General features: G+C 41.3%; 22 protein-coding genes and 2 non-coding genes across 24 annotated transcripts; 12 read left to right on the forward strand and 12 right to left on the reverse strand.

Moving 5' to 3' along the window:
- Nucleotides 1-65,452: 65,452 nt before the first annotated feature.
- On the reverse strand, nt 65,453-65,862 carry BT62DRAFT_1026234 (uncharacterized protein; the record flags this gene model as incomplete). The annotated part of the gene is made up of 1 exon (XM_043178295.1): nt 65,453-65,862. A coding segment is annotated over one exon (312 nt), but the record flags the coding sequence as incomplete, so codon positions are not given.
- Nucleotides 65,863-66,864: 1,002 nt separating this feature from the next.
- On the reverse strand, nt 66,865-67,309 carry BT62DRAFT_1007088 (uncharacterized protein; the record flags this gene model as incomplete). The annotated part of the gene is made up of 3 exons (XM_043177302.1): nt 66,865-67,007; nt 67,075-67,168; nt 67,226-67,309. The coding sequence occupies 3 exons, from the start codon at nt 67,307-67,309 to the stop codon at nt 66,865-66,867; spliced, it is 321 nt and encodes a 106-aa protein (XP_043038859.1).
- A 295-nt stretch (nt 67,310-67,604) lies between these two features.
- BT62DRAFT_969875 (general substrate transporter) lies at nt 67,605-69,849 on the forward strand (the record flags this gene model as incomplete). Its single annotated transcript, XM_043188958.1, has 9 exons — nt 67,605-67,923; nt 67,978-68,060; nt 68,129-68,290; nt 68,343-68,604; nt 68,664-68,758; nt 68,813-68,924; nt 68,974-69,225; nt 69,282-69,440; nt 69,497-69,849. Exons 1-9 carry the CDS (start codon nt 67,719-67,721, stop codon nt 69,847-69,849), a joined length of 1,683 nt encoding a protein of 560 aa, XP_043038860.1. The 5' UTR covers nt 67,605-67,718.
- An 81-nt stretch (nt 69,850-69,930) lies between these two features.
- BT62DRAFT_191236 (uncharacterized protein) lies at nt 69,931-71,870 on the reverse strand. The gene is made up of 3 exons (XM_043179994.1): nt 71,309-71,870; nt 70,532-71,257; nt 69,931-70,476 (listed from the first exon to the last, which is right to left on the reverse strand). Exons 1-3 carry the CDS (start codon nt 71,612-71,614, stop codon nt 70,078-70,080), a joined length of 1,431 nt encoding a protein of 476 aa, XP_043038861.1. The 5' UTR covers nt 71,615-71,870; the 3' UTR covers nt 69,931-70,077.
- A 1-nt stretch (nt 71,871) lies between these two features.
- Nucleotides 71,872-72,963, reverse strand: BT62DRAFT_191081 (uncharacterized protein). Its single transcript, XM_043179993.1, has 4 exons — nt 72,250-72,963; nt 72,079-72,199; nt 72,015-72,023; nt 71,872-71,958 (listed from the first exon to the last, which is right to left on the reverse strand). The coding sequence occupies exons 1-3, from the start codon at nt 72,653-72,655 to the stop codon at nt 72,017-72,019; spliced, it is 534 nt and encodes a 177-aa protein (XP_043038862.1). The 5' UTR covers nt 72,656-72,963; the 3' UTR covers nt 71,872-71,958; nt 72,015-72,016.
- Nucleotides 72,964-73,156: 193 nt separating this feature from the next.
- Nucleotides 73,157-75,440, forward strand: BT62DRAFT_981258 (pyranose dehydrogenase; the record flags this gene model as incomplete). Its single annotated transcript, XM_043189583.1, has 10 exons — nt 73,157-73,274; nt 73,325-73,406; nt 73,456-73,616; nt 73,678-73,784; nt 73,837-74,041; nt 74,097-74,291; nt 74,354-74,766; nt 74,831-74,909; nt 74,972-75,300; nt 75,357-75,440. 10 exons carry the CDS (start codon nt 73,157-73,159, stop codon nt 75,438-75,440), a joined length of 1,773 nt encoding a protein of 590 aa, XP_043038863.1.
- A 1,137-nt stretch (nt 75,441-76,577) lies between these two features.
- Nucleotides 76,578-78,442, reverse strand: BT62DRAFT_191274 (uncharacterized protein). The gene is made up of 5 exons (XM_043179995.1): nt 78,352-78,442; nt 78,248-78,300; nt 76,932-78,192; nt 76,699-76,872; nt 76,578-76,643 (listed from the first exon to the last, which is right to left on the reverse strand). Exons 1-4 carry the CDS (start codon nt 78,402-78,404, stop codon nt 76,803-76,805), a joined length of 1,437 nt encoding a protein of 478 aa, XP_043038864.1. The 5' UTR covers nt 78,405-78,442; the 3' UTR covers nt 76,578-76,643; nt 76,699-76,802.
- A 110-nt stretch (nt 78,443-78,552) lies between these two features.
- BT62DRAFT_191293 (uncharacterized protein) lies at nt 78,553-79,468 on the reverse strand. The gene has a single exon (XM_043179996.1). It carries the CDS (start codon nt 79,296-79,298, stop codon nt 78,636-78,638), a length of 663 nt encoding a protein of 220 aa, XP_043038865.1. The 5' UTR covers nt 79,299-79,468; the 3' UTR covers nt 78,553-78,635.
- A 20-nt stretch (nt 79,469-79,488) lies between these two features.
- BT62DRAFT_1007093 (uncharacterized protein) lies at nt 79,489-80,637 on the forward strand (the record flags this gene model as incomplete). Its single annotated transcript, XM_043177303.1, has 3 exons — nt 79,489-79,514; nt 79,569-79,765; nt 80,135-80,637. 3 exons carry the CDS (start codon nt 79,489-79,491, stop codon nt 80,635-80,637), a joined length of 726 nt encoding a protein of 241 aa, XP_043038866.1.
- A 1,438-nt stretch (nt 80,638-82,075) lies between these two features.
- Nucleotides 82,076-83,217, forward strand: BT62DRAFT_191715 (uncharacterized protein). The gene is made up of 4 exons (XM_043179998.1): nt 82,076-82,247; nt 82,315-82,390; nt 82,442-82,578; nt 82,641-83,217. Exons 1-4 carry the CDS (start codon nt 82,143-82,145, stop codon nt 83,010-83,012), a joined length of 690 nt encoding a protein of 229 aa, XP_043038867.1. The 5' UTR covers nt 82,076-82,142; the 3' UTR covers nt 83,013-83,217.
- A 591-nt stretch (nt 83,218-83,808) lies between these two features.
- BT62DRAFT_1007096 (uncharacterized protein) lies at nt 83,809-84,366 on the forward strand (the record flags this gene model as incomplete). The annotated part of the gene is made up of 1 exon (XM_043177304.1): nt 83,809-84,366. One exon carries the CDS (start codon nt 83,809-83,811, stop codon nt 84,364-84,366), a length of 558 nt encoding a protein of 185 aa, XP_043038868.1.
- A 515-nt stretch (nt 84,367-84,881) lies between these two features.
- Nucleotides 84,882-86,345, forward strand: BT62DRAFT_1007097 (uncharacterized protein; the record flags this gene model as incomplete). Its single annotated transcript, XM_043177305.1, has 7 exons — nt 84,882-85,101; nt 85,174-85,283; nt 85,358-85,516; nt 85,584-85,644; nt 85,690-85,797; nt 85,857-86,026; nt 86,082-86,345. 7 exons carry the CDS (start codon nt 84,882-84,884, stop codon nt 86,343-86,345), a joined length of 1,092 nt encoding a protein of 363 aa, XP_043038869.1.
- A 308-nt stretch (nt 86,346-86,653) lies between these two features.
- Nucleotides 86,654-86,727, forward strand: BT62DRAFT_t97. Its single transcript has one exon. It is a non-coding gene; the product is annotated as a tRNA-Ile (tRNA).
- Nucleotides 86,728-86,912: 185 nt separating this feature from the next.
- On the forward strand, nt 86,913-88,129 carry BT62DRAFT_191607 (uncharacterized protein). Its single transcript, XM_043179997.1, has 4 exons — nt 86,913-86,994; nt 87,045-87,113; nt 87,185-87,938; nt 88,062-88,129. The coding sequence occupies exon 3, from the start codon at nt 87,401-87,403 to the stop codon at nt 87,653-87,655; it is 255 nt and encodes an 84-aa protein (XP_043038870.1). The 5' UTR covers nt 86,913-86,994; nt 87,045-87,113; nt 87,185-87,400; the 3' UTR covers nt 87,656-87,938; nt 88,062-88,129.
- Nucleotides 88,130-90,431: 2,302 nt separating this feature from the next.
- BT62DRAFT_836119 (Mov34-domain-containing protein) lies at nt 90,432-91,197 on the forward strand (the record flags this gene model as incomplete). Its single annotated transcript, XM_043182428.1, has 5 exons — nt 90,432-90,671; nt 90,732-90,756; nt 90,818-90,914; nt 90,973-91,075; nt 91,132-91,197. Coding segments are annotated over 5 exons (531 nt in total), but the record flags the coding sequence as incomplete, so codon positions are not given.
- Nucleotides 91,198-91,490: 293 nt separating this feature from the next.
- BT62DRAFT_933207 (uncharacterized protein) lies at nt 91,491-92,160 on the forward strand (the record flags this gene model as incomplete). The annotated part of the gene is made up of 4 exons (XM_043186509.1): nt 91,491-91,539; nt 91,598-91,654; nt 91,727-91,894; nt 91,960-92,160. Coding segments are annotated over 4 exons (328 nt in total), but the record flags the coding sequence as incomplete, so codon positions are not given.
- On the forward strand, nt 92,062-92,140 carry BT62DRAFT_t98. The gene has a single exon. It is a non-coding gene; the product is annotated as a tRNA-Gly (tRNA).
- Nucleotides 92,161-92,304: 144 nt separating the features above from the next.
- BT62DRAFT_898078 (NADH:flavin oxidoreductase/NADH oxidase) lies at nt 92,305-93,603 on the reverse strand (the record flags this gene model as incomplete). Its single annotated transcript, XM_043183321.1, has 5 exons — nt 92,305-92,430; nt 92,488-92,765; nt 92,801-92,802; nt 92,823-93,265; nt 93,340-93,603. The coding sequence occupies 5 exons, from the start codon at nt 93,601-93,603 to the stop codon at nt 92,305-92,307; spliced, it is 1,113 nt and encodes a 370-aa protein (XP_043038873.1).
- A 633-nt stretch (nt 93,604-94,236) lies between these two features.
- Nucleotides 94,237-96,821, forward strand: BT62DRAFT_933210 (capsular associated protein). Its single transcript, XM_043186510.1, has 7 exons — nt 94,237-94,751; nt 94,810-94,953; nt 95,005-95,107; nt 95,161-96,061; nt 96,116-96,336; nt 96,397-96,685; nt 96,736-96,821. The coding sequence occupies exons 1-6, from the start codon at nt 94,308-94,310 to the stop codon at nt 96,471-96,473; spliced, it is 1,890 nt and encodes a 629-aa protein (XP_043038874.1). The 5' UTR covers nt 94,237-94,307; the 3' UTR covers nt 96,474-96,685; nt 96,736-96,821.
- Nucleotides 96,822-99,088: 2,267 nt separating this feature from the next.
- Nucleotides 99,089-99,819, reverse strand: BT62DRAFT_192088 (uncharacterized protein). Its single transcript, XM_043179999.1, has 5 exons — nt 99,717-99,819; nt 99,609-99,659; nt 99,360-99,555; nt 99,166-99,300; nt 99,089-99,112 (listed from the first exon to the last, which is right to left on the reverse strand). Exons 1-4 carry the CDS (start codon nt 99,735-99,737, stop codon nt 99,248-99,250), a joined length of 321 nt encoding a protein of 106 aa, XP_043038875.1. The 5' UTR covers nt 99,738-99,819; the 3' UTR covers nt 99,089-99,112; nt 99,166-99,247.
- Nucleotides 99,820-101,027: 1,208 nt separating this feature from the next.
- On the reverse strand, nt 101,028-101,635 carry BT62DRAFT_933214 (uncharacterized protein; the record flags this gene model as incomplete). The annotated part of the gene is made up of 1 exon (XM_043186511.1): nt 101,028-101,635. The coding sequence occupies one exon, from the start codon at nt 101,633-101,635 to the stop codon at nt 101,087-101,089; it is 549 nt and encodes a 182-aa protein (XP_043038876.1). The 3' UTR covers nt 101,028-101,086.
- A 954-nt stretch (nt 101,636-102,589) lies between these two features.
- BT62DRAFT_933216 (uncharacterized protein) lies at nt 102,590-103,723 on the reverse strand. Its single transcript, XM_043186512.1, has 6 exons — nt 103,364-103,723; nt 103,295-103,306; nt 103,193-103,241; nt 102,986-103,141; nt 102,699-102,931; nt 102,590-102,636 (listed from the first exon to the last, which is right to left on the reverse strand). Exons 1-4 carry the CDS (start codon nt 103,716-103,718, stop codon nt 103,057-103,059), a joined length of 501 nt encoding a protein of 166 aa, XP_043038877.1. The 5' UTR covers nt 103,719-103,723; the 3' UTR covers nt 102,590-102,636; nt 102,699-102,931; nt 102,986-103,056.
- Nucleotides 103,724-104,505: 782 nt separating this feature from the next.
- BT62DRAFT_830522 (uncharacterized protein) lies at nt 104,506-104,720 on the reverse strand (the record flags this gene model as incomplete). The annotated part of the gene is made up of 2 exons (XM_043182402.1): nt 104,506-104,587; nt 104,626-104,720. Coding segments are annotated over 2 exons (177 nt in total), but the record flags the coding sequence as incomplete, so codon positions are not given.
- Nucleotides 104,721-105,742: 1,022 nt separating this feature from the next.
- On the reverse strand, nt 105,743-106,538 carry BT62DRAFT_1026273 (uncharacterized protein; the record flags this gene model as incomplete). Its single annotated transcript, XM_043178296.1, has 3 exons — nt 105,743-106,273; nt 106,326-106,371; nt 106,502-106,538. The coding sequence occupies 3 exons, from the start codon at nt 106,536-106,538 to the stop codon at nt 105,820-105,822; spliced, it is 537 nt and encodes a 178-aa protein (XP_043038879.1). The 3' UTR covers nt 105,743-105,819.
- Between the last annotated feature and the right edge of the window lie 33,821 nt (nt 106,539-140,359).

The raw sequence follows: 140,359 nt of genomic DNA on the forward strand, positions 1-140,359 counted from the left end.
ACTTTAAAGGAGACAGAGAAGAATATTCATATCAATATATCTTTATGCAAAATGCATGAAGAAAATCTTAAAAAAGAAGATCATATTCTGAATGCTTTTTTTCTATCATATACTACTGTTTATAATTCTAATCTATTACAGTTGTAAAAAATTCCTATATTTATTTTCTTCTCATGTTTATAATTATTTCTTCTAGTATTCTATCAAGCCACTTTCAAATATTTGAACAAATATTGAATATGCTAAGAGATATATTTGAAATAAAATATCTAGTCTCTACAGTGAGCTTCTGGTTAGTGATCACTAAGATGCTATCAGTTATATTCATAATGATTTCTATATTATTGGTATAGTTGTTAAGGTTCTTTATGAGAGAAAGCTATAGTATATATTCTGGTATTATAAAATTTTACTTCAAAACAGCTGGATAAATGAGTACATAAGAAACTGAGCACTAGGTTTTACTTCAAACCCTGAGAAATGAAAAGCCAAAATAATATTGCTGAAACTAAAGTTAGTGTTATAAGTGTGTCCAATTACTATATAAAATATACTAATAGTGATGTAGTTACATGCATCTAGATACACATCATATAGTCATCATTCTTGAGAATTCTATCATTAAAAGATGTCATATCTATACCATACTTATGCTAAACAAATCTATGACTAATATCAGTGACTATCAAATAATTATAAATATTTAGCATTGTAATTACCAAGGACTAACACTAAATGAAGTTTGTGAAGTAAGATGATGATGATAACAATAAGATAAAGGATAATGATAAAGAAAATAAGATGTAGTAGTTGATACACTGTGTTTATCAGCATGAATATTAGCAGTAATAGTCATACTAAGTAGTTAAAGAGTTTTATAGATATATTAATCTTAGCTCAAAATTAGAATATATTATTATATACTACTATATTAAATATTGATTAAAAAAATTTACACTTTACAGATGACTATTGTCCTATTATTGTGTCTACTACTATTGTCTTTATTACAATAATACTATTATTATATATTTATGCTGTTACTGCTTTACAATACTATTGCTACAACAAATTTCTCATATACTATAGCATTTATTATAAAAAGAGCATGGAAATGTAATAGCTAGCATGTTGATACTAACTGTTTATTGTGTATTGATGAGTAAAAGTAGCTATAATATCATTATGATATTGTCATTTATGATTTCATATGACTGTTGTGAGGTTTCTCTATAGCCAAAGTCAAATTGCAGTCAAGTTTCATCAGAATATGTTGGACTTCTGTAAATTTTAGCTTACTAAGTATCAGTGAGTCATGAATAAGGACTACAAGTTGTGATTAAAAATTATGATTGAAAGTAAAAATTGTGACAACTAGTTGCATTTACATTTAAATGCTTAAATACAGAATTATCAATATTCTGCATATAAAACTTTATTAATTCATTCTCTGTATGATATATGACTTCTATATGATTGTATAATTTAAAAAAATATAATATGTAAGTTAATTTAACTTTTAATGATTTTCTTATCTCAATATTTCAATCTGATTGTATATTTTTAAAATAATAAAAAATAATCTGCTTAATATAATCACTTTAGAAAACTTCTATATGTTTTTATCTATCTTACTTTTTTGCATAAAGAGTAATTTCAAAGTATGAAAAACAACAATTATCACAGCAACTTCAATTTATCTATTTTTCATCAAACACTTAAGGGTATAATATCAGTTGATATTTCTCTCTCTTACTCATAAGGCTATAAAAAATCTACAAACCCTTACTTCATCAATAGATACAGAAGATTTTGCTACAAACTCTAATGCTTATTTTACATAGTTGTTAAGTGACAGCTAAATAATTACTAATGCACTGCATTGTAACTGCTATACTAATGGAAAGTAAAATAGAAGAATGAGAATAAAAAAGTATAAGATAGTGATAATAGAAAAAAGATATAAATATTGATAGATTATGATTGTTGATATTAATATTGAAATGGTAACCACATCAAGAGTCTAGGAGTTTAATTGATATATTAACTTTAGCTCAAGATTAGAGTATATTACTGTATATTACTGACTCATATCAAAAGAGTAGTCTAAATCATGTTTAGCGTAGCAAAAGAACTAATAATAAAGTCACTTTAATAATTAATGTAATTAGGATTGATTATAACATCTATCAAAAAAACAAGTAAAAAAAGTGATTTTTGAATATATTATAAACTAAATTTGTAAAATTATAAGACTACAAGTAAAAGTAAGTTAAAGGTTTAATAGATATTTAGATATTATGTATTCACAATTGAGAAAATCTATTTTATTTAGCAGACAAAAATTAATATAATATTAACTTGAATAAAGAATTCATGCAGATACATGTATAATATGTATGTAATGCTTGTTATAATCATGATCTTAAATAAAATCCTTATTATAGCTATAACAAAGCTGACAAAAGTAACTAAAATATTAAGTAAGAAATCTAATAGCTATTAATTGTAGATCTATCAATGTCAAAGATGAGCATTGAGATGTCTGAAAACATATTCAATAAGAAGCATAATTAACTCTACTTGGTATATGCAGCTTCTTATGCTGTTTCTTTTTTCAGAAACCCAATCAATCAATGACTGCAGTTATCACAGTTTTTTGAAAAAATATTCAGAGAAAAGGTTCAGACATGTTCAGTGATTTTCAATGTGGAACATATCTAAAAAAATAATTGTATGCTGCAATACATCAATAGAAGCTGAATTTTACTAACATATATTTAATATAATTATAGCTTTGATTGCACAAATTACTTTTTGGCTGTTGTGCTATGCACTCTGCCAAATGTTCAATCATATGACACAGCCACTCAATTATCTTTTATCTGATCAATCAATTTCATTGTGGATTGATAGCCAACAGCATCAATGTCAAAATGCCATAGATACTAATATCATTTAATCATGACTCTTTACTTCTGCATTTCCTCTCCTGCCCCTCATGCTCAACATCTATTCCTGCCCTCTGACACAATCCATGCCCATTTCATCTGCCCTGCCAACTAATCACCATTTCTGACTTTGATGCTGAATTCACACCATAAAGATTGATATTTGGATGAACTGCAACATCACTCAGAGACAAACCAATGCATAATTGGTAATATTCAAGTCAGATCTTGTGAAATGTGTAAGAGCACAAGAGCAGGAGATCAGAGCACAGTTGAGGTATATGCTAATAGACTGGCTACTTCTGTAAGTGCCATATACAGCTGTTATGATCTGATTAATTTTAGATCAGAGAGCTAGAACACAGATCTGATCTTCATCAGACAATCCAGAGATCTAATTCAGGACTCAGAGTTTGGGTGATCCACTGCACAGTCAGCAGTAGTGGTGACCATTCTTTCTGTGGGCAAATGCAGTAGCAGAATAGCACTGGATGAATAAGTACCCAGTATAAACTCCAGTGGCTGGAGGACAAGACAATATAATATAAGTTTCATCATTCTACAGAATGAAAGTTGCTCTGATATTTTGCAGGAGCATAGAACACTTTATTTTGATGATACAATCATAGCTGTTCATTTCTTGATAATCACTATACTCTTTTTGTACTTAGTATTTTTATATTCATGTAGCATACTTGCTGACTATATATCTTAACAATGTAGACTTTAAGTAAAAATTGAACAGCTGCCTCCAATTTTCACACTGTAATAAGCTTATTAATGCAACTTTGAGCAGTCTTTTCAGCTGCATCTATGTAAACATTAATAGCATCAGTGTTGATCAAATAATCTGTGGGATTATGGTGTGGTTCTAATGTGCTGACAAGTTGTTCAAACTATAGAACAATCTCTAAGACTATGTCAGCATAAAGTGAATGCTTTTAAAAAAATAATATTATTTTATTAAGCATATAAAATATATCAAAATAAGGCCAATGCAATATCATAATGACCATTCTGCCCTTCTGTGTGAGACTCTTCAGCATCTTCACAATATGCAATATACTCTTTTTATCAAGATCTGTTATTAACTCTTTCAGAAATAATACAGAGAGATTTTTCAGCAACTGAATATTAAAACTAATAAGTCTCAGTTCTTTATTAGAACACTCTATGCATTAGATACTATCTTCAACACATAAATTCAAATAGTGTTTAAATTTGAGCTCTAAAATGATATCATCAATGAATTTTATGCATTAGATATGATCAATAGAAGCAAAAAAAAATAAATTTGTAGAAAATGTGAGTTTCATATACAGTGACAGTGGAAAGAAGAGATTCTATCTGAGTGACATAAATATGTGAAATACTAAATAGAGATGTTGAATTATTATACAGCTAGTCTCTTTAAACAGAGAGATTGCTACTATATATCTGTTTAGATAGAACATTGAACAGTATTATCTAAAAAAGAGTGTCAGATGACAATTTAAAATTAATACTATTTTATATACCTTTCCACTATCTCTACTTCCAAAGATCTCTGTTAGATACCATGAGAAAAATCAGCATTGATATAGATAAAAAGGCATTTGATCTAAAGAGTCTCTAGATCTGAAGTAGATTTTCTGAAGCTAGAAAAGTGATCTTTTTATTGACAAATGCTGCTCTTGATCTGTATAGAAAGATTTTGGACTTGCATATCTATTGGCATTACCAAAGAAAATGAAAGTCTTGAAGACCATTCTGATTCAACACACTCATTATCAATCATAGTTATAAAAAAGAAAAACAAAGAGTTATATCCAGTTTTAAACAGTATAAAGCTGTAGCACCAACTCTCTTATGCCACTTCTATAGCTTATTTTTAGTGAAACAAGACTTGTTCTAGAATGTGATATTGACAATCTATAACAAATTAATCATAAACATTTCTTCTTAGAGAATTAGATCAGCTATGCTGGTTGTAGCAAGAATTGATGATAATAGTGCTGTATGAATATGATCAGAAAAAATGAAGAGAAGATCTGAAACAGAAATTAATATTTATCAAAAAGTCTTACTTCTAATAAATCAGATATTTCTTTACTCAAATAATAATAGTAGCAGTAAAACCAATTTAATCCTCTACTTTTATATTTTTAAAAAGCTTAAATGACTTTGATGAAACAAGATTAGCCTCTAGAGAAATACTGCCAGTGATCATCAAAAACCAAGTGATAAATTTAAATTCAGCATCAATCTGTTACTCCAATGCTGTCTGACATACTAATAATGATTATTTAAAACAGAAAAATAAAGTAAAATCTCTATTTAAAGATTTTTTAATCATTAAAATACAACAAGGGCTATACAGTTAGATAAAGTTAGCTTATTTATTAGCTCTGCTTTTCTTTTCTATACTTAAAATGCTTTAGAATCAGATATAACATCTGACAGCTCAATTAATATTTGATCTTTATAAAGTGTATCCAGTCACATCAGTAAAATAGAGAGACACAAGAACTTATCTCTTGATATATGTGATAGTAGAAATTGGTGATGATATTATGGCTGTACAGCAACAAAAGTGTAAAAAAAAAAGGACTATACATAATAGTTGGCTTCAGATTATTAACAATAGAAGTATATATATGAAAATTTAATGAAGATAAATACAAAATATTGCTGTAGTATTTTTACAGAACTATGAAAAAACAGAAAACAAAGAGATAAAAAATATATACTACAACAGATTCTTTTGGTATTTGCATTATTATATATTTTTTTTTCTCTAATTCTTTTTTGCTATTAGTGTTGTATTCAAAAGCAATAAAAGTTACTATTAGAGTAAAATAATAACAGATGAGTATGTTATCATTAGATGATAGTGAAAATAAAATAATAGACTATTGATATAATGCAACATTAGCTATCAGAACACTCATAACATAATATCAACTATCTTGCTATTAGTATATCTTTAATTGTGATTTTTGACAATAAAAAAAATGAGAGAGTGTGAGTATAACCCTGACTTGTGAGACATGCATGATATATTAGCAAAAGTTTGATTTGACAAATACTGTGATCTTCATTTTTTTTAAAAAATTAGGAACTGTAAACAAATTAGGTTTATAAGCCAGTTTTAAATTTAGCTTTGACTAAAGCAAAACATTTATCAGTCTCTTAGCAATAATAGTTTCTGTACTAAATAACTACTGTCATGTTCTTATTGAAAGCTAATAAGAAACTTTGATAAGTCTTGTAAACTCAGCTGCTGTTTTGCCAAACTATTTGTGCAGATTTTTCTTTTCAAACTTGATTTACATCAGCACCTCTATAAAAAGCTTGAAAACTAATCAGAGTTCCATTGCTTTATTGCTTGTTTCTTTTTTATAGACTGGAGACTCAAACTTTATCTGGCTTTTCTATATATCTCTAAATGTTTAAATGTGTATGATTTTATAGATTCAAAATATGATTACATCTAAACACTAGATACTTGAAATGATTATAAAGAGTGAGATGAGCTTAGATACTCTCATTTCAATAAGACTATTTTTATTATGCAAGTCTAGTCTGTATAAAAAACAATCATTAAAAAAAACTTCCATATTATAAAGGGTTTTTGGAGTCAATAATCTTTTGTGGATGATATTGATCATATTGTGGATATTATATTGTGAATATATAGTTGACTTATTTATAACACCTTTATATCTATACTTTTCAGATATAAGCAGTTTCTATACATCCACCTTATGCTTAACATTCTTCACTTGATCAATATTTTCTTCATTAATAAAATCTTTCTTTACCTGAGACACCCTCTCTTTATCTACTAGCAAATATTGCTCTAATCATTCTATTTGAGCAGCCTTTTTATATCAAAAGACAAAAACTATTCCTCTATGCTCTTTATATAAATGATTTATATTCTCTAAATGTCTATTCAAAGTTTTAAAGTAAAAGAGACATACAACCTAGAGAAAGTTTGAGCATGCTACTATCTTTTATCAACAACTATGTATTGACTTACAAAAATAATCACAATATTAAACATCATCTAAATAAGATAGAACTTTCAATTGAGATTCTGAATGCTTAGAGATGTAACTTGTAAAATGCAATAGTTAGATATCCAATTCCTCTTTATAGCCAATGCTATACTCATTATCTATATTGATAAGAAATTGATTTTCATGAGGTAATATCTGTTCTATTGCTAACTGTTCTGTCTTTCTTTGGTCTTACAAAACTCTGTCAGTTTATTAAACTATCTCTTTTGACTCCTCATTGTCTGCAATGCCATCTTGTATCTTGTCTTCTTTTTTGCTAGCCTTCATCTTATTGAATAAGCCAGCTGAAGAAACTCTTGATGTGAAATGTGACAGATCAGACCATATGTTACATTTTTGTTACAGCTTTATTTTTCAATGGCAGTGATATGCCTTTAAAGTGTTCATGCATGTAATTTTTCAAAATATGAGGATATATTAAGTGTATTTAAGTTTATAATGTGTGCAAAGACTGCTATAACTTGGGCATGAAGGAACATTATGATTGTATATAAAAAGCTATTATAATATATATGCAAAGGCTGTTACAGCTAGAACACAATGAAATGAGACTTAGCATTATATCTGGCTGATGTTAGACTCACTTGTTATATAAGTTAGACTTATGATAGATCTTTGCTGTATCATATTTGTACAGTTGCACTGAAATCCACTTAAGACATCTAATCTTTGTGATAATTAAGGCTCTGATAACTAGGCTCAAGAGTAGAGTAACATGAGTAAACTTTAACTCAAAGCTAAGGCTAATACAGTGAAAGCTATGCTACTTATATATATTCTGGTCTGTGATAAATATAGTTCTCTTTATTATGGCTATCTGTGAGTTGAAACTAATGAGCATGTTGTAGATATATAAAACAATAGGATTTGTGTATTAGCAAAGTATCTGTCATAAGTGATAATATAATAGTATAAGTCATTTGATATAAACATGATTATTGATTCAAATAAGAAGCATGATATGATAAGTTGTTATGATAAGATAAGCACCTATGATAAGAAAAGCAAAGATAAGTGCTAGTGATAAAATAAGATAAGCAGAAAAATCATAACAGCTAAAGTGGAGTGCATGTATGACTTGATAACAAAATGATTATATGCTTGGCAATAGTTAAATGATTAAGAGAAGTGAATGAGAAATGATCTCTGAAACACTAACACCTAACCACTCAATACACTATCATCAAATATAATTAAAGTCAGTTGTTTTGAGTATAATAGAAGCACTCTGTAGTCTTGAATAAAATTAAAGAAACAGTCAATAAAGATAGTTATTCAACTCTATCTCACTCTTTAAGATGTAATACTCATGAGAGTAGATCATTCCAATATTTAAGTATAATTAGAATTTAGAATTGATACATAATTATGCTTCAAATCAATTTAGAATATTTTAAAATCTAATAAACTCTAAAACTCAAATACTAAGTCTATCAAGCATTTAGACTTAATTAGCTGTGCTTTTCATTGGCAAGCAGTCTTTAAAACTAAAGAACTTGTATTTTAATGCTGAAACTTTTATAGTTTAAAATCCAAATTAATTTGAAACCTAAAAATACTGTTAATATTTCAATTCTATCCTTTTTAAGTAACAAAGTAACTTAAATAAATTACTAAGTTAAAGTAAAACTCAAAAATATTGTTCTAAAGACTAATTACAGTGAGCTAAAAGGTCTGAATATAGGAATAAGTCACTTTCTTTTTATTTCTCTCTTTTTTCTACTTTTATATATTAAAAACAGATATAAAATCTATAAATAAAATATCTAAAATAATATTTCTTTTATTTAGACTAAATCAGACTATTTTTTTAGCTTGATAAAATTTCTAGGTTCTTCTAAAACTGTCTAAATCTGCCTGACCATTGCACAGCTTTATTTTAAGCTTACAGTGCCTGATGATACCTAACTCCTTTTTATTATCCAGAGTATTAATTAATCTTTTAAGCTATTTTTGGTAGCTGATTGATCAAATTTGATGAGATTCAACTAATTGGCTCTATCCACTCTATTTCTCTCGATTTTAAGTCTTTTAGATCACTTGATATCTAAGAATTCTGATTTAGGTATTTTGAGTTAAAACTCAGAGTGCTAGTCACAGATTATTGAGTTTCATGACTAGCTATAAATTTATATTTCTAGCTATCTTAAAATATATCTGTCTTAGCAGCATATAAAATTAATCTTATTTCAGATACTGTTTCTAAGTCTAACTTAAACTTAATATTTTTTAAATTTAAACTCAACTTAATATTTTTATTCTTATATTATATCATTTCACAAAATCATTTTTGGACTTAATATTAGTGACTAAAATGACTATGAGCTTGAAGCTTTAGCTATAGTTCTCAACTGGCTAATAGTCTTTAGTTACTAGTGTATCCTAATATGTTATATAAAATTTGCAAATTATAAAACTGAATGTGTATTCAGTATATCAGCAATATCAGTGGGATTCTATTGTATACAAAGTTTCAGCATTTAACACTGAATACATGAATATCAGTATAGAGCTATGCACTAAAAATAGCAAATATGATTAGAATATCAATCAAAGCTAAAATCAATATTTTATATTATAGTGATTGATGATGCATAGACATATAACAAAGAGATAAACATGCTCTAAACTAAAAATATGAAGTATGGCTGTATAAATTTGAATATTAGAACAATCAGCTAAAAGAGATAAATTTAACAGTCTAAAATAAGTATTATACAAGTACTAATTACTCTAAAAAATAAGAAAACAAAGAGACTAGTGAGTAGACAGATTAGCTGAGCTAACCAATAATAAATCACTTGGAAACAGTAGATTTAGTTTTGAGTCAGAGTAGAACATGCACATTGAAAAGGTGATTGCATATGCAAGCTAGAAACTGATACAGCAGAAAATTATCTATTAATCACACTCACACTCATATATATATACAACACTCTTAGTTTATTAGGAGATTATAATTTGATAAGAGTGGTAAATATAATACAATCATATCTTCAATAATTTACTGTATACAAATAGCAATAGTGCATATATATATATCTAAGATTTCTCTAAATCTTAAAACTTTTGTTTAATAAGAGAGATGATAAATGTCTTCAGACCTCAAGGCAAATTACTGCAATACAACACAATACTCTGAAATACTCTCACAAAACTCTCAAAAAGGCCTAAACACTGCTCTGACCAATCTTAAAAATTCTAACACACAGACATACAGTATATGACTTGAAACTTTATGCTTTAAGCAAAAACACTTTAGAATTCTATCTACAAGTATCAAAAAATTTGAACCTTTGCATACAAGTTTTCTAACTAATCATAAAACCACAGAGCTTAAATCTATATAATTTAAAGATACAAAAACACAATAAACCTCATTTACAGATCTAAAGGTTTTGAACCTCTACCATCTATAGTGTCTTACATCACAAATGTCTTAAAAACTTAAGATAGTGCTCTCCAGCTACTACTCTCTTATTTTCAGACTAGAGCATAATTCAAAACCTTTTATTCAATTAGACTAGAGTTTTACAGAAGCTTTTGATGCTTTATATGATACTCAAATCACTCTTAATAATATCAATATAAGATCTATTCTCTTGCTTGAAGTTACAAATTAAACTCAAAAGCTGGAGTGCAAGGCCTTTCTATCTCTACACTATAATAGTGAGAATCTGAAACTTTTATTTTACTTTTACAATGCAATATTTAAACAGACTACTACAGTACTTACTAACACAAACTAAATATAGTAGTTTCAATGCATAAAATACCACTTTGCAGTCTAACAGGAGTTATTTATATGCATACTACTATTTGATATGCATATTTTATTTTAACTTACAATTGTGCACACTGTTTTCATGTGATCTAATATTGATTAGCTTGACTGTTTAGCACTGATAGTGTTATGTGATGCTTATCTGATGGAAGAAGAGAATATGAGACATTGAAGTAGATAGGCTGAGAAGTTCATCTATTGATACTGTAGCTGTATTAAGTCTTGTTTTATTATGTGCTAGCCATATCTTTTGTTGCATGCATATCAGATATGACTACAATCAATGTATTATTATAATTCATAAATTTACATATGTGAATACATAGAGAGTGTATTACTGCACTTGCTTTTTATTCACTATCTAAGATATCAGCTTATTTTTTGAATTGTCAGATGCATCCTCTATTATTTCAGCTCTAATCACTTTATTTTTCTTTTTGTTTCTTATATTTTCTGAGGATGATAGTGAATCTAATCTAGCAACTCCACTAGTCTTTGTATAATTTCTACTCATCTTAATTGAATATCTAGAAAAATTCTGCTCTCTATCCTGATCTGATGGTATTTGCTCAAGCAGATCATCCAATAGTGATCCTTTACTACAGATCTTCATATCTGAGTCATAGCTAGTCTGCTGCAGCTTTATTGCATATATCTGATGCACCAACTTTTATAGTAACATGCTATAATCTCTTAGAATATGAAAGAGTTCTGGAATGTTAATAGTGATTATCATTACATTCTGGCTCTATATCTTGTCAGCTTTCATGTACACATAGTACTTGTCAATTTGCTTTTTGATATATTGCTTCTCTGATATTTTTGAGGATATCTCTCTCATCTGGTAAGCATGCTCTCACATCTACTATCTCTATTTTTTTAACCTTGATATATGAGACTTTAACCAAATAGTCACTTAAGAGGTGTTCATTTGTATTTCTACAAAAGAAGCATACACATAAATGATTCTGTCTGTATTCTATCATCCTAAGACTAGAATTGCAGGTTGATACTTGTACTTGGCTATTTTGCTGCTGCAGAAAAGTCAAAAGGCTCTTCTGATTATCTAATATGACTTTTTTTAAGCTTACAAGCATTTTGTCATTTATAGAGGTTTGCTATTCTATAAAATCTTTCATTACAGCTAGTACACTCCTTATCTCTTCTTGTTTCACATTTTGCTCTTCTACCATGAGTGAATTGAACAAGCTGTAGTTGATCTGAGTTGTTTTTATGTGATAAGCATTCAGGTAGATATATCCTATGCCTCATTTCACTTTTAATCTATAAAAAAGAACACTCCTTGCAACACTGTCAGTCTAGCTTCTATAATCTCTTTCAGCATATATAGGTTTATATTCTCTCACTTGTTTAATCTCACAGGAGACAGTAATCACTCTAGTTGTAATTTAATTGATCTATACAGCTCATCAGACATAGGTGCCAGAAAGGCATTGACCAGTTCTCTATTTGATAGTACTTTAATTAATATAAATGTAAATACTTGGAATTCTCTCTTAAATTGTGTGAACTGACTTTGTCATTGATTTCAACTATGTTATAATAGTGTACTAGCTTTTTGAGCTCCAAGACTGCATTTCTATTACTGTTCTGCATGCCATCATAATAATCTAAAACTTCTAACCTAAAGTCTTTATACTTTCTACCAGCAGTGAGCTTAAAAAGTATCTTCTATTGATGCTCTGTCTTTATATCTATATAGAATATTTGAGTATCATGTAAAGCATCAAAAACTTCTGCAGAACTCTAGTCTGAGTTAATAGACAGTTTTTAATTTTGCTCTAGCCTGAGAATAAAAGAGCAGTGTCTAAAGGGTGCTCTTTTGAGTTTTTGAGATATTTATGATGTGAGGCACTACAAGTAGCAGAAGTTTAAACTCTTTGACTTGATTAATGCTCACTTTTTAGTTCTTTCTGTAGATCAACAGAGGTCTGAACTCTTTGGATCTGTATACAGAGTTTTATTTTCTTTTACATTTCTAGATTGCATAAGTTCAAATTCTGTGGCTCTTGTGGATGTATTTGTGAAGTGTTTCTACTTAGAGCATGAAGCTTTAAGTCATACCTTATATTTTGATGCTGTATCTGCATTTAAAAGTGAATGCTTATCAGCTGAGACTTGTGCATGAATAAATGCTTCATCTAATCAATATTAAATCCAAAGTGCATATGATCTGAACACATGATAAACTGGTGCTGTATCAAGTTCATACAGTCACATCAGAGTTCACTACATATATTCTGATAGATGTAATACCCTAAAGCTGAAAACAGTCAGATTTGAGAGAAAATGGTATAGAATAAACTTTAGCTTGAAGCTGAATATTTATAGTGAGAGCTACATTACTTATATACTGTTTCATCTGTGAATAAATGTAGTACTACTAATTGTACATTTCTACATTATAGTTCTTGTCACCTTTGGTCATCAGAGATCAAACAATAAGATATTGTCTCTTTTTAAGATATCTGTCATTGTCTGTAGAATAATAGTATGGGTTACCTATTGTAGTTTTATAATTATCTCATGCCTTGGTGAAATGCTTAAGATTAGATAGGCATTCTGATAAGATAAAAGATAGAAGTAAAAGATAAGAGAAATAAGAAAATTTATAATATTACCTCTCTCTTAAGACTATCATCCTGATGAATTACTTCAGAGAGAGTTGATAGTCTCTGATAGTGTCATTAACATTTATGTGTCACTCATTGACTCACTGGTTTGATTCTGAGCTATACTCCTTTCAGCTAATAAAATAATCAACAGTCATCCTAGAGCCACTGCCTCAAGCATAAACTTTGCATGTCTTGTGATGAAGGATTTGATTGACTTTATAATGTTCTTTATATTTGACTAAAATAGGATCAGAGGATGGTGGTCATTCTTGGTTTGAAAATGTGAGTGTGATATATAAAGATAGAAGTGACTTATTGAAACAGAATGGATATGCTAGATTTCAGGCAGATGAAGACAATAAGTAGAGATGCCTACTTTAGTGAGAATTGGAAATAGTCCAGTATGCTTGTTGGCTAGCTTTCATTTAAGATGGAAAAAATAAAGATTGTTTGTGTCTAATCAGACCTTATTATTAATAGAGTATTTATGTGCTGGGCATCAATATTTATTAGTTGTTGCCATAAATGCTGGCAGAATATTTCAAAGTCCAAATACAGATTGGCCTGGCAGCATCCATGGATCTTCACCATCACTATCACTGGCTGCCTATGACTTTGCTCTGCAGAATATGACAGATAGTCAGCACTAGTGAGTGCCCAGTGAGCTGATCCTAGTAATTCTGTAGGAGAACTTTTCACTCCAAGCCCCTATGCAGGAACCATACAGCTCTCTATCAACAACAGCAAGCGAAGCCAAGATGAAGAAACATGAAGAATTGGCCATCTTTCACATACAATACATTACTTTGACTTGGCACTGAATGAATGATCAAAGGGATATTGAAGAAAACAGGTGCCCAGTGAGATTATACTGTGCCTTCATAGCAGTGGCTGCCTTTTTGAGTGCTATATAAGTCTCAGTATGAATTGATGACATCAAGATTGCAAAGTCAGAGAATGCCAGGATCATAATATGATATTATTCAGATATGGCTATACAAAGATATCTGCTATAATTGACAAAAAATAGTATTTTGCCTATTGCAGAGTGAATTCAATTGTTATATTGGAACACTGCTAGAGCAAGCTATTTCATTCTGTCATTCTGTCAATAGTTAACAAACATTCTCAAATACTTTTTGATCTTCTGATTGACCTGCTCTGTCTGGCTGTCCATCTGAGGATGGTAGATTATGGAGATATTATTTCAAATGTTTAAGAGCTGGTAAAGGTCATCCAAGAATTTGGAGATGAATTATGAACTTTGATCTGAGATAATGACTTGAAGCATATCATGTTTGGCATATACTTTGTCTCAAAGGATTTTGGTCCAACCTTCTAAGGTTAATTCTATTGAGCACACAATAGAGATAATCACTTTTGAGAAGTGATTGACAATGATGATGATGACATTATAGTCACTACAGTCTAATAGTCTGATAATCATATCAACTGAGATATGAGTCTATGACTCAGTTGGCATCTCATTGAGGTGAAGTGGTGCTGCTTATACTTGAGTTGTTGGCTTAGTTTATTAACAAGTTTCACATTCCTTAATATACTTCTCAATATTCTGTCTCATCTTTGGCCATCAATATTCTCATAGAACTAACTTTTTAATGTTTGTAATTTCCAGATGTTCTGTGGTGATATAATCATGACACATAGTGATGATTTCTCCTCAAAAAAGTTGATCTTGGGGAATATAGATGCAGTTGTCATAGTAGATAAGGTCATTGACCTTAGTCATCCCTCAGGCATGATTGACTGACAGTGCAATATACTAATTCTAAAGTCTCATCTTTCTTACCACACTTTTGATCTGTTTATGAATCTCCTCCTCTGTTAGCATTATCATCACCTGGAAATACTCAGGTTTTAACAATGTTACTCCATTATTGTCTTCTTTCTCCTGATCATAATCTATGCATCTACTCAATAGGTCTGCCTTTTTGTTTGCTGCTCCAGCTTTGTGGTGCAAAGTGTATTGGTACTCTGATAGCTCTGTTACCTGATATGCCTATCATCAATTAAGCTTCTGTAGTAGTCAGAAGTATCAGAGATTCTGATAGTCCATCTATATTTTGAAGGTCTGGAGTGTGCCAATGAGATAATGCTGCCACTCAGCCAGAGCAAGCATGATTGCTAAGAGCTTCTTGTTGTATATCTCATAGTTTTAATTGGTTATAGTTAGAGCCTTTGATAGAAAGATAACTGGTTACCACTTCTTGTTTTGTTTTTGAGATAGGATAGCCCCTATCACTCCCTCACTTGAATCAGCTTCTATGTGGAACCTCCTCTTCTTTGTCAGTACTACTAATATAATATCTTCCACCAGTTGTTGCTTCAAGTCTTCAAATGCAGCCTGCTGGAGAGGGCTCTATGCTCATAGCATGTTGCTAATGAATTGAGTTATAGATTAAACAACCTTACTATAATCCTATATAAACTGCTAATAAAAGTTAGCAAAGTCTAAGAATGATTAAAGCTTCTTCTTCTTGATTAGCATCAGCTATTCTGTCACTTCTGCCATCTTCACCAGGTTCATCTTGATATTTCTCTTGCTGATTATGACTCTCAGATATTCTATTTCCAGAATCTTGAATTTGCATTTTTTAGCCTTCAGAAACAACTTATGTTTTCACATAAGTTCCAATACTCATCAGACTAGATGTCAGTGTTCATTTTAATTCTTTGACATGATGAGAATATCATCCAAGTATATAGTGACCTTTCTGATGGCAATGAGATTCTTAAAGATGTCATTCATCATCTACTGAAATGTTGCCAGAGAATTGATCAATCTGAAGAACATAATCATGAGCTTGAAGAGCCTTTAATTAGTTCAAAATGCTGCTGATAAGCCTCTAGGCTCTGTGCACTCTAAAATTATGAGTATCAATAAGTATTTTTGACTTCTACTCTTAAGTGAGCTTTCAGTAAACCAATCATTTTAGGTTCAATGACAGTAATTTTGTCAAGAACTATCCATTATTTACAGACATCTTCTTGTGCATAAAGATTTTATATTATATGCAAACTTTTCTTTTGTCTGTGAACTTTTCTTAACCTTGTGAACTTTTTCCATTAACTTTTATGATACATGAACTTTTGATTCTAATAAGCACTATAGGCCTCACCAGGCACTCCAATATCTGATCATATAAGACATACATTATTATTAGTATACATGTGGCATCTTAATATAACCCACAAAGTCCATTATGACATGTATACAAGGCTGGCTGTAGATGTCTAAGCTTTTACAGCTAGCATATGAAAGAGTAATAGGCTGCAGAGGACTAACCATGTATTTGGTTAGATATTCATAAGGAATATTAGAAGAGCTAGCATACCATTGGCTACATAAACTTTTAAATATGCTAAATTTACTAAAAGCCTTACAGCCTCAAAGACTTTGTATAATAAAAAGTTCACTATGCTCATTAAGCTAATACTGCTATTACAAAAGCTGTTTTAAATGTCACATACTTGATATTAGTAAAAAGATAGTATAAGTAGAATGAATGAAAACAAGTGATATGGAGACTACTTGACACCTATACCAAACTGTACACCAAGTACAATCCCCTCCAATAGAACCAGTTATGCAGGCTGCATATAGGTCAATACTCTTCAATTGAGAGCACTATAGCATTTCAACAACCTTAAGCTCTATCTGAAGGCTTGCATGCAATGCTAGCAAACTTATTGATTCATGAAATATTGACTTGTCTTGCTTCATTTCCAAAAACACAAAAGGAATTTGCTGTCTATGAATGTCATTATCACACTTTCTAGACTTAACAAAAGAACTTAAAGGGTAACTAAACAACACTAATGATTTTTCTAGGCCTCACTAGGACTGCATATAAGATTCTGGCATTAAAAGTTTGTGCCATATATAGGTTACACCACTCAATATTCAGACTCTTACATGATATTCTTGTTATAGGAAAATTTGCATATATGCTGTGAGTCACTATAAAATAATTCAGAGTCTCAGCTACTCTTTGCTACATCTTCTTTGGAGATTAGTCATTATATGGAGGTACATAACTAGATTTGCTTGAACCAGCCTTCAGATTCTATGCCTTGGTTTTATTTAGCAAAATGAGTTTTGTGTTTTTTGTCTGCAGAGAGTTTAGACAAACAATTTCTGGTTTATTGCTGCCTTCCATTCATCTCCTTCTTTGATCTGAATATTATTGTATCTCTATCTGATATTCAGTTTCAAATAATATTGTGCTTCTCACAGCTTGTCCATTAATTCAAATATCAATGGGAGAGGGTAATAATTCTTGATTGTCATCTCATTGAGTCTTCAATAGTCCTGTACTGGTCAAAGCTTCTCATCCTTCTTTTTGATAAAAAAAAAGGGTGAAAACATAGAGGATTTTCATAGTCAGATTCATTTGCTTGATAAGTTTTTGTCCAGAAACTTGTCAAGTTCCTGTTGTTCCAGCTAGCTGAGAGGGTACACCTTGCAGTCCAGATTGGTGTTAGCATTAGAGATCAGCTCAATTGCATAATTCCACAGCTTTGGTTCTGGTAGTTCATTGAAGTTTTTCTTATTGAACAAGTCTTGAAAGTCATGCACCCATTTAAGTACTATCTCCTCAAATGATTTAACCTCCTTCTCAGCATTGGCTTTTACCACCAAGTTGTTGGTGTAATGTATGGCCAGAATGTGGATTGCCTGTTCCATATTGATAGCGAGAATTGTCTTACCATCCTCTATCTTCTCATCCCACCTATCCTCTGGGTCTTTATTTAGTAGTTTAAATGTAGTTTTGTAACATTAGCAGCATATGAAATTGATTTGTCTGATTTTCCAATTAATTAGTGGATTGTAGCAGATAAGCTAGTCATAGCTGAGAAAGACTTTCTTGATCCCAAGGTCCATCACTGCTAAGTTAATTTGCTCTGCATAATCCCCAATAGTCAGATAGAGTTCCACAAACTCTGTAATTAAGCTGACTTGGTTCTTCATTCTATCTGCATTGTACACTAGAATTGGAGCAGCTGTGGCTCATATTAGAAGGTTGTGCTTGATGACAAAGGCATGGTTAATTGAGTTCCCTATGCAGCTGCTGTCAATCAGAGATGTGATAGTATATGTTGGTGAGGGTCTTGATCTAAACCTTTGTTGTTAGATCCCTTCTGGCAGTCTTTTGTTGCCAGATATACTTTTTCACCTCTTTTAGTTCATTTAATCACTCCAGGGCTTAGCATCTTTCTGTTACCCTTATCTCTTCTACTATTTTGTCAATGACTTCTTCAGTCTGAGTTTGATGTACTCAGTTCTTGAGTACAGCTTTTGCCTCAGATCCTGTTTTGACATCTTTGATGGCTCACCATGTCTATTCAGTATTAAAGAGCTTTAGCCAGCCAGTGAGGGTTGCTCCCTCTGTTTGGCCTGGAGGTATTTGAGCTTTAGTTGTTAGTAATTCCTTTGGTGGCATTGTTGTAGTTGTAAAACAGAGTATATTCAAATGCATATAAATAGAGGTAACTACAGAGGGTATATAAGTCTGTTTAGCAGCTACATGTAACACACTATGAAGTTCATCAGCTGACTGAGTGAAATCATTCACTTGTCAGCCCTATTTTTTACTTTCTCAACCTTTATATTCTTTCCAAGTTCTTCTAATCCATCAGCTTCCTTCTGCAGCTCAGAAATCTGCATCTGTATGTCTTCTTGAATGCATTTCTTCTTTAGGCAGTTCCTCAAAAGGTGTCTTTTCTCTCCACAGTTGAAACACTTGCCCTTTTTCTTCATCCAAACTATATCTATCAACTTTCTGGAGCCTATATAGGTTGTTCTGGTTGAGATCTTCTGCATAGAATAGAAAGAGGTACTGCTTATCTTAGATGATGTCAATGTAGTAGTTCTCTTGTGACTGTCTCTCAGCTTTTTGTCATTTGGCTGATTTCTAGTCACTATCTTCTGCTATTGTCTTTTCTGGTTCATAATTGTGATCCTCTCTTTCCACTTGTCATATCTTTTTAGAATATTATACCTAATGTCCAAAATCATCTTTGTATAGAAAAACAGCACCCCAAGCTTCAGAGCTTCAACTATTTGTCCATTCTTATTGATATCATCATATACACCTGCTAACTTGGTGAGTCTTTCAAGTTTATTAAAGTACTTGCTGACCATCTTGTCACTCATGCAGTAGTCCTTCATCTTCTTCTTGTAGACTTTCTGAATGGCTAGATTCATAAACTTTTCACACACCACTTCTTTAAATCATTCTCAGGATGACAGTCAATGCTGTCTGTCTCTAGATTGTGAAATACAGTTTGGCAAGTTGTAGGGTCTACTATTTCTTTGCCTTATCCTCAAAGTAGGACATGGCAAAGGCAACCTGATACATATCATCAGTCATATAGGCAGAGTAAATCTGAAAATAGATCTTGCAATTAGTAAGAAACCTATCAATATCATCAGACTGTCCTTTGAAGGAGCAGGGCTTTTGGACAAGATTGGATTTGCACTGAATTAAAGTCATATTAGCTGCTAAGGGCAGTATTGGGTTTGGATAGTCTTTGAATGATAAATTGTAGGTTTTGCATAGTGCTGCTAAGAAAAAATAGAGGGAGTCATTATCTATAATGAGGCTTTCAGTTTTTGTGAGCTTGTCATATACAATGTGTCTATCAACAATCTTGAAGTCTAATCTGATAATTTCAGTCTTTCTTTTGCAGGTGGCTATCCAGTGAATAGTCATATTTTTTAGTTTCAAGATGTCAATAGCCAGAGTGATGTTGCTGATTGGGATCTAGAGAAAGAAGGTCAGAATGCTGATGAGAATGATTATACTGAGGGCAGAGTACAAATGACTGGCGATAGAGTTGTTTGGGCTAGAGGTGCTATATACATGGCTTATGGTGGCTATACAGGTGAAGTCTGTGGCATTGGACAGACTTCATATCAGAGTTGATATGCTGATAGTTTGGCTATTGGGTCCTTAGAATAGGCTCTATTATATATATAGATAGCTTGTTTGGTTGCACAATACTGTAAAATATCAAATTTTTCTTGATCATCTGCAGTTAAATACTTCTCACTCAAAAGTGTCACCCTTTATGTGATATCCTCCTGAATCTCTATAATGTGTTCTCTGTAGATTTGATTAAACTCTCTCTTCTATTTCTGACATATCTCTGCATTAAGCCACTCCTCATTAGTTTCTTTATCCTCAATGGAAGGTCCTATGACTGCAGAGAATTTGGTCACCTTCACTATTGCTGATGATTTTTTCTTAATTGCTGGAGCCAGAGTCAATAGGCTGAGAAGAGGGCCCAATGACACACTCTCTCCATGTTCAGATATGTAAATTTGTGAAATTTGAGGATACAGGGACTATATTCCAGTCCACTAAGCATGTAACTGAAAATAGAGCTAGAGCACAAAGAAATACAGCTATTATGATACTAAACTGAAGTCACAATGAGTAAAGTGTATAGCCTAGTGATAGACTAATACCAGAGAGGTTAGACTGCTCAGAAGGTCTCAGCACTTGGCCCTAAACATGCTAAAAATAAAAAGAGTATGATCAAAATATGATCAGCAATTCTGATCATATTGATCAAGAATGCACAGCCATTGATGTACTGATGGAACACACTTTAGAACAGAAAACTGAGATCTAAAGAAAGGTATCAGAATAACTGAGTGTTGAACAGAGAAATAGAATGATGACAACAAGTAATAAATAGAGAAATACTACCAAAGGATGAATAGCATGCATAATGCTCAGAGACTTGCATATGTATGTACAGTGTCTTAGCATGCATAATACAGCAAAGGACATCACATCATAGTGAGGTATGACACATATCCATTAGGTGGATTAATTGATGCATGCCAGACCAGAAGTGGTGCATACTGTGAGTCAGATGGAATGTCTGGATGCCAAGAAAGAGAGCATAGTCATTATGGCTGACTACAGACATGAGAGATAACTTTGGAGGACCTGGAACATTCCTCTAGTGTCAGAATGCTTCACCAGAGAAATAAAAAAGCAAGCAGATCTGGCTAAGCCAGCTAACTGATGTCAGCTAGCAAGAGAACAGTGGGCACAGTCCTGGCCTGAAACAGAATAAGCATATGAATAATATCTATAAGATCCAGGAAGGAGTCTCACACTTTGAAGATACTATAATAGGATTATATCAGTAAGTACTATAGTAGAGTATTTAAATACTGCATTGTATAAGTAGAATACAAGTTTCCAACCTCTCACAGTTGTGGTGTATTGGGCACAGAAAGCCTTACACCCTAGCTCTGGGTTTATGTTTGTAACTTCAGATGAGAGAATAAGCTTATTATTGATATTATTGAGAGAGATTTGAGAACTAAGTGAGGCACAAAAGCTTGTGAGAGACTTGAGTCCAAATTGATAAAAGGTTTTGGATTGCACTCTAATCTGAGAATAAGAGAGTAGTGTCTGAAGGGTATCATCTTGAGTTTTTGAGGTATTTGTGATGCACAGCACTACATATGGCAGAGGTTTGAGCCCTTTGGCTTGATTAGTGTGTGCTTTTTGGTTATTTCCACAGGTTAGCAGAGGTTCAAACCCTTTGGCCTGTGGATAGGGTTATTTGTGGTATTTCTATAGATTGGCAGAGATTCAAACTCTTTGGATCTGTTGGACAGCATTTATTATATTTTGTGTCTCTGGATTGCATAGGTTTGAATATTGTGAGTCCATAATCAGTTTGGAAGCTTGTGTACAGAGATCTGAGCTCTTTGACACTGGTGGATGTGTTTGTCATTGGTTTCTGCTTAGAGTGCTAAGCTTTGAATTGTGTATTATATGTGTTAGGGATTTTAATTTGATCTGAGCTGTGCTTAGAACCTTTTGAGAGTTTTATGAGAGTGTTTCAACACATTATATTGAGCTACAGTATCTTTGCCTTGAGACCTGACAGCATTCATTGCCATCTCTTGTTTTGATAAAATGAAAAGCTTTGAGACTTAGAGAGATCTAGGACTGTTGTATGTGCACTATTGCTATTCACATGCAGTAGATTCATTGAAGAAGACAATTGTACTTGCTATAGCTACTCTATCACATTATAATCCCTTTATGAACTAAGAGTATTGTGTGTATATTAGTGTGAGTGTAATCAGTGGATAACTCTCTGCTGTATCTATTTTCATCTTGTGCATATACAAAACCTCTTCAATGCTAAGTACAGCATGCCACAAGTAGTCATCTTAGATTAGGACCTCTAGTTCATTTCAAGATTCATAACAGACCTTTATTAACTTTTCCAGATTTGGAGTAATATGTCAATAGCCTATCATCACCAGACCAACAGGCAGATAGAATGAGTCAACTAGAAGATAGAAAAGTACCTGTGAATGTTCATCAACTATCATCAGAATGATTGAACTGAGTGGCTCATGCTTTCTGCATTCCAACACAACAACAGAGTACACTCAGCCATGAGAAAGTCCTCTTTCTTTGTCAACTATAGATAACACCCTCAAGTGATGGTGTCAAACTGACAAAAAATCCACACCTCAGCATCATGATCTTTCATGGAACAAATGATACAGATTCATCAGAAAACCTATACAGTTGCTCAAAAAGATAACAGCAGCCATAAAAATCCAATATAACAAATACTGCCAATTGGCTAAAGAGTATACAATGAGAGACAAAGTCTGGCTCAATACCCTTAACCTTCATCTCTCTTGTTCCAAATGAAAACTCACCAACAAGCATACTGGCCCTTTCATGATACTGACCAAAGTCAGCATTGCTGTCTACAAACTTAAACTCTCTGATGGCTGGCAGATACACTCAGTTTTTAATGAATCTCTCTTATCACTCTACACACTATCTGCCTTTTCAAATCAGGAAACACCACCACCATCAAAAGCTACATTGATCAATAGTGAGGAGCAATATGAAGTTGAAAAAATCTTATACCATCAACACTATAAAGTCTATAGATGATGGAAACTAGAATCTACAACCATTATTGACTATTTGGTCAAATAGAAGAGATACAAGCACAAGTCTAATAAATAGGTCAATGAGAAAAATATAAATGCAGACTGCACTCTCACTAATTATAAGATCTCAATATTCCAATTTATAGCTATTGAGATGATGATCTTAAAGAGAGAGGTAATATTATGATTTTCATAGCTATCTTATGATTTTCTGGTTATCTTATCTTGTCACAAGCATCTTTCTTATAGTGCAGATGCCTATTACATCAGATTAGCTCAGACCAATCACTATGACTATATCTGACAACTTATACTATTATACTATAACTCATAGACAATACCTCATCAATAGATGATATATATTGTTTCATGCATGGTGAAGAGGTTTTACATGCATACAAGATAAAAATAAATACAGCAGAGAGTTATTCACTGATCACACTTGCACCAACACATACACAATACTTTGTAGTTCATTGGAAGAATTATAATATGATAGAGTAGCTATAGCAAGTACAATTGTCTTCTCAAATGAATTCACTGTGTATGAATAGCAATAGCACAAGTATAACTGTTTTAGATCTCTCTAAATCTCAATGCTTTTTATTTATAAAAACAAGAGATGACAACAAATGTTGCCAGGCCTCAAGGCAAAGAATACTATAGCTCAATACAATACATTGAAACACTCCCATAAAACTCTCAAAAAAATTCCAAGTACTACTCAGATTAACTCAAAATCTCTAACAAACACAATACACCACTCAAAGCTTTGTGCTCTAAGCAGAAACACTTTACAAACACATCTACAAGTGCTAAAGAGTTCAAACCTTTATGCACAAGTTTCCAAACTGATTGTAGACTCACAGGATTCAAACTTATATGATTCAGAGGCACAAAACACAATAAATGCTGTCTGACAAACCTTTTAGGTTTGAATCTCTGCTATTTGTAGCACCTCATATCACAAACACTTTAAAAACTCAAGATAGTGCTCTTTAGACACTGCTCTTTTATTCCCAGGCTAGAGCACAATTCAAAACCTCTTATAAAATCAAATTCAAGTCTCTCACAAGCTTCTGCATCTTGCACAGTCCTCAAATCATTCTTAATGATATCAACAGTGGATTCATTCTCTCACTCAAAGTTACAAACACAAACTCAGAGCTGGAGTGTAAGACCTTCATGCTCAATACATTGCAACAGTGAGGAGTTGGAAACTTGTCTACTACTCTTGCAATATGGTACTTAAATAATCTACTACTGTACTTATTAAGAGACATCAAATATAGTAGTTTCAATGCATGGAATTCTATTCCAGAGTCTCTGGCATATCATTCACACACATGTCACTGTCTGATATGCATATTCTACTCTGGGTTGGGACTGCCTTTTGTTTCTATGCAACCTGACATTGGTTAGCTCTGTTAATAGCCTGGTCACTGGTATCTTCACTTTCTTATCTCCCTAAAGCAATTAATCTATATACAAGAGTCATTCTAGACTTCTAGAATCATTTTTGGTCATTTTTTTCATTAAACCTTTTCATTTCTCAGCCAATCTCTTTAATATTCAGATTTATCTCATTGTGCACTAATGCTCTGTTCTAGAACATGTCTTTTGATAATTTCATATTTATGCATTATTGATCAATGTGATGCAAAGTCATGCACAAAGCTCTGATCATACTTTGATCATATGCTTTTTATTTTTAGTAAATCTTTCTGTATTTGTATTAGTGCAATTAGTATCAAATGCTGAGATGTCATGCATAGTATAGCCTTCTCTGATATCATTCTACTGTTGGTTCATATCTTCCATCTATTATCACTCAAACTAGCTGTCATATAAGTCTTATTTTACTATCTTCTAGTTATATTCTTTATTGCATATATAGTAGACTGTGATACAGTCAATGTATTGTCATAATTCACAAAACTGTTTTTCTTTTTACACATAACATACCAGATGAAAGTCAATATATTATATATTCTATCAATTACACATGTTAAAGCTAAATTAAGTACAAAAGTGAAAAAGTGGAAAAGCAAAAAAACAAGAAAGAAAAATGAGCCTCAAGCATAAAACTAGACATTATATCATACCAAAAACAATGCAACAATTACCTGGATACACTTATCAATATCCATCATCATTTCCTTCTAAAGTGCCCTATCTTTGACTTCAAGGAGAATTTATATCAGTAACATCTTCTTTAGTTGATATTAGTCTTAGATTTAAGTTTAATTCAAATTAAACATACATGCAGCAGCTCTATAAACAGAAATTACATATCTTTTATAAAATATAGCACTACTTTTAGCATGAGCTCAATGTTGTTTCTCAGGAATAATATACTTACATGGATACTTGTGTTAATGTAAGTAATAGATTCATTAAGTTATATAGATCTTTATCTGATAGAAATTCCACAACTAACATTCAGATGAAAGTTGAGTATTATCTCAAAGCTAACATGAATTGGTGTATATTAGTATAAAAATAAGATAAGAGACTGCATAATTAGCTGTCAATCACAGTTTACTTTCTCTGCAAGCTATATCTATTATCTTCATGCTAAGTATGCTGAATAAATACCAGTTCAGTTTCTGTGGATAAGATCTTGGCATTCATGCCACCATATGAATATCTTGATGATCAAATGGGAAAATAGTATCCTGACAAAGACTTTATCAAAAAGAAAGAAAATAAGAATAGCCAGCTATGAAAATATAGTTTTTATATACTAAGCAAAATTTTTTATATGTTATAATTTTATATCTAAAATATGTACTGCCATCAAATCTAGTTTTAAGTGGAAATTGCAGTATGTTGATGAATGGATAAGTTTAAAGAAGACAGACACTGATAATATTTCAGCAAACAGCAAGAATCTCTTTCTTTCATATATATTTTATTCATCACTAAAATAAATAGTTTACAGTGACAAGAGAGAAAATATTACATACTTATTGCTGAAGATTTGATACAATGTGCTTAAAATTTCACTGAAGAGAATTATAGTGGGAAAAATTAAAAACCCAGTGCATATACCATTATTAGATTTGTATCTGAGTGGACCCAATCTGGCCTGGCCTCTGGTGCAATCCAACAAGCATTTTGGGGAGCAGTCAGGAACCAAGGTGCATAATATATGAGCTTATCATTATCAACAGTAACTAGAGCAAATAGAATAACCCACAACCAATGAGAATCTAGTTTGGATGGTATAATAGAGTATATACCATTGCATCATGATAGAATATATTCATTAATACATTTTTATTTACAGTTTGAAACCATGAATAATATATCATTTTGCTATAGACTGATGATCTGCTTGAAGAACCACTCATTTTCATATGAATGATAGTCTGTAATATGAGACAAACAGGCATCTGCTGTCTGCCTCCTAGATATATTATGCTATAATATTTTAGTGTTATATCTGCATTCAGAGATGGAAACTTTTCAATTGAAGGCATATATATAGCTAAATATTTACCCTGTCAGAGACAGACTGATCAGTGGCTGCAGATAGTCTTATAAAGCTATTTAGAAAGGCATCAGATATGAAAGATGTAGCAGATTCAACTAAAGAAAGTGGACTCACAAGATAAGTTAGTGGTATCATGCTGATATGAATTGAAGTTTAGGAGAGGAGTAATTAAGGTGGTCATAGGAGCTGTAGTAGATGCAGATGCAGACTCAGGAGTTTTGATATTTAAAGAGAAATATTATATGTAAACAGAGACCAACTTTATGGTATAAAGGAAAGGAATAAATTTCTGCTAATCTCCAGCAAGCAGAAGCTACATGCATACTCAGAAGTCTTTGAATCTAGTATCACATTAGGGCTTATTCTGCTAATAAATCTGCATTTCTAATGGATTCTATTAGATCTATTCTGAATGGATGGATTGCCTTCTTGCATTTATAAAAGATCTTGCAGATATAAACAAATATTTCTTGACTCAGAGAGTTTGCTAGCCTTACAAGTGAAGTCCACCATGAAGAAGGATAAATCCAAAAATAGCTGATAGAAGAAACACTCTATGTCTGACTGTGCAATAGAGAGAAGCAGAAGTGCTATAGAGAATCATATGAGCTGCCATCAGTTTCAGAATAGATATGGAAAAAGAACTCTTTCAAATCATGTCAGACAATGAATCATACCACTTTCAGCTGGACTTCTCCTTCACCTCAATATATGAAGAGGAGCTTAAGATAATCCTTAAGACATCAGATCCACTATCATTAATCTCATCCACTATCAGCCAAATAGTAGGACTATTTCTCTATCATGATTTTAGTCTCTAAATTGCATTCAGCTAAGGCTTAGTAAGCTGATACTAGAAATTTCCAACAAATCCTGATAGGATTGCTCTCAGCTGTAGAAAAACCTTGTAGAAGCCACATAACATACAGTATAAAACCAAGAGTATTATCATAAGACAATAGTTTAGTTTGAGATGGCTAAGACTTTTCTATACAGTATTTAAGTCAGTAGTATACAGTGATATATTCTAGTTTTGAGCTAAGGTCAATATACCAATCAAACTCCTAGACTCTTGGTGTGACTATCACTTCAGTACTAACACTGGCAGTCATAGTTTATCAATCTCTATATCTCCTTCCTCTCATCACTATTCTATACCTTCTCATCTTCATCCTTCTGCTTTATCTTCAGTTAGTGCTGGACTCCAGCAGTTACAGTGCAATGCATTTATGACTATTTAGTTATCACCTGACATTTAGCTTGAGATTTCTCATGCTCCAGTCTAAAAGCCTTTGGCTCAGAACAATTTTTAAGAATATATCAAAAGAAAACTCTATTGCCTTCATCTTCACAGGCATATACCTGACAATTTCAGTAATTAATTTTATTTTTCACAATATCATATAAGCTTCATGAAAAAGAGAGTGATAAAGAAGAGAACTGAAAGAGTGGAAAACTCAGCAGCATATGGCTGCAACTTACAATACCATTTGGTCAGCTTTCTACACATCTTTAAGTTGAGAGAAGATCTACATCTGACTATCCAATCCAATCTCTGACACTATTCTCTTTGAGAGAATGGCCAGAAATCTCAGCTCTTTGATCATCAAGCAGAATATTATTGATAAGCTCATCCACTGGCTCAATGCATACAGCATTGAGGGGATAGAGTCTTATTTCTTCAAAACAATGAGTGACAACCCTTAGATTCTGAAAAGAGAGTACATCTATGTTGCAGAGTGGTGAACCAGAATAGTGGAAGAATCTACCAATATACAATCAGAAGCTTAGAAGCAGACAGCTGGAAGATATGTGATAACTTGGACCAGAGAAAGGTATATAATACCTTAGTATGTCAGAAGCCAACTGAGACTTTGTAGATGAATTATAGGTACAAACATGAGTACAGAATACCATCAAAGCAGCAAAAGGAGAGAGGAATATAGAAGCCTCAACCTCTTTTATGAGTACTCAGCATTGCTGCCACTCTTCTCAGGAGGACTCCTTGCTAATGCTGGATCAGAGAATGCCTCTTTGCCAAATCCACTAGTTTTAGCTGACTCTGCTCCATCAGCACCAACAGCCTCAGCCACACTGACAGAACCTTTGCCATTAGATCTGCACTATGATTGGTGACTATGATCATTGCTAAAACCAAGAAATCCAGTCTTGCTGCTATCTCCATATGGGCCACCACCTGACATCTCACCTTCTTGGCAGCCTAAGAGCATAGACCCATGGGGCAACCTCAAACCTATGATTGTAAGAGAACTACTAGTGTTTGAGGTCAAGAGCTTAAATCTCAATCAGTTCTTCAACTAGTATAAAGCATACTTTGAGGTCTATAGTATGTATTTTGCTATGAGTGCCAGTAGATTCAGCCTATATCAGATCATTTTCTGCTTATCAAAGTTTGAAGACAAAGCATACAAGTGGTGGAACCATCAGAAACCTCATCTCTATAATCAACTCACTGGACATTGGCAATATCCATCATACTCTGATTTCAAGCATGCAGTGACTAGCTGATTCAAGGAGGATGCAGAGATGAAACTCTGACAGATCAAGTGGAGGGCACTGAGACAGGCCAACTATAAGGACACTAAAGTGTTCTTTCAGAAGTTTGAGAAACTGGTATACCAGACAGAAAAGTTAGAGGACAGGTCCATCATACTAAAGCAGGTGGAGAATATGATCTGTGTCAATGTTAAGAATATGATTGCATCAGAGAATAATAATATTCTGACTATATACAAGGAATGGAAGCACTGAGTCCTATAGATAAACTATAACTACTATGTCAATATCACAGAAGAGAGTAGCTGTACTATGAGAATGGAAAATACTAAGATGATTGTGGCTGAATCACTCCAGGAGAGATCTGCACTGGCAGAGGGTGATAAAAAGACCTCAACCAGTGTAATATACAGAGATGCAGGACAGCCAATAGATATAAGTGCCTTTCACAAAGAGGAAAGATGTTTCAATTGTAGGGAGAAGAGATGCATGTTTCATGCATGCTTAAAATCCTACCATTCACATACTCTGTGTATTTGAGATTACTTTGCTTCTTTTTCTGTCATCTACCATTTGGAAACTTTCCTTTAAACATTGATGATAATCATATTCTTCTGCAATCATATTTATTAAAAGATCAGGATTAATATCTTATTTACAAGTAATAGGAGTAAATAGTAATATTGTTGCCACCATTGAAGTAATCATAGATGCAATAACTCTTTTACTAGTCTTTGCTGAGCCCACTATATTTGCTGCAAACTGAGCCATCAACAGTGAATCAATAAAAGTATAGTCAAGTGATAATCATCATCATCTATTTTGACTTTATATGCTGTCATCTTCTCTCTTTATGTTTATAACTCTTTTAGAAACTGACATATATATGCTCTATCAGGATGTTTCAAAGTGAGAAAATGTTGTTGAAGGCTGGTGTTAGAGTTAGTGAGGTAGTAGTGTAGATATGATGAATAAAAAAAAAAGATTCAGAAGAGAATGGATACTAGAATAAAACATCATAATATTAATCTTAGCATTATGGTTGAAAGCTGTGTTATTTACCTAAAATAAAATGTTGTAACATTACTATATAGATGATAAGTAAATACAGTTAAAGATAGATAGATATGGAAGATACTCACATCTCAGTGTTATGGTTGAAAGCTGAGATGTGCAGAATAGTGTGATATGCTAAAAAAGAAAATAATATCAAATAGATAAGTGAACATATTCATATCATACTATTCCTATATCTAACACACTCTCTCAAAACATATATCTGCAAACTTCTTGAATTTTGAATGAGCTAATGATTTCATGAGAATATTGGCAACCATGTTATCAGTTGGACAGTACATCAATCTGATGTGGCTTTGCTCAATGGTTTGCCAAATGAAATAGTACCAAACTCCAATATGCTTTGTTCATTCATAGAATACTGAATCCTTAGCAATAGAAAGTGCATTTTGACTATCAGAAAAGAGAATAGTAGGCTTTGTTGGATAAATAAAAGGGTTTGCAATGAAGATAGAGAGCTCTGAAAAGAGTTTGTAAAGCCATATCATGTTCTTTGATGCTGGTGTGAGTCCAACATATTCTGATTCACCAGTGGAGACAGTAACAATTGGTTGCTTTCTCAATGTCCACATAACAGTGCCTTGACCCATAAATAGGACAAATCCAGACATAGACTTTTGTCCAGGCTGGTTGGCATATGCTGCATTATGATAGCCCTTAGGACTGATGCCAGGACCACCAATTACAAGCTATTGATTACATATATTCTTGAGATAAAAGAGGACTTGAAATCCAGCTTTTAAGTGAGTTGAATATAGGTCTTTCATGAATTGTGATAATGCTGATACTGGATAGCTGATTTCAGGGTGAGATCCAACTGTGACATATATGAGAGATTCTAGCAGCTCATGATAGAGTGCTTTTTTATGTGGCATGATGAATTTCATGGATATAAAAAGTGAATCTAGGTTTAGATTAAGATTTGCTTCTATTGGCATTGCAAATAGTGCTATGTCCTGAACTCTGAATTGTTTTGTGATCTGGTCAATATAGGCTGGCTGTCTAACACTGATGGTGCGCTTTTCCCAGTCCTGAGTGATATGCATCTCCAAGAGCCAATGTATAGATCCAAGATCAACTAGCTTGAAATGTGAGCCTATTTTTGTTTGAATCAGCCTGATTCATTTTGAGAATCTGCAATGATAGTGAAGTCATCTGTGGCAACTGCAGTGATAGTATATTTGGTCTCTGATTCAATCTGGTAGAAAATGACCTTATCTGCATTGCTGACAGTGAATTCTAGAGAGATCATCATTGCCTTCAGAGTCTGGTACCAGCTTCATCCTGCTTGTTTTGTGCTATACTGATATTTGCACAGCTTGACACAAATGTTCTGGCCTTTGAGATGTTCTGGAATTGCAAAGAATTCTTTATATCTGTTTGAAAACTTGATATAGATTTTCTCAGTGATGTCAGCATGGAGATACACATTTTTAATATTGGCTTAGTCTATAATTGCATTTCAAAAGGCAGCCATAGAGAGTGGGATATAGAGAGTGGGAAGATAGACAACTGAAGCATAGGTGTCAAACTAGTCAATGCCTTAGATCTGAGAGAATCTTTAGGCTACAAAACAGGACTTAGCTTTTTTAGGCTTGTCAGTTTTATTTCATTTGACTTGGTAAACAAATCTTGTACTCATGATGTTTGCATTTATAGGAACATCTTCTCTTTTCATCATCTCTCATGCTTTCTTCTCACACTGCCTTATCTTTGCAAGTATTGACTTGTGTCATTCCCCTTTATCAGGACTATTCAGTGCCTCCTTCATAGTTACTGGTTTGACATCCACCATTATGGCATAGTCAACTGGTGAGTAGCTGTCTGGTTTATCATTATCATCTGATTCTAACTCATCTTCAAGGGCTGTTGCTGCAATTTCAGCTGTAGTGGGATATTTGAATAAGTCTGAGAGTGTGAGTTGACCAGGTTTCAGGGCTGCAGATCACTTGGGGCAGCTGAGTTGAGGGATAGGATCAGACTCTATATCTGTGAGTAGAGATTCAGGATGCTCTGGATAAGTTTCTGTGAGTGGTTTGTCTGGCAGATTTTTAAAGGATTTAGAAGCAGTTAATGACTTTGGGACAATAGAGTCAGTATCTTCATCCTCTCTCTCAACTATGAATAGTTCTTAAGTCAGATCATTCTTGTTGAAGTATACATCACATTCAATGCTGACTTTTTGCTTTTTGGACTAGTAAACTCTTTAGCCTTTGGCTTTAGTATCAATACTCATAAAACAAGTTTCAATAGCATGCTCCTCAAGCTTCTCTGGTGTCTTTACTCAAATCCAGCACTGGCATCCTCATGGGTGAAGACCTGAGATGCTAGACTTCCTGCTTGTTGCCATCTCAAATGGGGTTTTCTCTGATAGTATCACTTTTGTTGAGGTGCAGTTGTAGATCTATTCAGCATGCCAGTGAGCTTCAGTTTAGAGGTATTTTGGTAATCCTAAACTGATTAAGACAGCTCTAGTCATGTCCATCAGATAGCTATTTGACTGTTCAGCAATCCTATTTGACTGTGGGAAATCATATACATTTAGATGTTGAATAAGTTTCCTTTGATTTGAGGTACTGATTAAATTCTTCACTAGTGAATTCTCCTCCTCAATCCATACCAAGAATCTTGATAACCTCTATGCCTTGCTGGATTTTAATCCATATCTCATAATGTTTATATGATCTAAAGGTATCTAATTTCTTTAATAAGTATTCAGATTTCAATTTATGAGTGTGTAGGTCACAGAACATGTAGGTATAGTGAGCTTTCCCTAATGATGCCACAGACATTGGGCCTATCAGATCTCTAACAACCTTGTCACCACTATTTTTGATATATTCATATTGGCTTTTTTTTGGAAATAGCTTGTGCATTGCTTTGGTCTTTATACAGATCTCACAAAATTCTAGTTTGGAGTTAAGATCAAGCTCAATTCCTTTGATATGGCTATTGATGTATATGCAGCAAAGGGTGGTGTGACTTCAGTGAGCACAGATGTTGTATAGCTCAGTGATGTTCACCTTGAGCTTATCTGCTGTTATAGCAACATCTGGTTTGGCTGCTATAGCTTGCTGTGCATTTGGGATTGAGATTATGTATAAGCTACCAGCTTTAGTGATTTTTGCAATGGTCTTAGCATCTGGCTATAGTGTGCAGATATACATGATATAGTCAAAGGATTCAATATAAATGGAAAATCCAGCATAACTGACTTGTGAGAGTGATATAAGGCTGTAGGCCATTTTTAGTGCATGATATGTATTTCAAAAACTCACAATGATGGGTTTCTGACCCTTTTTCATGGAAAGTGGTAGTCAAAGATCTTCTTTTTCTATTGCATAGAAAACTTGGCCATTTGCAGCTTTGATGAGCTTTGATTCAATTTTGGTATAGTTTTTAAACCTCTAACATTCAGATGAGTATGTTTTCAATGCTCCACAATCTGCTAATGCTATAACATTCTCCTCTTTTGCCATATGGGCATCATTCTCAGCTCTATAGTCAGATGTGTATATCAATGCCACATTATTGTGATCATTGTCATCAGCTATGATGGTGATAACATGTTCATTATCACTCTCATCAATAGCTGCAGATGCTGACTTCTTTATCTTTTTCTTTCCTCTTAGCTTTATTCTTTTTCAAAGCTGAGTCTTGTTCTGCCTTTCCACCATCTTTGCACCAACAATCTGTGATGAGATGGTCAGTTTTACCATATGCTGGGTTTGTGCATTTGAGATAAGATTGATCAGGTCTTTTCTTTGACTTCTCTCCAGAGCTCTGGCCCTTCTCTTTGCTCTGTCATTGAGCAGACATTGCTATGTTTTCAGCAGTGGCCTTCAATGCTGTTAAGCTCAAGTGGCATGTGACCTAAACACATGATAAGTAGGCATTATATCAAGTTCATACAGTTATGCCTAAGTTCACTATATATGTTCATACAGTATTGTATCTGAAGGTCAATACAAGTCAGCTCAAGATAGAATGGTGAAGAATAAACTTTAGCTCAAAGCTGTGAATATACAGTGAGAGCTATATTACTTATATACTATTTGAGTCTGAGTTAAATATGTATCTACTAATTGTGTGTTTCTATACTATGGTGCTCATTGTCCTTGAGCATTACTACTATCTACAAAAGAGTATTGTTTATCATCAAGAGCAATGTCACTATTTGAGGACAATTGCTGCCTTGGCCTATTATAGTGACTAAGCCTGTCCTATGGTCCTAAGTGCTAGTGCTAAGCACTCTGACTAATCAAAAATAGGAGTTAATTAAGAAAAGAAAAGAGAAAATCATAACATTACCCTCCCTTTAAGACTATTGTCTCAATAGATCAATTTAAAGAGAGTTTATAATTATAAATGGCATCAGCAGCATTTATATGTCATTTTTTTACCCACTGGTTAGATTCAGGACTATAGCCCTTTCAACTGATGAGATAGTCAACAGTTGTTTTTGACCCACCACTATAAATGTGGACTTTGCAGAGTTGATGATTGAGCACATGGTCAACTTTATAATGTTCTTCATTATCGACATAAACAGGTGCTGGTGCAGAGGGATATTCTTGGTTTGGGAAGATGAGAGTGACATAAAGAGTAAAGAGAGTTTTGTTAAAGACATTATAGATGTGCCAGCCTGTTGAGAGATGGATTTTGTAGGCAGAAAGGCAGATCTTTGCTATAATGGGGAATGAGCCTGTATATTTGTCCACTAACTTCCTCTTGGAGAATGGAAGATGAAGATTGGAAGTGTTGAACCAGATATTGTCATTGATGGTATACTAGTGTATGAGATAGCAATGTTTATCATATTGCACTTTCATGGATGCTGTGATTTTATCAAGTGTAGTCTGAGTTTCTTTATAGATCTTGGCCATAATAGCAGTGAAATTCAAAGAGGCAGATGTCATGATGTGTTGGTGTTTCATGTGTGTGATATTGAGATGTTAACCATAGTTGACAAAGAAGAGTGTCTTCTCTGTGGCAGAGTGAACACAGTTGTTGTGTTGAAATGCTGTCAGTGCAAGCTATTCAACCCAATCATCTTGTTGATAGTTAATAAATATGCAGAGATATTTTTCAATCTTCTGGTTTACTCTCTTTGTCTGCCTATCAGTCTGAGGGTGGTATGCCATGGAGACATTACTGCAGATATTTAGGAGTCAATATAGGTTGTCAAGAAATTTCAACATGAATTGGGATTTCCAGTCAGAGATGATGGCTTATGGCATGCTGTATTTTGCATAGACTTTATTGTAGAAAATCTTTATCTATCCTTCTGATGATAACTCTGTTGAGCATGCAATTAAAATGATAGCCTTCAAGAATCAATTAATGATGACAATGATCACATCATAGCCACTGTGGTCCAGGAGGCTGATAATCATATCAACTGAGATGTGGATCCAGAGTGCATTTGGGACTTTGTTTGGATGAAGTGGTGCTGCTTATGATTGAGTTGAGATTTTCATCCACCAATATGTTTCACATCCTTTTATATACTTCTCCACATTCTGTCTCATCTTCAGCCACTAAAATTCCTGTAGAACAAGTTCTTTGGTCTTTGCAATGTCTAGATATCCTGCCATCATGTGATCATGGCAAGTGGTGATGATTTCACCATGAAGTTGATGGTCACATGAAATATAGATCTGCCTATCATAATAGATTAATCCATCCTCCTTTATCATCCTCTGTTTGTGATTGAGTGATGGAACAATCTACTAATCCCATTGATTGGGATTCTATATCATGCTTTTGATCTATTCATAAATCTCCTTCTCTATTGGCATAATCACTGGCTTCAGTAATGTTACCTCATCATTGTTTTTTCTCCCTTGATCATGGTCTGCTTATCAGCTCAGGAGGTCAGCCTTCTTGTTTGCTGATCCTGTCTTGTGATATAGAGTATACTGGTATTCAGATAGTTCTGTAATCCAGCATGCCTGTTGCTGATTAAGTTTCTGTGGGAGTCAAAAGTATCAGAGATTTTAGTGGTTGGTCTAGATTTTGAATGTCTGGACTGCTCTGATTAGATAGTGATGCCATTGCATGAAAGGCCAGCATGATGGCTAAAAGCTCCTTGTCATATATCTCATAATTCCATTCCATGACAGTGAGTGCCTTAGAGAGAAAGGCTACCAATCATCACTTTTCATCCTGTTTCTGAGAGAGTACCACATTAATCATTTCTTCACTCAAATCTGCTTCCACTCTAAACTTTCTGTTCTGTATCAGTATCACCAGGACAATGTCCTCTGCAAGTCACCATTTGAGGTCATCAAATGTGGTCTGTTAGAAGGGTCTCCAAACTCAGGAGGCATTACCTGTGAGTTGGATCATCAGGCAGACAATTTTGCTGTAGTCACAGATGAATCATTGGTAGAAGTTAGTGAATTCTAAGAAGGATTGTAGTTTCTTCTTTTTTGTTGATATTGGCTATTCTATTACTCCAGCTACCTTGATCAGATCCATTTGTATGCTTCCTTCACTGATAATTACTCTAAGGCACTCAGTTTTCAGAACCTTGAATTCACACTTCTCTACTTTGAGGAATAGCTTATGCTTCCTCATCAGGGCCAATACTTGCCATACAAGCCATTGGTGCTCTTCCTTATCCCTTGACATGTTGAGAATGTTATCAAGATATATTGTGATCTTCCTGATGGCAATGAGATCCTTGAAAATATTATTTATCATCCACTGAAAGGTTTCTGGAGAATTGGTGAGACCAAAGAACATTATGGTTGGTTTGAAGAATTCTCAGTTTGTCCAGAATGCTGCTTTCCACTCATCTCCTTCCTTGATTTGTATATTGTTATACCTCTACCAGACATCCAGCTTGGTATAGTATCAGACTTCTGTTGGGCTCAAGCTGCATATGATCTAAACATGTGATAAACTGATATGGATTTGCATTTGAACCTTTGCATCAGAGTTCACTTGTTGTGTCTAGTTGATCAAGTGCTTCAAGGCTTTATAGAATAGCTCAAGAGTAGAATGAGAATGAATAAACTTTAGCTTGAAGCTGAGGTTATATCAGCAAGAGCTATCCTACTTATATACTGTACACTGTCAGATTAAATATAACACTATCTATTGTGTGTTTCTAAGTTCTTATGCTTATTGTCCTTGAGCATCACTACTGTCCACAAAAGATTGATTATGCATTGTCAAGGGTTCATCACTATATTGGAGGATAATGATAAATTGGCTTGTTGTGATGACTAAGCCTCTCCTACAGCCCTAAGCACTGATCTAGGCATCTTGACTAAGCATAGATAAGGATTAAATACAGAGAAAAGTAGAAAAATTGTAACATTACTCTGTCCTTAAGACTATTATCCTGATGGTTTAATTTAGAGATAATTCATAGTTGTGTATAGTGTTGTCCACATTCATGTGCTTCTCATTTATCCACTGGTTTGATTCAGGTCCATAACTCTTTCAGCTAATGAGATAGTCAACTGTTGTAGTAGTCCTGCTGCTTTTGACTCTGATTTTGCATAGTTTGTGGTTCAATATTTGATCAATTTTATAGTGTTCTTCATCATCAATTAGGTCAGGTGAGAGTGGAGTGGTCATTCCTGATTAGAAAAAGCCAGAGCAATAAAGAGAGTGAGGAGAGTTTTGTTAAAGACATTATGGACCTTTCAGTTGATTGGAAGCCATAGTTTATATGCTGAGATGCCAACCTTTGTGATAACAGTGAAGAGGCTAGTGCATTTGTCAGCAAGCTTTTATTTTGGGCAAGAGAGATAAAGGTTTGTGATGTCTAATCACACTTTTCTTATGATTTTTTCACTTTTTATCTTATTATTTGAGAGATTAACCCCTATCTTTACTTAGTCAGAGTGCTTAGCCAGCACTTAGGACTGTGGGACCTGGGCTTAATCATCACAAGCCCAGTTGGTTATTGTCCTTCAACACAATGGTAACTGTTTGATGACAGACAATACCCTTTTGTAGGTAGCTTAACAACACTGGACAAAATGCTTTATAATGCCAGAATGCACAATTAGATAGTTATATCTATAGAACAGATGATGACTAGTATATAAGTAGTGTAGCTCTCACTGTAGTATCCTCAGCTTTAAGCTAAAGTTTTATTCTTTACTATCTTATCTCAAGCCAATCTAAAGACCTTGCAATATAGAGCCATATAACATATCAAGTGAACTCTGACATCATTGCCTGAAGTGCAAGACAGTGTCAGTTTATCATGTGTTTAGATTATATGTCATTTGGGCTTAACAATTAGCTTGAAGCTTTTAGCTTCCCTTTTTCAAGCCCAATCATGCTGAGAAACTGAATGTCCCTTGCCATCAACTCTGCTGATCCAAATTTCACTCATGAGTTCTTCAAACTTCTTGCTTCTATCATTGGAACTTTATTAGGATTATTGGTGATCATACAGCTGTGCTGTGGATGCCAATCAATCACCACCTGAGCTATCTGACATTACCAAGAATTTCAGCATATTCAACATATCTTATAGAATATCATCTCTGACCTCCCCCTTCACAACATTCCTCCCTCTATCAGACAGTCCTTCCAGCCTCAGGAAGAATCTATATCTGAAACCATCTCTAGAAGCATATCTCAAGAACATCCTAGAGAAGAAACACACAGATATTCCTTCTGACCTCTGATGGCTATTATCAGAGATGATAGCAACTCCTGGGCCATCAGATTCCAAAGACTAAGATCTGACATGCCAATTCCATGCATTGAGCACATGAATGTCTCCAGCTATGTCCCTATGATGAAGGCCACCCTCTCAACTGCATCCTCCAAGCCTGGCATTGGACACCATGCCAGAGACTCTCTTGATGTCACTAAGATGGCTCAAAGGAGTAGAAGTACCTTGCCTAATGATGGACATGAGTCTCTATATACAACACTGACCAGAAGTGGAGAGAGTTTTTCTGCTGAGCTTTATATTGGAAACCAGAGTACTAACAGCAAGAGAGGAAGAACAGGCATCATCAGAACTGATGATGTATTCTTTACTGACAATAGCAACAAAGAAAGATACTGGTAGACTGCAGCAGCAGCTGTCAACTGAATGGAATGCTATGCAGCTTGCAGAGCTGGCCACATATGAATGCCATCAGGTGTATCACAACCAGCTAATCTCATCAATCCAGTCCTCCTCCGAGAGAATGAAATACAATATACTGACTCCCTTGCCAAATACCTTGTGAAGCAGGCACATATTGAGCATGAAGAAGTATGAGAGAATATCTTCTTCAGATGCTATTTCTGAAATAGAGAGACCACCAAATAGAGAATGGACTCTGAGAGCTCTTACATCAGCACTTCTGAAATTGAGTACAACTATAGTGCTTCTGACTCCTCATTCTAGGAGTCTAGCACCTCTGCCCCCTCTAAGCCCAACCCATAGGTGGTACCCCTCAAAGGCATTATCTATGTAGACAATGTCCACTGATAAGCATCACTTGACTTTGACAACAATCATCTATTATTCTATAGGACTGACTCAATCACTGACACCAATGATATCCTAGTCCAGGAAGGAGACCTACAAAGTATAGGAGGAGACCTTGGGGGTGATGACAAGCACATTGACCCTACTGGAGACCTCCAGTGAGTTCTGGATGGATGTATCACAATGCTCTTCCTCTGACCTTGCTTCTACTGAAACTTCTACTAATATTGCAGAGTAATGGTGGCAGAAACAGCAAGGTGAGAGACCAAGGAGCAGCAATGAGGAAGATAAGTGTCTTCTCCTTGCTCCAGACCTAGCGATGCTGGACTCAGTACCCAGCAGCAGCAGCAGCAGCAGCAGTCAGGCTGATCTGGACATCTATGACCTGTGTGACAGTTTTCTCTTCAAGAGAGATGAGGGTGAGATGGATGATAAGAAAGAGAATGGAGAACTGAGGAAAGAGGATCCTCTCACTGAGTGAGAGAGTATGTTCACACAATATCTGATGGAAGAAGAATTGAGCAGAAGAGTGCAGGAGACATGCTAGGAGGAGTTCTTATGACTGTACTGGGAAGGTACAGCCACTTTATAGACAGATAACATCTGGTTGGTGTTGCCTATGGGACAAAGGTATACTGCCACTGACAGAGTCAAGCACACAGATATTCTCCAATATGTAGCCACCAAGCAGGCTATTTTTATTTATAACAAAAAATATTTAGGATTTTAATTAGCACTGTTACTGGCATATAAGTCAAAGTTTGACATTGGACCAATGCTGTGGATACTGAGCATCACATCCAGTTGAGCTATATATACAGCACCCTTGATTTGGACCACTTTCTCTCAATACATGTTCACTACCTCAGCTGTCTGCAGTATAGCATCTCAGCTCACACAAAGCCAACCCAGGCTGAGGAATCCCTATCAACACCTGTGGGCCCAGCTGACATGCTGACCATTTGCCAGACAGCCTCCATCTGACAAAGCTGAAGGGAGTGGAAATGCCTCAGAAGATGCAGAAGAAGATGACTCTAAAGTGGTGGAATTAGGGTTCACCATCGAGAACAGGCACATTGTGTGCAAGAAGGCACTGCCATTAGGGAGTCCCATTGCTAATAACAGCTTTCTCTATTCATTCCCAGGATCTCCAACAATCTGGAATATCCTGTTCTTCAGTGGGATCCCAAACCTGATGACTGCTCTGGCAGCTGATACAGCAGTCATCAACTGCTGACCAGACCTTTTATAGAAGCCCTATCCCTTCAAAGGAGCCTCTGATGACATTGATCACTTTCTCATCAATTGCAATCAATACTTTCAAGTATATATACTTTTCTTCATGTTTGATATGTATAAAGTCAGGTTTGCCACCACCTATCTTGAGGACAAGGCAAAAATATGATGGGTACTTCTTGCCCCCACATTCTAGTCAACCACAAGACAACATCACTGATATCCCTTGTAGCTAGTATTCAAACAAATAGTGATTAACAAGTTTACTGATCTAGTAGTCCAAGAAGTACACAAGCAGAAGATGAAGGAGTACAAGATGAGCAATAAGCCAGCCACTGAATACTTCAACAGGTTAAAGTGACTCAGCAAACTCACTGAGGTCTAGGATGATATTGCAGACACAGGATAGATGGTCAAGTACATAAAGATGGGAGCATCACCCTCCTATCTGAAGATTATCTCAGATATCAGACATGGTATCCTGAAGGGATATGACAAATGAAAGGCCTGCATCATTATCATATACAGGGAGAGACAGTGACAAAAGACTGAGTCAATGACTTTGACCTCATCAGAACAGAAGCAACAGGGGCAGAGAGTGAAAAATACCCTCTCCAGCTCAAATATATCCACCAAGCCCAGCAGCTCAACTCTAACTTCCTTATATGACAAGAAGAAAACCAGTACAGGCATGACATTTACTGGAATGAGTAAGCCTATAGATGTGAATTGACTCAAGAAGAAGGGTAAGTGCTTTAATTGTAGCCAGAAGGGCCACATAGCATGAGACTGTTCACAGAAGAAGAATAAGCACATCTGAGAAGACTTACAGGCACTGATCACTGAGTTACAGAAGAAAGAAAAAGACCTTGGACCAGAGATAAAGGTCAAGGAGGTAAAAGGCCAGGCTGAGCAGTGAGTGATTCCACTGACTTGGCCAGAACAAAGAATGGTGTGTCACAAGCAGATGCTGGGTGGACTGATTCCATCTCTGTAGTACCATCTATGTCTAAATTATGCATGCATTCAAATATACCTGACTTCACTGCTCAAAAATAAGAATTGTCTAAGAAAACAACTCAACTGCCTATAGGCTGAACAGGAGCAGTGAGCACCACTAGTTGGCTAAAGCCATTCGACACCAAGTGGACTCAGTGAGCTATCAAGGACATGAAGGATGAAGCCATGATAAAAACCATGCTCAGGAACTGAGTCCACAAAACCTGAGCCAAAGAAGTGGTCAATGAAGTAATAGAGAGGATAAGGAAGGCAGAATGCTGTTAAGCCTTGGAATGGCTTAATGGGCTCTGAGAACCATGGAAATTTATCTGATGATCCAAGACCTCAGGCTGAGACCTTCTGGCCAAAGCTCAGATTGAGATGCTCACATCTCAGAGTGTTTATACAGTAACCACTCTGATTGACAGTGGCTGTATAGGCAGCTCCATCAATTATGCTTTTGTCACTAAGCACAATCTACCCACTTAGGTCACAGCAGCTCTGATCTCAGTCTATAGTGCAGACAGCACCAAGAACCAAGCTGGTTCAATTATTGAATTTGTGGAGCTCAGACTCACAATCAGTGACCATTCTGAAAGAATTGACTTAGCCATCACCAATCTAGAGACTAAGGAGATTTTTCTTAGCTATGACTAGCTGATTCACTACAACCTGTTGATTAACTGGAAGACCAGATAAATCACATTCATCTGATGTTGGTGCCAGAAGATTCTATTTGAACTCTCTGATGAAGATCTGGAAGATTGGTGGGATGAGGAGATAGAGGACAGTGAAACTATTCTCACAGTTGATCTGCAAAAGGCCTTATACATCTGTGCCATACATCACACCAATGACTTGGCTGCAAAGGCCAATGCAGAAAAGGAGAACAAGACATTTGAGAAGATAGTGTCTGAATGAGCATAGGATTATCAGGACCTGTTTGATAAAGAAAGCTTTAATAAACTACCTGATCCAAAACTATGGGATCATGCAATCAAGTTGATCCCAAATGCTAACACTAATTTGGATTGCAAGATGTATCCACTTAACAACAATGAGCAACAAGAGCTTGATCAGTTTCTGGAGAAAAACCTCTCCAGTGGATGAATTAGGCTATCAAAGTCTCTGATGGTCTCCCCTTTCTTCTTTATCAAGAAGAAAGATGGCAAGCTCTGGCTGGTGCAGGATTACTGGAAACTCAATGAAATGATGATCAAGAATCATTATCCACTTCCACTAATCTCTGAACTAATAGACAAGCTCTGTAGTGCCCAATACTATATCAAGTTGGATGCCTGATAAGGCTATAATAATATGCACATCAAAGGAGGTGATAAATGGAAGGCTGTCTTCCACACTAACTGAAGGCTGTTCAAGCCTATAGTTATATTCTTTGAACTCACAAATTCACCAGCAACCTTCTAATAGATGATGAATGATATATTCAAAAATCTCATCACTATGGGAAAGGTCACAATCTACTTGAATGATATTCTTATCATGTCTAAGACCAAAGAGGAACACCAACAGCTAGTACAACAAGTACTAGCTCTTATGAGGAAGCACCAACTATTCCTCAAGGCTGAGAAATGTGAATTCAAGATACTCAAGACCAAGTATCTCAGAGTCATTATCAGCAAAGAAAGCATTAGGATGGACCCTGTCAAAGTAGCAGGAGTAACAGAGTGGCCAGAACTGACTAAGAAGAAGGAAGAAGGAATTACAGTCCTTCCTCAGATTCATGAACTTCTACTGACAGTTCATCTGAGACTACAGCAAGGTGGTCCAACTGATGATCCAACTAACCAGCAATGCACCATGGGCCTAGAGCTCAGCCTAACAATTGGCATTCAATGATCTTAAATGCTGACTAGTGGAGGATATAGTTCTCATCATTTCAACACAAGATGGAAAATTCTGCATAGAAGCCAACTCCAGCAAGAGTACCATTGGAGCTATACTCTCTCAGGAACAAGAGGGCCAATGGTACCCAGTCATGTTTCTATTGAAAACACTAACCATCACAGAATGCAATTATGAGATATACAATAAGGAATTACTCACAATAATGCTCACCCTGGCTGAATGGTGACATTATCTCATCAGATTAGTTCAGACTTTTGAAATCTGAACTAATCATCAAAACCTCCAATACTTCTAAGTACTACAGAAGCTAAACCACCAACAGGCCTGATGGGTTATAGAATTATTGGAATATGACTATATGCTGCACCATAAAGTGAAAGCAGCCAACAAGAAGGTGGATCTGTTGAGTAGGAGGGCAGATTATGACCAAGGAGGAAATGACAATAAGGAAGTTGTTCTGCTCAAATCCAAACACTTTTGTGCTATAGTCATGCTAACCAAGGAGGAAATTCATGAATGAATCAAGAGTGTGACATGAGACACTCAGAAATGGGACCAGCAAATGACCCCATCACTCAATCATGAATGAGGCATGAAGAAGGAGAAAGAAATGATCTATTATGATGGATAGATTTATATTCCCTGAGACTAGACACTTTATGGCAAAATAATAGCCACATGTCATGACCATGTGACTGCTGGACACCCAGGGATTGCCAAGATGAAGGAACTGATACTATGGGAGTACTGGTGGCCCAAGATGGGCCAAGACATAGAATAATACATCAAAGCATGCAAGACTTGCCAATGATGATATACAGGCTACATATCCAGCCCTATAATTTGCAAATTCTGCATAACACACTAAAATATGCTAGTAACTGAGAATCATTAGCCAGTAGAGGACTATGGCTGAGGCTCTGAGCTGATAGTCATGCTAGTCATCAATACTAAGTCCAAAAAGGGACTTTGTAAAAATAACATGGCCTAAGGATAAAAATCCTAAGTCAGGTTTGAACTTAGAAAAGGTTCTACACTACACCTTGGAAAATACTAAGTCCAATTTGGACTTAGAAATGATACCTCAAATAAGGCCAATTCTACATGCCACTAAGACAAGTATATTCTAAGACAGCTAGAGGTATAATACCATAGCCAGTTGTGGAGTATTGAGTAAAGATAGCATCATCCAGGAGCAGTAAGAAGAGAGACCCAATGATCTGTGGCTAGCACTCTGAGTTTTGACTGAAATGCCTAAGTCCAAATTTCCTAGATATCAGGTGACCTAAGGGACTTAGAATTGAGAGGAATAGAGTGGATAGGATTGGTTGACCAGGCCTGATTGATCGAGCTACTAAGAATAACTCAGAGGATTAAAACTCTGGGTAGATAGAAAGGAGTTAGATACTCACAGGCACTGTAGGCTTAAAATAAAGCTGTGTGGTCATCAGGCAGATCTGGGCGAGCCTAAGAGAGTCCAGAAGTGCTCCCATTCCAGAATAATGGCATGATTCTACTTCAAACAGGAGAAATATTATTTTGAATGCTTTATTTATAGATTCTGTATCTGTTGTTGATGTATAAAAGAAGGGAATGGAGGGGAAATAGCAAGAAAGCGACCCACCCCCATGTTCAGGCCTTCTAGCCCACTGTAGCTAGTCCCTGGAACAATGGATTTTGAGTTCTGCTTCGACTTAGTGATTTATTTAAGTTGCTTTGTCATTTAGAGAGGATTGGATTGGAATAATAACTGTATTTTGGATTTTGGATTAATTTGAGTTCCAAACTATAAGGGTTTCAGCATCAGAATACAAGTTCTTCAGTTTTGAGGACTGCTAGCCAGCCAAGAGTGCAGCTAGTCAAGCCTAAGTGCTTGATAGACTTAGTATTTGGGTTTTGGAATATTCTAAGTTGATTTGGAGTGCAATTTGGCATTGATTCTAAGTCCTAATTATACTTAAACATTGCTATAAACTACTCTCATGAGTATTGCATCTTTGAAAGCAAGATAGAGTTGAATAACTGTCTTTATTGACTGTTTCTTTAATTTTACTTAAGACTGCAAGAGTGCTTCTATCATACTCAAAACAACTGACCTCAACTGTATTTGGTGATTGTGTATTGAGTGGTTAGGTGTTGGTGTTTGAGAGTTCATTCCTCATTCACCTCTCTTAGTCATTTAGCTGTCACCAAGCACATCAGCAAGCTGTCTTAAATATTATATGAGTCATAACTAATAATAATACTATCTATTGTGTGTCATTGAGTCCTCTGTGCTCATTGTCCTTGGGCATTGCTACCATACATAAAAGACTGATTGTGCATCATCAGCAATGCTGTTGCATCGAAAGATAATAATGAACTTGGCTAGTTGTGATGACTAAGCCTTATCCCATGGTCTTAAGCACTTGTGTTGGTGCCCTGACTAAGCATAAATAGGGGTTAATCATAGAAAATAAGAAATAGAAATAGAAAAATTATAACATTACCCTCTCCTTAAGACCATCATCCTGATGGCTTAATTTAGGGATAATTTATATTCATGTATAGTGTCATCCACATTCATTAGTTGTTCATTAACCCATTGGTTGGATTCCAGTCCATATCCTTTTCAGCTAACCATTGTTGTTGTTCCTCTGCCCTTCACTCTGATTTTCATGAGTTTATGATTCAGGACTTGGTCAATCTTATAATGTTCTTTATCATTGATTAGTTCAGGGGGTGGCAGCAGTGGTCACTCTTGATATGGGAACACCAGTGTGATATATAGAGAGAGTAATGATTCATTGAAAGTGTCATGTATTTTTCACATTGTTGGGAGAAGGAGTTTGTAGACAGAGAATCTGATTTTGTTTATAATATAGAATGGACCAGTCCATTTGTCAGCTAACTTGTGCTTTGGGCATGGCAGATGGAGGTTTGTCATGTTGAGCCAAACCTTATCATTGGTGTGGTATTTATATGCAGGGTGGCAATATTTATCATACTGTTTTTTCATGGTTGTTGCAGTCTTTTTAAGGGCCATTTTAGTTTCTGAGTGGATTTTTGCCATTGTGATGGCAAAATCTGTTGATGCAGGTGTGGTGGTGTGATGATGTTCAGTTTGCATGATGTTTGAGTGTTGGCCATAGTTGACAAAAAACAGTATCTTTTCTGTGGCTGAGTGCATACAGTTCTTGTGCTGAAAGGCAGCAAGAGCTAGCCATTTCACCCAGTCATCTTGTCAATAGTTTATGAAGAGATGAAGGTACTTCTCCACCTCTTGGTTGGCCCACTCTGTTTGGCCATCTGTTTGTGGATGATATGTGGTAGATGCATTTTATTTGATATTTAAAAGGTGATAGAGATCATCCAAGAATTTGGAGATGAATTGGGGTTCCCTGTCTGAGATGACCACTTGGAGCATACTATATTTAGCATACACTTCATCATGCAGGATTTTCACCCATTCTTCAGAGGTTAACTCTATGAAACATGTGATCAGGATGATGGCTTTTAGGAAGTGATTGACTATGACAATGATGGCATTATAGCCATTATATTCTAGTAGACTGGTTATCATATCTATAGAGATATGAGTCCAGGGGGTCATTGGGACTTTATTCAGATAAAGTGGTGCCATGCAGAGTTGTGTTGATGACTTACTCCATTGGCACACCTCACATGCCTTGACATATTGGATAATGTCATTGCCTATTTTGGGCCACCAGTATTCCTGTAATATGAGTTCCTTTATCTTAGTGATGCCAGGATGACCAGCAGTTACATGGTCATGGCAGATGGCAATGATCTCACTCCTTAATGCATGATCCCTGGGGATATAAATTTGCCCATTATAGTGGATCATGCTACTTTCTTTCATCATGCCTCACTCATGATTGAGAGACAGAGCAATCTGTTGATTCCATTTGTGATTGTCACAAGTGGCACTTTTGATTTGTTCATGAATCTCCTCCTCTGTCAGCATGATCATAGCCTGAAAATATTCAGACCTAAGTAGTGTGACTCCTTCATTGTTGCTCCTGCCTTGGTTGTGGTTAGCTCATTGACTAAAGAGGTCTGTCTTCTTATTTGCCATTCCTGCTTTGTGATGAAGAGTATATTGATATTGACTGAGTTCAGTGACCCATCAGGCTTGTCAGTGGTTTAGTTTTTGCAGTTGTCAGAAGTATTGAAGATTTTGATGATCTGTCCAGATTTCAAAAATCTCCATGGCTCTAATTAGATAATGTCACCATTCTTCTAGGGCAAGCATAATGGCAAGCAACCCCTTGTCATAGATTTTATAATTCTATTCAGTGGCTATAAGAGCCTTTAATAGAAATATGACAGGGTGCCATTTTCCCTCCTGTTCCTGAGACAAGACTGCACCAATGGCTCCTTCACTTGAGTTAGCTTCAATGCAGAATCTCCCTTCTTGTGTTAGGATAGCAAGAATGACATCTTTGGCCAGTTGTCATTTGAGATCATCAAATGTGAGCTGTTGAGAAGGTCCCCATGCTCAAAGGGCATTTCTGGTCAGCTGAGTCATTGGACAGACTACTTTGCTATAGTTTCAGATGAACCATCAGTAGAAATTCATGAATCCCAAAAATGACTGAAGTTTCTTTTTTCTGGTGGGCTCCAGCTATTCAGTGACACCAGCAACTTTAATGGAATCCATCTATATGCTCTCTTCACTGATGATCACCTCAAGATACTCAGTTTTGAGTATCTTGAACTTGCACTTTTCTGCCTTGAGAAACAGTTTATGCTTCCTCATTAGAGCTAGTACTTGTCATACTAGCTTCCAGTGTTCTTCTTTTGTTTTTGACATGATCAAGATGTTGTTGAGATAGATTGTGACTTTGCCAGTGGAGATGAGATCCTTGAAAATGTCATTCATCATCCATTGGAAAGTGGCAGGAGAGTTGGTAAGTCCGAAGAACATTACTGTTGGTTTGAATAGCCCATGATTCATTTGGAAGGTGGTCTTCTATTCATCACCTTTCTTGATTTGGACATTGTTATATCTCCAATGAATGTCAAGCTTGGTGTAGTATTTAGCTTCCCAGAGTTTATCTATTAGTTCTAAAATTAGAGGAAGAGAATATCAGTTTTTGATTGTCATCCCATTGAGTTTGCAGTAATCTTGGACTGGTTGGAGTTTGCCATCCTTCTTTTTAATAAAGAAGAACAGTGATGCTATAGGAGATTTTAATGGCTGAATTCTCTCACTGGACAAGTTCTCATCCAAAAACTTGTTGAGTTCCTGTTGCTCATTATTCCTGAGAGGGTAGATTTTGCAATTGAGATTCACATTGGCATTTGGGATAAGTTCAATTGCATGATTCCATGGCTTGGGTTCAGGGAGTTCATCAAAACTCTCCTTCTCAAATAGGTTCTTAAAGTCTCATGCTCACTCTGGCATCATCTCTTCAAACATCTTCTCCTGCTTCTGCTCATTCACCTTGGCTGCCAGGTTATTAGCATAGTGTATGGCCCAGATATGAAGCTCTTGTTGTATATCAATGGTGAGGATGGCCTCCCCATCCTCTATTTCCCTGTCCTATCAATCCTCAGGATCCTCATCAGAGAGTTCAAATGGCAGCTTTCGACATTTGCACCAAGTGAATATCATTTTTCCAGTCTTCCAGTTGGTGAGCAGATTGTGCCTAATCAACCAGTCATGTCTGAGGAAAATTTCTTTGGTGCCTAAGTCAGTTATAACCAGATCTATTCTTTTGAAGTGATCTCCAATTGCAAGCCTCAGTTTGACAAATTCAGTGATCAAACCAGCCTGATTTTTGGTTCCATCAGTATTATAGACAGGTATTGGGGCTGCAGTTGCCTGAGTGAGAAGCTGGTGCTTGTTGACAAAAGCCCAGTTGATTGAGCTGCCAGTGCAGCCGCTGTTGATTAATGCAGTTACTGCATAAGTTGATTGAGATGTAAGCATTTCAATCTGTGCCTTTGCTAGTAAGTCCTGTCCTGGCATCCTGGCCTGTCAGATGAATTTTTTAAGTCCTCAGAGTTCATCAAGCCACTCTAGAGCCCTACACTGTTCTATCTCCTTCATTCCTTTGATCATTTCATCAACCACCTCCTCAGTTCAGGCTTTGTGAACCCAGTTCTTGAGTATGACTTTTGCCACAGATTTATCCCTGGCATCTTTGATGGCTTGCCAGATCCATTCAGTGTCAAATGGTTTGAGCCAATGGATGGGGTTCTCTATCCCCATTCGGCCTTATAGTGTTTGAGTTTTTTCTTGTAATTTATCAGTGTGCATGGTTGATAACTGGGGTATATTCAAATGTGTAGATAAGTCAGGCATATTCATAACTATAGAGGAACTATTAGTTTAGTTATTGGTCACTAGTTGCACACCATAAAAGTCCTTGGCCAGCCCAGTGGAATCACTCACTGGCTGGTTCTGTCTTTTACTTTTTCTACTTTGGTTTCCACACCAAGTTCCTCATCTTCTTTTTGTAACTCACTAATTGGCACTCTGATGTCTTCACAGGTTTATTTCTTCTTCAGACAGTCTTTTGCCATATGACCTTTCTGTCCACAGTTGAAACACTTGCTCTCCTTTTTCATACAGTCTATGTTTATTGGCTTCTCAGTCCCTGTATAAATTGTTCCAGTCCCAGTCTCCTGCATACTATAGGTTGGGGCTATCAAGAATCCTGATGATTTCCCAGCAGTTGTCTCTGATGGCTTGGCATTGTTCAGGGTTGGTAGTGTCAACTTCTTCAGGTAGTCTTGCAGAGTCAATTGTTCCACTTTCTGCCTTTGTCATTCCTTGTACATCTTGATGATCCTTTCTTTTCATTTGTTGTAGCCAACTGGTATCAGAGCTTTGATACCAATCACTGAGATCATTGTGACATAGAAGGAAGAGACTCCTCTCTTGAGGGCCTCAACTATTTGTCTATTGTTTGTCATATCATCTCTGATTTCAGCAAGCTTCATGAGCCTCTCCAGCTCATTGAAGTAGTCCATTGCCATCTTATCACCTATCTTGTACTTCTTGATCTTCTGTTTGTGTATCTCTTGTACTGTAGGGTCAATGAATTTGTCATAGAGCATTTGCTTGAAAACTAATCATGAGGGATACTAGTAATGCTCTCTGATAGAAGATCGGAAGCTGGGTGAGATCAACACCCACTATGTCTTGGCCTTCTCTTTAAGATAGAAAGCAGTGAAGATGACCTTATTCATATTAGTTCTAAGATATCTGATATAAACCTTGAAGTATTGTTTGCAGTCAACTAGAAAGCAATCGATGTTGTCAGAGGCCCTCTTAAAGAGACAGAGTTTGTGAAGGAGGTCAGGTCAACACTGTAATACAGTGGTGTTTTCAGGTAGTGCACCTATTGGATTGGGCCACTCCAAGAATGAGGATTGGCACCACTCATCCAGTGGTCAGAGAAATAAATAGAGGGAATTATCATCTGCAATAGGGCTCTCTTGCAGGAGGGCTTTCTTTCAGATGATAACCCTGTTTTTGATCATGAATTCCAGTCAGACTGCTTCAGAGTCATCCCAAATAGGTTCCTTTCCTATGCCACTTTCAGAGGCTTTGTCAGATGGAGGCTGAGCACTCAAGATTTGGCTCTCCTTGCCAGTCCAAGAGTTTTGGTATGAACTCAGTAGGCCTTTTGGCTGTGGTCAGGAATGAGATAGCCAAGTTGCCATGGATCAGGAGGAGGGTGCAGAGTATGAAAATGTACTCTGAATTGATGGTACCATGTACACAGCTCATTTCAGAGTGACAGGGGATAACTACAGCATTGGTCAAATTGAGGATGGTGGCTGATACTCTGGTGGTATGCTGACCAGATCCTCAGGGTGGTTTTTATTATATTGCTGAGCAGCATATCTTGTCACTGCATGTCTCAGGACTTCTACTTGTTTGTTAGTTTCAGAATGTGAATATAATTGCCCTGTTTGCAAGGCCAACCAGTTGGCATTGTGCCATAAAAAGTTTACCCCTCTTTCATACAACTCCTGATATTCCTGTATCCTGGCACACTGTATCTCTTCCTCCAGTGCTTCTTCATCTATGTCTTCATTTAGTCTGTAGGCTAGCTCTCCACCAGCATGAGGCAGATTGCTGCATTCAGTTCCCTCATCTTTCTCAGGCTCATCATCCCTCTCTTCCTTGAGGAGGGAACCAGCAGGCAGGTCATAAAAACTCTCTTTGCCCTCTTGTGGTCAGGCTGTCAATCTGCAGTCCTGGCTGAGTATTTGGCCCAGCAGTGGAGCCCAAGAAGTCTGAGATATTGAGGTAGGTGAAAGCAGACTAACTTTCAATATCAGAGTCATACCAGTTTCCCCCTGTTGCTCTCACTGCCACCACTCGCTTGCAATAGAGCTGGATGTTTCCTCTGTATCTGTCATCGAGGAGCTACTCAACAACCTGACTCTCAAGAAATCCTTAGAGGGTGTGAGCAGGGATATAGGCAGTTTCAGGGACTTGTAGTCCATAGTGTCTAAGGATGGACTTGTCATCCTCAAATGCAGTATTGGTGCTAGAGGTTTGCTGGGAAGAGGGATATTATAGTGAAGAGGATCTGAGTGCATGCAAGATAAAAATGAATACAGCAAAGCATTATCCACTGATCACACTCACACTAACACACACACAAAACTCTTAGTTTGTGGAGGGATTATAATGCAATAAAAGTAGCAATCAATAAATATAATTGTCCTCTTCAATGAGATCACAGCATATGAACAGTAATAGCATGCTTACAACAGTCTGAGGTCTCTCTAAGTCTCAAAGTCTTTTGTTTCATCAGAACAAGAGGTGGCAACTGGTGTTGCTGGGTCTCAAGGCAAAGGGTACTGCAGCTCAATACAATACATCAAAACACTCTCACAAAACTCTCTAAAAAGTCCTAAGCACAGCTCAGATCAACTCAAAACTCTTAACACACACAATACACAACTTAAAGCTTTGTGCTCTAAGCAAAAACCAATCACAAACACAAACACAAGTGCCAAAGAGCACAGATCTCTGTTCACAAGCTTCCAAACCAATCATAGACCCACAGGATTCAAATCTATGTGATCCAGAGACATAAAACACAATAAAACACCATCCAACAGACCAAAGAGTTTGAACCTCTGCCACCTGTAGCATCACACATCACAAATACCTCAAAAACTCAAGATGATGCCCTTCAGACACTGCTCTCTTATTCTTAGATTAGAGTGCAATCCAAAACCTCTTATCAAACTGAGCTTAAGTCCTTCATGAGCTTCAATGCCTCACTTAGTTCTCACAGCTCTCTCAAGGATGTTCAATAATATGTTTATTCTCTCACCCAAAGTTACTAATACAAACCCAGAGCTTCAAGTGCAAGGCTTTCTGTGCCCAATACACTGCAACTGTGGGGGTTGGAAACTCTCTTTTCTACTTACACAATGCAGTATTTAAATACTCTACTATGGTACTTACTAATACAATCCTACTATAGTATGTTCAAAGCACAGGACTCCATGCCAGATCCCATGGGTATTATTTGCATGCACATCACAGTCACTGTGCTTATTCTCTTCCAGACAAGAACTGTGCCCACTGTTCCTTTGCTAGCTGATATTGGCTAGCTGGCCTCACCAGGTCTGCTCACTTTCTTATTTCTCTAGTGACATCTCTGACAGTGATAAACTGTCTCAGACCTCCAGAGTTATCTCTCATGCCAAGAGTCAGCCACAATGGCTATGTCCTGCTTCCCTGTGTCCAACCAGTCATTCCATCTGACTCACCAAAGGTGCCATTTCTCGGTATGATGCAGAGTCCCTCACTGTGTTATGCACACTAAGGCACCATAAGTATGTGCACTATTCATTCCTGGGGTAATATCCCTCTACTTATTACTTTGTTGTCATTATTCTATTTCTTTGTTTTATATCTATTTACTCAGATATCTTTCTTTGGGCCTCAGTTCTCTGTTCTAAAGCATGTCCCATCAGTGCATCAATGGCTATGCATCTTTGATCAATGTGATCAGAATTGCTGATCATATTTCAATCATAATCCTTTTTATTTTTAGCATGTCCTCTCATAATAGTATTGGTGCATTTAGGGCCAAGTGCTGAGACCTCACATGCAGCCTAACCTCTCTGGTATTAGTCTGTTACTAGGCCTTGCATTCTGCTTATTGTTACTTCAGTTTAGTATTATGATAGCTAGGTTTCTGTGTGCTCTAGTCCTATTTTCTGTTATATGCTTACTGGACTGGAATGCAGTCCATGTATTCATAATTTTTGCAATTTTACATGCCTGAATATAGAGAGGGCATGTCAACAGAGTTGGGGGGCATGGAGCAGTTCTTGGGACATTGTCCTGAGCTGGAGGAGAGATTCTGTTGCCTCTCCTTCTGGCTTCATTGGCTGTGAGAGCCTTGGCTCTGGCCTAGACTTTGGGGCTCCAGAGGTCACTTTTGGTGGTGCTGGGCTCTCTGAATACTGGAGTGGAAAGGGAGTGATTGGCTCATATTGGTGCAAGTACAGATATGACTTTTGGTCAGAGTCCATACTAGTTAGAAATGTCAGCCTCCTCCAATCGCCTTCTTTCGACTTCTCACTGCTTCTCCTGATGCTGCTGATCATACTTGGTGGCCTCATGCCTCCTTCTTTCTGTTTTGATAACCCTTTCCTCCAGCTCACTACAGATGGACTGAAGAAGGTCACACTGTCTCTGCTCTTTTTATCGAAGGGCTTGATCATAGTTGAAGGAGATATTAAGGTCCCATGCAGAGAATAGTCAGTAAATGACTTTGTTTTAATTTTCTCAAGCTTGCCACTTGTTATAGAGTCACTCTGAGAATGCCTGCTCCATTCCAGCACTGGTCCCAGGAGAGTATCAGATTGATGTAGGGGGGCTATGAGACTGGTTTCCAGATGATGCCTAGTGGAGTCTTAGAGCCATCCAAGCAGCATCAAGAGAATCTCAGGCACAGTTGGCAACCCCATAGGTTTGAGAGACAGTAGAATAGTTGGGAGAGAGAGACTGCTGAAAGAAGTCCTCTAAGAGCTCTTTATCCTCATGGTCAGGGATAGGAGCTCATACCCAAGAGTTTTGGAATCCTGTGAGGCCAGCATTGCTGTTTCCACTATTAGGTCAGAGAGGGTATTAGTGTCTTTTTTCTTTTTGAACATTCCTATTAGACCCAAGCATCACATGAGCAGAAACACATAATAAACAGAAGCTACCTTACACTTCAGATAGTCATCTGAGTCCACTGATACACTTTCTGACTCAGTGTGTCACAAGGACAGAGGATCAGCTCAAGAATAGAATGGTATAGATAAACTTTAGCTCAAAGCTGGAGATTACCAGTGAGAGCAAGTTATCTTAAATACTGTACATGTTACATCTAAATATACTACTACTAATTATGTGTTGTCAAGTCTTTGGTGCCCATTGTCCTTGGGCATTGATACTGTACATAAAAGAATGATTGTGTGTCATTGAGCATTATTGCTGCATCAAAAGACAATGACTGACTTGGCTAGTTGTGATGGCTAAGCCTTATCTCTATGGTCTTAAGTGCTGGTCTAGATGCCATTGACTAAGCATAAATAGAGGTTAATCCAGGGAAAGAATAGAAAAATTATAACATTACCCCCTTCTTAAGACCATTATCCCAATGGCTTAATTTAGAGATAATTCATAGTTGTGTATGGCTGTATCAGCATTCATTTGTTTCTCATTGACCCATTGATTTGATTCAGGTCCATAGCCTTTCCAGCTAACCAGATAGTCCATGGTCATAGTTGAGCCCCCCCCTACATGCCCTAATTTTTTGTAATTTATGGTTTAATACTTGGTTGACTTCATAGTATTCCTCATCATTGATTAAGTTTGGTGGTGGAGGAGATGATCACACTTGATTGGAGAATGCTGGTGCAATGTATGAGATTAATAATATCTCATTGAAGACATCATGGATTTTCCATGTCTCAGGAAGGCACAGTTTATAAGCACTGATTCTGACCTTGGAGATGATGGTGAAGAGACTAATGTGTTTGTCCATAAGTTTGCATTTTGGGCATGATAAATGAAGGTTTGCTGTGTCAAGCCAAACTTTGTCATTGGCTAGATAGTTGTGTGTAAAGAGGTGGTGTTTGTCATATTGAGTTTTCATCATGGCCACCACCTTTTCTAGTGCATTCTTTGTTTCAATATGGATTTTGGTCATAGTGGTCACAAAGTCTGTGAAAGCAGAGGTCATGACATGGTGTCATTTGGTTTGGCTGATGTTTGGATGGTGACCATAATTGATGAAGAATGGGGTTTTTCCTGTCATGGAGTGAATTCAGTTGTTATGTTAGAATGCAGCTAATGCTAGCCACTCGACTCAATCATCTTGTCAATAGTTGATAAAGAGACAAAGGTATTTTTCCATCTCTTGGTTGGCATATTCTGTCTGCCCATCAGTCTGAGAGTGGTATGTGGTTGATGCATTCCATTTAATATTTAGGAGATGGTAAAGGTTGTCTAGGAATTTGGAGACAAATTGAGGATCTCTGTCTGAAATAATGACTTGAGGCATGCCATATTTCACATAGACTTCATCATGTAGGATCTTTGCCCATCTCTCAGAAGTCAGTTCCATTGAGCAGGCAATCAGAATGATTGCTTTGAAGAACCAGTCAACTATGAAAATGATGGCATCATAGCTGTTACAGTCTGAGAGTCCAGTGATCATGTCGACTGAGATATGGGTCCATGGTGATGATGGAACCTCATTTGAGTGAAGAAGGGCAGCATGGGCTTGCATTGATGACTTGCCTCATTGACAGACCTCGCATGCCTTGACATATGTAGTGATGTCATTGCCCATCTTCAGCCATCAGTATTCTCACAGTACCAACTCTTTGGTCTTTGCTATGCCAGAGTGACTGGCAGTTGCATGATCATGACAGATGGCAATAATTTCGCCACATAACTCTTGATCATGAGGAATATAGATGCACCTATTGTAGCAGATTAGACTGCCATCCTTTATCATCCCACATTTATGGTTGAGGGACAGAGCTACTTGTTGATCTCATTTGTTGTTGTCATGTGTCATACTCTTAATGTGCTCATGGATCTCTTCTTCTGTCAGCATTATCATAGTTCTGAAGTGCTCAGACTGTAATAACATCACCCTATTATTGTTATCCCCCCCCTGGTTGTGGTCTGTTCATCAACTAAGAAAGTCAGCCTTCTTATTAGCCATGCCTGCCTTGTGATGGAGTGTATACTGATATTGACTGAGTTTGATTACCCATCTGGCTTGTCAGTGATTCAACTTTTGGGGTTGTCAGAAATACTGAAGGTTTTGATGATCAGTCCAAATTTCAAAAATTTCTGCAGCCCCAATCAGATAATGTCACCACTCCTCTAGGGCAAGCATTATTGCAAGCAATTTCTTGTTGTAGATCTTGTAATTTTGTTCTGTGATGGTGAAGGTCTTGAAAAGGAATGCAATAGAGTGCTATTTCTCTTTCTGCATCTGGGAGAGTACTGCTCTGATGGCTCCCTCACTGGAGTCAGCTTCAACTCAGAATCTCCCTTCCTGGATGAGAATGGCTAATACTACATCCTCGGCTAATCACCTTTTCAGGTCATCAAAGGTGGCCTGTTGGGAGAGGCCTCAGGTCCAGGGGGCATTGCTGGTCAATTGCATCATTGAACAGATGATCTTACTATAATCTTGGATAAAACACCAATAAAAGTTTGTAAACCCGAGAAAGAATTGTAACTCCTTTTTCTTAGCTGATTCCAGCCACTCTGTTACCTCTGCTACCTTAATGGGGTCCATTCAGATACTTCCTTCACTGATGATAACTCTGAGATACTCAGTCTCAAGTACCTTGAATTTGCATTTTTCCACCTTGAGAAACAGTTTGTTCTTCCTCATAAGGGCTAGCACTTGTCATACTAGTTTTCAGTGCTCCTCCTTGGTCTTTGACATGATCAGGATGTTGTCAAGATAAATGGTGACTTTTCCTGTAGAGATGAGATCTTTGAAGATATCATTCATCATCCATTGAAATGTGGCTGGTGAGTTAGTGAGCCCAAAGAACATTACTGTGGGCTCGAATAACCCTTGGTTGGTTCAGAACACCATCTTCCATTTATTGCCTTCCTTGATCCTAACATTGTTATATCCCCACTGGACATCCAACTTAGTGTAATACTTCACACCATAGAGTTTGTCCATCAGCTCTGAGATCAGGAGTAATGGATACCAGTTTTTAATGGTCATTTCATTGAGCTTTCAGTAATCTTGGACCAGATGAAGCTTACCATCCTTCATCTTGATGAAGAAGAATGGTGACACCATTGGTGATTTCAATAGTTGAATGCATCCACTGGACAAGTTCTTGTCTAAGAACTTGTCAAGCTCCTGTTGTTTATTGTTGCCAAGCAGATATGTTTTACAGTCCAGATTGGCATTGGCATTGGGAATTAGTTTGATGGCATGATCCCATGGCTTTGGCTCTGGTAATTCATCAAAGCTCTCCTTCTTGAATAGGTCTCTGAAATCCTGTGCCCACTCTGGTACCATTTCTTCAAACATCCTCTCTTGCTTCTGTTCATTTGCTCTTGCAGCTAGGTTATTGGCATGATGGACCATCCGAATGTGAAGTTCCCTCTGCAGGTCTATTGTGAGGATGGTTTCTCTGTCTTCCATCTCCTTGTCCCAGCGATCTTCCAGATCTTTATTAGGCAACTCAAATGGGATCTTCTAACATTAGCATCTTGTGAACATAATGCATCTGGTTTTTCAGTTGATTAATAGGTTATGGCATATGAGCCAATCGTGACCAAGAAAGATTTCTTTGACCCTGAGGTCTGTAACTGTGAGGTCTATTCATTCAGAATGATCTCCAATTGTGAGTCTAAGCTCAACAAACTCAGTAATCAAACTGGCTTGGTTCTTTGTTCTATCAGCATTGTAGATCAGAATTGGTGCCATGGTGGCTCAGATTGGGAGTTTGTGCTTGTCGACAAAAGCTTGGTTAATTAAACTCCCAGTGCAGCTGCTATCGATCAGAGCCATTACAGCATGAACTGATCAGGATGTGAGCATCTCAATTTGGGCTTTGGTGACTAGGTCTCACCCAGGTGTCCCAGACTGTCAGATAAATTTTTGGGGTCCATGGAGTTTATCGAGCCACTCCAGGGCTTGACATCACTCAGCTCTTCTCATTCTCTCCACTATTTCATCAATGACCTCTTCTGCTTGTGTTCAGTGGATCCAATTCTTTAGCATGGCTTTTGCCACTGCTTCATCTTTGGCTTCTTTGATGGCTCTCCAGGTCTATTCAGTACCAAATGGTTGGAGCCAAGTTGTAGAGCTTGCTGCCTCTGTTTGGCCCATAGGTGTTTGAGTTTGTTTCTGCAATTTGTGGGTGTGCAGAATAGAGAACTGTGGTATATTCGAATGCATGGTAGACATAGGAGTAACTACAGAAGTGCTATCAGTCTGACTAGCAGCTAGAATTTGCATACCATGAAGTCTATTGGCCAGCCCAATGGAATTGCTCACTGGCTGGCCCCATCTTTTACTTCCTCAACCTTGATTTCATTGTTAAGCCTTTCTTCTTCCTTTTGTAGTTCAGCAATCTGGGCCCAGATATCTTCATGGGTGCACTTCTTCTTTGGGCAATCCTTTGCCATGTGGCCCTTTTGCCTGCAGTTGAAACACTTTCCTTCTTTCTTCATATGGTCTATGTCCATTGGCTTTCCTCCTCCAGTATATGTCATCCTGGTTTCTGTCTTCTGCATGCCATAAGTGGAGGTTGTCAAGGGTCCCAATGATTTCCTAGCAGTTGTCTCCAATGACTTTGAGTTGTTCAGAGTTGGCAGGGTTGACTTCTTTGGGTAATCTTGCAGTGTCAATGATTCCACTTTCTGCCTTTGTCACTCTTTATACATCTTGATAATCCTTTCCTTCTATTCATCCTAGCCAACTGGCATCAATGCTCTGATGCCAATTGCCAAGATCATGATGATGTATGAAGAGGGGATCCTTTGCTTGAGGGCCTCAACCATTTGACCATTGTTTGCCACATTGTTCCAAATGCTGGCAAGTTTTGCAAGTTGCTCCAATTCATCAAAGTAATCAGTCACCACCTTATCACCCATTTTATATTCCTTGATCTTCTGCTTATGTACTTCTTGTACTGCAGGATCAATGAATTTGTCATAGAGCATCTATTTAAAGGTGGGCTATGAGGGGTATTAATAGTATGCCTGAGTTGATGATCGGAAGTTAGAGGAGATCAGAATCCACCATGTTTTTGCCTCCTCTTCAAGATACAAGGTGGCGAAAACTACTTTGTTCATGTTCATTCTGAGATATCCAATGTATACTTCAAAATACTGTTCACAGTTGATGAGGAACTGATCTATGTTATCAGATGCCCCTTTGAAAGGGTGGGGCTTTCATAGTAGGTCTGGTTGGCATTGGAGTACTACAGTGTTGTAGGATAGCATGCCCATTAGGTTGGGCCACTCTGACAAAGGAGGTCTCTGCCATTCATGTGGGGGTCTGAAAAAAGAGTGAAGGGAATTGTCATTCACAACTGGATTTTCCTGTGATGGCTCATCTTTTTGGACTATGACCCCATCTCAGATAGTAAACCCAAGTTGGACTGCTTCTGGATTGTCATGTATTGGTTTCTTTCCTGCACCACTTTCTTCTGCTTCATCAGCTGAGGGCTAAGCCCCTAAAATTCAGCTTCTCTTGCCAGTCTATGGGTTTTGATAGGAGACTGGTGGGTTCTTTGGCTGAGGTTGGAATCAGGATAGCTGGGTTGCTGTTGACCAGGAAGAGGGTGCAGAGTATGAGAATGTGCTTTAGACTGATGGTGCCATGTATATGGCATGTTTCAGAGTGACAGATTGTTACGATTTATTCCTTTTTCTTTCCTTTTTCTTTTCTTTTCGCGCTGAGTCAGAAGGCACAAGACCATGGGGAGCTTAGTCAGCACAACTAAAAACTTCCCATCAAGACATAATGACAGTCGTGCTCGACAACACACAATCGACCTTTTATGTATAATAGTGACACTCAAGGACAACAAGCACAATGGACGCAGACATACATAATAAGCAGTAGTATAATTAGCAGACAACTGTACAGTATTTAAGGACTGCAGCTCTCGCTGGTATACCCCAGCTTCGAGCTAAAGTTTATACATACCATTCTACCTCGAGTCTATATCTGACCTTGAGTCACACCGACTGGATATACATATAGTGAACTCAGGTGGTTCCTCGAAGTGCGAAGGAACATCTGTTTATCACATGTATCCGCTCACATGACGCTTGGGCCTAACACAGATGGAGTTTGTAGCATTGATTGTATGTGCTTTGGTAATTGATAGGTCAGTGATCTGCCGACCAGATCTTCCAGATGCTTCTTGTTGTATTGGACTGTGGCATAGTTGGTGGCCATATACCTCAGAATTTCTGTTTTGTTTTCAGTGGTAGAATGCAGATATAATTGTCCTAATTGTAATGCTACCTAAGTAGCATCATGCCATAAGAAATTTACCCCCCACAGGTGGTACTCCTGTGCCCTTGCCTCCTGTATCACCCTTTCTAATTCTTCTTTGTCTGTGTCTTCTTGCAGAAAGTAAGTGAGGTCTGCTCCAGCATGGAGTGGGTCACTGCTTTCAGTCTCCTCTCCTTTCTCATCCTCATCCTCCTCATTCTTGAGGTAGTTGGCAGGCAGGATGTAGGAACTGTCCTCATTCCCTGGCAGTCGGACTGTCATTCCACTGTTCTGGCTGAGTACTAGGACCAGGGTTGGGGCCTGGAGTATCGAGAGAGCTGCAGTAGATGGAGACTGGCTGGCTGCTGATATGCTCATCATACCAGTTTCCTTTTGTTGCTCTCACCACCTCCACTCGCTCATGATAGAGCTGGACATTTTGTCTGTATCTGTCATCAAGTAACTGCCCAACCACTCGGCTTCTGAGGAATCCTCAGAGAGCATGGGCAGGGATGTGAGCAGTCCCAGGGACCCATAGTCTGTAGTGTCTGAGGACAGACTCATCATCTCTAAACATAGTGTCAATGCTGGAGGTTTGTCAGAGAGAGGGATATTGAGGAGTTGGAGGGCATGGGAGGGTTCCACCAGCTGCAATGGTTTCATTTCACCACCAATTCTTGCTCCAGGGGTCAGAGTCAGTGCCAGGCTCTTAGAAGACTGAGGTCAAAAGGGATGACCTTGCATGTACTAGTGCAAGTATAGATGCAACCTTGGACTGGAGTCTATACCAGTTGGAGCTGTCAGCCCTCTCCAGTCAAGCCCTTTCAATAGCCCACTGCTCCTCTTGGTGTTCCCTGTCATACTTCTCAGTTTCTCTCCTCTGCCTTCTGGACTCGAGGATATGTTTCTCAAGCTCACTGTGAACTGGCTGTGATGCAGTGCACTGTTATCGTTCTTCTTGTTGGATGGCCTCATCATAATTGAATGGGACATTGACATCCTATGTAGAGAAGTATCAGTAGATGATCTCATCTCATGTTTCTCTGTTTCTTTGCTCATCATCGTGGCAGGCTGAGGATGTCCTCCCCATCCCACCACTGGTCCTGACTGAGTGGAGGAGAGAGATGGTGAAGCTAATAGGCTGGCTTTGAGGTGTCATTAGTCAGAGTCTTGTAGCCAGCTGAGCAGCATCAAGAGAGTCTCTTGCACAGTCAGCAATCCCTTTAATTCAAGAGGTGATAGTAGGATCAGGAGAGGGAGACTGCTGAAAGAAGTCTCCCAGGATGTCCTTGTTCTCATGGTTGGGCAGGGGTCCCCAGACCCATATGTTCCTGACTTCCAGGATGTGAGTGTCACAGTCTTGGCTGAGTCATCTTAGAGGGTATCTGTGTCTTTCTTCTTCTTGAATGTCTCCTTGATGCAGGCTGCTAGGCTCTGCTTTGGGTGGGAGGTTTGTGGGGGACTGATGAGATGTTCATCAGAATGTGGAGATGTCATGTAGAGGAAGGTTGGGGGTTATGTTTCTGAGGATGTGTTGGATATACTGGAACTCATTATAATGCCTAATGGCTCAGGCAGTGATGGAATGGCATCTCCAGCACAGCTGGATGATCACTAATAATCCTATCAATGTTCCAACAATAGAAGCGAGGAGTTCAAAGAACTCATGATCAAAGTTCAGGTCTAATGAGTTGATAGAGAGCATTCAGTTTTCTCTGCACTAGTGGGTATGAGAAAAGAGAAGGTACAGCTTCAAGCTAATTGTTAGATCCAAGCATCACATGAGCAGAAACATATGATAAACAGAAGCTACCTTGCACTTCAGATAGTTATCTGAGTCTACTGATGCACTTCCTGACTCAGTGTGTCACAAGGACAGAGGATCAGCTCAAGAATAGAATGGTATAGATAAACTTTAGCTCAAAGCTGGGAATTACCAGTGAGAGTGAGTTATCTTAAATACTGTATATATCACATCTAAATATACTACTACTAATTATGTGTTGTCAAGTCCTTGGTGCCCATTGTCCTTGGGCATTAATACCATACATAAAAGAATGATTGTGCATCATTGAGCATCATTGCTGCATCAAAAGATACTGACTGACTTGGCTAGTTGTGATGACTAAGCCTTATCTCCATGGTCTTAAGCACTGGTCTAGATGCCATTGACTAAGTATAAATAGGGGTTAATCTAGAGAAAGAATAGAAAAATTATAACAATTCCCTTGATGCATGCTGCTAGGTCTGGCTTCAGATAAAGAGCTTGTCAGAGGCTGATGAGATGTTCTTTGGGATTCAGAGATGTTATGTAGAGGAATATCTGGGGTTACATTGTGAAGTATGTGATGGATATGTTGGAATTTATTGTAGTGTCAAATTGCCTAGACAGTAATCAAGTGATGTCTCTGGCACAGCTGAATAATTATAAATAGACCTAAAAGTGTTCCAATGATGGAAGCTAGGAGTTCAAAGAACTCTTGATCAAAGTTTGGATCTAATGAGTTGATAGAGAGCATTCAGTTTTCTCCACACTATAGTGTGTGAGGAAAGAGAAGAAGAAGCTTTGAGCTAATTATTAGACTCAAACATCACATAAACAGATATATGTGATAAACAGCTTAGTCCCCTCACACTTCAGGAGATCAGCTGAGTCTACTGATGCATAATCTGATTGGTATGTCACAAGGCCAAGTGAATCAGCTCAAGAGTAGAATGGTGTGAAGATAAACTTTAGCTCGAAGCTGGAGATTATCAGCAAGAGCAAGCTGTCTTAAATATCATACGAGTTATAACTAATAATAATACTACCTATTGTATATTGTCAAGTCCTCTGTGCCCATTGTCCTTGGGCATCACTACCATACATAAAAGACTGATTGTGCATCATTGGCAATACTGTTGCATTGAAAGACAATGATGGACTTGGCTAGTTGTGATGACTAAGCCTTATCCCATGGTCTTAAGCACTTGTGTTGGCACTCTAACTAAGCATAAATAGGGGTTAATCATAGAAAATAAGAAATAGAAATAGAAAAATTGTAACAGCAGTGGAGAGGATGCAACAGATGTGATTATAAAAGGGTGGAAGTGATTTTTGGATCATTGAAGTATACTGATTGTCTTCAATCTTCAGACTCATCTCTTTGATTTGTTCATAGAGGATTTTCATTTTGGCAAGGTGTTCATATATATTGTCTTCATCAGGGCATGTCATATTTCTGAGCTGAGTAAGGAGATGCTCTCACACAAGATCACTCTTGCCAGTCATAACAGTGATGAGCTTCTTTCAGACAAGAGTGGCTGTTGCCTTGCTTTTGATCTCATTGAAGGTAAAGTCAGAAATGGCTTTGTAAATGATATTACACATCTTTACCTCTTTCTGCTCATATTCCTCTAGCTTATTCTCTAGCTTACCTAAGTTATCATCTGAGAGTGGATATGAAAATGCAGTATTGGAGGACCAGTAGAAGTTTCTCTTGTGCTCAACAGAGTGCAGGGATATGCAAGCTGTTCCTCAGAGATGCCAGCCAAGGCCCTTATCCAGGAACTTGGTGATGAGCTTATCTGAAAACACTACCCAGTTTGATCCATTGTCTGCAAGCTTTGTTATGCTAACTAGCTTTATTTCAGTTGTTATGGACATGCTGGTAGCAGGGTCCATAATCTGTTGGAGTTAACAAGATAGGAGTGTGGATATAGTGAATGAGGAAAAAAGATTTGGAAGAGAATGGATGCTAGAATAAAATGTCATAACATTAATCTCAGCATTGTGGTTGAAAGCTGTGTTATTTACCTAGAATAAAATGTCATAATGTTACTACATAGATGATAAGTAAATACAGTCAAAGATAGATAGGTATAGAAGGTGCTCACATCTCAGTGTTGTGGTTGAAAGCTGAGATGTGCAGAATAGTGTGACATGCTGAAAAAGAAAGAAATATCAAATAGGTAAGTGAATGTGTTTGTATTGTACTATTCCTATGTCTAACAGCTGGTTTGAGCATATGCTCCCTTTTCAGTATAATATTTGATGACCTCTGTCCATTGTTTGGCAACTGTAGTCACATGATGAACCAAATACAGTGTACCATCATGAACATGCTGAGACATTAAGAATTGTGCCACAGCCTTATCCTTGTCCCATTGGCAGATTTCAATAGCCTGCTCCTCAGTGATATGATGAGTATAACTTGGGTGAGGTGTAAGACTATTAAAGTGCCCCCACTTATCTTTTGCTGCAATGGCTATTTCAAAGCAGGTGCTGAAGATAGGCCAACTGATGTTGTTTGTCTCAAGCTATAGTGCAGAGGTAGGGAGATTTGTAGAATTGGCAAATACATTTGTTATAGACATTTGAGAGCATTAAATATATTGCAATTGGCTACTTCAAATTCAGGTAAGGGTGGGGCCCATAACCTGTAATGATTCGAGGACCAATACTAATAGGTACAACATCAGTACACTATGAAATATCATAAGTTATAAGTACAGCATTAATCATTGTAATGCTCACCCCAACTGTCACAGTTAACAGATGAGGAGAGCAACTGATGGATTATGAATACATAAATGACACATAGGTAAGACATTTATAACAGATACAAGGAAGATCAATGAAAAACGATACCTGTACAGGAACATCACTTATGTCATGACAATGCGCTTGCCTATGCATCGCCCGACAACTCCAACAGACTGCCACAAAGATATAAGCGGAATAATTACAGTCATGAGTGGTCCATTGCTTTGTCTTTTGGACAAGTTTGACAATAATGCATAATGTATGGTGGCGTAATTTTTTAATGACAGTCTGCGGACAGACTGTTATGCACTCAGGCCGATTTTCAATGATGTCCTATACTCATCCAGCGCGGTGAGGCCGATCGTTGACTGATCTTATCTTCCTTGATATCATCACGGCTTCCCTACACGACCAGGACTTTTCTCCTGACTACAGACAAGGGCAGACTACTGAAACACTTGTTGTGGCCAACGCCTTGGTTACTGGAGAATCCGACACTATTACTGAAAGTGAGGAGAAGTCGACACTGTTCGTCTTGATGCATGTAATGTGCGCCATGGTTTCCGGACTGCTCTTGGTATGCTCTTGCTGTGTTATTTAATGTTCGCTTTCAACTGAACATCGACCATTCGGGTTCTGATGCTAGTGAAAAATCTGGCACATTAGCGACTATTCGTTTAGATTTGGGGCCTGAACGATTGTCCAATGTTCAGAAAGTGCTGTGAGAAGCGTGCAACGTTTATAGCAGTCTTCAATCCGAAGAACTCTTTCTGCCTCTAAGGAATTCTTTTCGTTTGCATGACGCTGTAGGCGCTTTTAGGTGGTTTACCTACAGACGCCACGTCCGACTGGACGGGGAGAAAACCAGTGTCCGGCATCTCCGATATCATATTCATTGGAGGATCAACCGCACAAGCACCTGCCTTGTTCGCATATAGCATATTCAGCTAGTCAGCTGTCATCAGCCTGATTGTCTTTGGTAACACCTTCCTTTTCACCGTCGTCGCCCTCTTTTATATCTACAGAGTCCAAGGCTGTCAGATGTTTACCATGTCGTGACTCTAGTGTATTGGACTGACGCTGACCACAACGCGCGGACCGGAAGCTCCAGAGTATTTATCTGGACGGGGTACGGACCGTGGAATGTTCGACGACCTTCTCTGGACAGCTCTCGATATGAATTCTTATTGTCAAGTGCGCTTCGGCGGATTTCCATGACATTCTACGGGTGGTAAGGGGTGTGATACGCCGCAAACTACGTGGAGCCGATGGGGGTCGAAGGCGGGGCTCAAAACCCGCCAAATATTTTGAAACTTAGCATTCCTCTTAGTAGTGATTTTTGCATCGTTTATGCTACCATATATTCCATGATTAATTATACCTTCCCACCTTAATAGACAATCACTAGAAGGCTACCAAGAGTAACAAATAGGAAAAAGTATTCCCGGTCCGAACCGTTCCGGTCGATCAATCGTGACCCCAATGCTGAAATTAGCCGGGTTTATTTTTTTGGAGGCATCTCTTCTGCTAACGACCATTGGGGATAGGAGCGGTCCCATGATTCCTTTCTCGACCAATATTTAAACAGGTTTCTGAACAACCCATCTTTCTTCTACAACCCGATAGCATCATGGCTACCGTACACGTCCAGAACACGCCTACTTCTATTAACAGTGACGGAAAGAACGACCAGACTAATGAGTTATTCGAAGTGGCAAACGACTTGGACTCTGGAGAAATAAATGAACTTGCTGTTGTAGCAGAAGGAGAGGAGAGGACGACTTGGTTCGTCTGGACTTTAGTACTGTGTGCTACGATATCTGGACTACTTTTCGGTATGCTAGTCCACTTTTACCCATGGCGATTTTTACTGAACGTCTGCATCTGAGGGTACGATACTGGTGTAATATCAGGCGCATTAGTTACCGTGGGCTCTGATTTGGGACCAGACGCATTGTCCAGCGGCCAGAAGGTGCGTTGCGACGTGTTTCGGTCCACTAGGCCTGAATCTATCTGATACTGTGCTGTCCTGGTGCTTAGGAATTTATCACGTCTGCTACGACCCTAGGCGCCCTTCTCGGCGGTTTTGTAGCAGGCGCCATGTCTGATTGGACGGGCCGACGACTCGTGCTGGCCATATCTGATATCATATTCATTGGGGGAGCAATCGCGCAAGCAGTCTGTCACACTGTCTGGAGTATGGTCCGTATTTCTCCATATAATTGCTGCGGTCCGTTCATGAGACCCTCTGTAGATTGGTGGACGATTCCTTCTTGGTATCGGTGTCGGATTGGCCTCGTGTATCGCGCCACTGTACATCCAGGAGCTCTCTCCAACGCGTCTCCGGGGCCGTATGGTTGTCATGAATGTGGTCGCTATAACGCTGGGACAGGTCATTGCATACGGCATTGGAGCAGGCTTCGAGAATATGCATGGCGGATGGCGCTGGATGGTTGGCTTGGGATCCGTTCCAGCCGCTCTGCAATTAGTGTCTTTGCTGTTCCTTCCAGAAAGTCGTACGTGTATCCGACTTGCAGGGCCTGCTTATCACTTCGCTGACCCTCCTGACCATCAGCCCGCATCATGTTGTTGAGAGGCGACATCGCTGCCGCCCAGAAGATCATGACCAAGATCTATGCCCTCGCCAAGCCATCTGATGTGGAGCTAAAAGTGTGTATACTCGTCATGTGAAGTCCCCGTGTGTGATGCATCGTCATATATCAGGTTAAAGTTCTACAAGCATCCGTGAAGCGAAGTGTAGAGATTGCGAACAATACGACCTTTATGCAACGTTTCACGTCTATGCTAATGAATCCAGTTTATCGCAGAGCACTCAGTAAGCCTGGTTAGTCAAGTAGCATGTTGTACTAACTTCCGCGTTCTAGTCGTAGGGTGTGGATTGCAAGCGTTCCAGCAGCTCTGCGGTTTTAATACACTGATGTATTACTCAGCTACACTTTTTGCATCCATCGGGTTTAACCAGCCGACTGCAGTTAGCTTGATCGTCTCCGGCACTAACTTTATCTTCACTATCATCGCCCTCACCTGCATCGACAGGATCGGACGACGGCGGATAATGCTCATTAGTTCGCCTGGGATGATCTTTGGGTTGACGTTGGCGAGCATATCTTTCCACTGTTAGTGGTATACTTTCCCTTCCGCTGTGTTCTTCTCATTCCTTTCCACCTCACAGATCTGACCATTCACACTGGTGGCCAGCTCGTTGATGGCACCAAATACCCCACTTCATGGTCTGCCATCGTGTTATTATCTATGATTATATTCGTCGCATCATACGCTACTGGTCTCGGTAATGTTCCATGGCAGCAAGGAGAGCTATTCGCGCTCGAGAGTACGGCCCTTTTACTCGTCTTTTTTGATAATGGGACTAACAAATTACACTTCCAGTCCGTGGAGTAGGCACGTCCCTCGCTACCGCGACAAACTGGGCTGCCAACCTGCTCATCAACTCTACCTATCTCTCACTCATGGCGAAGATCACGCCTGCCGGTGCATTTGGTTTCTACGCTGGATTGTGCCTTTTGGGCTGGCTGTTCGTCATCTTCTGCTACCCTGAGACGGCGGGTCTTAGCTTGGAGGAAGTCATGATGGTGTTTAAGCATAGCTTTGGGATCAAAGAGAGCGAGCGACTGAGGGAGCGGAAGCGGGAGGTGAAAGCGGAGGGTGTGGTGCATGATGTCGCGTCGAATAGTGAAAAGGCTTCTACGGAGCGAAGGGAGGTAGCATCTCCTGATGTATAATCCATTTACCACATATTACCAATGCCATTCCTTTCTATCCTTCTCTTATATCTGAAAGAACTTCCAGAGCTCCGAAACCATGCTAATCCCTACTCGAGTGTGTTGGATCGCTCCCAACTTGCTAAGCAATACTATATACTAGCGGCACAGTCACCGCATGCGACCACAGTTCAGACCGACATAGTAACGAAGTAATGGCAATTCAACATCATAAGCGAAAGAAACAAATCAAGGGACATAAACGACTATCACCGCGTTGACCACCAGCTTATCCAGCTGACCATTCGACACGAACGGAACACGCTCCTTGCCAACCGCCTGCACATTCCCATCCGTCAAAATGGTAATCTCAGCCTCCAGAAGGGGAATAGCACCACTGCTCGCTATTCGCTGCCGCAAGTTGTCCACCTCCCCGTGAAGCTCGGGGTCTCCATAGGTACTGAAAGCACCGCGCAGAGCAGGTGTGCCTCTCCGCACAATATCGAGACCAGGGCTGGAGATATCTTCGCTGAGGGATTCGACGAGGTGGTCGATTGGCCAGATGTATCCTCCGGCGGTCCAATGTAGCTCAGGAGTGAGCTTGTATAGCCTGAGGGCATTGTACAATACCGAGTCCCCGCCTTTCAGCTGGTGAAGAGGTCGGTCAGTAAAGGCAGACGAGGTCACGAAAGAAGAGACGCACATAAGGCACCAAATATTCCGCCAAGACGTCCGCAGGACACACACCATAGTCATGAGAAAGGGAAAACGCGACCTTCCTCCCTCTAGACATATTCAACACCGGAGCGAGCAAATCAAAGAACCCATCACTAGGGTTAACCAGCGGTTCCGCAACCACCCCCACCCCCACCCCCGTCCCAAACGTCTTGAGATACACCCCATACAGGATCGACAACCTACACCCCTTCTCGACCATCTCGACCTCATAGTCACAATCCGCAAGGAAGGCCGTCCACTCGATATCGCCGTTCTTGCCGCCTTTGCCGGTGAACCGTTCCTCCGCATTGGTGCTATCGGACCGGACGATGAGTGCGCCACCGCGGAAGCGCACGGGAAGGGTTACGGTGATGGTTGCTACCCGCCCATCGTTACGGAGAGAGCGAGACTGGGGCCCCATGCGGCCGCCGGAGACGATGACTTCGAGACGGTCCCGCCGAGTGGTGAGGTACTGGCCCTCGGGGAGGGAGGGGAAGAGCGTTGTCCGGATGGCTGCTAGGATGGGATGGTTGGCGATTTCAAGAGAGGTAGTGAGTGGAAGATTTGGGGGGAAGAAGAGCGATTCGTGCTCTGCGTATGAGTCTATATCTGATGTTTGGTGGGGTCGGCAGGCGGCGATGAGGACATCGAGGGCCGGGGGGGTGTTGTAGTCGACATCGATGGGGAAATCGAGGGAATGGGTTATTCCGCTCTGGAGAGTTAATGATCAGCAGAGATCGACATCACAGAACGTGTAGCGTACCTTCGTCCGGAAAAACAGAACCAGCTGTGAGGGATCCAAAGGGATTCGACCAGAGATTGAGAACACGCGAGTTTTGGCGGTGAGAAGGCGCGAGATGTGATCTCGGTATATGAGCTCCTCTTCGTAGCCTTGGTGCAGAGCAGGCGCTACGGTGTGTGGGCGATAAGGTGACCTAATGCTGCGCTCGATCTGAAAGTCGCCGCTGGGAAGGCTGGGGCTTGAGTAAACATAAGGTGTTCCGTCAGAGCCTACGCGACCATAGAATCCCAAGGGACTTGGTGCGCGGCCGCTCGGGGAGATATTCATTGGGGAGGTCGACGGGTCTTACGAGAGGAAAGCTAACTTTGTAGGGCTGCGCAAAGAACGGAAAACACGAGTTAAGGTTCCATTGTCACGATGGAACAACGTGTACGATGATCGGAACATCTAGGCTTGCCTTCCCAAGCATGGAACTCGTTGTGACAGTTGACAAAGCTTTCACGATGAATGAGACACGATTGACGTTATTGGTACTATCTCCAAGTACTTCGAAGGTCTGACAAGAAAGGGTATTACGCACCAAATTTGGTGTTTCCAGCTACCAATCGACCAACAGTGCTCCATTATTATGATCCAGTGTGAAAGAACGAGGAGTAAAGCGTTCGGCCTTTCTTTTCTTAAGTAGTCAGAGGGAAAGTGCCACTTTATGCATGTACAACTCACCTACCACTACACGCTATGTCCCGTTTTTGGTATGATGCGGAGTGTGCTTCTGACAGTATGGAACGAACATGGTATCTTCATCCAGACTTTCTTCAGGGTCCACTGCCATCCCTTGTTCTCGGTTTCGATATTCGTGTTGAGGAAACCTTTCTCCGAAGCAGTATCCTGTCACAGCGACGAGTTGACGAACTTTTCATGTCCACAGCATATCGATGAAAAAGTGCAGAGAAAGGACACACAACAGTCACCGTCATAATCTGTGAAAAATTCTGGGCACTCGGAGCCGATGTACCGAAAGGCGTCCGTTGCCGAATCCAGGGGGGAAAACCTTATTGTAAATACCGGAAGGAAAACTTTGAAAACAGGGCGAAATAAAGGGAAAACATACAAAACACGTGATTCCATTGCCATTGATCCAAATAGCTTAAAACTGCGAGGTTGATCGTGGATATACGTCTCACGGAATACTTCAGACAAAGTCGTGGTCGAAAAAGAAGAACAGCATGAGAGAGAGCATCGAACGAAAATGGAAACTAGAGTAAGATTGATTGCCGCATATACAAGTTTTCCTGCTTTGGAGAGAGGCTTCATCCAAGCGACGCTTATCATCACCTTCTGCTGACCCCTTTCGAGGACGCTGCACATCCCCGATGCAGCCACACACAGGACTTGGCCTCCGACCTTTATCTGCCAGATCTGTGACAACGTGATTTTGTTGCGTGAAAGGAAACGACGGTGGGTTCACTCAAATCAAAGAAACGTTTGGCAGGTTACAGGATCACCAGCAGGCCTAGGATTTACCGAGTTCAAGAATATCAATACTTGTCACTTGCATTTCCGTCCGACCTCGTTTGCTTCGTCCCAGGGTTTCTTGTTTGATCTATCGTTCGAACATATCTCTGTCTTGAACTGTGTGGCCTGAACCTCTTGGCTGAACACCGGACCTATCAGGTGAATATCGTTATTTGCGTGCTTTGCATGGCAGCCAATACCATACTAGATTCGTGCTTCTCTACATCCCACCAGAACTTCCAAAGATCTCTTTATCCATCATGTGGACCGTGTTTTACCACGATTCATCGCGAAATGGCAAATGGTTCATAAGGCTACGATCTACTAGTACTTTTGGCGGGCCGTTCAGCAGCCATGCACCTCAGGCTCCCCTTCCTTTTACTCCTTGCATTATGCTCCCGAGTGCTTAGTGCGATATACGAAAGGCTCGAGGATCTTCCTACTCTTAATTTTGATTATATTATTGTCGGAGGTACGTGCCATTATTCGAGTCTTCACGCCGTATACTCATACAGACCAAAGGTGGGACGGCCGGAAACGTCATCGCAAACCGTCTCACAGAGGACCCGGACGTTTCTGCTCTTGTTCTCGAGGCGGGTGAATCGTAAGCACCCCCCTCTTTCGTTCTGTTCAATATGTTATCCTTCCTGTAGTACAGCCGATGTTCTCCTCTCCCAAGTACCTTTCTTTTTTCCTCGTATAGTGCCAGGAACAGTTTGGGACTGGAACTTCACCACGACTGAGCAACCGGGGTTGAACGGACTCTCTGTTCCGCTTCCCCGAGGGTTTGGACTGGGAGGATGTAGTGCTGTCAGTACGTCCCTTTACCACCTCAGGCTTTGGCCGCTGAAATTGACAGCTGAATGTAAACCCAGATGCTATGTTCTATACCCGCGGTTCCTCACAAGATTACGACCGTTATGCACAAATCAGTGGTGACCCTGGATGGGGATGGGATGCTTTGCAACCATACTTTCGAAAGGTTGGTCGAAATCTCCCTTTTTCACACAAACTGTCATTCATCTTTTGGAAAGAATGAGCGCTTCGTTGCCCCAGCTGACCACCACAATACGACCGGTCAGTTCAACCCTGTGGTCCACGGCTTCGACGGAATCACAGACGTGTCTCTTCCTGGATACCCGCGCGCTACGGACAGCCTTATCATCCAGGCGACATCGGAGCTGCCCGACGATTTCCCGTTTAACTTGGATTATAATTCCGGGTACCAGTTGGGCATTGGTGAGGGCGTTTTTCTAAACTAGTGATCCGGAGACTTATGCTGAGTACGACACAGGATGGACACCCATGACGGTCGGAAATGGGACTCGAAGCAGCTCCCAAACGTCATATCTCGGGCCTGTATACATTGGCCGACCGAACCTGCATGTCCTGGTTCACACTCGTGTTACCCGGATTCTCCAGTCAGATACTAAGGATATCAGCAGGCCGCCAACGTTTAACGCCGTCGAGTTAACCCAGGATGCTGGGGGTGAATGAAAAATTCCTAGCACACTAACTATTCCTGTTGACTGACATTCCGTCATCCCCTAGTAACCACGCATACCCTCGCACCTACAAACCTCAAGGAAATCGTTCTTTCCGCTGGATCCATTGGCACCCCCAATATACTCCTTCACTCCGGTATCGGCGACACAAAAGAACTTACAGCATTGCACATCACACCGACTCTCCACCTCCCCGACGTGGGCAAAAACTTTACAGACCACCCCATCTGGAGCATGCTTTTCATCGTCAACAACACCGACACGATAGAGAATATCTATTTCAGAAACGTCACGTTCCAAGCAGACGCCCTGGCGGAATGGGAAGCGAATCGCACTGGGTTTTTAACGGCAGGAGCAGCCAATCAGCTAGGATTCCTTCGGATTCCCGACGATGCGGGGGTTGTGGAAGGAGAACCGTGTGCTGGAAATGAGACAGCGCATTATGAATTTATTCTGTCGGTCCGTAACTCTACTCATTCACTGTGCTAGAAGAACCCGAGTCAAACGTGAACCTCTCTTGTAGAACGGTGTCTTCCGAGATCCTATCCCCCCAACAGGGAACTTCTTTTCAGTCAGGCCAGCGGTTATGTGTCCTCTATCGCGTAACGCCCGACCTAACACATTTAAAATTTTCCAATCTTTTGCTAATATTCAATCGTACTAGGCGGGAACGTCACTATCAACAGCACGAACCCCCTGGACCCACCACTGATTAACCCCAACTTCCTCTCCCATCCGCAAGACCTCGCCATTATGCAATACGCCATCGCGAGTGCGCAGAAATTCGTCACCGCCGCCCCCGTGTGGGATGGGTACATCCTCGGGCTCGTGACGAACACCACCGAAGACGATATCAGGAACGGCACAGCCAGTCTATTCCACCCCGTAGGGTCGGCAAGCATGTCCCCCGTGAATGCGGACTGGGGAGTGGTGGACCCTGATCTGGTGTTGAAGGGCGCAAAGGGCGTGAGGATCGTCGATGCGTCGGTTTTGGTGAGACCCCCCCTCCCCTTCCGTAGAATCATCCTCGCACTGAAGTGACTTGCCAGCCATTTTTGCCTGCCGCGCATACTCAGGTGCCGGTATATGTGTTTGCAGAAAGAGCTGCAGATTTAATCAAAGCAGCCAGATGATGGCTGTTGACTCTTTTTAATCCATGAGGCATGTGTCCTCCAATTTCCACCGCCGTGCAAGTGGTTAGTAGTAAACGAATTGGTAAGTACCAACGGGGATCTCAACGGGGATCTCATGGTTAAGAATCTTAGAGAATGTATGTTTTGATCCAATATCAACAAATGACAAACGCTTTACATTGAGGGGTATCAAAATAGATATTGGATCGAAGGCGTTCGTTTCTATTCCTATACTTCCGCGTGTTTTTTACGGAAGTTATATCAAAGACGATAACGCAAATGAACTTGAAGCGTTTATCTAACCAATCGAGGGCAACAAAGAGTAGAGCGATTCGGCCATCAAACATATACCTACACCAGATGTAAGAAGGCATCGTTTCTCATCAACACAGCTACGAAGTGCACCAACCAGAACACCGGTTTCAAAAAGACAAAGGTAGAAGCACTGAACTCTAAGCGACGAATCAATACTTGAAGCGACACCTGGCCTCAATCAAATCAAATCTCGTCTCCAGCAATGTAGCCATTTTTGCCTGCCGCTGGTGCCGGTATATGTGTTTGCGGAGAGAGATGCAGATTTAATGAAAGCAGCCAGATGATGGCTGTTGTTGAAATGAGACCAGTGTGACCTTAAGGAGTGTATTTCCTGAGCAAACATCAAAAAATTTAAATTGAGGGTATCAAAATAGATACTAGATCGAAGGCGTCCGCTTCTATTCCTATACATTCACATTTCTTTACGGAAGCTATATCAAACACCAAGCTTTTATCGAATCAATCGAAGGCGACAACGAATCACGTAGAGAGTAACGATTCGTGTAACCACACGTCGGAAGGCAACATCGTTTCTCAGTCGGTACACATCAACACACAAAATACGCAGCTACGAAATGCAACAACCAGAACACCGGCGGCGTCAAGAGGCAAGGCAAAAGTACTGAAACTCGAAGCAACGAAGCAACCGTGAATCGATACCCAGCCTCAATCGCCTCCACCATCATACGAAATCCCGGCAGGCTCTTTCAAGGGAAAACAAAGTTTCACAAGAACGAGGACGTATAAACGACCCTAGAAGCCAGTTTGCGCGCGGGGCGGAATATTTGGTGGGGCGTCCTTCTCTACGGCTCCGGGCTCCGATCACCCTGGAAGGCGGGTTTACCCACATCACTTGAAACCCAGGCGAGCACATATCTCACCGTGACCCTGCTGCAACCGTAGAATCAGCGGGTGCACAACTGTTCGGAATTACAGTACTTACCCCAAAGGGCGAAGCCAAGCAAATCCCCCACCCCCTCAAGCAAATCGAACAGTATCCGTATCCTAATGTACAACACACCCCAGTCCATATCAGTCCATGTTCTACTACGCCACCTTCTCATTCTCGTCTCGAATATTGAGTATCTGATAACTCTGATCATCGTTCCAACCATACCTACCAAATGAAAAAAAAGTTAGTCCAGCCCAAACAAAGACAGGTAACCAACTGCCCACCTAAGCTTCAAGCCCTCAACACCCGCCAGTTTAACCGCACCGGGCAAAGACGAGTCAATCATCAATCGCACACCATCCACTAGCCCAGCATCCCTCAGCGGCATATCCTTATCTCGGTCCGTTATCACACCCAAAAGGGCAAACGACAAGATACACATCAGCGCACTACACGCCGCCCCAATCACCGCCCGCCAGAGAACGACCTTGAACGTAGCCTTCGGCTCGGACATCGTGACCTGCGCGTCGACAACGTCATCCCATCCACCCAGGGCAGCGCCCAACTGAAAGTCCTGACACACCGAAGGAGGAGTCTGACGAGTATTCATCGGCCAAGGTGGGCAATCACACAATTGCCAAGCCTTCCAAATATAACTCGCATAGAGAGCCGCCAAACTCCCCTCGAGCTCATCAAGTCCGAGATAGGTATAGTTGTTGTTCGATGACGGGGAGACAAGATTGGCGAGCATCTGCTCGACAGAACTCTGGCCGAGATTGATGAGCGATGCGCCGTCAGAGATGATTTCGTCCAAGGTCGGAACAGGGCTGAACGCTGTGAGGAAAAGATCCTCCACACGAACCGGACTAGTCGGTTCCCACTGAAACACGTCCCATTGATGTGGGTCGGGATCCGATGGCGCGTCCGTGTCGACCAGAATTCCGGAATATGTAACCTCGATATACGCTTGCGTCGTCTCAAGCGTACAACCAATAGCCTGGACAAACATCGGCACCGACATGCAAGGACCATCGTCACTGGGAGGACCATGTCCATTCGGCTTGCAAATGCCGGTATCAATAGTTTCATTGACAGTAGTCCCCGTCGAATCGTTATCATCACGGATGAGGATGTCCTCATCTGACGTTGCGATGACGAAAACAACCTGCTGGTGACCTGGGAAACTGAGATCGCTGCTGAGAACCCAAGGTTGGACGACGACTTTTGTGAAGTTGGTGTAATTAGTATTAAAGCAAATATGAGGTACGGGTCCTGGGACGTGGTCGTTCGCGATCGGTCCACATGTCGTTTGAAGGGTTTGAAAGAAGGTTGAAAAGTTCAAGTCTGAGACTTTGGGGTCCCAATAAGGAGGTGGGGGCATGGATAGGTTAAACCAAACGTCGAGAGGACCATCCGCACCAGACGAGACATCGACGGGTATAGCATGTGACGTATCGTTATCGGTATAGGGCATGAGAAAAATGTCGATAGCAGCGTCTTGCACCTGGCTGCATTTGACGTCCATTATAGTGGAATTAACGGTGACTGTAACGCAATTATATGGTGAAATGCACCGTGACATAAAAAGAAGGGGACATACTAGAGCTATATTGCTGGCCTGAGAAAGCATTGATGGGAGTGTCGTATAAAAGGCTGGACGAAAACGTGAGCTACGGCTGATTAACAAGCAAGCAGCTGACGTACCTTTTTTGAAGGCCCGGACTTTTGTTTGAGTAGCCTGCCGAGGATATAAACATTTCAAGATCCCATATTCTTGCCTACAAATTTGTGAGACTCGTGAGATTGCAAATTTAACTCTCATACCGGCCAAGTCCAATTATTATCTCTCACGTAGGCATCGCGTATGTCGTGCGTGGAAATATTGAACGGATTGAGATACGAACCCATATGATTCATGACCGAAGCGTCAACTGTTCGCACAGCACTGGCAATGTATATTTGGATGCCTGTGTCAAAACATGTGACACTTATGCTCCAGGCGCAAAGGAACCCACATACCGAGAACGCTTGACATGACGACACAGAAACATGCTGCAGCGATATAATACAGGGGAATAGTTGTGAAGACAGAGTTGAATGGGTTCAAAGACTGTCGTGAGCTGGTTCTCCAATTTGATAGGGAGGATGCTATGCCATTCCATGCTCGGATGCGAAGGTTGAGTTCGGCGAGACTCGTCGCTACATTCGAATAAGGACAAGAATTGAATACAAGGTAACCACGTACGATGCCGAATAGCAGAATCTACAGCCGCCACACGAGATAAATAAGCCAAAATTATGACCGCTGCCGTGAAGAATATCTGAAACCCGAGTGACAAGTAGCTGGATACAGGAGCAGCCTGCGATGCTCGTGAGCCAGGGGGTGAAAAGGGGGGGATGCGGCGGCCTACATTTGCAAAAGAAACAGATACGTTCTCCTCCAAGCGAAGAACGCCCGCAATGAGGATTGTCAAACTGATGGCGAGAAGAAGGAGATGAAGCAAGTGAATAAGGAAGAGCCGGCGAGAGAGACGGGGAACCAAAGGGGGGGGTACGCCGACTACTGTTGGAGTGCCAGTGGACGACGAGGCATCGAGGGCGAGCAGTGAGGCCCTGTCTGAGCCTTTGTCGTCCTTGTCCAGGAGCAGCATGGTGGAGCAAAACCGGGCTTCAGGGTTGTGCCACGCACTTCATTCACCAGAACCAGCAAAAGTTCTCACAATGGAGATTCCCCGCCGAAATTGTGTTCCAATCAGTGGCGATACCCGAGCGAGAACGAGGATGATGGCCACTGGCAAGACGGAAATAAGACAATGATCAACACTGCCCCCATTTGTAGCCATGACGGCCGGGGGTCCGTGCCGAAGGTTTCCTTTTTGGAACAAACACCCAAGGGAAAAAAGATGACACCTTCACCTTAGAGGTCACCGGAAGAAACGTGTCGCTGGTATTTCCTCGCCCTGTGGATCCCCAATACCCGCAGTCAGATTTTCATTTAGTTTCCAGCTTCCAAGCTTCCAATCCCACGAACAGAGCCGCTCTGTACCCACGTTGTTGCCGGCGTGGGGACACAAGGCGCTTTGGCTGGAAAAAAACACGGAAATACGACGAGCCGCGAGTCAGGAGATGGGACTGCCCAATAAAAGGACACGGTGCTAGGAAAAGTGAGAGGCAGGTGGGTAAGAAGTGTTATCAACTGCGCAAATACGCAGCGCCAAGTGGTTGCCACGTGTCTATATTTATTTTTCGCTCTTTAGTCAAATAACGCGTACATGATGCTCTCTCTTTTCTCCTTCTCTCATCTCATCTACCACAGCAGCGTCCGGCCGACGAAAAGTCGACAGAAAATCAGCATTATTGACCGTATCTGAGGATTCCAAGTACTGCTCAGCATTTTCGCGAGTCTCACTGCGCGTCTTTTTAAACAAAATCGACAGCATATATTTAATTTGTTCTTATAGCAAGCTGCCGTCGTAACGCGTCGAAGTGTATCTTCACTTTGGTTTCAAGGGCGAGCATTACGACGTGTTCGATGTGTTGCAAGGGTCCTGGGTGTTGAGCCATGGTGTGCAGGGACTGGCGAGCCATATTGTTATCGTGTTCTCTGTGGTCCGGATTATCAATCGACCAAACAAAGCTCTCGTTCAATCTCAAGGACCTCCTCGGGATGGCGCTTTCTCGTCTTGGCCCCTTCCATCCCTTGGATTTCCAATCATCCCCAAAAACAAAGTAGCGGACGCCCTGTTACTCCAAATGACCAGGGTGTCCGAGCAATGGTGGGTGTACAGCCACTATCGAGCTGTTTTCAGATCTATGCCAACCCTATTCACCGTCCACAATAAGATCCGGAACCTCAAAGCGCTCTGCCTAAAATGTTGCACATCCCATGAATTTGGTACCATTGACATCTTTCCCCTATCACCCGGCCTTTCCAAGGGCACGGATAACCCACGGTTCACGCAGACCGAAAAGTTGCGGGTCTATGTCTGATAGACAGGATCAAGTTGTTATTCTTTTTTTTTGTAGAGCGTTACACTAAGTATACGGCGGAGGGCAATCAACCATGTTGGTCCCATCCACCCGCTTGGGGCTAGCCCCGTTCATAGTTTGGTATCTGATTGAGGGCGGCAAGACTGTCAGGCCGGATCTCTACACGGGGAAATGCAGTTGCGCACGGCTCGCAGAGCTAGTGTGGGACTCGATGCCTGCCGCGTGGTCTCCCACCGGTTGGCTCCATACCCACTAAAACCCCATACTGATCCATCCAGTCATCTGGTAGTGACTTCTCATCCTTTAATGTTCCCTTCCAGTCTCTGGTTTATTAATTCAAGCCAGTTAGTCTGGATTTTGTTTGCTGTATGTCATTTCTCTGGGCAGTCATCTCCCCTCACAGTGTACCTCAGGCATCTAAGTTTCCATATGACGTGGGAGTTGTTATTCTTGAAGGCTCATTCTTGTGTGTATATCTGGCATTGGCAGCTTTTGACAGCCTACAAGGTAGTTTCCTGATCTTGTCATTCACTGATTGCTCATCTCACCATATAGGCCAGTCCTCAAGAAGTGCTTCTGGAAAGCTGGTCACTTGTATATACACAGTGAGAGAAGATGGGCTGGCATTCACATTGTATTCTACATATGATACCGATCAGTTGGCTCCGTCCCTTTCTTTAAAACCCTTGATTGACCATCCTCCAGTACTTACTAATGCATTGATTATCAAGAAGTCTAGCACCAGTTTTTCCTCGCAAGCGACCAAAGCAATCGGGAGGATTCCCTGAGCACCAGTGGGGAATGACCACTGCCAGCGAAATCGGTGCTGTGGAATATGTCCGAGAAGTTTTTAACAAGCCCACACCACGCGAATCTGGCATGGAGCAGGACACTCGAAACTCGAGCCGCTAAGGGACAGATTTCATCCTCATGGAGGACATACAGGGAGCACCATTGGTCGAGCGCCTTTGTCGAGAATATCGTAGTGGTCCTGTGCGAGTTGATTGACACGAACCAGCATCCGTTCTCTCGAATTGATTATCAGCCTGTTCTTCAAGGGAGGATGTTAGTCCTGCATTGCGAGTAGACGGCTCTACTTGAGGAAGATGGACAATAATGAGCCTGCTGCTGAAAGTATCGGATTGGACCTGTTGTTGATAACCAATACTGGATTGGTTGAGAGAAACCTGTGGTTGGTGACGTTGATCCTTGTAAGTATCTACTGTTATTCTGAGAGAGGCTGAATGCATTGTGATGTGATTAAATCTATCTTTGAAAGTGACAATGGTACTCGAATACCCGGAATTTCGGGGAGTATACAGACGTTCTCTTAGATTTCGTGAAATCGAGCCATTGCCAGTGGGATTTCTAAAGCTGCACCTTTTAGTCAATAATACAACCTTGCGCTCGGGTGGCATTGGAGATCACGAGACTTACCTGCACCTTGTACTTAAAAGCAGAAACTGGCATTGTCGGGCTTCCTGTCTTCTTTAACACCACAGCCTATGGAACCTGCTTGCTACGTTCCACTAGAATGCCTTACCACGGCGGACTCTGCTAATTCTCTCCCTGCCTTGGAGGATTATCACTTTACTCTACGTGCCAAAGACGTTAGTAGCCGCACGTCTCATGCTGTTTTCCATCACGCAGGATTCTAACACGTGTAAATCCACCAAGGTATACAGAATGGAATTCTACTGGGGCCTTTCCCGAGGTGACCTTGAACGGGAATCTCACTTAAATCACGTTCGGCGTAAGTCGTTCTCTCTGGCCGCCCGGAACTTACGTGACTTGTGGCTGTTAGTACGCTCGGATATGAAGGAACTACTGGAAAATGATCAATGGACACTCGTTCCGACGGACGAGACCCTTCGGCGTATATATGACCTCCAGGATTACAACCAAAAATGCTGTCCTGACCTTCGCAGGATGTTCACGAACGTAAGCCGTCAGATTTCCTCAGACTCCTCCCTTCAATAGACCAAAAAGCGAAATTTTCTCAGGTTATCCCAGTGCAAGAATACACGTACAATCTATTCCCTACAAGCGTGACGCGCCGCGTGTACATTATTTTCCCCAGTTCTTCGACCCTCCTGTCCAAGCATCATCCCTCCACCTTGCCGCTCCTTAAGATCTCCTCGCTCGTTCACCCATGCTTTGTCCTGGGAGCGACCTACCGCCTTTTCAGCCGATTTTCGCAGTTGAGGAATCGGCTGGTGAGCGCGGTGTCGTCGTTCTATCTCCTTCAGCTCCCTTCGAGTGTGCGCGGGTTGGCGGAGTGGAGACGTGAGGGGATGATTTCGTCAAGGAGATGGCGCACTCCGGAGATATGGCGACGGCGAAAGGCATTGCTCAAACAGAAAGACTGGTACTAGTTTTTTAATTCTGTAAATGTTATCCCTCCTTCGGCGAATGAGTATGAATAGTTGGCGATACTTATCCTAGGGCTTCGGCTTTGACTGGCCGGAATGGTTTAGAAGATCATTGATCAGGCTTTTAAGAGTCATCTATGCACCATGACAGCAGTGATAGGACTCGGATCTGATGGAAAGCCAAGGGGTGTCAAGAATACGAGGACATCTGGGGAATTAAAATTTTAGTCGTGTATTATACGAGTGTCAGGCAATAATACTTACTTGCTGATATTTCCAAGGATTCGTCAGACGATGTCAGCAAGACTGTTGGTATGTTGGTCCCTGATAACCTGGAACGCGTTGTTGCAGGGTGATCGTGGCCAACTTCATGGCCATCCTTGGCGTTTCGGCGGGCCCAACTGTACCTTTGCAAGGTCCAAAATCATTATTACATCCGGATGAGAAAAGGGAAAACAGTCTTTCAGCTGGTGATGACAGGAACGATGGAACACCATGAGAGCCAAAATGCTGCGACTAATAGCTGCTCTAGAACAAACCCAATAGTCATCGACGAGACTATCAATGAAGGAATAAATGGCCAACTGACCGGAGCGAAACTGTCCACACTTATACAAGCAACTGCCTACAAACTGATCAGAGAGAGAAAGAGCAAAACAGAGACATCACAGAGCAACACGGCAGAACCTTGCTATGGCGAGATGGAACATTGCCGAGGACTCAGATACCTTCCCACGGAAGCCGCGATCGGGTCATCCTTTACCTCGAGAGACATACGGAAGACAATTCAAATATTCCTATGGAGGTCACTCATGGTACCGACAAAGTCAGAGAGTACTGGGACCATATCCCAAACTACGAACACAGAGGGATCTACCCAATCTACAGGGTCCCAGAAACAATCGAGCATATCCTGGCAAAATGTGAGTCACCGGAAAGACAACAGATCTGTGATCTTACGAAAGACCTGTGGCTACGGAAAAATGACTACTGGCCAATGCCCTCGCTGGGCATGGTCCTGAGCAGCGGCTCAAGGAAATCCAAAGACCTCGACAGCAAAACAAAAGGAATGAAGCAAGCCTTTCACATCCTGGTCCCAGGAGTGGATTTTCTCATATGGAAACTTGGCTGCGAGTGCCGAATCGAAAGGGAAGATAACCTAGAGCGTTGCTTTAACAGAGATGAAATTGCATGGAGATGGCGCAGCGTGATGAACCAACAGGACCGATGGATGACCGACAAGCACAGGTTCGGACCTAAAGCTCGTCCTCGACACCTGGGATGGGTTGTTATTCGAACAAGACGGAGAGAAATTACCGGACAACTGGATCCGGACGACCGGGGTTCTAGTGGGTAACGGATCGGACCGCAGTGGACGGAATAGCCAAGCGAGTCTAAGCCCCACACTGTCCTGAAAAGGGCATGCTCTAAAGCATTTCCCTGGATGGTCCCATTCTCGCTGCCAACATTGTAAGTAAATTAACCTTGTTAATATGCTTGCGTTATAGCACCACAACAAAAAATCATTATTACAAGCTATGCCACTTTGGAAATAAATCATGGCATAACAAACATGAACACCTTTACGTTATTCGAATCCTTGAAGAATAAAACCAGAGATTATGTCATGGAACGACAACGAAGAAAAGCAGATGAACGGCGGTGGATCATACGAAAGGCTTGCCGCGGTAACTGCCGAAATAAATGTTGACTTGTTGACTCCCTCCAACCACCTTGTCCCGCTCCTCCAGACATCTACACAATGAGCACACGCTAGTGCGTATATTTCTTTGTCGATAGAAAATAGATGTTGTGCACTGTTGGTCTGAAAAGTTGACCTTGCCGTTCCAAGACCGTAACCTGGAATGACTTATGCCCATACAACCACGATTCACGAGGCGGGCGTCCACATATCGTTCTCTTCAACGTACCACAAAATGCATGTCAACAGTGGGAAGCTATTTAGACCACGACGGAGAGTGGTTATGGAACGACGCGCTCCGTACTACCTTGGCTGTCAATACTAGACAATGTCTCGCATCACTTACCGAACGAAGTTGTCGTCATCAGCCGTTGGAGCGAAAACTTGCGCGTACGATTCGAAAGCTTCGCTCAAGGTTTACTGGCACCATTCATTTTTCCATTACTCCGTTCTAATACAAAGTCTTTCTTCTCGGATTTGACAACGGGGCTGATGCCATCGCACGGATACCCTCCGCGCTCGTGGGTAATGTGCACATGTCCACAGCCGGCGAAGTGGCCACCACGGAATACGTACGAAAGATATTCGGAGAACCCACACCGCGCGTCTAGCCTGGGCGGGACTCCTGAACTCAGGTCCGCCGTAGGAGCAGATTTCATCCTCATGGAGAGGATACATGGAGGACCACTGGCTGAACAGTTTTGACGCGGATATGGGCGCTACACTGAAAGACCTTGTCTTCTTCGATGCACGCCTCCATGACAAGTTCTTTTCGCAGACTGGGAGTCTGTTCTTCAAGGAGGATGTCAGCCTGGAGTTGTAGAAGAGGCCTCTGTACTTGAAGGAGGAGTACAATAGAGAGCCTGCTGCAGAAAAGAATCGTATTGGGCCTGTTGTTGACAGGCAACGCTGTAGAGGGCGATCGTGGTCCTTGTAAGTTCGCATGCTGTATTCGAATTGAACTGAATACCGCCCTAGGGCTTGATATGACCTCTTCCATACAATCCACTTGCCAGTTAGCACTGCGCAGGACCGAATCTCACGCAGCCAGCGCCACCTCCTCTCATCCAGTTTGCTCCTCAGCAGGTCCAAACCCCATGACCTCCCCGAAGTGCGTCAACTCTTACAGTAATGCATATCCCTAGCGCCCTACTTGAATCCCTCGTCGGAGCCAGTATTGACATTCCCGCGCCTCACCCACCCCGATCTCTCTCAGTCCAACATAATCGCCGAAGCAGCTAACGTTCTATCGTACATCGACTGGCAGGGCATCATGACTTTCCCTTACATCCAGTGCACTGTCCTTCCTCCTGCAGTACTCTACGAAGGCAGCCTGATTCCTCTCACCGACGATTCCTTCAGCATGCCAGAGATGCCCTCGGATATCTCCACCAGAACTCAGAGAACAAGCAGACCTCGAGTTGAGACTCGCCAAGTGGCACCGACTGACGTCAAGCGTCTTACTCCGCCGAATCCCACTGCCCCCCACAACAGCCTGTGTACTACGTGCCCAGCTACTCACCTCGCTCCCCGAGACTGCTGCTCTGAGGTGCTACGCTAACGGTCCCAAAGACCTGCGTCATCTCGTTCGTGAGCTGTGCGATGCTCGTCGTGCCTTCCTCCTGTCCACTTGACTGCGGCAGATATCACATGAAATCAAGAAGAATATCCCGATTTCATGCACTTCCCAAAAATGCAGAAATGAATATCGAGTAGTCCGTATACAGTGCGATCCTGATGGATAGATGCTGGAAGAGCACGTAGATGCGATGCGGTGGAATTGGGCTACTGCGCGCCAAAGCGTGGAATGAAGAGAAATTGTCTCCATTCCCGTTCGAGGAGGGAATGTGGTCATTTTATCTCATTTGACTGGTGACCAGCTTAGGTTTTAATCAGCTTTTTGCTGCTGGTTTTCTATAAGTGACAAAATCCATTAGTGTATGGCCGACTAGCTCAGTTGGTTAGAGCGTCGTGCTAATAACACGAAGGTCTTGGGTTCGATCCCCACGTTGGCCATTGAGAAATACGGTTTGAGCTTTTAGTCCTCGCCAAACCCAATTTTTGGGTCGAAATTTTATTCTCAGGCCTCAAAGGCGTACCCACCTAACCACGTGATGGACAATGACATAATATATGACATTAATTTCATGACTAGGCCATATGGCCGTTTCCGGCAGTTTCATTGCAACCTCCCCTCAATGCCTCTGAATTTGGCAGGCGTCGCACACCCAATTCTTGGGCACTCGACTCCTACCTAAACAGGATAGATGGAACTTAATCACAGTCAGTCCTTGCACAAGGAATAATAGGGATTCTTATAAAATTTTTTTCAGGCCTTCCAAGGCGAACCAACCACCCTACCGACTGTTCCGGGCCGACATTCCCGAGCACCTTTGGATGAGGTAAGGTTTTATACTGACCCCTGCCAGGGAGAGGTTTTTGATAACGGTTCACATGACTGGCGCGTGGGCAGGTTTTTTTTTTTCGAGAATCTGCCTCCGTGCTTTTGTACATCTCGTTGATCTTTCAGGTCGCAGTGGGTGAAATCTCGAAGATTTATTGACGGAAAGAAAGTTCGGAAAGGTCGGGCCGAGTTTTATCAGGAGTGCTCCACTCTCATTTTGATACAACACCGCTTTCTCTGTCCACGCACTGAGGGTCATTTGCTTATGGGTTTGCTTTCAGGATCATGTGGGGAAATTCTGGAACGCAAGCGAGGCTAATGGCTTCTTTGGCAGCACATGGATGCATGTCCTGTGATATAGTGTCAATTCGTGTGTCCTGCACACATCTCTGGGAGTTTTCTGGGGCTATCTCGGTTACATATTGGAGTGCGAACGTCATCTTCTGCGTTGATCTTGGCTCGAATCGACCCTTGGACTGGCATAATATTCCCTGCTTTTCAGAAAAGTTATTGATAGGAGAAACGGAGCCCTGCGTGTAGAAACTCAAACTAGATAACCGGCACTCTCTGCTCTTTACGTGTAAGAAGAGTTCCGGCCAATTTTTCGGGTTGGGGGTGCTCACGGTAATCTGACAACTCTCGTAATGTGGTTTTTCGATGAAGTTACCCTCCGGAGGCCGAAATGAACGAATAGTTGTGAAAGCCTTGTTTGGATTCGGCAAGCTATCTTCAACTCGACGCATCCACATGGTGTAATGGATACCGTTACTAATACTCTCACCGCATCGTCGCCGTTTTGACTGAGCACACGATGGACGGCATGGTACGCATTTGTTACTCTTCCCTTTTTCACGTTTAGGTAGTAGCTACGTCATTTCCGTTGCCCGACAACTATTTCCCAACTTCCTTCTTCTCCCTTTCATTTCTACTATTCTTTTTTCCGTAGTGCATATTCTCCTTCAACTAACTTGTTCGGCACCGCAAGAGCGCCCCTTGGGAACAAGCCGTTCAGGGCACATACGGTTTCGTTATTGCATGGAAATCCGGGGTAGAGATGTTATCAATTAATTGATAATCCAAGGTTTTGGCGCCGGCGTTTAAGGGCGCGAATGTAGAACACGAGGCAACGATAGTGAACCTCCGTTTTCTATCAACATGCAGAACGATTTACATAAATCCCGTTGGAACCTGGAAATGACTCCGAGGAAAATGGCCCCTAATGGCTCGGGACCTAAAACAGTCGACCACGTGATGCCGAGGACCAGCGCAGCCTCGACGAGGGAAGCTACCCTTATTCTTGTGCCACTATCATTACCGCCGCCATTTTTGTACTTCTCCCATTTCTTCCCTTATACGACGCTGAATTTGACCCGTCATGTCTTCAACGTCGCCTCGTTATCCGCCGCCAGGGGCTTGTCCTCCTCGACCTCCGACAATTGACGACCTTGCAGCGCGCGCCGTCGTGTCTCAGGATAACCGGATACCCATCAAGACCCTATTGAAGGCTGCAGATACCTGGCGCAACCGGGGCCTGGCCTATGAGGAGGAGCTAGACCTCCAAAATGCATTCATCGCTTATGCTAGTGCTGGTAAACTAGCATTGGAAGTCATAGCGGTTCATCCTGATTATGAAAAGGCACTCAATGAAGAGCAGAAGGCATCTTTGGCGAAAGTGAGTTCGCCCAACCTTTTTTCTCGGCAATGTCCTCCCAGGTTACGGGCGCTTGTTTTATTTCATTATAGCAGCATTCTAATTTGATTATTTCCTTAGAATGGTGAACGTATACTTGCCGACCTTTCAGGTGTAAAAGAGAAACTGTTAAAGCAACGGGAAGAGTGGGATCGCAAGTATGGCGGTGCGACGCAGCAACCGGAAGGGGTTCATACTCCAACTCCGACATCACTTACTCGTCATATGAATGGCTCTCAAGGAGGACGGACTGAGTCGCCACGGATAAATTTGCCTCCAGAACAACAACGTCAGTGGCGTGATGAAGAAGTTATGTGGAGAAAGCAAACTGAGGACATCACTCGACAGATGGCGGAGGAACGCGTGGCCGCTGTGGCGCCAAATGGCTACTCAGATAGACGTACGGCTGCCGTCCTAGATGCGGCACGACAGGCAGCAGGAGCTCCCTTACCAACAGAAAGCGGAACTAGCTCCCAGGCCAATGCTCAGGAAGAAAAGCGTAAGCAGCAAGAGGAGATGCGGATCCGGTCCGAGAAAATTGCTCAGCGGAACGAGGAGAGGAGGAAGCAAATGCAGGAGATGATGCAGCGACAACAGCAGGCGGAGGGGAACGCGCAGAATGAACGGAGAAGGATTGACGAGAGTAACGCCGCAACATTTATCCCACCTCCCCCGGCACTACCCCCTTTGTCATTGACTATGCGTGAAGCCATGAGCGCACCGCCGCCGCCTATGGCCATGCCCGTTCCGTCGACGTCGAGCCAGATCCCCAATACCTCTTCATCATCACGACCATCATCCGAACCAATCGCACAGCCTACTGCCCAATTTCCTATACCTTCGGCATCAATGCACAATACGGCACCATTATACCAGCAACTTCCTCAGCTCCCTCCTATGCCACCACCGTCACGCTATCCGCCACTCCCGACAGCCCGGTTAGCCTCTCGCGAAGCTGCAGCTTCATCTACACCAACCGCAGGCCCTTCGCGGACCTCCGATGTTACGGCGGACTTTTCTCAATTGAATATCAATGATGAACCCCATATGATGCCCCTTGAAAGCCCGACTCGGTATGAGGGCGATTCTACGGACTCTGAGGCACCGCAGCATCAGGCGTCCTCGTATCGTCGCGCGAGGCTGAGACACCAGGCATTCATCGATAATAACCGAACGCCCACCAGGGCAGGCCCTTCTCGGTATGTATTTCAGCACGTTTTTTCCCCTTTTCGTGTTCTTAAACCGTGTTTGGCTAGACCTCTTTATCCGCCTCCGATAACAACGACTTCACCGGCACCCGCTGACGGAGGACCAATAGAGTACCCGCAGCTTATGACCCAGCACCAAAAGACGCAAGGATACTCACCTTCTCTCAACTCTATGTTCTCGTCCACCAAAGCTCCCGTTGTTGTTTCACCGCTTCTGTTGGATCAAGGATACCCTAACAGGTCTCAACAACTATATCCCCCGAATTTTTTTCCTTATCCTCCATCCCAACCGCCTCCACCAGTCGCTTATCCTAATCTCGCTCAGCGTCATAGTCACCATCATCACTATGGTTTGCGTCCTCACCTTACACGCTCTGACTCGGATCGAATACCCCGTCCAAACTCGTCTTCTCGGGAGCTTAAACACGTGAATCTGCCTCGCGAGTGTCTGCCGCGTTTCCTAGCGATCGCAAAAGTCAACACGATGATAAATCGAGAGACCTGTGGACTCTTGCTCGGGAAGGACAAGGGCCACAAATTTGTTGTCACGACGATGTTGATACCGAAGCAGCACTCGACGAGTGACACATGTACAATGGACGGAGAGGAGCTGGTGTTACGTTTTACGGAGGAGAGGAACTTGATTACTCTTGGATGGGTGAGCGCTGTCGCTGTTTATGACTTTCGAGGGTATCTGCTGACAAGCGTTGTTTGATAGATCCATACGCACCCCACACAAACCTGTATGTTGATAATTGATTATCTCGAAGCACTGTCGCTGATTAACATCCCAATTCCGGATAGGTTTTATGTCGTCTGTCGACTTGCATACCCACTCCGGGTTTCAACGTATGCTTCCCGAATCTTTTGCAGTTGTTTGCGCACCCAGACATAACCCCAAGTGCGTCTTCTGATTCTGAAATGGTCATCCTTGGAGCTTAATCGTCTCACCATTACAGCTTTGGTATCTTCCGCCTCACAGATCCCCCAGGTCTGCAGACGATTTTGAACTGCACTGCTACAGAGGCGTTCCATCCCCATCCGGATCAACCTATATATACCGTGCGTGTATCCATTCCCGCGGATTCTAGTCCTACTGATTGACGTTTTGTTGTCAGGACGCCGATAAGGGACATGTTCAGATGAAAGAGGGTATGTCGCTGGAGATTGTGGATTTACGATGACGATTCGGCCAGTCTATCATTTGTATCAAACATTGGTCTTTATCGGATGATTTGGATAAGATCTGATGGATAATCTGATGTAATGGCAGGGCTGTCCAGTCCTCGTTGTATGGTATGTTATAATGAACACCCCGGGTTCCAAGATATCATATGGCGATACCTCTCACGGGCGAACTTCTTTGTTCCCACCAAGTGTCATATCAGTTCGAGTTTTTATAGCTCGTTCTTCTTCAGTGCAACGCTGCCCTAGGGCTATTTAGTCCTGGATCCGACTCTGAAACTTGCCTTCAGATAATGAATCACCCATACAGCGGGTCGGCAAGTTATATCTACGCGAATGGAGTACGTCGGACGGTGTTCTTGATGGCGTTGCTATTTAGGACTCACTGTTCTTGAACAGTACGCCCCTAGGCCAAGCTGGTATGGGCCGTATTCGCATATGAGGAGTTTCGCTCCGGTGGGTCGCTCGTTGTTCTGTCTATGGGGGATGTGCTGGCAGGTTTACCTCGGCTTACTACCTTGGTTTTAGGACATGTCCTCAATGGAGGCTTTCCCGGCCCAGTGGGTCCCGCCAAGTTCGAATGGACATGTTTCCACGGAGCAGTGGCCGTGGTTGGGCGAAAAGGATATGCTGTCGTTCAGTGATCCGAAGCCTATGTATGTGTTGGCGTTGAAGAGATGGAGACAGAGGATTCGTGTGCGTTTCTTCTTGTTGTTTTCTGCTTTGGGTGTGGTGTGTTTCTTATGTCTCTCTCTTCGTAGACTCGCGTGTTGTGTGCGGTGCGCAAAATGAGATATTGGTATATAGGACATTGATGTTATCCTATTATTATTGTATATGTGTTAGTTCAGAGAAAGATATCGGCATTAATGGGGTAGTGGTAACCTGGGTCGTTGCCATGTGAATGTCGACCCGCCGGGGGTTCGATTCCCCCTTAATGCACTATCGATGATAGTACCAAGGTTTTTTTTTTTTTGCTTCAAAAGTGAATTTGGAACTCGTTACTTGTAAGTTGTTATTTACAATGATCTTAATCCTGGAATTTGAAATTTGGAAGTAGCAAAATCCGATGCATGGGGTGCTCAGACTATTCGCAAGTATACATACTAATTTACCACGGCAACAGCATAATCAGTGTACCCCTTGCCACTAGCATCTCCCCGAATGTAGAAAGTGAGTCTGTCATAGGGGGATAAAGGGATTCTATGCTTCAACCTCAATGTGATGTCCGGCTAAAGGAACAACAGTCAGTGAACCGATCTCAAGTTCGTCGTATCGAGGGAACACACGTTGGAAATGAAGTATCGCCCGAAAGCGATGATATCACCTTTGGTATCTGCTGTATCCATAGCGCTCTCTCTGGTGTACGCCCCTGCTGAAATAAGCGGCCTCGGGGCCCATATATCTCGAATGAAATCATTTGATTCATTTGGCAACACGTCGTCCCGGGTGAACGGACCACTGATTCTGGGCTCGACAACGTGGATGTACGCCAGGTCCGGATGCCTTTGTTTGATCTTTAACATCAAATAAGAGAACGTCGGAACCGGGTCTTCCATGCGCATGTCTGGGGGGGTGGAGTCGGAAAAGATTGTCAATGACGGCTTGTGAAATAAGGAGAAACTTGCCTTGGAAGGGCGCCCAGGGGCTCACTCGAAAGCCGGTCCTTTCTGCCCCTACAGCTTCGACCACGGCGTCTATTACCTGCAGCGCGAACCTGACTCGGTTCTCGACGCTTCCCCCGTACTCGTCCGTCCTCTGGTTGGATACGTCCTGTATGAACTGGTCAATCTGGTACCCATTCGCACCGTGGATCTCTACGCCATCAAATCCACCTTCGTATACAGCCTTGGACGCGCCTTGAGCGTACATTCGTACGTATTCTTGGATTTCCTCCACAGTGAGTTCTCTTGGAGTTTCCTCCTTCCCTGTCAGTCTTATGGGGGATGGTGCGGTATACGGAAGTGGCGGATCCTCCTCTCGTAGTGAGGTAATGTCCGCCGCGCGCCCAAGAGACCAGATTTGGCAGAAAATGAAGCTGCCCTTGGCGTGGACGGCGTCTGTTATCTGAGTGGAGCAACGGATCAGTTTTGGGATGATAACTTTTTATGATTAAACGACGGGTGGTGTATAATAAATACCTCTTTCCATGCCTCAAGCTGTTCTCGACTCCACACGCCAGGATTGTAGTCTCTACCGACAGCCTTCTGGGCAATCCATGCTGCCTCTGAGATAAGGAGCGTTCCGGGGTCGCTTGCACGCTGGGAGTAGTATTCCTTGACTACAGATACATGTGGAATACGAGTCTTCTGGGTGGCTCGGTATCGCGTCAAGGGTGCCATGACGATGCGATGGTTGAGGGTCATATTACCCACTTTAACAGGCTGGAAGAGTTGTGAAGGCATGGGTAAAAGGATGTGAATATAGATAGTATTAGATGAAATTACTTTCTTGTCATTCGGATTTCCGAGTCGAGTAGTGGGTTCGGTCGGTCATGTCGGACCATCTTCCACGGACTACGGATCGGGCCGTGTAAAAGCGAGTTAGCCAGGAGGTTTCGGTGCTGGAGGTAATCAGACGCGGGGGAACATCCTGCTGGGTGATTTTTACGTTCTAAAAGAGGATGGAACTTTTGACGCAAGCCGTTATCTCCGTCCCCCGAAGCTCGTGAAACCGGTAACTCCCGCCAAAGGTCCTGGGGGGTAAAGCGCATAGTTCTTGTCCTAACTACAAGAAGAAAGATTTGGAGAACTGTTCATGAACTGTTCAGCGTCACTGGATGGGAATTCCAAAGTAGTCAGCATCTGCCTCTGAAAGTACCGGGTACCGCTGAGAAATGATATACCTTTTCAAGGGAAAGCTAAGGCTGGAACTGTCCGCTTCTACGCATTCTTCATGGCCGTAGCATATCAAGTGACTGTTGAACTCACGAAGGAAGCGTGAAAGATCGGATCGATCAAACCTCGGCATTCCCCGACTCTCCCACCTTCCTATACCCTTATCCAGTCGTTTACCAAAGCCAATACCTCCGGGAGCAAATACCAGTAAATACCCTTCAGGCCGCCCTCGACCACATTTCTGCTTTTTATATCCGTCGTCGACAAGGACGATGCGGCTTACTGACCGTCCTGAAGTGCAATGGGCGCGACATAGCGGTTATATCTTTTTGGTCTGCGTCTTTATTGTCTTTCTGCAAGCCGGCCTCTGGGCAGAAAGCAGGAGCCATACTGGATTGGGTACCCCAAAATCGGTTTTCTCGCTAGCGGAAACGAGTTCTGTGGCGACTATCAATACCCATCCGATACCGAAGCTGATAGAGGCAGCCGAAGAACAGTACCGGGCCAAGGTGTCGCGGCAGAGCCAGACGTTGGAGGATGCTGTCGTGGAGTACAAACGACGGTACCGCCGCCCGCCGCCGAAGGGCTTCGATGCCTGGTGGCGTTTCGCCAAGGATAACGACGTGATCATGGTAGATGAGTACGATGGGCTGATGGAAGACCTTGAACCATTTTGGAGCATGCCGGGACAAGAGCTTCGTCGACGGTCCCGACAGGTATGCGAACACTGACCGACCCGAGAGGAGGTTGTCCTTGCTGACGATGAGCACACAGGCTGCCGAGCTTCCCTCAATTGACCTTGTGAGAGTACGGAACGGCAAGGCGACTCTGCTCAATCTAAACAGGGGTTACGAGAATGGCGATGTCAGCGCTAGAGCCCAGGGATTGCATAGGATGATGGAGAAATTCGTTCATACTGTGCGTACACCCTACGTTTGCGAGGATACTGGCTGACTTGGGTTGCGCCAGTTACCTGACATGGATTTCCCCGTCAATGCCAATGCCGAAGGTCGCGTTACCGTACCATGGGAGCATAGGAAGTATACAAATCTTACAAATCAAGATTCTACAGGTGAGCATACACGCCTTCTCCTGTTTTCCTCATCTGATGTTATTGCCCTTCAGCTGGTGTCGAAAGCATGCTCGGCGGAGAATTTATCCCGGATTGGCGTGGCGACGGTAACGTATGGGAGGCTATGCGGCGAACATGCGAACCGACGTCTCCCGCGCGCCGTCTGTACGCATCCACCAAGAACGTCTTCTCCGCCCAACCTATCGATTATATGTCCGGAACGCAACGTCCAGGCAATGATTTCAACTTCCTGTCTTCCACTTCGGCGAACCTCGACTTTTGTACTCTTCCACATGCACATTACCAGCAAGGACTCTTTTTCTCCGATTGGCGAACAATACCCGTGCTTTACCCCGTGTTTAGTCCGGCTAAGGCCAAAGGTTTCATGGATATCAAGATTCCCAGCCACTACTACTACGGAAGCACCAAGCGGTATACCTACGGTTGGGATCCCATCAACCTGGAATTGAAGGAGACCGACGATATGGAAGTACCGTGGGAGCACAAGTTGGACAAAGTCTTCTGGCGAGGCTCATCTATCGGTGGAGGGAACAATCCGAGTGGTTTCTCTCCCCAGTATCACCGCCAACGGTTTGTCAGAATGGCGTCACAGATCGGTAACAATAACCGGACCGTGACCTTCGAGGACCCACCATCGTCCTCGCGCTTTGTGTCTGTTCCTGTATCGATGGGAAAACTCAACGACGACATCATGAATGTCGCCTTCACTAAGGCCACCAACCCCGAGGCTTATCCTGGCGGATTAACTGAGTTAGTCAAGGACCACCGGTTCGGTGACGCTGTGTGGCTAGGGTACAATTGGAGGTACAAGTACATCGTTGACCTTGATGGCATGAGCTACAGCGGGCGCTTTATGGCATTCCTTGCTAGCGACAGTGTCCCTGTCAAGGCTACAATGTACAAGGAGTTCTATTCGGATTGGATACAGCCTTGGTAAGTGTTTCTTCATGAACACCGATCTGTTTTGCTCACGTTCGTCGTTACTAGGGTACATTACATCCCGCTATCGACGACGTACAAGGAGATATACAACATCCACGCGTATTTCTCCGGTCCCTCGCCTGCGACGGTTGAGGCTGCAGAGAGTCTGGGTGTGATCCTACGGCACGATGCACATATGTCACAAACGGCGGACCGCCAACTAAGGCGGATTGCCCGTGCAGGGAAGCAATGGAAAAAGACCATGAACAGGCCAATCGATATGGATGGTATGCGGTCTATCTTTTTGAAATGTTTCCCCTCCCCCCTCTCATCTGACTCTTTTCCAGCTTATGTCTACCGACTGTGCCTCGAATATGCTAGGTTACTAGCTGAGGATAGGGATGCTATGGTTTACGATCCGTAAAAAGCTCTTATATAGATACAGATCTCTTGCTTTTTAATCACTGATTTTCAGATTGACATTGTAGCACTATAACGCAGTATATCGGATTAATGCGGAGAGTATTTTATTGGGTTTTTCGAGTGCCTGAAGGAGGCTCGTAGTGATGTGGTGCTTGAAATTTGCAATGGGTCTGGACCGTCATAAGATAAGTGTGTGGACCGCGTTGGTTAATTGTGAGTAGTTAAACTATTCCTACCTTGTGGTGCTTCATGTTTCTGAATAGATGAAATGATACCCGTAGACCTGCGCTAATCGGCCCTTTGTGACTACTGGCTTTTAGACGATTGGACTATTCACCCCTTTCTTGTGCATGTTTTGTAACGGGAAAGAATGCGGGGATTGTGCTGAAGAAACCCTTTACGTGTAATCACTCAAGAGCTCAGATGGCACAGCAAGTGGTCCTCGCACAAGCCGAAAGTAAGGAGGTCGCTGCTTGTGCTAAAGATGATCTATCCTTCGGAAGAAGAAAAGTTGGCCTCGCATCTTTCTTTAGACATTCTGGTAGGTAGGTCTCTTCGTCGCCCTCGCCACCACGGGATCTGGGCGTTCGTGCGAGACTAGTGGGAATCCGAGGTGAGGACGATTCTGTCCTCTTTGTCATATATATTTATGCTATTGACCTACCACGGTCATACATTCGGGATAGGTATATGTGAGTCTTTCGTCGTCGTCGTCGTTGCATCTTCCAGCCGCACTGTGCCGTCGTTGTTCCTCTCCATTACTTTTCTTTCACTTGCCCTCCTTCAGCTCCGCTTTCAATGTATTTTATCGCATCTTGCATCGGGCCTCTTCTCTTGTTTCGTCACCAGCCAGTCTTACTTTCCTCGTAGGAGTTCCTCTAATTCGATTCACTTGCAGTAAAGCTGGACGTCACTCTCAATTCGGTTGCGATCGCTATCCAGGGGAAACTATCACCGCTCCTGATTTCGTTCTGTATAGACAGACACGTACAGATCATCGAATCTGTTCCATAGAGTGGATCATGCCAAGACCGTTTGGGCGTGTTCCGTTTTTCGCTCACTCCTCAATTTTATGTAACAACCCGTCCTTCAATCCTCTACAGAAACTCGACAGAAATAAACTGTCATCTACATGACATAGAATGTGCACAGGTTCGTTAACTTTATATCAGCCACAAAAGCTTATTTGATATATTTGGTTCAAATAGACTACAAAGGCACCATCAAGTTCATTTGCCTGTCTCATGGCTCCATGATTACTTCGTCTCAGTCAGAAGAGGTCACAGACTGCCCCAACAACATTTCGACGCATCTTGTGTTGTGACCCGTCTGCGGTCCATGCGAGAGGGAGGAGTAGCAATGTGATAGTCACCAATGTGGTTGCTGAGGTTACCGACACGGCGACTTTAGTGACGGTGAGTGATGTGCTTTTGGGATGCAACATCATCTTGTAGTTGAAAGGTGAGGTCGTGGGCTCTGCAGAACGCTCGGATACTGTCTAGCTCGACGTCCGTCACCTTTTCCTTGCTCTGGGTGGTGTGGGAAATCCGTCCATGGTGGTGGTACGGAAACAAGGAGCGTCCCGCCGCATAATTCTTTGTCCTGGAGAAAATCGAAGAAAGACTGATGGACTGGCAGTATAATGATCCCTTTTCAAACCTGTAGAACGCTCCCCAATATCTTCAGGACATAAGATGGTCTGGGGCCATCTGGCTGTCGAGGCGCCATGTTATCGAGAGTCCAGACATGGTTTGGTCCTCCTAAAACGACGATGTCAGCTGGCACATCATGGATATACTGCCTCAAATCCGTGCTTTTTGGCCTTTCGGACACGATGACGTCCAGAGCCGTCTGATAAAGATGTGCCAAGGAGTCTTTAGCGACCTCTTGAGTATTTGCAATCTGAATTCACACATCGAGTGCTCCACATAGAATTCGGAATGGTTCATCGTCATTATAGATGGCACGAAAACGTGAATCGATATAGAACCGAATATCCGCACTCGCGTCCGGAGATGAGGGGTCTGCTGATAAAAAAGACGCATAAAAGGCAGACCAGTTCCGAATCCCTCTGCAAGAACGGCAAGTGTCTCGTTACAAGTTCGACGTTCATCCAATCCATCAATTATAACGACCAAGGAGGGTCCGTTTTCTGGTATTCCCTCGTATGCTGTTCAGCGGCTCTAGGAGAAGCAATTCAAACTGCTCCTTCGCCGACGATGACGGCAAACCCAGGATCTCTGTGCGGTCATTGTCAACACGACAAATGGCAGTACAAATGGCTGGGACTCGATTGCACAGGGAGTGCGCGATGATAAGGATGATTGTTCGTGGTATGTCTGACATTATCCACGGTGGAAAGACAATTACGATCGTATCGAATGAAGGCGGCAAGTGATGAGCCTCTGGTTCGGGCTCGCATTGTTAAATTATGGTACAAGGTCCCCATAACCGAGCTCTTTCACGTTCCTGCCATGCCGCGGCACCAAAACGTACTGCCATTTCTGTCGTCAATCCATTTCTCTATCGTATCAATAGCCTTGACCCTAGTGCCTAACATGCAGGCTGACGTAGGGCCGAACTCGAATTGATTGGGTAATTCAGATGCAGCTGCGAGCCTTTTAAAGTTTTCTTTCATTTCTGAAAGATCATGATTGAGCAAAGAAATTTTGGATATCAAGTGAATAACATACCGCGCCATTCTTCCTCTGCCTTAGCCATATCCAAAGTTTCCGTAGAGATCTTCAAATGGAGCCTCGTATTCAATTTTTGGAATTATTCCCGGAGTGTTTTGACTTTCTTGGATAGGTTAGCGCTGATCACTCGACCTGGCTTGATTGATGAGACATAAATGGTATTTATAGATAGCCCTAAAGTTCATATTCACCTAAAATGCTCTGCTTTGCGTATCCTTCAATGAACCGAGCGCATGAAATTGTCTGCTTGAAAAGGGCGTCATACACGAAGGCAAGCCTTTTTATAGCTCGTAAGGCCTTGCTCTCGCTCGCCGCTTCGTAGGCTGATATCATGATACCATAGAGCTCTGCCACCTGTTCATTCGTATCCTCTTGTTTCTTCAATATCTATTGTCTTCATCAACTTTCGACGGACGATCTACTTTAGAACCAAATCTTACGTCGACCCCCATGGATACGAAACTCCATGCCAACTTGGCGCTAGGATGACTCTTATCATTAGGACACAATTGAGCTAGATGGATAGTACAGATTTGAGAGAAACATACCTCTGCTAGCATATCGATCATTCTCTTAACGGCCACCGCACGGCGAAGGACCGGGCCGATTTTATTCAGAGGATCTTTCGGTTTCGAAGCAGCCTGGACAAGCCTTCTCGATCCTGTGTACCAGCGCTATCTAGTACGCACTGAGAGCCTTGTCGAACGCCTAAGCAACATCTTATCTGACTTGATCTCGAGGCGGTAACGTACCACTGTGTTTTTCTTCATGCAACCCACTCTCATACCCAAGTCATTCTAGGCTGCCGGACATCTAGATGGATCTCGAAACGTGCTATCTATCGAAGGGGACCCTCCAGCAACTCACGAAACTGCCGAAGGAGCCACCGAAGAATCCTCGAGTCCACGAGATTCCGGCGCTCTTGTCGGAGTTTACTATGGACGTTCTCTAGACATGTCGAAGGGATACACCTGACGAGGAAGGGATCCTTCAGATGATCCGCCCGGCTCAGGAAAAAGTTCAAACGGGCTATTCGGGGGACGGCTCCACAGTTTCGTCCATTTGAGCGGAACCTTGCTGGTAATCTAACGCTTGCTGCTCCGACTTTTTTGGGTCATGAAAACGATGAGGGCGTGGTGGAATCTGGAGAGGATCAGTGTATCTATGTGGATGAAGTGCAAACCAGGGCTCTTCAGTAAGTGTTTATCTAAAGTGTTATTATCTGTTGCTATAAGTACTCATTGGTAATTATACAGTGCGCGAGCTCCCTGGACATTACCCATTCGTCGTCCAAGCCTCATATATCTTCAAAGTGACTGACAAGTGGCACATACCTGCTAAAATCCTGTGCAAAGCTGTTTACAGTGTCCTCATCACTCACGTCAACACGCTTATCACTTCATCATTTTGGTGAGTTTGGACAAAATATCCTGGAACAGCGTGTCCGGTAAGACACTTTTTTTCTTTCTGCAATTTCAAACAGTCTAACAAAATGGTCATTGGCATTCGGATTCTCGCTGATTAGAACACCATAGGAAAGACATGGTGGTCTCCGTGCGGCGATTTGCTAAGGTTTGACGAGAATTTTGAGTCAGCAATACCTGCGTATGTACTCTCCCTGGTACACCGAGAACCAGCACGGAAAACGAGGTCGAATAGAAGGCAATGAGGGTCCTAGACGAAGGTAAAAATGGAAAGCAATGTATAGACCGCACTGTCCGCAGTGGTTGCTATTTCCGGTGCTGAATCATCACCGGCCATTGAGTTCTGCGACGGCCAAGTAAATCTTAGAATTATTTCTCTACAACGAAGTCTTCGGACATGAAAAACACAAGTTGTATTATTTGTATCCCATATGCAGCTGATTCAATGTCCAAAAACGCAATAGCAGCGTCTAGATAGTAGCAAACATACAAAATTAACTTAGGTATCGTCTGGAGACTGTCAACAACCCGCGCCTTTCAACTTGTTCAAAGAACGCAGCACCTTTGAATGTCAATCCCTCCAGCTCGCCTTCCCACGACAACCACTCGGCTTTCTCTTCTCCTTCTCCGTCCCACTCCTCCGGGGTTGCGCTGAACACGAGCTCAACCTTGCTCAATTCCATCTTGGATAAAACTGCATCGAGCTCTGCCCACTTGTCCGGACTCCCAGATATGCCAATCAGGTCATACTCCAATTGGACCTCCTTTAAGCACCCCCCCTGAGCTTTGTGTAGCAGGTGTATGAGCCAATCTGTTATCTCGTCGTAGTCTTTGCATGTATCCACCGGATATGAGCGCCAGGGGGTGGTCACAAGCAAACGAAGCCTGGTAATGTTTTGGATATCCGGAACGGGTATCTCTGGCTTGGAGGCTCCCACTAGAAATAACTCATCCAGGTGCGTATAAGGAATCACGTCGTATTGTGGGATGTTTTGCTCCGGATAATAAATTGGGTAGGTAAGCCGTCGAATACGAGATGGCATGGAGAGGAGTGGGAGGAGGCACTTGATAGTATGCACGTCCGATTGGCTGCTGCCCTGGGTAATCACTAATTCTTCAAGGTCAAGGGAAACTTCAGACGGTGAGGATGTCTCTTCAACAATGTCTATGTCGTATAGTGCTAGCTTGTTTAATTTATGGAACCTGCCGAGGAAGGTGCCAAGGTTCGTCACAGAACAGTGATTCATTTCCAATTCCTCAACTTCAGGCCAGACGATATTAATACCGACTAGTTCCACCTGGACAAGATGCAAGGACGTCAAATTCTTCATCATTGCAAAGACGATGGGCAGCTGTGGTTCAGAGGCAACCCACGTACGACAGGGGGCATTGAACCAGTTGGGATTTTCGCTCAAGGTAAGAGTCCTTACAAGTGCCGCCACATTTTGGCACTTCTTCGAGAAATTTTCGCAGCGATTGGACGACCGATTTGGGAGGAAATCGAAGTGCATGGCATGGAATAGGTGATAGCGGCTGCGGTGGACAAGTTGACGAGAGGACAATGCGCAAGCTGTAAGAGAGGGAACGTCATCGGACAGAGCGTCAATTATTTCATTTATGAGTTCTGGTGGTAACCTAGGTGTCCAAACCGCACGTTGTAGGGTAGATTGTAAGGTACTCATGGCGGTCATGGACAAAGTTCAGGGCAGGGGCTTTGAGGTCGGTCTCTTATAAGTACCGTGACCGAGACTTTTATTTCCTAATTTACTTATGAGACAAAAGTTTCAGGTGATAAAGTGTGCTCCAGACATCTAACAGTTTCACTTTTGATTGATCAAAATTTACAAGAATCATGTCCACTCTTCCTTGATACGATGCACAGCCTTTGACAAGCAACGCCCCAGGCCTGGGCCATTCTGGGCCGGAACATTGCATTGAAATCAGCCACTCGGTTCTCGCAATAGTAAAGAAGATTGAATACTAGTTATGTACAGGTAGGCAGGCAGTAGTCAGGTCATTTCATCTTATCACAAACCGAAAAATTCTGTACATTGATGAAAAGTCAGCAGGGCGGGTGTAATGAACACAGGTAGTTGGTTACCATACATAGTCCAAAAAGCTTTGATACACAGAGCAGGAAATTTGGGAACAAGAAGAAATTCATGCCCTCGCAAAAAGTCTCCTTCAAACTCTTGATAGAAGGTGTGAAGAAGTATTCACCACCACGAGGAACAACAGATTGCTCTATCAAAGCAAGCTCGACATTGGGATCAGCAGGATCGGTCCCTGACAACGTTCTGATCCCTCCTTTTCCAGCCTGTCCGATGATTGGATCGAATCTGCGGAAAACATCAATCCGTACCAGAATATTATCAGGGATGAATTTGACATACCCTGGCTTAGCCGGCGTTTGATGAAATGGTAGAAAATTGACTGAATTTTCCCAGCCTGCGATCATTACATGTTAGTCTCGCGACTTCCGAATGTGAGCAGCAAATGGGCACCGGAACTGGTCGTCGCGCTCCCCTTCGAAACTGAAGTCGTTGTTCCTAGCATGAAATGAACGTGATGAAGGGTATAGGTGGATAAATATCACAAACTTCTGAGGATCGGCAGCTAATTCGGGGTCATCTTTGAGTGGCGTGATATCTAAAGCGAGCACATGAAGATACGAGTGACTCAAGCGAGCTCTGTCAGCATACCGATAGGTGCACCTAACGAAGATACATTGAGATATCCTTCAAAAGAATTCTAAGCGAAACTGGACTTACCGCTCTTCCACCTTCCGACCATCTTCGCATCTCTCAGCTCGCTACCATCCTCAGGCGAAAGCCCGGGCATGATGATGATAGGAGGCTTCCTCAAGAAATCAGCAAACTCAGGCACGAGCTGCAATAGGTACTGGAAGACCAGAAATGTCCCGTCCTTCGACCAGTCCGGCCTAGTCGCCGCCCGCGAATCTCCTTCTTCTCCGGCTAGCAACACATCTGCTCGTACGAGTTTCGGACCCGGGGGTGGATTTGCATCAAATCCAATGACCGACGGGTTCGATACACCATCGAGAAACCCAAAGCTGGCAATTACCGTGTTAGATATGGAACAAGCTACCAGGCGAAGATCCACCATCCAATAGAAAAGGAGATGACTTCGATGATGTAAAAGGCATATGATGACCAAGACCATGATTATTTGTCGTCGTCCGATCTGAAGGCACTTGGGAGAAGCTATTGCAACATGTCAGGAAATCTGAATGATCCAAACCACAGACATAACGAACACCGGATGATGCTCCATAGCGAGAGATAATCAAGATTCCCATGTATACTCCTGCAGTAGCAGTGAGATTTTGTACCTATTTTAGAGATGGAAACATACCATTGCAAAAGGCATTCAAGACAGTTTCGTTCAGAAATGAATCCATATTCCCAAAGACTGCTTGTACGGGCAAACCCATCAGCCCGTTTACTCCAACGTCTCGTATTCTCTTCTCCCGCCAAGCACTGCAATTGGATGCGCTTGTTGTCTCAGGGTGGATGGACGGCACCACAGCCAACTGGCTTGGCTTCATGTGCGCAGGCGAGACCTCCCGGAAATAAATCATTTCTCCATGTCACAGAGATAGAGGGAATTCCGCATGTCCGCAACAGTTTCTTAAGTCAATGTGAATCATGAATTCCGTACATACATAACAAAGCGAGTACAGAGAAATTATTACTTGTATAACTTCTGTCTGAAGTGAAGAGAGTTCAAAGCCTAGCGGTACGGTGTAAAGTGGTGAATGGATGTATCATATATGGTTCAGGATAGTCGACGGATTTCAACGGAGAGCAACGAGACGAAGAGAATGTTAAAAGTTCTTAGCTTTGCGGGTGAGGGAAAATGGGCAACGAGAGAGACAATTGCCTCAATGGGAGATACTCATATGCTGCTTCAGATTGTCTTTCCTGCTGAAAGACCTCAGGCAGCCTTTTTTCAGACATTTATAAGCTAGGGAGCTGTGAGCACCGGAACCGAGAGAAAAGGTCGAGCGCACGCTTGTAGCATGTGGAGGCTCCTGATATGCCTCTTCAGATGTTCGCCTCGAAGGAAGCACTTTTCGCATCCTTCGTACTTGCAAACGTATCGCCTGTAGCCCTTGTTGGGAGGGCCTGTCTTCTTCGAGCCGAACGGAATCGATGCAATCAACGTGTGAGGTTCTGCTTCAACCTGATCGTCTTGGCGGAACTCCGGAGCAACGGAAACTTTCCTTCTGCGCCTTTTCTTATCGCCACGGCTGTCGTTCTCGCTCAAGTGGTTCGTCGTCGTGGTCGGCCGAGTTTTCTTTCTGGGTGTCGAGGGTCCTTGACTAGGGCAGTAGGCAGAATCAGAATCCGATTCGTCGTCTCCGTGGTAGGAAAATTCGGATTCCGACGGTGGTGAATGGCTCATAGACTCCCTGTGCGAGTTCGAAGCTGAGGACACCTCTGAGTCAGACTGTAGCATCCTAGATGGCGAGAGGTCCTGATGAGCGGGCTGTGCATTTGCCTCAGGAGAAGGTGATGGGTCAGGAAGTTGCTCCGGGAAGAATGAAGAGGATGCTGGGGACGATGGGGAAGATGTGAGTTCCGATACATTGACGAACATAATAGGCGGTGTTGAGAGTGGCGACTCGGATTCCAACTCCGGTGGGGTAGATGGTGTCGCGGGACGAGCCAAAGGAGGGTCCAAGGGAAATGTCGAAGTGTCGCCAGAAATGATGGGCGAGTCCGCCGCTGACAGAAGGTAAGAGATAAAGTCTTCGGAGATGTCATCTCCGAAAAACATCTGCACGAAAGAAATGGCATCCTCCGTGGAATCGAAGTTGGAGAGGTAGTCGTATCGGTCGTTCTGGGAAAACGGAGGGCCTGAAGATGGGGTTGGACTCTCTGTCTCATGTGAATCCTCAGGCCGCGAAGATGGGACGCCATTCATCTGCAGAGGCTGGAAGTCAATGTACAGGAAGGCGTCCATCTGCGGAGCGGTGGTGGTGGTGGTGGTGGTGGTTACTGCTAGAAATGACTCGAGCCAAGTTTTCGCCCTTTTTATACCCAAATGCCAAGACAAATCGGGGATCCTCGATCATGTCTTGATTTCATACGCAAATCCAAAAGCCGATCCGAAATAAACCGATGCGTACTCATTCGTTTCCTCGTGCTGTTGAACTCGAGGACCTTTAAAAGCATGTACTTCTCCGACTGGCCCATGGCTTCTATGTCAAAATATCCTTCGATTTCTTGACAAAGGGGAACCCAACGTTTCGCGCGGCAGCCACCAACGCGGTCTCGTCCGGCGATTCAGCCTTGTTATCCAAGTGATACGGTAACTCTTGGGGCTCGGATTTGTCGGAAAGGGCTGTGTGACACAAAGCGAGCGCTCGGAAGAAGGCGATGAGGTGACCTCGTTGTTCAGACGAACGGTCCGCCAAATTCTGCGCGAGTTTAGGTGACACCAGAGTCAGCTTGTCCGGCTGAAGGTACCGGTTCTTAAAGGTGCGTTCCATAACACTCAACATTTGCTGCTTGAGCGCTGCGAGTTTCTCCGTCAAGTCACGGGGATCAAGGGGGTCTGCATTGCCTTCTCGGGTTGCAGCACCACGCTGCGCCTCCGTCACCCCTTCCATATGCGATACCATGAACCGAGGTAAATAAACGACGTTGTGAGAACTGTTAGAGTAGCTAAGTAAGTGTATACTGGTATAGTAGCTAAGAAGCATACCTCAATCGGCGCAGTAAGAGTAAAACGACTGAGGTTGCTGACGTGGCTATGGGGTGGTTAGGAGTATAGTAAAGAAAATGTACCTAACAATCGTGTATAAAAAATAAGAGTAATGCTCGAGACTGGCGTCGGGTACCACGTGTCTCCTTCAACAGGAAACAGAGCGAAGCACATACATTGTCCATCCCGCCCGATCTTACCGGCCATCCGCATGCTACCTCAAGTCATGCTCAAGTTTGCTCTCCGCTCCACTTGCTCTCTGGATCCTCATATATCGTGCGGGGAAAACTCACTGACGCGCTGCCCTCATGTCTGAGATTAGCTTGAGTTAGCTTGAGAGAGTTGCGATACTGCCTCGCACAGCGAGTATCCCACCCCGTAACTTTGACGTGGAATTATGTTTCGAAACGATGACGTTACAACTTGGACCAGGTGAGAAATGAGTTAGATAGTTTGGATGTGATGGGAGAGAAGCCCGATAGATCAAATGTATTTCCAGATATCGCTGCCTCTTGTCCTCGGACTGGCTTAAGAAATATTATCGATCGTATACCCTCAATACTCATTCTCTGTCCAATTACACTGAGAAATTCCTTGCGTATTATAAAGGGGCTCGGCGCCAGCAGGACCATGGAACGTTGACGTCCACTTTGGAAAAGTATATCCGAGTTTTCCTCAACTTGAGTAGGCTCGGACTGATCACATTGATTTCTAGTCCTTCCGACGAGATTAATACGATCCTATCGAGCCTGAACAATGTCGGTATCCCATGGAATTCAAGGCTCGGACTTGGTGAGGCTGCTTCCTGCTGATCACATGGAAGGCATCTTTGAAGATAATGGCAGACGTCCGTGCGTACTTTGAAGGTATGCCCTTTTGATTTCCACTTCGTCGGCTCCCCTCTGAAATAAAATACAGTCGCCTACAAGCGCTTCGCTTCCATCGACTACGATTTCGTCCGAGGCCTCCACCGAGGCTTGTTGTGAACTTTTATCAGAGCGGCTGGGAATCGACGGTCCTAATAGACAGTTGACTTGCAAGGAGCTCGCTCAAGAGTCCTCCCCAGATCGTAGGGGCCGCCGTGAAGAACTGATATGAAAAAGCTGGAGCGTTTGCAGAGCGCTAGTGAAGAATCGTTGGTGACGGGATGAATGGGTATAACCCCGGGCTCTTGCCATCGAGGATACAGTAATATAGATGCGTAGTGGTTCTTTATGTTTTAAATTGCTCGTTCCATCATCTCTCTGGTCAGATACGGTCCGGTCTCTGACGTGCAATTGAGGGCTGGTATTTCAGTTACATCATTGATCAGTTCATTGCAACCACCACCACCACCACCACCACCACTACCTCCGACATTGAATTTTCTTCACTCTCTTGGGAGCCTAGTAAGGTGGTTCCAGAAGCCTCCATATTAAGCTTGTTGTTAATAACTCAAAGTGCACTGGTATGTAATTCAGGACTCTGCAGAGGAGGAGATTTGAGTCACTGCCTTCTTGCAGTATGTAATTTCATTCTGGTTTATCATTGTCCATCAATAAAGAAGAGGAGACATCCTTGATTGAAAGTGGAGTCTTGGAAATTCACCTCTAGGCTCCAGTATCATGAAGATTTGTCTAGTCCAATGTGAAAATGTAGGAGCTTGCTTTCAACACTTATTGTCACAAAGAAACCATTGGTGCTCCTTGATTTGCAAAGTATGTCATCTACTCTCATATAGGTTGATGCTGTATTAAATGCTGTCAGTAAAAGAAACCTGATGCCACTTAATGACCATGTTCAAGTTTGGTTAATTAACAGTGAGTACTATTCCTATACTCTTGTTGCACCTCATGTTTCTGAACAGAAAATTGTTATGATTTTTCCAGTTTTTGTTGCTTTTAACCCCTATTTATGCTTAGTCAGAGCACCTAAAGACCAGTGCTTAAGACTGTGAGACTGGCTTAGTCATCATAACAAGCCCAGTTGGTCATTGTCTTTCAATGCAACAATATTGCTTGATGATGCACAACAAGACTTTTGTAGACAGTTGTGATGCTCAAGGACAAGGAGCACAAAGACCATAATCAACACAATTAGTAGTAGTATTTATATCATTATAAATAAACTGTATATAAGTAGGATAGCTCTCACTGGTATAACCCCAGCTTCAAGCTAAAGTTTACACATCTACCATTCTATTTTGAGTCAACTTGTATTAACCTTGAGACACAATACTATACAAAACACACATAGTGAGCTTGGATGTGATTGTACAAAGGCAATACAGCACTCATTTATCACATGTTTTGGTCATGTGTCACTTGGGCTTAACAATTAGCTTGAAGCTACTGCTTTCCTTTTCTTACACACAAAAAGCACAAAGAAAACTGAATGCCACCATCAAACACACCAGATCCCCTCACACATGATTTCTTTAAACTACTAGCAGCCATCATTGGCATGCTTCTAGAATTACTCATGATTGTCCAACTTTGTTGAGGATGACAATCAGTTACCACTTGGATAGTCAGGCACTATCAAGCTTTCCAGCATATCCAACAAATCCTCAGGAATGTAATCCTCAATCTACTATTCTATAATATTCTCAAATCCACAAGAACCTCCTTCCAGCCTCTGCTCTGAACTGTACCTGAAGTTGAGCCTAGGGGAACAGATCTGCAGAGCATTGAGGAAGAAGAAAGACACTGATACCCCTCTTGACTCAACAGCAGAAACAGCAACAATCAGCATGTGAGGTTCAGAAACCTGTGGGTCCTGTTGCATCTCCCTCCAGTCTCAGACCATGAAGATGAGAACCTCTCTCAAGACTTCTTTAACATTGAGCCCTCCTCTGATCCTTCTATCACACCAACTGAGCCTGGGATTGGATACTATGCTAAAAACTCTCTTGATGCCACTTGGGTGGCTCTAGGACCCCAACACAAGACCTCAAACTTCCTCTATGACTCTCTCTATGCAACTCCAACAGAGAGCCCAACCTCCTCAATCCATCTCAATGACAGTGACTATAGGATGGTTGAAAATCAGCCAGCAGATGATAAAGTCTGGCAGTGAAGGCTGGCAGCCTGAGACAGGATTATCCAGAGGATATTCTTAGACTAGAATCTCTGAGTCCCATTTAACTATGATACAGCAGTACAACAACAGCGGCAGCAGAAGGAAGGCTGATCTTGAAATGACCTTGAGCAAGCTCAAGAAAAACTTGCTGAGTATGCCTGAGTGGCCATTCAGCAGCAGTATGAGGAAGAACAGGAGGACCAATGACAGCAGCAACAACAGCATGAGCAGAAGGCTGCCACCTGAGGATCTGCTTCCTCAAGTTGGTATGGCCTTTGAACTGAAACTCCTGGAACCCTCTTCTGAGAATCTAATATTCCAACAACTGACCCATAGGCAGGACCAACCAGCCCTACTACCCCTGATGAGGCTATTAGGAAGGGAGACTGTTCTCCTTCTCTCTGAGTCCCCAGCCTAGATACTCTTCCCTCAGATGCCAAGTCTGTACTCAGCATCTATGGGCTTTGAGTACCCCTCAATGCTCACATCTCTGACTATGCTCTCAGAAGATTCCTCAGTGAGAGAGCTGCCAGGCAGTTTCTTAATTCTGAGTTCTATAGAAACTTCTGAGTCTATTGCAAAGATATGGAGACAGCATGAGCACATAGAGGCACTTACTATGATGTCAAGATTGGAGCTGGCTGAAACCTCCAGTGACCACCCCCAATTATTGACAACAACAAGGCCAGACAAAGTGCCCAACACAATGACCAGCTCCCTCACAATGCTCAGATCACCTGAAATGAGTCTCTATGATCAGCTTATCAGTTCTCTCCTCAAGGAAGATGAGGACAATGAGGAGGATGATGCAGACAGCATGAAGAGAGGTGAGGATATCCCTCTTAGAGAGAGACATATTAGAGAATTCATCAACAAAGAAACAGATGAGAAAGTACTATTAGAGGAGATGCAACAAGAATGGGAAAAAGAATATCAATAGCTATATGAAGAAGGGATAATGTTTCTCTGGAGGGATGCCAACTGGTCAGCATCACTTCTAAGGAAGGATTATATTTTGTCAGATGATAACAAATGAAGAGATATTCTACAGTATGCTGTGACCAAGCATGCAGTTCGAGTCTACAATCAAACACATCCAGAAGACCAACTCAGCAGGCTTCCACTATACAAATCCAAGTACAAGATAGAGCCAATGCTATGAATATCATTAGTTATGCCAAGACATGCTGTATACATGGCACCATCCATCTGAACCACCAGGATACAATACTCATACTCTACTCCCTCAATCCAGACTTTGGCAACACAGCTTTTCTGATTCTGACCTTAGCTGATCATTAGACCTGCTGGCTTTCACAACTCATGGATAAACTAAGGAAGCTGACTCTTTGGTGGACAACCCTCATCAGATGAAGCTAAAGGAAGTGGAACCAGAAAGGACTCCATCAAGAATGACCCTGAAGCCATTTGACTTGGCTTTACTATGTGAAATGGAGTAATAGTATGCAAAGAGACAGCACCAATGAGAAGTCTGATTGCTGATGACAATTCCCTCCATTCATTCTCCAGCCCTTCTACTGAATGGCAATGACTACCATTTGATCAATGGCCTAATCTGATAGGGGCATTACTCAAAAATGCCACAGTCTTACAATGCCATCCTGATTTATTATGAAAACCATGCCCCTTCAAAGATGCATCTGATGATATTGACTGATTTCTTATAGACTGAGCAATATTTCAAAGTCTATGCCACATTCCTGAGAATAGACATGAATCAAGTCACCTTTGCCTCCTCTTATCTTGAGAAAAAGGCAAAGACATGATGGATTCTCATATCCTCTAACTTCTATTCCACCACTTGACAACATCATCAATTGCCCTCATAGCCTGTATTTAAATAAATGCTCAATGATAAATTTGTTGATTGAGCTATACAAGAAGTACACAAGGTGAAGATCAAAGAGTTTAAGATGGGTGACAAATCAGCAACAGAATACTTCAATGAGCTAGAGTGACTTGCTAAACTCACCAGAATCCAGAATGATACAGCCAATGACAGAAGGATAGTAGAGATGCTCAAATGAGAAGCTCCACTGTCCTATATCAAAATGATCTCTGACATTGGCAAGTTCATCCTGAAAGGGTATGATGAGTGGAAGGAATAAATCATCAAAATGTATAAGGAGTGACAAAGACAGAAGGCAGAGCAAGCCAATCTGCAGGAGTACTAGAAGCCAAACCAGCCCTCTATCCAGAAGACTGGTAATCAGTCTGGCTCCACCAAAACCAGAACATCAATGTCTAGTACACCCTCATATAGGACCCAAAAGACTGAGACCAGGATCACATATACTGGGACCAGTAAACCAATGGATATCGGTTGCCTCAGAAAGAAAGGAAAGTGCTTCAACTGTGAGCAAAAGGATCACCTATCAAAGAACTGTCCAAAGAAGATATTCAGGCCCAAATTGCTGAACTATAGAAAGAAGCTGAGGAGCTTGAATCAGAAGCAAAGATCAAGAAGGTAAGAGAGGGGGCTGACCAGTAAACAGTCTTACTGGGTTGGCCAAAAACAAGAACAGTATGCTAATAGTAGTTATGAGACAGACTAATAGTACTTCTGTAGGCACAACCATGTCTAGACTACCAGTGCATTCATATATACTCATTTCTCTGACTACTACATGCAAACCAGAAGGACCACCAGAAGAAACTCAAATGTCTATGGGTCAAACAGAGGGAGAGACCTTCACCAAATGGCTTAAACCATTTGATACAGAATGGATGTGGAAAGCCATTCAAGAAGCATCAACAGAGGAGGCAGCAAAGATGGTACTCAAGAACTGAGTACATAAGACCTGAGCTGAAGAGGTTATTGACAAGATGATCAAAGGAATAAAAAAAGCTGAGTGGTGCCAAGCCCTGGAATGGCTTGATGAACTCTATGGGCCTCAACACTATATCTGACAAACCAAGACTCTGGGCTGAGACCTAACCACCAAGGCCCAAATCAAAACACTCATGAACTGCTCAGTTCATGTGATCACAGTCTTGATTGATAGTGGCTGTACTAGAAGCTTTATCAATTAGGCTTTTGTTCTTGAACACCACTTGCCCACCAGAGCAACTGCAGCTCCAATTCCTGTATATAATGCTGACAGCACCAAAAACCAAGCCAGCTCAATCACTGAATTTGTTAAACTCTGACTCACTATTGGAGATCACTCTGAATGAATTGATTTGGCTATAACAGACCTAAGAACCAAGAAAGTATTCTTGAATCATGACTGGCTGATTCAATACAACCCTCTGGTGAATTGGAAAACTGAATGAATTATCTTTACCTGCTGCAAGTGCCAAAAACTCCTATTTGAACTGCCAGATGAAGATCCTGAAGATTATTGGGATGAGAAAATGGAGGACAGTGAAACTATTCTCACTGTTGACATTCAGCAAGCACTATATGTTCAAGCAATACATCATGCTAATAACCTGGCAGTAAAAGCCAATGCTGAGAGGGAGGATCAGACATTTGAGAAAATGGTCCTGAAATAGGCATGAGAATACCAAGACTTGTTCAACAAGGAAAGTTTCAATGAACTTCCAGACCCCAAACTCTGAGACTATGCAATCAAATTAATCTCAAATGCTAATGTCAATCTCAACTGCAAAACCTATCCCCTTAGCAACCATGAGCAGCAGGAACTCAATAGATTCCTGGATGAGAACCTATCTAGCAGGAGAATTCAACTCTCAAAATCTCCCATGGCCTCCCCTTTCTTCTTTGTTAAAAAGAATGACAGCAAACTCTGGCCAGTATAGGACTACCAAAAATTGAATGAAATAACAATTAAAAATTGTTACCTTCTCCTTTTAATTTCAGAACTAATGGACAAGCTATGCAGAGCAAGGTACTATACCAAACTTGACATCTGCTGGAGGTAGAACAATGTATGAATCAAGAAAGGCAATAAATGAAAAGCTGCCTTCCATACCAACTGAGGGCTATTCAAACCCACTGTTATATTCTTTGGCTTGACCAATTTGCCCACCACTTTCCAATGGATGATGAACAATATCTTCAAAGGCCTCATCACCACCAGGAAAGTGACAATTTATCTTGATGACATTCTCATCATGTCAAAAACACAGAAAGAACACTGGATGCTGGTTCATCAAGTTCTAGCACTAATGAGAAAGCACAAGCTCTTTCTTAAAGTGGAGAAGTGCAAATTCAAAGTACTAGAGACAGAGTACCTGAGGGTGATCATCAGTGAGAGAAGCCTACAGATGGATCCCATTAAAGTGGCCAGGGTAACTGAATGGCCAGAGCTGACAAAGAAGAAGAAACTCCAATCATTTCTAGGGTTCACCAACTTCTATCACTGGTTTATCTGGGACTACAGCAAAATCATGCACCTTATGACACAGTTGACAGAGAATGCCCTCTGGACTTGGGGACCATTCCAATAGGCCATGTTTGATGACTTCAAATGATGATTGGCAGAGGACATTGTTCTAGCCATCTCAATGCAGGAAGGGAAATTTAGAATTGAGGCTGACTCCAGCAAGGGAGCAATTAGCATGGTACTATCTCAAGAGCAAGATGGAAAGTGGTGACCAGTCACCTTTCTCTCAAAAGACTTAACTGTTGCCAAGTGCAACTCTGAAATCTATGACAAGGAGCTACTCACTATCATGCTCACCCTAGAGGAGTGGTGACATTACCTGATCAGAGCAGTCCAGACCTTTGAAATCTGAATAGACCATCAGAACCTGCAATACTTTTAACAACCACAGAAGCTCAATTAATGACAAGCCTATTGGGTCACCAAACTGAGCCAGTATGAGTACACCCTACATCATAAGGCCAGAACTGTGAATAAGAAGATGGACCTTCTCAGCCAATGGGCTGATTATAATCAAGGAGAAAATGACAATGAGAGCATGACATTATTAAAGCCTGAACACCTCCAGGCAATGATAATGCCCACCAAGGAAGAGATCCATGAACAGATCAAAAGTGCCACCAGAGACAATGCTAAGTGGAATCAATGTATGGCTCCATCCCTAAACCATGAAAGGAGAATGACTAAAGAGAGAGGACTAATCTATTATGATGGATGGATTTATATTCTCTGAGATCAGCAACTTTGTGGTGAAATCATCACTATATGTCATGATTGTGCAACTATGAGTCACCCAGAGATTGCTAAAACCAAGGAGTTAGTGTTACAGGAGTACTGGTGGCCAAAGATGGCCAAAAACATTGAACTCTACATCAAGGGGTGTAAAACATGCCAGCAGAGAAAATCTTCCACTCAACCACAGGCCACACCACTCCACCCAAATGAGGTCCCAATTTCACCATAAACCCACATCTCAGCAGATATGATTACTGGATTACCAGATTGTAACAGCTATGATGCCATCCTAGTCACCATCAACTGTTTCTTGAAAACAATCATCCTGATAGCATGCTCAACAGAGTTGACATCAGAAGGATAGGCAAAAATCCTGTGCAACAAAGTCTATACCAAATATAGAATGCCACAAGTGGTTATTTCAGACTGAGACTCACAATTCATCTCTAAGTTCCTTGATGACTTGTATAAACTCTTAAACATTTGGAGAAACACTACCATGGCCTACCATCTTCAAACTGATAGTCAGACTGAATATGTCAATCAGAAGGCTGAAAAATACCTCTATCTTTTTATCAACTACTGACAAGATGATTGAATGGAATGGCTGGCACTAGATGCATTCCAACACAATAATCATATCCATTCAGCCACTGGCAAAACACCCTTCTATGTTAACCATGGCTGACACTCCAACATATCACAGACAATCTGGATCCATACCACAACTCTCATCTCTACTGATTTTGCTCATACCATGATCATGATTCATGATGAAACATGAATCACTCTCAAAAAGGCCATCTTCATGATGAAGAAGCAATATGATAAACATCATCTTCCAGCCTGCTCCTACAATATCAACAATAAAGTCTGATTAGACACAACTAACCTATATTTTCTCTGTCCTAAACAAAAACTCTCCAACAAGTGAACTGGCCTATTCTCTATCCTTGCAAAGATCAGACATTCTGCCTATAAATTCCATCTCTCTTCCAATTGAAAGGTCCATAATATCTTCAATGAAACTCTGCTCACACCTTTTATTGCTCTGGCCTTTCCAAATCAGGAATGTCCTCCTCTCCTGCTGCCTGATCTTATCAATGATGAAAAACATTATGAAATTGATAAAATCTTACATCATAAACTGCAAAAAGTCAAAGCATGTGGTAATAGAATGACAGCTACAGTCAACTACCTTGTCAGTTAAAAGGACTATAGGTCTGAATCCAATCAATAGGTTAACAAAAAATGAATGACTGCAGATGATGCTATACATGACTATGAATTATCCTTTAATTAAGCCATCAGGATAATAGTCTTAAAGAGAGGGTAATGTTATGATTTTTCTGGTTTTTCTCACTTTCAACCTTTATTTATACTTAGTCAGAGCACCTAAAGACCAGTGCTTAAGACTGTGGGACTGGCTTAGTTATCATAACAAGTCCAGTTAGTCATTGTCTTTCAACACAATGATGTTGCTTGACAATGCACAACAAGACTTTTGTAGACAGTAGCAATACTCAAGAACAAGAAGCACAAAGACCACAATCAACACAGTTAGTAGTAGTATTTATATCATTATGAATAAACTGTATATAAGTAGGATAGCTCTCACTGGTATAACCTCAGCTTCAAGCTAAAGTTTACACATCTACCATTCTATTTTGAGTCAACTTGTATTGACCTTGAGATACAATACTATACAAAACATACATAGTGAGCTTGGGCATGATTGTATAAAGGCAATACAGTGCTTATTTATCATGTTTTTTAGTCATGTGTCACTTGGACTTAATAAAAATATCTGTAGACCTGTGTTCATCAGTCACTGACTGGAATTTAGACTACTAGACCATTCATTCTCTGCTACATGTGTTTTTCAGCAAGAAAAGATGCCAATTGATTGCAGGGTTGGAGTTGTTTTCAAAGAAATGTGAATCTTTCAAGATAGTTGTTATGCTTAGCATAAGGCAGAAAGTTTATTGTCTGTCCTGATAATGCTGTTTGTTACATATTCATGTCTCCACATGCTCATGTTCTTACCATAGATTTGTGATATTGGCTGGCTTGTTTTTTTTTTATTCTTATTCATAAAGAGAGAATGACATCTTGATTGGATTTTCTGTGGAATCTATGCTTGTTCTAGGAGTTGAGAGAATATAAAGAGTGATATTGGATGAGGAGTGTTCTTAAGAGTGAGGGGTTGGAGACAAAATAAGTTTTTGTTTGGACATCAAAGCTCTCTTGTGACAGCCCCTCAAGAGAAGCCATGCTTAAGCCACCACAGGTGTGAAATAGAAATCCAGTGGATTGGGAGAAGGAGCAAGAGGCATGGCCACATAAAGTTGAGCAGATAGGTGGAGGATATAGTTATGAGGAACATCAAAATAGAGTTTATAAGCATTGCTATACTATCTTCCTAGCAACTGAATCTCATAGTAAGAAAACCCAGCTATAGCAGCCAATAATGCAGCCTCATGCCAAAAACTATAGCCAGAGAAACTGGATGAGTCCAGCCTGAGAAGAGTAAGATGGTCCTTCAAAGTGTGCATGAATGCATTATAATGGAGTGGATCACAATTTATATCTGCAAACAGTGGGGCTTGGCCATTCAGAGGATGGATTGTAAAAAGATTCTTCAATGCTGATACTGCACATGTAGAAGATTCAGGTGTGATAGCAATCAAGACTGTGATGCCTTTTCTAAAGGGGTCAGTCTTCAATGCAGAGAGTGTAAGATGAATGTGAGATGGGTGATCAATGTCAGACAGAAACTGAATGGCATCTCTGATAACATGCACTGCAGGATTGAAAACTTTATTGTCTAACAGAGTGAATTCTCTACAACAGAGAAAAGCTGACCATGCAAGCTTGAATGCAGTATTGAAAATAGCATTATCAACATGTGAGGTGTTCCCTGCAATAGAAGACAATATTTATAGGATATTCAATGTGATAGACATCTTGGGATTCTGCTCTTGCCTACCATAGAAGTGCTTGATATCTCAAAGGAGGCACTGGACAGACAAAGACTTGCACTGATTGAAAGAAAGCTCTGCATTAATATGAAGTGAGTGCGATACACTAATATATGATTTGATGGTCTTTGGCATCAATCCTCTGGAGCCTAACCAGGCTGTCTATTCTATTACTGCAGTGATACTTGCTGGTAAGAATAGCCTGGAGAGTCTATGAACTCAGGATAAAGTCTGAAGAAGTCAATAAAGGATTTCTGTCCACTGGAGTATGTTTTTTAAGTGCTGGATATAAGGTCATGGAAGAGAAAGAATGTGACATGTGAAGAGTAGTGAGAGTGTGTTTTATAGAATGAAGATGAGACTTCATTGAAGAGGATTTCTTTTGAAGATTGAGTGCAAGTTGAAACATCTGGTGGTACTGAAAATGAGATGCTGCATCAGCAATGCTATTTTCAGCAGTAGGAATCCAAACTGAGTGTTATAATTTTCTCCATATCTTTTCTTTTTCTTATTTTATCAGAGCATCTATTTTATCTTGAGCACTTTCTCAAAGGGCATGAGAAAATTAGATAATCACAACAGACAGAACACTATTGTACTCAGTCACCTTGCCTACAGACAATTCCCTATTGTCTTACTCCCAATGACCAGGCAGAACCAGTATTGTAGCATAGAACAGTACAATAGGCAGTAGTTATATTTATTATAAGCTGAACAGTATATAAGTAGAATAGCTCTTGCTATAGTAGTCCAGCTTTGAGCTATAAGTTTATCTCACACTATCTTCTCTTGAGCCTAGCTTATCTCTAGCCTTGAAGCACTTCACCTATTAGAGCATATTTAGTTGTTAAGCTCAAGTGGCACATGACCAAAACATGTAATAAACAGGCACTGTATCAAGTTTATACAGTCATACCTGAATTCACTTGATGTGTCTATATGGTGTTGTATTCCAAGGCCTTTGCAAGTGGCTTGAGGTAGAAAGGTGAAGAATAAACTTTAGCTTGAAGCTGGGGATATACAGTGAGAGCTACACTACTTATATAACAGGTTAAATATATCTCTGCTAATTGTGAGTTTCTACACTATAGTGCTCCTTGTCCTTGAGCATCATTACTGTCTACAAAAGAGTATTGTTTGTCATTGAGGGTCATTATCACATCAGAGAACAATGGCAGACTCAGTCTATTATGGTGACTAAGCCTGTCCCACAGTCCTAAGTGCTGGATTAGGCACTCTGACTAAGCATAAATAGGAGTTAATCAAGAAAAAAAATGGAAAAATCATAATATTACTCTCTCCTTAAAACCATTGTCCTGATGGCTATTCAAGAGAGAGTTTGTAATCTCATATGGTCTTGTCAGCATTTATAAGTCACTCATTAACTCATTGATTAGATTCAGAGCTATAACTCTTCTAACTAATCAGATAATCAACAGTTGTGTGAATGCCTCCTCCTTGTGCATGAACTTTATGCAATTTGTGATTGAGAACCTGAGTGACTTCATAGTGTTCTTTACCATTGATCAGTTCAGAGTTCAGTGGAGGCAGCTGTATCTGGTTTGGGAAGGCTGGAGCAATATAAGAAGTCAGGAGGATTTTGTTAAAGACATTGTGAATTTTCCATATAGTGAGAAGATAAAGTTTATATGCTGAATTGCTGATTTTGGTAATGATAAGAAAGAGCCCTGAGCACTTATCAGTGAGTTTGTGTTTAGAGCAAGAAAGATGAAGATTTGTGGTGTTGAGCCACACCTTGTTGTCAATTGTATAATAGTGAGCAGGTGAACAATATTTGTCATACTGCTTTTTCATGGATGTTGCTGCTTTTTTGAGAGTAGCATGGGTTTTGTTGTAGATTCTAGTTATAGTGTATGCAAAATCAGAGGATACAGGGGTTGTGGTATGGATGCATTTGGTTTGTGAGATATGTAGATAGCAACTATAGTTTATTAAAAAAATGGGGTTTTTCCAGTGGCAGAGTGAACTTGGTTGTTATGCTGAAAAGCAGCTAGTGCAAGCCACTTTACCCAATCATCTTACCAATAATTGATAAATAGCTAGAGGTATTTTTTAATTTTCTGATTGACTCATTCTGTCTGTCCATCTGTTTGGGGGTGATGTGCAGTTGAAGCATTGCAGTGAATATTAAGAAGGTGGTATAAGTTGTCAAGGAATTTTGAGATAAATTGTGAGCTGTGATCAGAGATGATGACTTGTGGCATGCCATACTTAGTGTAGACTTCATCATGGATGATCTTGGTCCATTCTTCTAATGTTATTTCTGTTGAACATGCAATGGAGATGATTGCCTTTGAAAACTGATTGATAATCACTAGTATAGCATCATATCTGTTGCAGTCAGATAATCTGGTAACCATGTCTATCAAGATGTGGATCCATAGTGACTGAGAAACCTTGTTTGGGTGCAGTGAGACTGCATATGATTGGGTTGATGCCTTCCCATGCTGACACATTTCACACCCCTTCACATATTGCTCAATGTCTTGGCCCATCTTTGGCCACCAATATTCCCACAGGACTAATTCTTTTGTCTTTACAATCTCTAGATGCCCTGCCATCATATGGTTATGACAGGTGGTGATGATTTCACCCTGAAGTTGCTAGTCTCATGGAATATAGATTTGTCTATTATAGCAGATCATCCCTCCTTCCTTTATTATGTCTTGTTCATAGTTGAGGGATGGGGCCACTCATTGATCCCATCTACTGCTGTCTCTCATGACACTTTTGATCCATTTATGTATCTTCTCCTCAGTCAGCATCATCATCACTCAGAAATGTTTAGATTTTAATAGCACTACTCTCTTGTTGTCATCTCCTCTCTGGTTATAGTCCACTCATCAGCTAAGAAGATCAGCCTTCTTATTCATCATGCCAGCTTTGTGGTGGAGTGTGTAGTCATACTCAGAGAGTTCTGTTACCCAGTGTGCCTGTTATTGATTGAGCTTCTGAGGAAGTTGAAAATACCAGAGGTTCTGATGGTCAGTTTAGATTTCAAAGGTCTGGACTGTCCCAATCAAATAGTGATGCCATTCAGCTAGAGCCAGCAGTTCCTTGTTGTATATCTTGTAGCTGCACTCCATGATGGTCAATGCTTTTGAAAGAAATGCCACTGGCTGCCACTTTCCCTTCTGTTTCTGAGAAAGGACCATGCTGATAGCCTCTTCACTCAAGTCAGCTTCTACCCTGAATGTCCCTCCTTGTGTTAAGATGGCTAGGATGATATCCTCATCCAGTCATTGCTTGAGATCATCAAATGTGGCTCATTGAGAGTTTCCTCAGTTTCAGGAGGCATTGCTGGTTAATTGCATCATAAGCCATATGATCTTGCTGTAATCTCTTATGAAGTATCAATAGAAGTTAGTGAATCTCAAAAAGAATTACAACTTCTTCTTCTTTATCAGTATCAGCCATTCTGTTACTCTGGCCACCTTAATTGGGTCCATTCAGATGCTTCCTTCACTGATGATGACTCTGAGGTATTCTGTCTCTAGTACCTCAAATTCACATTTCTCCACTTTAAGGAAGAGTTTGTGCTTTCTCATTAGTTTGAGAATCTGTCAAACTAATCATTGATATTTGTCACATTTCTTAGACATGATGAGGATGTCATTGAGGTAAATTGTTACCTTCCTAGTGGCAATGAGATTCTTGAAGATATTATTTATCATCTACTGAAAGGTTGCCAGCAAGTTTGTGAGTCCAAAGAACATTATAGTCAGTTCAAATAGTTCTCAGTTGGTTCTGAATGCTGCCTTCCATTTGTCACCCTCTTTTATTTGTATATTGTTATACCCCTATCTAACATCCAGCTTGGTGTAATATTGTGCTCCTCAAATTTTGTCCATGAGCTCAGAGATGAGAGAAAGGGAATAATGGTTTTTAATCATCATCTCATTCAGCTTTTGATAGTCTTGGACTGGTCAAAGCTTTTCATCCTTCTTTTTGACAAAAAAGAAGGGAGAGGCCATTAGCAACTTGGAAGGCCAGATCTGCCCACTGGAGAGGTTTTTATCCAGGAACTTGTCAAGCTTCTGTTGCTTCAGATTACTAAGAGGATATGTCTTACAATCCAGATTTGTGTTCACATTTGGGATTAGTTCAATCATATGATCTCAAGGCTTTGGTTTTGGCAACTCATCAAAACTCTCCTTACTGAACAGGTCCTGATAATCTCAGGCTCACTCAGATATCATTTCTTTGAAAGTCTTCTTCCTCTTTCCTGCATTAGCCTTTGCAGCTAAGTTATTAGCATGGTGCATGGCATGAATATACAATGCCTGCTGCATATTTATAGTGAGGATGGTTTCACCATCTTCTATTTCTTCATCCCATTAGTCTTTGGGATCTTCATCTGGCAATTTGAAGGGGATCTTCTGACATTGGCATCTGGCAAATGTGATCCTTTCTGTTTTCAAATTGACAAGCAGGTTATGCTGGATAAGCCAGTCATGACCAAGGAATATTTCTTTGGTTCCAAGATCCATGACTGCCAAGTCAATCCACTCTGAGTGATCTCCAATGGTTAGTCACAGTTTAACAAATTCAGTGATAGAACTGATAAAGAGGATCTGAGTGCATGTAAGGTGAAAACAGATACAGCAGAGCATTATCCACTGACCACACTCACACCAACACACACATAAAACTCTTAGTTTGTGGGGGGATTATAATGCAATAAAAGTAGTAATCAACAAATATAATTGTCTTCTTCAATGAGATCACAGCATGCAAACAGTAATAGTGTGCTTACAACAGTCCAAGGTCTCTCTAAGTCTCAAAGCTTTTTGTTTTATCAGAACAAGAGATGGCAACAGGTGTTGCTGGGCCTCAAGGCAAAGAGTACTGCAGCTTAATACAATATGTCAAAACACTCCCACAAAATCAATACATGACTCAAAGCTTCACGCTCTAAGCAGAAAAAAATCACAAACATGTCCACAAGTGCCAAAGAGCACAGATCTCTGTTCACAAGTTTTCAAACTGATTATAGACCCACAGGATTCAAACCTATGTGATCCAGAGATACAAAACACAATAAAACACTGTCTGACAGACCAAAGGGTTTGAACCTCTGCCACCTGTAGCACTGCACATCACAAATACCTTAAAAACTCAAGATGATGCCCTTCAGACACTGCTCTCTTATTCTCAGGTTAGAGTGTGATCCAAAACCTCTTATCAAACTGGGCTCAAGTCTTTTGCAAGCTTTGATGCCTTGCTTAGTTCTCACAGCTCTCTCAGAGATATTCAATAATACATTTATTCTCTCACCCAAAGTTACAAACACAAACCCAGAGCTAGAGTGCAAGGCTTTCTGTGCTCAATACACCACAACTGTGAAGGTCAGAAACTTGTATTCTACTCATACAATGTGGTATTTAAATACTCTACTATGGTACTTACTAATACAATCCTACTATAGTATCTTCAAAGCACAGGACTCCATGTCAGATCCCACAGGTATTATTCATGCACATATCACAGTTGCTGCACTTATTCTCTTCTGGGCCAGGACTGTGCAATGTTTTCTTACTAGCTGACCTCAGCTAGCTGGCCTAGCCAGTTCTGCTCACTTTCTTATTTCCTCAGTGACACATCTCTGACAGTAGTAAACTGTTTTGAACCCCCAGAGTTATCTCTCATGTCTGAAGTCAGCCACAATAGTTATATTCTCTTTTCCAATGTCTCAACATTCTCTCTAGCTCATAAAATGCACTGCTTCTGGCCTGACATGCATTAATTAGCTTATCCAATATAGTATATATCATACTGCAGTATGATGTGGAGTCCCTTGCTGTAGTAAGCACACTAAGGCACTGTAAGTATGTGTGCAAGTCTCAGAGCAGTACATGTGCTATTCATCTCTGAGAGTAGTATTCCTCTATCTATTCCTTTGTTGTTATCATTTCATTTCTTTGTTTAGCACCCAGTTATTCAGATACCTTTCTTTGGGTCTCAGTTCTCTGTTTTAAAGCATGTTCTATCAGTGCATCATTGATCAATGTGATCAGGATTGTCAATCATATTTTAATCATATTCTTTTTATTTTTAGCATGCCCTCTTGTAATAGTATCAGCATATTTAGAGCCAAGTGCTAGGACCTCATATGCAGTCTAACCCCTTTGGTATTAGTCTGCTACTAGGCCATGCACTCTACTCCTTGTTACTTCAGTTTAGCCTTATGATAGCTAGGTTTCTGTGCACTCTTATCCTATTCTCAGTTACATGCTTACTGGACTGAAATGTCATCCATGTATTCTCAATTTTTGCAATTTTACATGCCTAAACATGGAGAGGGCATGTCACTGGCTTAGTTTTTTGTGCTGTTGGCATTGTACACAGGTATGAGCACCATAGTGGCCCTTGTTGGTAAACCATACTTGTTGATGAAAGCACAATTTATAGAGCTTCTAGTGTAGCTACTGTCAATTAGAACTGTGACCATGTGCATGGAATGGCTTGTGAAGGTTTAAATTTGGGTCTTGGTGGTCAGATCCCATCTTGGGATCTTTGCCTGTTGGATGTACTTCTGGGATCCTCTGAGCTCATTGAGCCACTCTAAGGCTCAACACCACTCAACCTTTTTTATTCCTTCAATCATTTCATCAATTACTTCTTCAGCCTGAGTTCTGTGTACCCAGTTTTTGAGTACAGCCTTCATCTCTTTTTCAGTTTTCACATCCTTGATGGCATGCCAAATCCATTTGGTATCAAAGGGCTTGAGCTATCCAGTGGGAGTCTCTCTCCTTGTTTGGCCTATAGGTGGTTGAGTTTTAGGTTTTGGTGATTCTTTAGGTGGTTGTGTAGTGGTGGAAAGGGGTATATTCAAATGCATGCATAAGTTAGACATAGGAGTAACTACAGAAGTACTATTAGTCTGTCCAGCAGCTACTTGTGACACACTGCTAAGTTCTTTGGCTGATCCAGTGGAATCACTCACTGGTCAGCCCTGTCTTTTACTTCCTCAACCTTTGTGTCCTTACTGAGTTCTTCTTCTTCCTTCTGTAGCTTGGCAATCTGTGCTCAGATATCTTCTTATGTTTGCTTTTTCTTTGGACAGTCTCTTGACAGGTGTTCCTTCTGACCACAGTTAAAACACTTGCCCTCCTTCTTAAGCCAATTGATGTCTATCAGCTTACTGCTTCCGGTATATGATATGCTGGTGTTGCAGTATATGTCATTGCTGATGTAGACAATTGTGTGAGGCTATGAGTTGCTTGTGAAGTGGCTGAGCATGGGAAAAAGTTATAGTGTTCATCAATACCAGATGTATCTAGAGAGAATTTGAGCAATTAGTTTATAAAACTACTCACTGGGCTCAATAGTCAAGGTTCTTGGCTAGCTCAAAGGTTTTTTACTTGGTGGTCAAAAGGAAAGGAAAGCTAAATCAAATTTCTGGAACAGATACAATAAAGGGAGGCCAGGGGTAGCCACATGCATGTTCATGCATCACCAGAGTCTGTAAATGTTGGTTTCATGTATATAGAAGTATCCTAGAACAAAAGATTCAGAAGAAAGGAAATGTCCTAGCTCATTTACCTCTGCTTCAAGCAAGAGCAAACCATTCAGGATATATGCAACTATAGCATAGGGAGAGTATGCTGCCCTTGCTCAGCATATAGGCAGTGGTCCAAGCCATTGTATCTTAACCCCCAGCATGTTCTGAGAAGGTATTGTCTACTGTCAGCTTTGGTCTTCACATCAGACAGGGTAGGGAGGGGTGTTGTGTTGAATTGAACTGGAGAGAAATTTAACAAATAGAAAAGTAATGAAAACGAACTGGCATATGCATCAGACACTTATATGACCCATACTAATCCTCTTTCCAATGCCTGGAACAGCTCTGTTGTTGGGGAGGTGAGCCATGTCAACATTGGTGCTGAGATCTTGAAGGTACAAGCCCTTTGAGGCTGTAGGGCCCAGATGCATGCTTGTTGGTCTATAAGCAATGCAGTGTTATGATTGGATAGAATAGAAACCTATACAGAAGAATTGAAGGAAAAACAGTAGAAATGGCAGTGAAAGATGAGAAAAAGATGTGGCAAACCAAAAAAGAAAGTATAAGTCAGCTGGTCTATAACATCAAGTCTATGTCCCTGGCAACTCATACTACCACACTGGTGATGTGCTTGGTAATGACTAAGTGACTAAGAGAGGTGAATGAGGAATGAACTCTCAAATGCCAACACCTAACCACTCAATACACAATCACCAAATACAGTTGAGGTCGGTTGTTTTGAGTACAATAGAAGCACTCTTGCAGTCTTAAGTAAAACCAAAGAAACAGTCAATAAAGACAGTTATTCAACTCTATCTTGCTTTCAAAGATGCAATACTTGTGAGAGTAGTTTATAGCAATGTTTAAGTATAATTAGGACTTAGAATCAATGCCAAATTGTGCTCCAAATCAACTTGGAATATTCCAAAACCCAATGAACTCTGAAACCCAAATACTAAGTCTATCAAGCACTTAGGCTTGACTAGCTGAACTCTTGGCTGGCTAGTGGTCCTAAAAACCGAAGAACTTGTATTCTGATGCTGAAACCCTTATAGTTTGGAACTCAAATTAATCTGAAACCCAAAATACAGTTATTATTCCAATCTAATCCTCTCTAAGTGACAAAGCAACTTAAATAAATCACTAAGTCGAAGCAGAACTCAAAGTCCATTGTCCCAGGGACTAGCTACAGTGGGCTAAAAGGCCTGAATATGGGGGTGGGTCGCTTGCTTCCTATTTTCCCCCATTTCCTTCTTTTATACATCAACAACAGATATGGAATCTATAAATAAAGCATTCAAAATAGTATTTCTCCTGTTTAAAGCGGAATCACACCCTTATTCTGGAATGGCAGCACTCCTGGACTCCTCTATGCTTGCCCAGACCCACCTGGCCACTGCACAGCTTTATTTTAAGCCTACAGTGTCTGTGGATACCTAACTCCTTTCTGTCTACTCAGAGTTTTAATCCTCTGAGTTATTCTTAGTAGCTCAATTGATCAGGCCCAGTCAGGCCTGATCAACCAGTTCTATCCACTCTATTCCTCTCAATTCTAAGTCCCTTAGGTCACCTGATACCTAGGAAATTTGGACTTAGGCATTTGAGTCAAAACTCAGAGTGCTAGTCACAGATCATTGGATCCCTCTTCTTACTACTCCTAGATGATGCTGTCTTTACTCAATACTCCACAACTGGCTATGGTATTACCTCTAGCCATCTTAGAATATACTTGTCTTAGTGGCATGTAGAATTGGCCCCAGTTGAGGTACCATTTCTAGATCCAACTTGGACTTAGTATTTTCCAAGGTGTGGTGCAGAACTTTTCTAAGTTCAAACCTGACTTAGGATTTTTAACCTTAGGCCATGTTATTTTACAAAGTCTCTTTTCAACTTAGTATTGGTGACTAGCATGACTATCAGCTTGGAGTTTCAGCCATAGTCCTCTACTGGCTAATGGTCCTCAGTTACTAGAATATTCTAGTGTGTTATGCAGAATTTGCAAATTATAGGGCTGGACATGTACCCTGCATATCACCAGCTCAATGTCTGAGTTTGTGGAACTCCAGTTAATGATCAGTGACCATTCTGAAAGGATTGACCTGGCCATCACTGATCTTGGTATCAAGGAAATCTTTCTTGGCCATGATTGGCTGATTCACTACAACTTGCTAATCAATTGAAAGACTAGTCAAATCATGTTTGCATGATGCTAATGCTGGAAGATCCCATTCAAACTATCTGACAAGGATCCTGAGGATCAGTGGGATGAAAAAATAGAGGACAGAGAAACTATTCTTGCTATAGACCTGCAAGAGACTATAAACATTCATGCCATGCACTATGCCAATGACTTAGCAGCAAAGGCCAACAGGAGGAAGGAAGGAAGTGCCAGTCTTGGTGGTGTTGGTCTGACTAGTGGACTTTGTGCTTAGTGGCTGATAAGACTTGTGGTTGTCCTGGAAATTGGCCTGTTCTGTCTTTTGTCACTGTCACTTCTTATACATTTTGATGATTTGTTCCTTCCATACATCATATACCTTCAGGATATTCATCCCAATGTCTGAGATCATCTTGATATAGAAGAAAGGTGCTCTATATTTGAGCATCTCAACTATTCTATCATCATCAGTGATGTCATCTCAGATTCTGGCAAGCTTGCTGAGTCATTTCAACTCATCAAAGTACTCAGTGGCAGGTTTGTCTCCCATCTTATACTTCTTCATCTTGCTCTTGTGTACTTCTTGTATGATAGGGTCAGTGAATTTGTTACAAAGGAGTTGTTTGAATACTGGCTAGGATAGTAGATGATGGTGCTGCTGTCTGGTTGTTGACCAGAGGCTAGGAGAGAGCAAGATCTACCAGACCTTGGTTTTATCTTTGAGGTAAGTGGAGGCAAAAGCAATTCAATAGATGTTGAAGGAGAAATATACTGAGTAAATCTCAAAATATTGTTTACAATCAATAAGAAAATGATTGATATCATCTGACATGCTCTTAAAGGGGTACAGCTTGCAGAGCAAATTGGATTTGCAGTTAATAACAGCAGCATCCAGGGGTAATGCTCTCATTGGGTTGGAATATTCATTGAATGGCAGTCATCACTATTCTACCAGTGGCCCAGGGAATGAGTGAAAAGAATTATTGTCAGCAACTGGGCTATTCAGAGATGGAGTGTCCTTTCATACAATGATCTCATTTTGTATGGTGAACTTGAGTTTTACTGCTCTGGGATTGTCCCTCTCAGGAGCCTTTCTACTGGATTTGGCTTTATCAGATGGAGGTTGTCTGCTTAGGAGTTGGCTCTCTCTGCTGGTTCAGAGATTTTAGAATCTGGCAAGTTAAATAGTCAGCTGAGGTCAGAATCAAGTGAGCCAAGTTGCTGAACTTTGGACTAAAGGTATAGAGTTGGTATATCAGGTTCCAGTGCTTTGAATGGAGGGTGCTGTGTAGACAGCTCATTTCAGCATGACCAGAGAGGTTCACAGCATCACCTCAACCCTATATTTTGACTTATAAGATGGGAGCTTGCCAAGCTGATCCTCAGAGTGTGTCTGGTTGTAGACCCTAATAGTGTGTTCAGTTGCTGCATACTGTAAAATATCTCTTTTTTCAAGATCATCTGAGTTTGTATACTCTCTTCCTAGAGGTAATATTAACCAGTTAATGTCTCTCCATAAAAACATCACTCCCTTCTGATACAACCTTAAGTATTCTGTCTCCTGCTCTCACTGTATCTCCTCATCCAATGCCTCTTTGTTAGTTTCTTCTTTTGTATATTCCATAAACTTTCTCTATTCAAGAAGAATATTTTAGTCTCTGTTCTTATCCTCATCCTCATCATCTGTCTCTTTCTCACTATTCTTGGCAAGGAAGCTGTCAGGCTGGTCATAAATAGATGAAGAATGCAGTCTAATTGTCATAGGGGAGCCAGTCATCATTTCTGATACTGAGTCTGGCTGCATTGGTATCAGTTCCAAGAGGATGCTCAAGGGGTCAACCTGCACTGATCTCAGCATTTCTCCAATGGTAGCTGCATGTTCTTTGTTCCTCCAGCTCTTGGTGATACTGGTGGAAGTTTCAGTAAAAGTGAGAATTGAAGAAGAATGCTATGACCCTTCCTCTAAGGAATCATCAGAGACTATAGTCAGAGATATGAGCATTGAAGGAAACTTGAAGTCTATAGGTATTGTTAAGCCCAAATGACACATGATCTAAACATATGATAAACTGATGCTGCTTCATATTTGGGCAGTCATGTCAGAGTCCAGATATGTGTTATGTGGCTTTATATATCAAGACCTTTTAGATTGGCTTGAGATAAGATAGTGAAGATATAAACTTTAGCTTGAAGCTGAGTTACTACAGTGAGAGCTATGCTACTTATATATCAGTCATCATACATTCTAAAGATATGACTACCTAATTGTGCATTCTAGCACTATAGAGCATTTTGTCCAGTGTCATTAAGCTATCTACAAAAGGGTATTGTCTGTCATTGAGCAGTTACCATCACATTGAAGGACAATGACTGACTGAGCATGTTGTGATGACTAAGCCCTGATTAAGTGCCCTGGCTAAGCAAAAGATAGGGGTCAGTCTCTTCAAATGAAAGATAAAACAGTAGGAAATTGTAAAAATCATAATATTATCCTCTCATTAAGACCATTGTCCTGATAGCTTAATTAAGGAATAATTCATATTCATGTATGGCATCTGCAGTATCTATTTGTTTTTCATTAACCCACTGATTGGATTCAGATTCATAGCCCTTCCAGCTGACCAAATAGTCTATCATTATTGTCCTCCCACTGCCTTTTGCTTTGACTTTGCATATTTTATAGTTGAGTATTTGATCAATTTCATAATGTTCTTTGTTTTTGATTAGATCTGAGGGTGGTGGTGGAGGTTGCTCTTAGTTTGAGAATGCTGAGGCCATGTAGAATGTTAATAATATCTTATTGAAGGTATTATGGATCTTCCAGTAGGCTGGAAGTCATAATTTGTATGCTGCTGCATCTACTTTAGTGAGGACTGAGAATGATCCTATATGTTTGTCTGAGAGCTTCTGCTTTGGGTGAGGGAGATGGAGGTTTATTGTGTTGAGCCAGACCTTGTCTCCTATTGTGTAAGTGTGAGCTGCTATGCAGTGTTTGTCTTATTATTTTTTCATTGTGGCAGTGGCTTGTTGTAATGCAGTGCACATCTCATCATGGATCTTTGTCATTATTGAGGCAAAGTCCAATGATGCTGGCATTGTCATATGTGATCAGGAGGTTTGCATGATGTTTGGATGGCATCTGTAGTTAATAAAGAATGGATTTTGCCTGTTGCAGAGTGTATGTGATTGTTATGTTGAAAGGCAGTAAGCACTAGCCATTCCATCCAGTCATCCTGTCAGTAATTGATGAAGAGATGGAGGTATTTTTCCACTTCTTGATTCATCTATTTCATTTGTTCCATTGGTTTGGGGATAGTAAATGATTGATGTGTTTTGCTTGATGTTGAGGAGTTGGTATAAGTCATCCAGGAACTTGGATATGAATTGTGGACCCCTGTCTGAGATCACCACTTGAGGCATCTTATACTAGGCATATACCTTGTCACAGAGGACTTTTGCTCATCCTTCCAAGGTTAGCTCTATAGAGCATGTGACTGGGATGATCATCTTGAAGAAGTGGTCTACTATGATGAGGATGGCATCATAGCTATTACATTCTGGTAGTCCAGTGACCATATCCACTGAGATGTGGGTCCATGGTGATGATGGAACCTCATTCAGGTGGAGTGGTGCAGCTCATAGTTTCATTGAAGATTTGCCTCATTGGCAAGTCTCACATGCCTTGACATATTGCTCAACATCTTAGTTCATCTTGGGCCATCAGTACTCCTGCAGGACTAGTTCTTTTGTCTTGGCAATACCTGGGTGTTCAGTGGTCACATGGCCATGGCATGTGATGATAATCTTGCCACAAAGTGATTAATCTCTAGAGATGTAAATCTGTCTATTGTACTAGATCAATCCCTCCTCCTTTATTATTCCTCATTCATGATTAAGGAAAAGAGCAATTCATTGATCCCATTTGTGGGTATCCCTTATGATGCTCCTGATATGCTCATGAATCTCCTCCTCTGTTAGCATGATCATAGCATGGAAGTGTTCTGGTTTTAGCAGGACAACTTTCTTATTATCATCTTCTTTCTGATTGTGATCTGCTCTCCTACTGAGCAGGTCTGCCTTTTTGTTGGTAGCTCTGGCTTTGTGATGCAGTGTATACTGATATTTGAATAGTTTTATCACTTATTGGGCTTGTCAGCAGTTCAGTTTCTGGAGTAATCAGAAATATCAAAGGTTCTGATGATTGGTTCAGATTTCAAAGATCCAGACTAATCCAATTAGATAATGTCACCATTCTGCTAAGGTGAACATTATTGCAAGCAACTCTTTGTCATAGATTTTATAGTTGCATTCCATGACTGTGAGTGCTTTGGATAGGAATGCCATGGGTCACCACTGGCCATTCTGTTCTTAGGAGAGGATGGCACCAATGGCATCTTTGCTTGAGTCAGCTTCTACATGGAACCTTCCATCTTGAGTTGAGATGGCAAAGATGACATCCTCTGCCAGTCATTGTTTAAGGTTGTTAAATGTCACCTGCTGGAGGGTTCTCCAGGTCCACAGAGTATTGCTGGTTAATTGCATCATTGGTTGGACTATCTTGTTGTAGTCACAGATGAACCATCAGTAGAAGTTGGTGAACCTGAGGAAGGATTGCAGCTCTCTCTTTTTGGTTGGCTCCAGCCATTCTGTTATCTCTATTACTTTGACAGAGTTCATCTTGATACTTCCTTCACTGATAATAGCTCCAAGGTACTCAGTTTTGAGTACTTCAAACTTGCACTTCTCAGCTTTGAGGAATAATCAGTGTTTCCTCATCAGAGTGAGTATCTTTCAGACCAGGCTTCAGTGCTCCTCCCTGTCCCTGGACATGATGAGAATGTTGTCCAGATAGATGGTGACCTTCTCAGTGGCAATAAGGTCTTTGAATATGTCATTTATCATCCACTGGAATGTGGCCAGCAAGTTGGTGAGGCTAAAGAACATGACCATCAGTTCAAATAGTCCCCAGTTGGTACAGAAGGCAGTCTTCCATCCATCACCTTCTTTGATGCACACATTGTTATAGCCCCAGCACACATCCAACTTGGTATAGTATCAGGTGCCACAAAGCTTGTTCATGAGTTCTGAAATTAATAGAAGTGGGTAATGATTTTTGATCATCATCTTGTTAAGCTTCTGGTAATCCTATACTGGTCAGATTTTGCCATCCTTCTTCTTGATAAAGAAGAAGGGGGATGCCATTGGAGACTTTGATGATTGTATTTGTCTGCTGGAGAGATTTTCCTCCAGGAACTTGTTGAGCTTCTGTTGCTTGGTATTGCTAAGAGGATACACCTTGCAATCTAAATTGGTGTTGGTGTTAAGGACCAGCTCAATGGCATAGTCCCAGGGTTTTGAGCCTGGTAACTCATTGAAGCTCTCCTTCTCAAATAAGTCATGGTAGTCTTATGCCCATTCAGACATCAGTTCTTCAAATGTTTTCTCTTCCTTCCTCCTGTTGGCCTTTGCTGCTAAGTCATTGGCATAGTGCATGGCATGAATGTTTATAGTCTCTTGCAGGTCTATAGCAAGAATAGTTTCTCTGTCCTCTATTTTTTCATCCCACTGATCCTCAGGATCCTTGTCAGATAGTTTGAATGGGATCTTCCAGCATTAGCATCATGCAAACATGATTTGACTAGTCTTTCAATTGATTAGCAAGTTGTAGTGAATCAGCCAATCATGGCCAAGAAAGATTTCCTTGATACCAAGATCAGTGATGGCCAGGTCAATCCTTTCAGAATGGTCACTGATCATTAACTGGAGTTCCACAAACTCAGACATTGAGCTGGTGATATGCAGGGTACATGTCCAGCCCTATAATTTGCAAATTCTGCATAACACACTAGAATATTCTAGTAACTGAGGACCATTAGCCAGTAGAGGACTATGGCTGAAACTCCAAGCTGATAGTCATGCTAGTCACCAATACTAAGTTGAAAAGAGACTTTGTAAAATAACATGGCCTAAGGTTAAAAATCCTAAGTCAGGTTTGAACTTAGAAAAGTTCTGCACCACACCTTGGAAAATACTAAGTCCAAGTTGGATCTAGAAATGGTACCTCAACTGGGGCCAATTCTACATGCCACTAAGACAAGTATATTCTAAGATGGCTAGAGGTAATACCATAGCCAGTTGTGGAGTATTGAGTAAAGACAGCATCATCTAGGAGTAGTAAGAAGAGGGATCCAATGATCTGTGACTAGCACTCTGAGTTTTGACTCAAATGCCTAAGTCCAAATTTCCTAGGTATCAGGTGACCTAAGGGACTTAGAATTGAGAGGAATAGAGTGGATAGAACTGGTTGATCAGGCCTGACTGGGCCTGATCAATTGAGCTACTAAGAATAACTCAGAGGATTAAAACTCTGAGTAGACAGAAAGGAGTTAGGTATCCACAGACACTGTAGGCTTAAAATAAAGCTGTGCAGTGGCCAGGTGGGTCTGGGCAAGCATAGAGGAGTCCAGGAGTGCTGCCATTCCAGAATAAGGGTGTGATTCCGCTTTAAACAGGAGAAATACTATTTTGAATGCTTTATTTATAGATTCCATATCTGTTGTTGATGTATAAAAGAAGGAAATGGGGGAAAATAGGAAGCAAGCGACCCACCCCCATATTCAGGCCTTTTAGCCCACTGTAGCTAGTCCCTGGGACAATGGACTTTGAGTTCTGCTTCGACTTAGTGATTTATTTAAGTTGCTTTGTCACTTAGAGAGGATTAGATTGGAATAATAACTGTATTTTGGGTTTCAGATTAATTTGAGTTCCAAACTATAAGGGTTTCAGCATCAGAATACAAGTTCTTCGGTTTTTAGGACCACTAGCCAGCCAAGAGTTCAGCTAGTCAAGCCTAAGTGCTTGATAGACTTAGTATTTGGGTTTCAGAGTTCATTGGGTTTTGGAATATTCCAAGTTGATTTGGAGCACAATTTGGCATTGATTCTAAGTCCTAATTATACTTAAACATTGCTATAAACTACTCTCACAAGTATTGCATCTTTGAAAGCAAGATAGAGTTGAATAACTGTCTTTATTGACTGTTTCTTTGGTTTTACTTAAGACTGCAAGAGTGCTTCTATTGTACTCAAAACAACCGACCTCAACTGTATTTGGTGATTGTGTATTGAGTGGTTAGGTGTTGGCATTTGAGAGTTCATTCCTCATTCACCTCTCTTAGTCACTTAGCCATTACCAAGCACATCATCAGCCTGATTCTTAATACCATCCATATTGTACACTGGGATTGAGGCTATGGTGGCTCAGATAGGAAGGTTGTGCTTGCTGATGAAAGCATGATTGATTGAGCTGCCAGTGCAGCTGCTATCAATTAGAGTGGTAATAGCATGGGTGCTCTGAGATGGAAGAGTCTCAATCTGAGCTTTGGCTATCAAGTCTCTGCCCATGGTCTTGGACCATTGAATGAACTTCTGTGGTCCCCAAAGCTTGTCAAGCCATTTCAGAGCTTAGCAGCATTTGGACTCTCTCATCTCTTTGACCATTTCATCAATCACTTCTTCTGCCTGAGTCTTATGGACCCAGTTCTTGAGTACAGCTTTTGCTGCAGCTTTGCTTTTTGCATCTTTGATGGCTTGCCAGGTCTATTCAGTGTCAAATGGCTTTAGCTAGCTAATGGGGCTCTCTGCCTCTGTTCAGCCTGTGGGCATTTGAGTTTGTTTCTTGGGCAATTCTCATTGAGTGGTAGAGTTGGATATATTTGAATGTATGCATAATTTAAATATAGGTAGTACTACAGAGATATTGTCAGTCCATCCCATATCTGATTGTGACACACCATTTGGTTCTTTGGCCAAGTCAGCAGAATAGCTCACTGCTTGGCCTCATCTTTTACCTTCTTGATCTCTATTTTTGATCTGAGGGCTTTCTCTTCCTTCTGTAACTTGGCAATCTATACCTGGATATCTTCTTAGATATGTTTGTTCTTCTTCTGTAGGCAGTCTCATGCTATGTGGCTCTTCTGGCCACAATTAAAGTACTTTCCCTCCTTCTTGAGTTGGTCTATGTTCATTGGCTTTTCTGTTCTAGTGAATGTTGTGCTCATACCAGTTTTCTTCTTGTCATATAAGGAAGTTGAGGATGAGCCACTAGGCTTGGCAGATGTAATTGAATTAGGAGAGGTGGATTTCATTCCTTGTGTCTGGTTCTTCTGTTCTCTCAACAGAGTGGTCTGTTTGGCCTTCTGCCACTGTCTTTTCTTGTACATGCCAATGATGTGCTTCTTTCATGCATCATATCTCTGTGAGATATTCTCACTAATGTCTGAGATCATCTTCAGATAGGATGCTGAGACTCTCATCTTATATTTGACCATGTGCCCAAAATCAGCAACATCATCTCAAATGCCAGTGAGCTTGCTGAGTTGTTCTAGCTCATTGAAATATTTGGTGGCTGATTTATCCCCCATCTTGTAATCCTTCATCTTCTGCTTATGCACCTTCTAGACCATGGGGTCCATAAACTTATTGATCACTATTTGTTTAAACACCAGCCACAAAGGTAGTCAGTGATGTTGCCAGGTGGTTGACCAGAACATGGGAGTGAGAAGCATCCACCACATTTTTGTCTTATCTTCCATGTACATGAAAGTGAAGGTGACTTTATACATATCTAAGAGGAAGTACAGGGTGTATATCTGGAAGTATTGGTCACAGTCAGTCAAGAAGTGGTCTATATCATTGGATGCCCCCTTGAAAAGTCAGGGCTTGCATAAGAGATCAGGTTTACAGTTAAAAATAGCAGTGTCAGCTGTGAGCATGATCATTGAGTTTGAAATCCTGCCAAAAGGCAGAACATTCCATGATGTTGAGAGGCCTAGGAAAGAGTGGAGGGAGCCATCATCAGCAAGAGGACTCTCTGGTGGCTGTGCCTTTTTGTGCATGATGTGCCCATCCTTGATGGTGAACCTTAGATTTATTGCTTTGGGGTCATCTCCTTTGTCTGCAGGTGCCTGGCCACTCCTCTTGGCCTCATTTGGTGGTGGCTGTCTAGCAAAGAGTTAGCATGCTAGCTGGGCCCACAGATTCTGATAGAGGTTCTTCAGCCTAGGATGGCTCTGGGTGAGCCAAGATGCCATGCTGCAAATGGCCAAGGTTGTAAATGAATATCAAGAGAATATCATCTAGATCAAGAGTGCCATATAGATGGCATGACTAGGTGCTATGCTCAGCATCCACAGCATTGGTTCAATGTTGTATTTAGACTTATATGCCAGTAGTGGCACTAACTGGTGTCCTAAATATCTTTTATTGTAAATAAAAATCACCTGCTTGATAGCTGCATATTAAAGAATATCTGCACACTTGATATGGTCAGCAGCAGCATACCTCTGTCCTATGGATGACACTAACCAGGTGTTGTCTGTCCATAATGTGGCTGTATCTTCCTGATACAGTCATAAAAATTCCTTTTAGTGCTCCTCCTGCACTTCCCTAGCTAATTACTCTTCTGTTCTTCTTTGTGTGAACATACTTCTCCACTCAGATAGAGGGTTCTCTTCTCCCTTGTTGAGCTCACCCTCTTCTCCCTTGAGGAGGGAATTGTCATGCAGGTCATAGATGTCCAGGACATCCCTGCTGTAGTGGCTGAGCACTAGGTCCAGCAGTGTTGGGCTCAGGGCAAGGAGAAGGCTCTTGCCTGTCTCACTGCTGCTCTTGTGCATTGAGTCTCACTGTCTCTGTCTCCATTGCTTTGTGATATCAGCAGAAGTTTCTGTAAAATCAGAGCTGGAGGAAGAGGAGCATGATGCACCTGTCTAAAATTCATTGGAGGTTTCCTGTAGGATCGATATGCTCCTCATCTCCTCTGATTTCTCTATCTCTGCTTCAGAGAGATGACCCCCAATTCAGAATATCATCTGTATCAGTGATTGTGTTGGTCCCATAGGAAAGTGGGCAGTCATTGTCAAGATTGAGTGATATCTTTCAGTGGACATCGTTTACATGAATGACACTCTCAGTGAGTATCACCCACAGGTCAGGCTCAGAGATAGTGAGAGTACTAGGCTCCTGGAATGGGGTGTCAGAAACACTTGGGTCACTCTTGATGTTGGAGGGGTTGGAGTAAGGGCTTCCAGAGCCCATTATCCACTCTGCTGCTTCTTGTCTGCAGAGATAACACTTGAAGAGGGTATTCTTCCTTTCTTTTTCATATGTGATTCACATCTGTTCCTGCACATACTCAGCAAGGGATCAGCATGCTGAATTTTGTCCTCTCAGAGGAGGATCAGGTTGGTAATGTCAGTTGGTTGTGGCACATCTGATAGCATTCATATGCATCCTGTTCTGCTTGAAGCATCACCACCCTGGTGGCACTCCAGTTGCTCAACTTCATTGATGGCAGCTTGACAGTATCTCTGCTCATCACTGTTGTCAGCAAAGTATATGTCATCATCTCTGATGATATCTGTTCTTCCTCTCTCACTGTCAGTGCTTTGGTTCCTGGTGTAAATCTCTTGAGGAATAGACTCCTCACTTCCTGCTGGTGTTGTGTATAGGGACCCATGGCTGATGTTGAGAGAGATGCTTCCAGCCCTTGAAGCCATCCTAATGGCATCAAGGGAGTCTCTGGCATGGCATCCAATGCCAGGCTCAGAGGGTGCAGTTGAGGGAGTTGCCCTCATTGTATGAATGCAGCTAGGGATGTCTATGCACTCAATCTGTGAGATTGGCATGTTGGGCCTTAGTCTTTGAAACCCTGTAGCCCAAGGGTTGTCATCATTTTGGATGACAGCCATCAGGGGTTGAGATAGGTATCAGTGCTGCATCTCTTCCCTAGAATGTTGCAAAGGCAAACATCCAGGGTGGGCTTCAGATACAGGTCCTTCTGTGGGCTGGAAGGACTGTCAGGCAGAGGGAGGGATGTCATGGAAAGAGGTTGGAGGTGACATTTCATAGAATTTATTGTACTTGTTGAAAAGCTTGATAGTGCCTGACTACCCATGCAGTAACAGATTGATGTCCCTTACAGAGTTGAATGATTGCCAGTAAACCTAAAAGTGTACTTATAATGGCCACTAGTAGTTTAAAGAAGTTGTTAGTGATATCAGGGGTTGATGTGGATGCAGAGGGTATTCAGTTTCTCAGCACAATTGGGCTTAAGAAAGAGAAGCTAGAAGCTTTGAGCTAATTGTTAAGCCCAAATGACACATAACCTAAACATGTAGTAAACTGATGCTGCTTCACATTCAGGCAGTCATATCAGAGTCCAGATATATATTATGTGACTTTGTGTATCAAAATCTTTTAGATTGGCTCAAAATAAGATGGTGAAGATATAAACTTTAGCTTGAAGCTGGGTTACTACAGTGAGAGCTATGCTACTTATATACCAGTCATTGTCCATTCTAAAGATATGACTACCTAATTATGCATTCTAGCACTATAGAGCATTTTGTCCAGTGTCATTAAGCTATTTACAAAAGGGTATTGTCTGTTGTTGAGCAGTTACTATTGTGTCAAAGGACAATGACTGACTGGGCATATTGTGATGACTAAGCCCTGGTCTCATGGTCCTAAGTGGTTAGGTGCTCTGACTAAGCAAAAGATAGGAGTCAGTCTCTTCAAATGAAAGATAAAACAGTAGGAAATCATAAAAATTATAACAGGCATTGAGTACAGACTTGGAGTGAGAAGGGATAGTGTCAGTATCTGCAATACTGAGGGTTCCAGGAGGAGGGGGATAGGTGTTTCCCTGAGCTTCTTCTGCAGTGACAATATCTGTATACCCTGTCCAAAAGTCTGTTTCTGTTGGTGTACTGGACTCTCAGAAGGAAGAGCCTGTAGTTTTAGTGTAGAGCCCATACCAGGTGGGAGATTCAGATCCTCAGGTGATGGCCTCAAGCTTATGCTAGCAGTATCTGAATTGCCAATCATACTGTGCCTTCTCATACTTGCTCTGTGCTTGAGCTGCTGCATACTCAGCAGCATCTCAGGCTCAATCTTTTGCTTTCACTCTGGCTCACTCTGCTTAAATGGCAGCAGAGTAGTACTCATCTGATGCATCATCTGTAATACTGTATTGTGGGCCCCTTTTGAGGCTGGTCCAGGTGCAAAGCCCTTCTTCTGAGTCGACTTAGGCAGTGAGCCTCTCTTTCCATCATTCTAGCAGATTCTTGTCATTTGTCTGGAGATCAGTGGCTCCATGACTGTCACAGTTGGTGTGGACTGATAGAGCTGGGCTTCCTGCTGGCATTGCATATAATAAGTCATGTCCAGAGTCTGAGAACATGTCTCAAAGGCCTGAAGCCACTTTAGTGGCATCAAGAGAGTTCTGAGCATAGTCTCCAATCTCATACTTTGATGGGGCAGTAGAAGAGTTGGAGGACAGCTTGTCATCAAAGAAGTCATCAGAGAGATTCTTGTTCTCATGGTCCAGGACTGGAGAGAGGTGCACTGGGATCTATGGATTTCTGAACCCAGTGAGCTGAAGGTTGTGGTTTCTGCTATCTGTTCTTTGAGAGAGATAAGTGTATCTTTCTTCTTCTTGATCATGCCTTGTACCTGAGCTGCTGGGCTGGGCTTCTGATATGGTTCTATGCACAGGCTGGCAGGAAGCTCAGATAGAGGTGAGGATGTCATGGAAGGGGACATCAGAGATGACATTTCATAAGATTAACTGTACTTGCCAAAAAGCATGATAGTGCCTGACTATCCAAGCAGTTACTGATTGTCATTCATGACAGAGTTGAATAATAGCCAATAAACCCAGAAGCATTCCAATGATGGAAGCTAATAGTTCAAAAAAAATCATCTGTGAGATCAGAGGTTGTTGTGGCTGATGGTGGCATTCAGTTTCCTTTGCACTAATATGCATAAGAAAAGAAAAGTATAAGCTTCAAGCTAATTGTTAAGCCTAAGTGATATGTGACCAAAACACATGATAAATAAGCACTGTATCAAGTTTATACAGTCACACCTGAGTTCACTCAATGTATCTATGTGATGTTGCATTCCAAGGTCTTTGTGAGTGGCTTGAGATAGAATGATGAAGAATAAACTTTAGCTTGAAGCTGGAGATATACAGCAAGAGCTACACTATTTATATACTGTTTGAGTCCAGGTTAAATATATTCCTACTAATTGTGAGTTTCTATGTTAAGCCCAAGCGACACGTGATCTGACAACACGTGATAGACGGTTGTCCCTTCGCACTTCAAGGGATCACCCGAATCCACTTGTGATGTTGTC

Source organism: Guyanagaster necrorhizus, assembly GCF_019112545.1.
Source record: "Guyanagaster necrorhizus MCA 3950 unplaced genomic scaffold BT62scaffold_15, whole genome shotgun sequence".
Lineage (NCBI taxonomy): Eukaryota > Fungi > Basidiomycota > Agaricomycetes > Agaricales > Physalacriaceae > Guyanagaster > Guyanagaster necrorhizus.

Coding starts and splice junctions, on each gene's coding strand:
- BT62DRAFT_192088 (XM_043179999.1), bottom strand. CDS start 99,737: ATGATCGATATGCTAGCAGAG. Junction 99,556..99,608: donor TCGTATCCATGGGGGTCGAC/GTAAGATTTGGT, acceptor TGAAGACAATAG/ATATTGAAGAAACAAGAGGA. Junction 99,301..99,359: donor CGCAAAGCAGAGCATTTTAG/GTGAATATGAAC, acceptor CAATCAAGCCAG/GTCGAGTGATCAGCGCTAAC.
- BT62DRAFT_191293 (XM_043179996.1), bottom strand. CDS start 79,298: ATGCTGCTCCTGGACAAGGACGACAAAGGCTCAGACAGGGCCTCACTG.
- BT62DRAFT_933210 (XM_043186510.1), top strand. CDS start 94,308: ATGCGGCTTACTGACCGTCCTGAAGTGCAATGGGCGCGACATAGCGGT. Junction 94,954..95,004: donor TGGAGAAATTCGTTCATACT/GTGCGTACACCC, acceptor GGGTTGCGCCAG/TTACCTGACATGGATTTCCC. Junction 96,337..96,396: donor CAGGCCAATCGATATGGATG/GTATGCGGTCTA, acceptor ACTCTTTTCCAG/CTTATGTCTACCGACTGTGC.
- BT62DRAFT_191607 (XM_043179997.1), top strand. CDS start 87,401: ATGTGGGGAAATTCTGGAACGCAAGCGAGGCTAATGGCTTCTTTGGCA.
- BT62DRAFT_191236 (XM_043179994.1), bottom strand. CDS start 71,614: ATGAATATCTCCCCGAGCGGCCGCGCACCAAGTCCCTTGGGATTCTAT. Junction 71,258..71,308: donor TTCTGTTTTTCCGGACGAAG/GTACGCTACACG, acceptor TTAACTCTCCAG/AGCGGAATAACCCATTCCCT. Junction 70,477..70,531: donor CGGAATATTTGGTGCCTTAT/GTGCGTCTCTTC, acceptor CCTCTTCACCAG/CTGAAAGGCGGGGACTCGGT.
- BT62DRAFT_933216 (XM_043186512.1), bottom strand. CDS start 103,718: ATGGTGGATCTTCGCCTGGTAGCTTGTTCCATATCTAACACGGTAATT. Junction 103,142..103,192: donor TTAGCTGCCGATCCTCAGAA/GTTTGTGATATT, acceptor ATTTCATGCTAG/GAACAACGACTTCAGTTTCG.
- BT62DRAFT_191274 (XM_043179995.1), bottom strand. CDS start 78,404: ATGTTTATATCCTCGGCAGGCTACTCAAACAAAAGTCCGGGCCTTCAA. Junction 78,193..78,247: donor AGGCCAGCAATATAGCTCTA/GTATGTCCCCTT, acceptor ATTGCGTTACAG/TCACCGTTAATTCCACTATA. Junction 76,873..76,931: donor GTTGAGGGCTTGAAGCTTAG/GTGGGCAGTTGG, acceptor TTCATTTGGTAG/GTATGGTTGGAACGATGATC.
- BT62DRAFT_191715 (XM_043179998.1), top strand. CDS start 82,143: ATGGAACCTGCTTGCTACGTTCCACTAGAATGCCTTACCACGGCGGAC. Junction 82,248..82,314: donor TTACTCTACGTGCCAAAGAC/GTTAGTAGCCGC, acceptor AAATCCACCAAG/GTATACAGAATGGAATTCTA. Junction 82,579..82,640: donor TTCGCAGGATGTTCACGAAC/GTAAGCCGTCAG, acceptor AAATTTTCTCAG/GTTATCCCAGTGCAAGAATA.
- BT62DRAFT_191081 (XM_043179993.1), bottom strand. CDS start 72,655: ATGTGCAGCGTCCTCGAAAGGGGTCAGCAGAAGGTGATGATAAGCGTC. Junction 72,200..72,249: donor AGATTATGACGGTGACTGTT/GTGTGTCCTTTC, acceptor GGACATGAAAAG/TTCGTCAACTCGTCGCTGTG.